The sequence below is a fragment of the Meles meles genome, chromosome 10 (assembly GCF_922984935.1).
Source record: "Meles meles chromosome 10, mMelMel3.1 paternal haplotype, whole genome shotgun sequence".
NCBI classification, from domain to species: Eukaryota; Metazoa; Chordata; class Mammalia; order Carnivora; family Mustelidae; genus Meles; species Meles meles.
Genome location: NC_060075.1, coordinates 103,829,537 through 103,937,277, shown reverse-complemented (window position 1 = coordinate 103,937,277; position 107,741 = coordinate 103,829,537). Strand labels below are relative to the sequence as shown.

At 40.9% G+C, this 107,741-nt stretch overlaps 1 protein-coding gene and 1 non-coding gene across 2 annotated transcripts; both read right to left on the bottom strand.

The window, feature by feature from the left end:
• Positions 1 to 23,253: 23,253 nt before the first annotated feature.
• LANCL2 (LanC like 2) lies at positions 23,254 to 75,118 on the bottom strand. Its single transcript, XM_046021405.1, has 9 exons — positions 74,911 to 75,118; positions 67,676 to 67,793; positions 43,575 to 43,782; positions 42,558 to 42,705; positions 41,359 to 41,505; positions 37,753 to 37,935; positions 30,577 to 30,753; positions 30,208 to 30,280; positions 23,254 to 25,910 (listed from the first exon to the last, which is right to left on the bottom strand). Exons 1-9 carry the CDS (start codon positions 75,112 to 75,114, stop codon positions 25,807 to 25,809), a joined length of 1,362 nt encoding a protein of 453 aa, XP_045877361.1. The 5' UTR covers positions 75,115 to 75,118; the 3' UTR covers positions 23,254 to 25,806.
• LOC123952379 lies at positions 51,110 to 51,217 on the bottom strand. Its single transcript, XR_006820630.1, has one exon. It is a non-coding gene; the product is annotated as a U6 spliceosomal RNA (small nuclear RNA).
• Positions 75,119 to 107,741: the final 32,623 nt, after the last annotated feature.

Here is a 107,741-nt window from a genome sequence, read left to right as displayed (position 1 = left end):
TTCATTTATTTATTATTGATTATTGATTACTACATTTTACAGCTCTGTAAGGATAGAGGTTAACTTGTTGAAAATAGGTGACAATCTAATGGATTTTTGTCCGAGAGCCACATAAGTGAATTTTGTTCTGCAATCATGCAAATGGTTTCTGTGTGAGAAAAAAAAGAGCAGAGTTCTAATTGTACTGCTCTGTGTACAACATTCAGTTTTGCATGTAGTTTCATAGTCTTAGTCCAATTTTCTTCTTTTCAGTTTTCAGTAATTACATATATGTCTGTATCTCCTCTACTTCTTTTTAAAAAGATACCTTTTAAATGTTTTTCCCTATTCTTTTTTTTTCTTTTCAGTGCTCTAGAATTCATTGTTTATGCACCACACCCAGTGCTCCATGCAATCCGCCCTCCATAATACCCACCACCAGGCTCACCCAATCCCCCACCCCCTGCCCCTCCAAAACCCTCAGTTTGTTTCTCAGAGACCACAGTCTCTCATGGTTCGTCTCCCCTTCCAACTTCCCCCAACTCACTTCTCCTCTCCATCTCCCAGTGTCCTCTGTGTTATTCCTTATGCTCCACAAGTAAGTGAAACCAATATTATACTTTTTAAAACAGTTTAGGTTCATAACCAAATTAGGAGGAAGATACAGATATTCCCCAATATTCCACTCCCACATATACGTACCCTTTCCCATTATCAGCATCCAGTGTTCTGGATTTTGGCCATCCTGATAGGTGCACAGTGGTGGTGTCCGATTGTTGTTTTAACTTGTAATTCCCTGATGACATATGATGTAGAATCACTTTTCATACGCTTATTTGCCACCTGTTTATCTTGTTTGGTGAGGTGTCCATTTAGGGTCTTTGGCCCGCTTTGTAATTGGGTTGTGTGTTTTCCTATTGCTGGGTTTTAAGAGTTCTCTGTATATTTTAGATTATAGTCCTTTATCACATGTCTTTTATAAATATTTTCTCATAGTGTGTGCTGTCTTTTCATTCTCCTGATAGCATCTTTCATGGAGCAGACGTTTTTAATTTTAATTTTATTGCAGTCTAGCTGTTCAATTCTTTCTTTCAGGAATTGTGCCTTTGGAGTTGCATGTAAAAAGTCACTATAAAACCCAGAGTTGTCTAAAACTCTTACCGGAGTTTTTCTGGTTTTTGCATTCTGCATTCAGGTCTATGATATATTTTGAGTTCATCTTTTTGAAGGCTATAAATAGTGCTAGATTCTAGATTCACTATTTTTGAAGGCTATAAGACCTAGATTCTAGATTCACTATTTTTGAAGGCTGTAAGTGCTAGATTCTAGATTCACTATTTTTGTGGGTCGAGTTGTTCCCCCATGATTTGTTGAAAACACAGTCTTTGCTCCATTGTATTGCCTTTGCTTCTTTGTCAAGAATCTGTTGATGTATTTATTTGTGGGGGTCTATTTCTGGGCTATTTTATTTCATTGATCTTTTGTCTAATCATTCACCAATATACTGTCTTCATTACTGTAGCTTCATAGCAAATTGAAGTCAGGTAGTATCAGTCCTCCAATATTGTTCTCCTTCAATACTGTGTTGGCTGTTCTGGTCTTTTGACTCTCCATACAAACCTCACAATGATTTTGTCAATATCTATAAATAACTTGCTGGGATTTTGACTGATACTGCATCTGTCAACCAAGTTGGTAAGAACTAACATCTTGACAATATTCAGTCTTATCCATGAATATGAACTATCCATTTAATTAAATTTTTATCAGTTTTTATAATTTTTCTCAAAAATTTCCTATTTTGTTAGGTCTATATCTAAGCTTTTCATTTTGGGGGATGATAAATTAAACGATACTGTGTTGTTTTTTTTTTTTTAAAGATTTTATTGATTCATTTGACAGACAGAGATTACAAGCAGGCAGAGAGGCAGGCAGAGAGAGAGGAAGGGAAGCAGGCTCCCTGCTGAGCAGAAAGCCCGATGTGGGGCTCGATCCCAGGACCCTGAGATCATGACCTGAGCTGAAGGCAGAGGCTTTAACCCACTGAGCCACCCAGGTGCCCCCGATACAGTGTTTTTAATTTCAAATTTGACTTGTTCATTGGTGGTATATACAAAAGCTAATGACTTTTGTATATTAACCTTTTATCCTACAACTTTATAATAATAATTCCAGGAGGTTTATTTTATTTTTATTGATTTTTTTCGGATTTTCAGCACTGATTATTGTATCATCTGTGAACAAAGACAGTTTAATTTCTTCTTTCCTAACTTGTACACATTTTTCCTTTCCTTTATTGCATTAGTTGGTGTTTCCAATATAATGTATAAGGGCAGTGATGACATTAGTAGGAAAGCTTTGAGTTTATTACCATTATACATGATATAAGATATAGGTTTATTGTGCATATTCTTTTTTTTTCCCCATTTTATTTATTTTTTTAGCGTAACAGTATTCATTGTTTTTGCACAACACCCAGTGCTCCATGCAAAACGTGCCCTCCCCATTACCCACCACCTGTTCCCCCAACCTCCCACCCCTGACCCTTCAAAACCCTCAGGTTGTTTTCCAGAGGTCATAGTCTCTTATGGTTCGCCTCCCCTTCCAAATTTTTTTTTTAATAAATATATAATGTATTTTTATCCCCAGGGGTACAGGTCTGTGAATCGACAGGTTTACACACTTCACAGCACTCATGATAGCACATACCCTCCCCAATGTCCATAGCCCCCTCCCCCTCTCCCAATCCCACCTCCCCCCAGCAACCCCCAGTTTGTTTTGTGAGATTAAAAGTCATTTATGGTTTGTCTCCCTCCCAATCCCATCTTGTTTCATTTATTCTTCTCCTATCCCCCTAACCCCACAGGTTGCTTCTCCATGTCCTCATATCAGGGAGATCATATGATAGTTGTCTTTCTCTGATTGACTTATTTCACTAAGCATGATACGCTCTAGTTCCATCCACGTCGTCGCAAATGGCAAGATTTCATTTCTTTTGATGGCTGCATAGTATTCCATTATGTATATATACCACATCTTCTTTATCCATTCATCTGTTGATATTGTGCATATTCTTTATCAACTTGAGGGAATTCTCCCCTATCCCCAGTGGCTGAGATTTTTTTACCATGATTGGATGTTGTCAAATGCTTCTGTGCATCTATTGATATGATCATGTGATTTTTCTTCTTTAGCCTGTTGATGTGATTAATTACATTAATTGACTTAGTAATATTGAACTGAGCTTTCTACTTATGATAAATCCCACTTGGTCAGAGTGTATAGTTATTATTTTTATACATTGTTGGGTTTGATTTGCTAATATTTTGTTAAATATTTTTTATCTCTGTCCATGAGAGATACTGGTTTGTAGTTTTCCTGAAATGTCTTTGTTCAGTTTTGATAATAGGGCAATACTGACCTAAAGAAAAGAGCTAGGGAGTACTACCTATTTCTATTTTCTGAAAGAGATTATAGAGAAATTGTTTATTTTCTTCCTTAAATATTTGGAAGAATTCACTAGTGAACACATCTGGGCCTGGTGCTTTCTCTTTTGCAAGATTATTAATTACTCATTCCATTTCTTTAAAAGATACAGGTTTATTTGGATTGTCTATTTCCTTATGTAGGAAGGTAGCAAAAGGTAAATGATAAAATCCCATCTACATCTACCCCCTAGTAGAATTCCAATGTCACATGATACATATTTGTTAAAGATTTGAGAGAGAGAGGGAGAGAATGCACACATGAGACGGGGGGCAGGCAAGAGGGAGAGGGAGAGACAATCTCAAGCAGACTCCCTGCTCTCATGACCCTGTGGTCATGACATGAGTCAAAATCAAGAGTCAGGACTTCGAGTCAAGATGGCCGAGAAGTAGCAGGCTGAGACTACAATCAGGTAGCAGGAGATCAACTAGATAGCTTATCTAAACATTGCAAATACCTACAAATCCAACAGGAGATCGAAGAGAAGAAGAACAGCAATTCTAGAAACAGAAAATCAACCACTTTCTGAAAGGTAGGACTGGCGGAGAGTGAATCCAAAGCTACGGGAAGATAGACCGTGGGGAGATGGGCCGGCTCCCGGCAAGCGGCAGAGCAATGGAGCACAAACTCAGGACTTTTAAAAGTCTGTTCCGCTGAGGGACATCAATCCAGAGGCTACGCGGGGTCAGCATGGCCCCAGGTCCCACAGGGTCACAGAAGGATCGGGGATGTCTGAGTGTCACAGAGCTCGCAGGTATTAGAACGGGGAAGCCGGATACAGAGACAAAGCCAAGGAGTAAGCTCTCAGCACGGGGTTACCTTGAACCGGTCGCAGGCTGGGTGAGCTTGGAGTGCAGCCGGAGGCCAGGGAGACGGGAGTGATTGGGCACTATTCTCTGAGGGCGCACTGAAGAGTGGGGCCCCGAACTCTCGGCTCATCCAGGCTGGAGACTGGGAAGCCGCCATTTTCATTCCTGTCCTCCGGAACTCTACAGAAAGTGTTCAGGGAACAAAAGCTCCCCAAAGCAAACCCGAGTGGATTACTTAACCCGGCCCCTGGTTAGGGCAGTGCAATTCTGCCTCGGGCAAAGACACTTGAGAATTGCTACAACAGGCCCCTCCCCCAGAAGATCAACAAGAAATCCAGCCAGGACCAAGTTCACCTACCAAGGAGAGCAGTGGAATTCCAGAGGAGGAGAAAACAAAGCACGGAACTCATGGCTATCTCCCCATGATTCTTTAGTCTTGAGATTAATTTAATTTTTTTCAATTTTTTTTTCTTCTGCTAAATTTTTTTTAACTTTTTTTTTTTTAAAAATTTTATTTATTTATTTGACAGAGAGAGAGAGGGATCACAAGTAGGCAGAGAGGCAGGCACAGAGAGAAGGAGGGAAGCAGGCTCCCCGCTGAGCAGAGAGCCCAACACGGGGCTCGATCGTGACCTGAGCTGAAGGCAGAGGCTTAACCCACTGAGCCACCCAGGTGACCCTAAATGTTTTTATATATATTTCTGGTATATTTTTTCTTTATTTTCTTTTTTAAAATTTTTTCTTTTTTTCCCTGAACCTCTTTTTATCCCCTTTCTCTCCCCCACGATTTGGGGTCTCTTCTAATTTGGTTAAAGTGCATTTTCCTGGGGTCTTTGCCACCCTAGTATTTTACTTGCTCCTTCATATACTCTTATCTGGACAGAATGACAAGGCGGAAAAATTCACCACAAAAAAAAAAAAAAAAGAACAAGAGGCAGTACCAAGGGCTAGGAACCTAATCAATACAGACATTGGTAATATGTCAGATCTAGAGTTCAGAATGACGATTCTCAAGGTTCTAGCTGGGCTTGAAAAAGCCATGGAAGATATTTGAGAAACCCTCTCTGGAGATATAAAAGCCCTTTCTGGAGAAATAAAAGAACTAAAATCTAACCAAGTTGAAATAAAAAAGGCATCCTGGGTCACAAATCAGGTCTCAACCCGAACCAGCCAAGAATACTCTATCCAGCTAGGCTATCATTGAAACTAGAAGGAGAGATAAGAAGCTTCCAGGACAAACAAAAACAAAGAATTTGCAAACACCAAACCAGCTCTACAGGAAATATGGAAAGGGGTCCTCTAAGCAAAGAGAGAGCCTAAAAGTAGTAGATCAGAAAGGAACAGAGACAATATACAGTAACAGTCACCTTACAGGCAATACAATGGCACTAAATTCATATCTCTCAATAGTTACCCTGAATGTTAATGGGCTAAATGCCCCAATCAAAAGACACAGGGTATCAGAGTGGATAAAAAAACAAAACCCATCTATATGTTGCCTACAAGAAACTCATTTTAGACGCGAGACACCTCCAGATTTAAAGTGAGGGGATGGAAAACAATTTACCATGCTAATGGGCATCAGAAGAAAGCTGGGGTGGCAATCCTTATATCAGATCAATTAGATTTTAAGCCAAAGACTATAATAAGAGATGAGGAAGGACACTATATCATACTCAGGGTCTGTCCAACAAGAAGATCTAACAATTTTAAATATCTATTCCCCTAACGTGGGAGCAGCCAACTATATAAACCAATTAATAACAAAATCAAAGAAACACATCAATAATAATACAATAATAGTAGGGGACTTTAACACTCCCCTCACTGAAATGGACAGATCATCCAAGCAAAAGATCAACAAGGAAATAAAGGCCTTAAATGACACACTGGACAAGATGGACATCACAGATATATTCAGAACATTTCATCCCAAAGCAACAGAATACACATTCTTTCCTAGTGCACATGGAACATTCTTCAGAATAGATCACAAGCTGGGTCACAAATCAGGTCTCAACCCAAACCAAAAGACTGGGATCTTTCCCTGCATATTTTCAGACCACAATGCTCTGAAGCTAGAACTCAATCACAAGAGGAAATTTGGAAAGAACCCAAATACATGGAGACTGAACAGCATTCTTCTAAAGAATGAATGGGTCAACCAGGAAATTAAAGAAGAATTGAAAAAATTCATGGAAACAAATGATAATGAAAACACAACGGTTCAAAATATGTAGGACACAGCAAAGGCAGTCCTGAGAGGAAAATATATAGCGGTACAAGCCTTTCTCAAGAAACAAGCAAGGTCTCAAGTACATAACCTAACCCTACACCTAAAGGAGCTGGAGAAAGAACAAGAAAGAAACCCTAAACCCAGCAGGAGAAGAGAAATCATAACGATCAGAGCAGAGATCAATAAAGTAGAAACCAAAAAAAAAAAAAAAAAACAATGGAACAAATCAACGAAACTAGGAGCTGTTTCTTTGAAAGAATTAATAAGATTGATGAACCCCTGGTCAGACTTATCAAAAAGAAAAGATAAAGGACCCAAATAAATAAAATCATGAATAAAAGAGAGATCACAACTAACGCCAAAGAAATAGAGACAATTATAAAAACATACTACGAGCAACTCTTCGCCAACAAATTTGACAATCTGGAAGAAATGGATGCATTCCTAGAGACATATAAACTACCACAACTGAACCAGGAAGAAATAGAAAACCTGAACAGGCCCATAACCAGTAAGGAGATTGAAACAGTCATCAAAAATCTCCAAACAAACAAAAGTCCAGGGCCAGACAGCTTCCCAGGGGAATTCTACCAAACATTTAAAGAAGAACTAATTCCTATTCTTCTGAAACTGTTCCAAAAAATAGAAATGGAAGGAAAACTTCCAAACTCATTTTATGAGGCCAGCATCACCTTGATCCCAAAACCAGACAAGGATCCCACCAAAAAAGAGAACTACAGACCAATATCCTTGATGAACACAGATGCAAAAATTCTCACCAAATACTAGCCAATAGGATTCAACAGTACATTAAAAGGATTATTCACCATGACCAAGTGGGATTTATTCCAGGGCTGCAAGGTTGGTTCAACATCCGCAAATCAATCAATGTGATACAACACATTAATAAAAGAACAAGAACCATATGATACGCTCAATAGATGCTGAAAAAGCATTTGACAAAGTAGAGCATCCCTTCCTGATCAAAACTCTTCAAAGTGTAGGGATAGAGGGCACATACCGCAAATATCATTCTCAATGGAGAAAAATGGAAAGCTTTTCTGCTAAGGTCAGGAACACGGCAGGATGTCCATTATCACCACTGCTATTCAACATAGTACTAGAAGTTCTAATCTCAGCAATCAGACAACAAAAGGAAATTAAAGGCATCCAAATTGGCAAAGAAGAAGTCAAACTATCACTCTTCGCAGATGATATGATACTATATGTGGAAAACCCAAAAGACTCCACTCCAAAACTGCTAGAACTTGTACAGGAATTCAGTAAAGTGTCAGGATACAGAAATCAGTTTCATTTCTCTACACCAACAACAAGACAGAAAAAAGAGAAATTAAGGAGTCCATCCCATTTACAATTGCACCCAAAACTATAAGATACCTAGGAATAAACCTAACCAAAGAGGCTAAGAATCTATATGCAGAAAACTATAAAGTACTCATGAAAGAAATTGAGGAAGACACAAAGAAATGGAAAAATGTTTCATGCTTCTGGATCGGAAGAACAAATATTGTGAAAATGTCTATGCTACCTAAAGCAATCTACACATTTAATGCAATCCCTATCAAAATGCCATCAAGTTTTTTCAATGAAATGGGACAAATAATCCTAAAACTTATATGGAACCAGAAAAGATCCCCAATAGCCAGAGGAATGTTGAAAAAGAAAGCCAAAGTTGGTGGCATCACAATTCCAGACTTCAAGCTCTATTACAAAGCTGTCGTCATCAAGACAGCATGGCATTGGCACAAAAACAGACACATAGATCAATGGAACAGAATAGAGAGCCCAGAAATAGACCCTCAACTCTATGGTCAACTAATCTTCGACAAAGCAGGAAAGAATGTCCAATGGAAAAAAGACAGCCTCTTCAATAAATGGTGTTGGGAAAATTGGACGGCCACATGCAGAAAAATGAAATCGCACCATTTCCTTACACCACACATGAAAATAGACTCAAAATGGATGAAGGACCTCAATGTGAGAAAGGAATCCATCAAAATCCTTGAGAAGATCACAGGCAGCAACCTCTTCGACCTCAGCCACAGCAACATCTTCCTAGGAACATCGCCAAAGGCAAGGGAAGCAAGGGCACAAATGAACTATTGGGATTTCATCAAGATCAAAAGCTTTTGCACAGCAAAGGAAACAGTTACCAAAATCAAAAGACAACTTGAGAGAATGGGAGAAGATATTTGCCAATGACATATCAGATAAAGGGCTAGTGTCCAAAATCTATAAGGAACTTAGCAAACTCAACACCCAAAGAACAAATAATCCAATCAAGAAATGGGCAGAGGACATGAACAGACATTTCTGCAAAGAAGACATCCAGATGGCCAACAGACACATGAAAAAGTGCTCCATATCACTCAGCATCAGGGAAATACAAATCAAAACCACAATGAGATATCACCTCACACCAGTCAGAATGGCTAAAATTAACAAGTCAGGAAATGACAGATGCTGGCGAGGATGCGGAGAAAGGGGAACCCTCCTCCACTGTTGGTGGGAATGCAAGCTGGTGCAACCACTCTGGAAAACAGCATGGAGGTTCCTCAAAATTTTGAAAATAGAACTACCCTATGACCCAGAAATTGCACTACTGGGTATTTACCCTAAAGATACAAACATAGTGATCCGAAGGGGCACGTGCACTCGAATGTTTATAGCAGCAATGTCTACGATAGCCAAACTGTGGAAAGAACCTAGATGTCCATCCGCAGATGAATGGATAAAGAAGATGTGGTCTATATACACAATGGAATACTATGCAGCCATCAAAAGAAATGAAATCTTGCCATTTGCGATGACGTGGATGGAACTAGAGGGTATCATGCTTAGTGAAATAAGTCAATCGGAGAAAGACAACTATCATATGATCTCCCTGATATGAGGAAGTGGAGATGCAACATGGGGGGTTAGGGGGGTAGGAGAAGAATAAATGAAACAAGATGGGATTGGGAGGGAGACAAACCATAAGTGACTCTTAATCTTACAAAACAAACTGAGGGTTGCTGGGGGGAGGTGGGTTGGGGGGGTGGGGTTATGGACATTGGGGAGGGTATGTGCTATGGTGAGTGCTGTGAAGTGTGTAGGCGGGGAGCCTGCTTCCCTCTCTCTCTCTCTCTCTGCCTGCCTCTCTGCTTGTGGTCTCTCTCTGTCAAATAAAAAAAAAAAATTCATTTTCAAAAAAAAAAAAAAAATCAAGAGTCAGACATTTAACTAGGCCACCCAGCTGCTGCTCTCACTTGGTATTTCTATATAATGTTGAGGTCAGCTGCTGAACTTTAACCAAAGATAAAACGTCACAAATCGACTCCCAGCATTTCCTCAAGATCGGTCCCAATCTGGTACCTATAGTTATTCTATATAAAAATGTATTTTAAAAACCTGTAACATCAAAGGAAAAGGAAATACAGGGGATTCTCTTGGCCTCTAATCTTTCAAGATTTTAGCAGTCTCTGGCATTGAGAAGGCACCCTTTGGTGGGTCAGAACTTACCATATTTAGAAAGTCCAAACATGGATTTCTTTTTCATTCATTCCTGATTTGTAGCTGATGGTCTGACCAACTATTGTATCTCCCACTGTTCTCCTTTTTGAGAAAAGCCTCCAGCTTTCCTTTCCCTCATGCCCCTTTCCCTTCTTGTACTTGCAGCATGTGATTACTCATTCTGTTCCTTCTTCTATCACTGCCAGAGGTGCTCACATCGGAATTATGCATTTGCTTTCTCACTTCTTCCTATTTAAGGGGATTGTATTCTTCCCACCTGTAGTGCAGTTTGCTACTTGTGTCCCGATATTTATTTTCCCTTTTCCCCCATAATGGTGGCTCTTTAAGCTGCGTGCAGGGCTGCAACATTTTCCTTCGGCTTTTGGAGCGAGGTATTTCCTTCTCATTCATGCTCCATGTGCCTCTCAGATCTACTGAAGCGTGTTTTCCCATAGTGTTTTCATTCTTGACCTTCAGCTGAAAGCAGCCACCATTGGGACTGCCCCTTCTTTCCACTGAGTAGTCTTCAGAGACAATCATTTTCAATTATTTATATTTTTGATTCTTCCAATGTTTAACTCTCTATCCAAATATTATGGTCACAGGGCTGTTTTGATTTAGCAGCTATAGACATTATCCATTTATAGGCTACAAAGAAATATTTGGATTTTTTTTAAAAATCTTCAACTTTCACTTCTCTTATTATTTAGCCATTTTTATTGTCATTCTAACTTATTTCTAATCATCACCTCTATAGTTTTAAATAAAATACCTGAGATTGTCGTCTTCATATGCTTGGGCTGCAATAACAAAATACCTTAGCTGTCTTGTGTTGCCGTTTCTTAAAAATAATTTATTTGTATCAGGATCCAAATAAAGTCATACCATGAAATGGATTTCTAAATCTCTTTGAATGTACAGGTTTCTCTTCCATCTCTTTATCTTTTTGTAAAACAAACCAGGTTGTTTATCCTGAAGCTCTATCCACAGTCTGGAACTTGTTAAAAGCATCTCCATGATACTTGTATTTCCTATAAACTAGTAAATAGAGAAACTTGATAAGATTCAGATTCTTTTTTGTTGTGTTGTGAAGGTCTGCTTGAGAGGTGGTGGTGTATATTTCTATCAGAAGGTATGGAAGGTCTGCTTGTCTCCAGATAGCCACTGATGATCATTGCCTAGACTCATTAAGTACAAAGCAGTAACATTTACATCCTTTTGTTCCCTCCAGGGTATAATAGGGTGAACCGGTGAGAACTGTGCTTCTTTGAGTAGGATATAAAACAAGAATATGAAGCTCATGTGCTTGATTTTAATGCTTTAATTTTGAGCACATCTTCCAGCTGCTGCTTTGCTGTCTCTGTGCACTGAGCTTACTGAGCTTTAGATGCTGAGCTGTCACGGTATTGCTCATACTAATGGCCTATCTTCCTTTACTGCCTTCACCCTTCAGGAAGAATGGAAATCAGTTCCATTTTTATCCTTGACCTTGAAACATCTGATGCTACTCCCATAAATTTGGGTCTGGTTGACTCTCTGCCTTACAACGCCGTGACACTGGGCAGCTCTCCCGATCCTGAGTTGCCTCCCAGCTAGTAGAATGGGGCTTGGGAGCCTCTGCACAGACTTTTGGAAGGCCTGACTGGGATAACTGCACATAGTGATGCTTGCCAAGTGCTCTGCACAGGGCCCAGCTCAATAAGTGATCTATACTATTACCATACGTTAGAAATGAAATGCACTTGAGTGATTAAACCCATTAAAAGATATGAGAGCCTAGAAGAAAGAATGTGAAGAATCCCAATTGCTATATCCCTTGAGTGGGCCACTGGGAACAGTACCAGTGACTCAGAATGTGCTAGTTCTAAATTAAATACCAAATCTTTCTGGCAGAGCTTGCCATATGTGGGGTGTGTGTGTGCTGAGGCTGCAGAACCTCAGTGGGAGAGGCAAGCAGCTCGCTGAGAAGAGGTCCGGTGCTCACCAGAGGCAGCAGGGAAGTGGTGCTGGATGGGAAAAGGATGGTAAAAGCTGCCTCACCTGGCTTATTTCTGAGGTGGTGCTAGCTCAGTTGCATTACTAAAACTTCTTCCCTCAGAGAATCATTCCTGGTTTAACTGTAGAGGTGACATTGATGTTGTGAACATTTGTACTGTGTTAGCTGCTTTGCTCGGATTATTTTATTCAATCCCCCGAACCACCCTGTAAAGAAGTACTGAACGTGGCAGAGCCCAGAGAGGAACCCGGAGAGTCTGATGTTAGAGACCAATCTTATCTTAGTATCTGTAAATGTTGATGAGATACTGAATAAAATGTACCTCCATCTCCCCAAGGCACTTTAGTTTTATGACTTTCCTCCAAATGGGGAGTACAGGAATGTCAGTATTCGTCTGTAAGGTTGAATACTTTTCAAAGCAGGGGAGGTAGATGGGGAGTGCTTTCAGCTGTCCTGCACGCCCATGGCAGCTCCCATGTCCTTTCCCTTCCCACCTACCCTAGCCACCTTATTGACCTTCAAGGTCTATTCTTTCAGAAATGGCTATTTGTGATGGTGAAGCGATTGAGAAACTATGGTGTTTTGCAAACACTTGACTTCATTTATGAAGAAGTTCTTCAAAATTCATTTATGAGTTTTCCCATTTGACAAAAATAACAGGCTTTCCCAGGGGACAAAAAAAATCACAAAATTAAGATGTTAGCAAAACAATTCAATGTAAGAAAAATTCAGGAAACCAGAGTGGCCTGGAGTGTGCAGTGTGGAAGGTGATGCCCATCCTTCACTAGTTGCTGTTTGAACACACGATAGTGATGCTGACAACTGAGTAAAAGGGTGTTTCAAGTCTGCTCAATCTGTGATGATTATAGTGGATGGGCAATGCTTAGTGTAGCTTAGGAAGAGTCCCAGGAAAATGATGGAGGTTAACAACTCTTGAGAGATCAAAAATACGGGGCCATTCCTGGCCTTTCAGGCCACCCAGGGAACCTCAGAAGAGTGAAGTGGCATGGCTGAGGAACACCCTTGGGCTCCCTCTCCAGGTCTGCCGGAGTACAGAATGCCTTCCCCCAGCCCCCCAGTGTCTCTTGACAAAGAGTATGAGATCAAAAGGGAGGAAACAGCCATGCATTTGGGGAAGCCAAAGTGGATGGATGAGTGATTAATGACTGAGCAGAGAAAGGCTGTGGAAGGAGGAACAAAGTGAGTCCAGAACCCCCAGAAAGGAGAACAAGAGCCACCTGGCCAGTTACCCAGGCCCTGCGCAAGGTTGTGGGACTGACAGCTCCAGGGCCTCTGGGTGGCAGTGAGAAGACTGAGTCTAGTTGGTTTAAACCCGCAGTCAGTTCTCTAGACGCTTCCCCCATCTACCCAATGGCATCACAGCCCCGTCCCCAACCCTAGCAAAATTGAACCAATTTTGAAAGCTTCTTTTCTGGAAAGAGTTCTCATCTTTGGCCCAGAGGACACTCGATCTAATTGACGGTCAGACTGCCATCTGATGAAGGTGGCCACACAGCTCACTGTCTGTATTTCCTCCTGCCACCTGAGGGCAGGAGGCTAGGGCCATCGTAATAAGGACTGACCCGAGCAGTTCCCCAACTGAGAGGGCAATGAGATCATACCACATGGACCAGATTTTCCATCAGCTTCCATCTCTTTTCATAACTTGGCAGTTTTTGAGTTGAGGGAGTTAAGGTGGCGCAGTAGCAGGGGCCCCTGTGCCGATCTCATCCCTCAAACACAGCTGGATAAATATCAAGTCATTAGGAGCACCCAAGAAATCAATCTGAGGATGAGAACAAACTGCACAGCTAGAGGGAGAAAAGAGGCCTCATCATGAAAGGAGAAGATCCAGAGACTCATGATTTTGGGAAGAAAAGGATCATGGGTGCTGCAGAGGGACAGGAGCCTTGATCACAGAGAGAAGAGAGTGAGAGGGAGAGAAAACACAGCACACAGGGGATTGCACAAGGAAAGTACTTCCCCAGAACCACTGACTGGGAAACAAGAGGGGCTGATTATCATGAGGTTTACAACCAGTGGAGCTCAAAGACTGAAGTTTTAGAAGTCCATGCCATGGCCAGTGTGGATCCTGGCATGTGCAGCCGTCCATGTTCCTATGGAGGAGGGCAGAGGCCTGGGAGCAGACTGCGTGGTCTGTGGATCCCCAAGGTTACACTGGGAGAGATAGTTCCCCTTCTTGGAGTGCATTTGGGAGGTGTGGCACTGTTTTTCAAGGGACAGCAGAGCCAGTGGGTGTCATTGCATTCATTAGCACAGGGACAGAGACCCCTGCTGAGGGCAGCTAACCTGGTAGCCTGCGTTTAGCTGTGCTTTACTCTAAACTCCAACCTCCTGTGTTGGTATGACTACCCTTCTGGGACAAACCGGCACCAGCCCCAGCACAGTGAGACCCTCCCCCAGAGGATCAGCATGGATCTATGCTGCCCTGGGTCCCTAAAATCTGGAGTTTAGAAACTCAGCCTGTGTGCCTGAGATAAAACACAAGTGCAGATAAAGACTAGAAAGAAAGAGATAATCTACAGAAACAATGACTTTACAGGTAATACAATGGCACTAAATTCAAATCTGTCAATAATCACTCTGAATATAAACAGGCTAAATGCTCCAATCAAAAGACATAGGATGTCAAAATGGATTAAAAACAAAAACAAAAACAAGACCCCTCTAACTGCTGCAGCAACAATGTTGCCTGAAACATTGAGAAGTTCCTGGTGGGCCCAGGTGGTGCCTGTGAGCAAGTAGAGCTGCTGCTTTCCAACCATCTATATTGAGCCTGATATCAAAGCCCTGCTGTCCCAGGGGCCCATCTGTTCCTGAGAAACCCTATCCCTGCTGCTTGGCAGTCACAGCACTGCCCTCTGGGGATTTCATCCATGATGGTGTTTCCCCAAAATCTGCATGGAGGAACACCTGATTTCGCAGAAAATCCGAGATGGCAGCTTCTTGTCCATCCCAGCACCTCCCCTCCCCAAACCAAGTCTCCTCACTAAAAAATGTCAGTTGTCAGCCAAAAAACAAAAACAAAAACAAAAAAGAAAAAGAAAAAGGAAAATAAGAGAAAATCAACAAGAAAACAAGGGCTTTGAATGACACACTGGCCCAGATGGACTTAACAGATCTATTCAGAGCATTTCATCCTAAGGCAGCAGAACATACATTCTTTTTGAGCGCACATGGGACAGTCTCTAGAAAAGATCACACACTGGGTCACAAATCAACCTTCAACAAGTACAAAAAGACTGAGATCATACCATGCATATTTTTGAACCACAATGCTATGGAACTTGAAGTCAATGAAAAGAAAAAATTTGGAAAGACCACAAATACATGGAGGTTAAAGAACATCCTACTAAAAAATGACTGGGTTAACCAGGCAATAAAGAAGAAATTAAAAAAATACATGGATGCAAATGAAAATGAAAACACAAAGGTCCAAAACCTTTAGGATGCAGCAAAAGCAGTCCTAAGAGGGAAGTATATAGCAATACAGGCTTACCTCAAGAAGTAAGAAAAGTCTCAAATACCCATTTTGAACCTAAAGATACACCCAGACTGAAAGTGAAGGGATGGAGAAGCATCTTTCATGCCAATGGGCCTCAAAAGAAGGCTGGGGTAGCAATTCTCATATCAGATAAATTAGATTTTAAACTAAAGACTGTAGTCAGAGATACAGAAGGACGCTACATAATTCTTAAAGGGTCTATCCACCAAGATGATCTAACAATTGTAAATATCTATGCCCCCAATATGGGAGCTGCCAATTACATAAGAAAATTATTAATCAGGATAAAGAGTCATATTGATATGAATATATTAATAGTAGGAGATCTTAACACACCTCTCTCAGTAATAGATCATTGAAGCAGAAAATCAATAAAGAAATAAGAACATTGAAGGAAACATTGGACCAGATGGACCTCATAGATATATACAGAACATTCCACCCTAAAACAACAGAATACTCATTCTTCTCAAGTGCACATGGAACCTTCTCCAGAATAGACCACATACTCGGTCACAAAGCAGGACTCAACCGATACCAAAAGACTGACATTATTCCCTGCATATTCTCAGACCACAGTGCTTTGAAACTGGAGCTCAACCACAAGGAAAAGTTCAGAAGGAACTCAAACACCTGGAAGCTAAAGACCACCTTGCCTAAGAATGCTTGGATCAACCAGGAGATCAAAGAAGAACTTAAACAATTCATGGAAACTGATGAGAATGAAGACACTTCGGTCCAAAACCTATGGGATTACAGCAAAGGCGGTTCTAAGGGGGAAATACATAGCCATCCAAGCCTCCCTCAAAAAAATTGAAAAATCCAGAATACACCAGCTGTCTCTACACTTTAAAGAACTGGAGAATCAATAACAAATCAAACCAACTCCACACACAAGAAGGGAAATAAGCAAGATTAGAGCAAAGCAATGAGGTAGAAACCAGAGATGCAGTAGAACGTATCAATGAAACTAGAAACTGGTTTTTTGAAAGAATCAATAAGATCGATTAAACCATTGGCCACACAAATCCAAAAGAAAAGAGAGAAAGCCCAAATTAATAAAATTATGAATGAAAAGGGAGAGATCACAACTAAGACCAAGGAAATAGAAACAATCATCAGAAATTATTACCAACAGTTATATGCCAATAAGCTAAGCAACCTAGATGAAATGGATGCATTCCCGGAAAACTATAAACTCCCAAAATTGAACCACGAAGAAATTGACAACCTGAATAGACCGATATCTAGTAACAAGATTGAAGCAGTGATTAAAAACCTCCCAAAAAACAAGAGCCCAGGACCTGACGGATTCCCTGGGGAATTCTACCAAACTTTCAAAGAAGAAATAACACCAATTCTCCTGAAGCTGGTTCAAAAAATTGAAGCAGAAGGAAAACTTCCAGACTCTTTTTATGAAGCCAGCATTACCCTGATCCCCAAACCAGGCAAAGACCCTACCAAAAAGGAGAATTTCAGACCAATATCACTGATGAATATGGATGCTAAAATTCTCAACAAGAGCCTAGCAAACAGGATCCAGCAGCACATTAAAAAGATTATCCACCATGACCAGGTAGGATTCATCCCTGGGTCACAAGGATGGTTCAACATTCACAAATCAATCAATGTGATAGAACAAATCAATAAGAGAAGAGAGAAGAACCACATGGTCCTCTCAATTGATGCAGAAAAAGCATTTGACAAAATCCAGCATCTGTTCATGATGAAAACGCTTCAAAGTATAGGGATAGAGGGAACATTCCTGAACTTCATAAAATCTATCTATGAAAGACCCACAGCAAATATCATCCTCAATGGGAAAAAGCTTGCAGCCTTCCCGTTGAGATCAGGAACATGACAAGGATGCCCACTCTCACCACTCTTATTCAACATAGTATTAGAAGTCCTAGCAATGTCAATCAGACAACAAAGAGAAATAAAAGGTATCCAAATTGGCAAGGAAGAAGTCAAACTCTCTCTCTTCGCAGATGACATGATTCTTTATATGGAAAACCCCAAGGACTCCACCCCCAAACTACTAGAACTCATACAGCAATTCAGTAATGTGGCAGGATACAAAGTCAATGTACAGAAATCAATGGCTTTCTTATACACTAACAATGAAAATACAGAAAGGGAAATTAGAGAATCGATTTCATTTACTATAGCACCAAGAACCATAAGATACCTGGGAATAAACCTAAACAAAGAGGTAAAGGATCTGTATTCGAGGAACTACAGAACACTCATGAAAGAAATTGAAGAAGACACAAAAAGATGGAAGACCGTTCCATGCTCTTGGATCAGAAGAATAAACATTGTTAAAATGTCTATACTGCCCAGAGCAATCTTATACTTTTAATGCCATTCTGATCAAAATTCCACCAGTATTTTTCAAAGAGCTGGAGCAAATAATCCTAAAATTTGTAGGGAATCAGAAGAGACCTCGAATCACTAAGGAAATGTTGAAAAACAAACAAACAAACAAAAAACTGGTGGCATCACGTTACCTGATTTCAAGCTTTACTACAAAGCTGTGATCACCAAGACAGCGTGGTACTGGCATAAAAACAAACAGATAGACCAGTGGAACAGAGTAGAGAGCCCAGATATGGACCCTCAACTCTATGGTCAATCTTTGACAAAACAGGAAAAAATATACAGTGGAAAAAAGACAGTCTCTTCAATAAATGGTGCTGGGAAAACTGGACAGCTATATGTAGAAGAAACTTGATCATTCTCTTACACCGTACACAAAGATAAACTCGAAATGGATAAAAGACCTCAACATGAGACAGGAATCCATCAGAATCCTAGAGGAAAACATAGGCAGTAACCTCTTCAATATCAGCCACAGCAACTTCTTTCAAGATATGTCTCCAAAGGCAAAGGAAACAAAAGTGAAAATGAACTTTTGGGACTTCATCAAGATCAAAAGCTTCTGCACAGCAAAGGAAACAGTCAACAAAACAAAAAGGCAACCCACGGAATGGGAGAAGATATTTGCAAATGACAGTACAGACAAAAGGTTGATATCCAGGATCTATAAAGAACTCCTCAAACTCAACACACACAAAACAGATAATCATATCAAAAAATGGGCACAAAATATGAACAGACACTTCTCCAATGAAGACATACATATGGCTATCAGACACATGAAAAAATGCTCATCATCACTAGCCATCAGAGAGATTCAAATTAAAACCACATTGAGATACCACCTTACACCAGTTAGAATGGCCAAAATTAGCAAGACAGGGAACAATGTGTGTTGGAGAGGATGTGGAGAAAGGGGAAACCTTTTACACTGTTGGTGGGAATGCAAGTTGGTGCAGCCACTTTGGAGAACAGTGTGGACATTGCTCAAAAAATTAAAATTAGAGCTTCCCTATGACCCTGCAATTGCACTGCTGGGTATTTACCCCAAAGATACAGATGTAGTGAAAAGAAGGGCCATCTGTACCCCAATGTTTATGGCAGCAATGGCCACGATGGCCAAACTGGAAAGAACTAAGAAGCCCTTCATTGGACGAATGGTTAAGGAAGATGTGGTCCATATACACGATGAGTATTATGTCTCCATCAGAAAGGATGAATACCCAACTTTTGTAGCAACATGGACGGGACTGGAAGAGATTATGCTGAGTGAAATAAGTCAAGCAGAGAGAGTCAAGTATCATATGGTTTCACTTATTTGTGGAGCATAACAAATAACATGGAGGACATGGGGAGATGGAGGAGAAGGGAGTTGAGGGAAACTGGAAGGGGACATGAACCATGAGAGACTATGGACTCTGAAAAACAACCTGAGGGTTTTGAATGGGTGGGAGGTGGGAGGTTGGGGAACCAGGTGGTGGGTAATAGGGAGGGCACGTATTGCATGGAGCACTGGGTGTGGTGTAAAAACAATGAATACTGTTACGCTGAAAAGAAATTTTTAAAAAAGTGAAAAAAAAAAAAAGAGAAAAGTCTCAAATATACCGTCTAACCTTACACCTAAAGGAGCTAGAAGAGCACGGCAGATGAAGCCTAAAGCCAGCAGAAGAAGGGAAATAATAAAGATTAGAGCAGAAATAAACATAGAAATAAAAAAGAAAACAGAACAGATCAATGAAACTGGGAGCTGGTACTTTGAAAGCATTAATAAAATTGACAAACCCCGAGCCAGACTTAACAAAAAGAAAAGAGAAAGGACCCAAATATTTAAAATCAGAAATGAAAGAGGAGAGATCACACCCAACACCACAGAAATACAAAAATTATTAGAGAATATTATGAAAAATTATATGCCAAGTGACTGGGCAATTTGGAAGAAATGGATACATTCCTAGAACATATAAACTACCAAAACTGAAACAGAAAGAAATAGAAAATTTTAACAAACATAACCAATGAAGAAATTGACTCAGTAATCAAAAACCTCCCAACAAAACCCTGGGAAGTTTTTTACAGCATATAATCAGTGAACCCTAAAATATGAAAGGTGAAAACTGAAGCCAACATATGGAATAAAGCAACTCAGATAAACTAAAAAGCAAACTGAACATGGCTGGAGAAAAACTCCCAGACCATTGACTGGTCTTACCTGTGCTCATAAGCCTCCGGTCGCACGGTACTGGCGTACTTGCCGGGTCCGCTGAATCTGGACCCCAGTAGCCAGGGGGAGGAGCAGCAGTATGTTTCGTGAAGTGTGGGGTCCCTAGACCAGCAGCACTGGGGTCAACCTGGGACTTGTCAGATAAAAATTCTCCGGCCCAACTCCAGACCTAGGGAATCAGACACTAGCCCAGTGATCTGTGTTTAACCAGTCCTTCAAGTGTTTTCTGTGTTGGTTGAAATTTGGGAACCACTCCTTCTGCCACTCACCTAGGCAATATTCACTTGCTCTTCTCTCTTCAAATCCCAACACTGCTGTCTCCTCTATCTTCACTCAGCAGTGAAGTTTCCTACTTCAACTGAGAAGACCGAAGAAATCAGAAGAGAACTCCCACAGCTCCCACCACCTCCCACCAGCCCACCAGCATCTGTGCGCTCTGCTGACCACAGCACAGTGTCCAAGCTCCTGTCCACAGCTCACCTGCACTCAGGCACTGGCTTCCACCTCCTCTCTTTCTTAAGGACATCACTCCAGCACTGCCCCTTGTTCAATGTCACTTTTTTGTTTTTAATCTGCCCATTGGTTCACACCCATCAATTTTCAAGCATGTTATTATTTTTCTGAACTGAAAAAGTCTTTTCTTCATCTTCTTTGACCAGCTCTTGTCCCATTTTTTGCTTTTACAACAAAACTTTATTTAAACTTTGAGAGAGAGAGAGAGAGAGAGAGAAGGCACAAGCAGAGGGGAGGGGCAGATGGAAAGGGAGTAGCAGATTCCTGACTGAGCAGGGAGCCCAAGGCAGGACTTGATTGATCCCAGGGCTCTGGGATCATGACCTGAGCCGAAGGCAGACTCCTAACCGACTGAGCCCACCAGGCGCCCCTCTTCTCCCAACTTCTTAATGCTGGTGTGGCCCAAGGCTCTTTGACCTCTTATTCTCTTCCCTGTTCTCTTTATCCTCACTTCCTGGGTGAGCTCATCCAACCCTACGCTTTTAATAACGCTGATATGATTCCACAGTGACAGGTGCATCACAGATTTCTCTCTAAAACTCCAGACTTTTCATGTTTGGCATCTCAAACTCAATGTGCTCGAGATTGAGGCCCATCCCCCTGCCTGACCTCCTTCACATCTCAGCCTCTGGTTGCTCGGGACAAACACTTTGGAGCAGTCTTGTCTACTGTCTTCTACTCTGGACCAGATTATAAGGAATTCTGTTGACCCTAGCTTCAAGATACATTTAGACTCTGACCACTTCTCACTGACTCCACTGCTTCTAACTATACCGGGGTGAGCTACCACCTCTTGGACTAGCCTTCTGATTTCCCTGCTGCTACCCTGCATTCTCCCATGTGATCCCTTTAAAACACAGAACAGATAATGTCCTTCCTTTGCTCAAAACTCTCCAGTGGCTCTCTACATCCCCGAGAGTGAGAGATAAGTTCCTGAGCACAGCATTCCAGGCCTAGTCTTCCTCTGTCCTCATCACTCTCCTCCTCATTCACTCCGTTCCAGCCAGGGTTTCTTTCTTTTCCATGAATTTAAGTGGCATGCTCCCACCCCATGGCCTTTCACTGGTCTGCCTTCTGTCTCGGAGCTCTTCCACATTTATCTGGCTGATCTCTCCACTTTCTTCATGTCTTGGTTCAGATGTCACAGTCTCTGGTCTCTCCACCACCATCAGTCCCTTTTATTCTGCTTTTTCTCCATATTATTACCTTAACACGAGACAGCTTGCTTTTATGTTCACTGTTTCTCTCTCCCTGCTATACTGCAAACTCTACAAGGTAAACATCTTTGCTTTGTTCGCTGATGGATTCCAGGGGCCTAGAAGAGTGTGACTGGTGTTGAATGAGCCCTTATTGACTACTTGTTGAATAAGTTAACATCCTCCGAGAGATAAGATACTGCAGCCAAGAGAAGAGAAGACAATATATATAAAAGGTCCCTAAGAACAAGACAAACCCCTGGACATAAAGAAAGGAAATACTCAATAGAAGGACTGGAAAATAGAGTTGAAATCTCTTGGAAAGTAAAGCAAAAAGGCCAGGGGATGTGAAAAGGGAAAAAACAGGGTCCATCATGGGGATTTAACACACAAATAACAGGTGTTCAAGAAAAAGACAGGGACATCAAAGGGGGAAAAACATTAAGTAAGTTAAGAAAAGTCCTAGAATTGAAAGACACAAGTTTCCAGGGAAGCTGGAAGGACCTACCAAGAGTCCAGGACTGGCTCATTGTCATATAGAGAAGAAATCTGTAGCTTGCAAAATAATTACATGCAAAAGTCACACAGAGAAACAAGGATCACAATGGCTATGAATTTCTCAGAGGTAGCACTGGAAGCTAGAAGAAAGTGCAGCAATGCCTTGAAATTTCACCAGAAAAGTGACTTCCAGTCCAGAATTCTATAAACCATATGTGACTTATATGCCAGAGCAGAACCAAGGCTCTTACAGGCATGCACGGTCTCAGAACATTTAGCCCAGGTGCCAAGAGGGAGTGGGGTCCTCCTTCCCACTACTGGAGAGACTCAGGGCTCCTTGAGCCCAGAAAAGCAGGCCTTGTCCTTTATCCCCCTTTTAGTTCCCAACAGCTGATACAGCATTTGATAACTTCAAGAAATGGTTTGAAAAAGCCTCCCCCAGATTTCAACTTGTACCTTCTGTAGGAGCACCTAGGGGAAGGGGCATCGGGTGCAAGTCAGAGTACGACCCGTGGCAAAATTGTGTGGGTCTGTTGGAAACCTACCCGTCCTCCATTCTGGCGCTAATCCTGGGCAAGGCTGTCAGCTTTCTCACTTGTGCAACAGGCATGACAGTGCCCGCCTCCAGCAGCGCTGTCACCATCTGTCACCATTAAGGACAGTGAGTGCAGTGAGATGCTCTCACTGTCCAGCTGTCATGGAGCCTTGGGATAAAAAACAGAACGCACGTGTAGACACCTTCCGTTACTGTTCTGCTGAAGTATTCAGTAAATTGTGATGTGGGCCATTGCCACGTGTGCAAGTTGAAGAGTGACATCTTCAGGACGGTGACCAGAACTCCTAGCCAACCCCACTGTCACATGCAGACAGAGATTGGAACAAATGAAGAGCCCACAAGTCGTCATCGCAAAACTGCCTTTACTAACAAAACCAAAGAACCCCACACACGTTTTGTGGCCATCAGCTTTTCTTTCAAATTTTAAAATGGTATTGTGCATACACATAGTTTTTCAATTTAGACACATCTTGGAGATCACAAACAAATCAAGAGATCACTGGGAGATGTTCTGAGATCTGAATGCAAACACTTAGAGCTGCTGAACTGACTTCCGGAAGTCCTCTGTTCCTTCAAGTGGGTGCCCTTTCACGTCTGCCTTCAGGGACCGATCCGGGATCTGTCCCTTCGGCAGCAGCTACGTGACAGGTGCCAGGAAGGGGGATGATGCAGTCTGAGAACCGCCCAGCTGTTACCATCCGGTGGGTAAGCAGGAAGGTGTCAACCGGGCTGACTAAAGAAGGAAAACCCATAAATAAAAGCTCCATTTATTCCATAAATATTTTGTCTTTCCCTCAGTACATCAGTCGGAAAGAAGCCTAACACTGACTTCTCATACATGGGGAGATGCCCGGGTGAGTGAGTCACCCTTGCTATTTCCGGTCTGGAGATCTGCGCCCCGAATCAGGGCTTCCACGTGCTCCCCCTCGCTGAGGCAGGACGGGCTGCAGGTGTCTAGGGGCAACCCCTGTGCAATTCCACTGGCTTCCCCTGAGGAATTAAGTTTGGGCAAAGCTTATAGCAGAAGCCTCCAGGCAAGCAAGGCCTCCTAAGCTCTCGTGGTGTGTAGTTTGGAAGAGGCGGGTGGGTAGGGAGCAAGCAGGGCTGTTGGGCTCGGCCGTGTCATCAGGGGAGCTCTCCGCCAAACCATCTCCTTCAACGGGTTCAGGACCACACAGCCTGATTAGGAATGGGCGCTGGGCTGCCCGAGAAGCACTGGGCAGGCCCAGGAAGTCGGTTACACTATAACCATGAGAATTTATACCCACAGAAGCCATCAACCTAACTTGAGAGAGGATGGTCACGACTTAGAGACAGTGTCTGCAATGAAGGGATCCATCTTCATTTAGAAAATGAAGGTCACAAGCTAGGAGGCCACAGCCCCACAAATAAAGGGTCAGCAACAGCCTACGAACCGCATATGATGAAGATTTGTCTTCCACGTTGATATTCTTGCTCCTTTATGAAAGGAGAGGGAACCAGGGCTGATGAGTGATTAGACAGACCCTTACAGGCAAGGAGCAGACCAGTGGAGAAGCCCGTCTAGGCTTTTATGACCCATGCCTTAGCTCGTAAGAGGACAAGTACGTGGAAAGTCCTAGGCCACTGGTATGGTGATGACAAAACTCTTGTAAAAACTGAAATCTGAAAGAATTATTGAAATATGCAAATCCAATTAATGTCCATTTTTTCTTTTTAGATAAAACAGGTCAAATAATACCACAATTTTCTTGGTTAGATTGTTTCCCATATGTATAAATGCAGACTAGTCCTTTTTCACTTACTATATTTCATCAAATGTGAGATTTCAATCACCCAAAATTAGGCCAAAAAATGACTATTCCTCCCAAATTTATACTGCAGTAACTTACCAAATTTTGAAGTAAGCTTAATTGCAAAGACAAGGGAACAGATGAGTATCTGCTTATCACCACCTGGAATTGTATCCACTGAACTTATAATAGGTTATGATGTTGATAAAATTGAGGTGTCGTCTGTTTTAATAATTCAACCAAATCTAGAACTGCCAGTGCTTAGTCACTCCTACTTGATTTACATTATGCTCATGAAAAGGCTTCCCTTGACTGCTTTCTGGGATCATGAAGTCCACTGCCCAGGGTACCGGCTGCTTTGGACGGGGTTGAAAGGAGCCTCTGGAACTCCATACTGGTGTCCGGAGCTTCTGCTGAGAACAGGGAGCCCCAGTAGAGCTGCCGTGCATGCCCTCTGGCTTCTTAAAAACACTAAACATGAACACAACACAAAGGGTGAGCATTCAGCTAGCTTGTGCAAAGGCTCAACGCCCCCCAACCATTCCAGCAACACTCCCCCCGCCCCCAATCTGTCCTGTTAATTTCAGTCTTCGGACCGGTCTTCCCCTCATGCTTGTCTGAAAGGCACTCACAGAAAGTGCTGACGAAGTATCACTAGGATATCACCTCAGAGAAGCTTTCTGATCTGTAAGAGGGACACCACCTGACCATTCCTGCTTGTCAACACAGAAGATACCTCCCTTGAAATACTATGTACAGAGAAGTGGCTGCCGCCGTCCTCTCGCGTGCAGTTGGCTCTGGGCTCGTGGAAAGAGCAGGGCTTCCTGTCTGGAGCAACTTACACCTACACACAACACACACCAAGAAACATGCAAATGCTACAGAAGGCCAGATGTGAAGAATTCGTATTTTACACCGGGGAGGGGAATACTGTTACAAAACGGTGATGGATGGTTTCTGTCATTCATGCTCTATCTTGAGGGTCTCTGCAACAAAGGGGGCCCGTGAAGGTGTTTGCTTCTCTCTCTCTCCTTTTCTTGCCTTCTTCAGGATTCATAGTTGGTTCTGTGGCAGGCACTAAGCAATCTGGCTTTTGGTCCAAACGGGTGTCTTAGTAGTCTCTCTACATCTTTGTGTTCCTCTGCGAAGGGGCAAGTTCAAATGCCGGAAACCGGGAGGTCTCTGGTGCCAGGATGTCGGAGAGGAAGTGAATTGCGCCGGCCATGCCTGCAACATATAACGTGGGTCCTTTTACTAGAGGCCATTAGGGGAGTGTCTGAAACCAAGTGAACTTTAATCAGCCTCCTTTACCAGGGGCTATCGGGATGATGGAAAAGGTGCTGAGGACTTTATCAATGACTACATAAAAAAACAAATATAAAACAAACAAAAGAAATCATTACATTAGCACCCAGCAGATAACAGCAGTTTTTTCCTTTTTTTAAAAAAATTGGGTTCTGGGCTTTAATCTCGTATCTTGAAACTAAGATGATCTCATGGAATGGCTTCCTGCAAAGCTACAGCGCTGTTGTGGTGCTCTTTCAGCTATAAAACTTCCTCTCTCAGAGCTTTATTCTTAGTCCAAACAAAAGGTTGCATTTTTTTTTTTTTTTACCTCCTTTAAGTTTTAGGAATGCCATTTTAATTTTTAAAACTTTAAATTTTAACATTAGCTTCAGGTGTATCACTGAGTGAGTCAATACTTCCGTGCATGACTCTGCGCTCGTCCTGGGTCCTCTTCATCCCCTTCCCCTGTCCAGCCCCTGGCTCACCCACCTCCCCTCTGGTAACCTTCAGTTTCTTCTCTGTAGTTAAGAGTCTGTTTCTTGGTTTGTCTTTTTTCCCCTTTGTTTTGTGTCTTAAATTCCACATATGAGTGAAATCATACGGGATCTTTCTCTGACGGATTTGGTTTGCTTTGGGAAGTGGTACATTGACCTTCTCCATCTATGGCAGTATGGCAAGATTTCTTTTTTTTAAGATTTTATTTATTTATTTGACACACAGAGAGAAAGATCACGGGTAGGCAGAGAGGCAGGCAGAGAAAGAGGGAGAAGTAGGCTCCCTGCTGAGCAGGGAGCTTGATGTGGGACTTGATCCCAGGACCCTGAGACCATGTCCTGTACTGAAGGCAGAGGCTTAACCCACTGAGCCACCCAGGCACCCCGATTTCCTTCTTTTTTGTGGTTAAATATTTCATTATTCTCTCTCTCTCTCTCTCTCACGCGCACACACACACACACACACACACACACACACACACACACACATGCCACTTTAAAATGAACTGAGCCTGGGTGGCTCAGTGGGCTAAGCATCTGACTTCAGCTCAGGTCATAATCTCAGGGTCCTGGGATTGAGCCCCTGTCAAGCTCCGTGCTCAGGGGAGAGTCTCCTTGTCTCTGCCCTTCCTCCTGCTCCTGCTCTCTCAAATAAATAAAATCTTAAAAATAAATAAATAAAACAAACACTGTTTTCATCAAAATCACTGCAAATCATTGTGGTCTGCACCAAGACTGGGTTTTAAATTGATCTAAGGAGGGTGGGCAAGGTAGCCTGCTAGCTGGCTGGCCCCAGCCTCTAGGCACCTTATTAAACAGGGGCGCCTGGGTGGCTCAGTGGGTTAAAGCCTCTGCCTTCGGCTCAGGTCATGATCCCAGAGCCCTGGGATTGAGCCCCGCATCGGGCTTTCTGCTTAGCAGGAGCCTGCTTCCCCTCTCTCTCTGCCTGCCTCTCTGTCTACTTGTGATCTCCATCTATCAAATAAATAAATAAAATCTTAAAAAAAAAATAAACTACTAAACAAACTGAACTTAAGTTTTAAAACTACCCCCACCCAAATCTCTACTCCAAGGTTTCACTGGAGAATTCTACTAAACATTTAACACCAATTAATACATTACCTGTCCCAGAAAACAGAAGAGCAAAGCATAGTTCTCAATACCACTTATTCGGTCCGTATTACTTTGATACCAAAGCAGACAAAGATAGTACAACAAGGGAAAACTCTAGGGCAAATTCCTCATGAATATAGATGCAAAAGTCCTCAGCAAAATATTAGCAAATACAACTCTTCAATCAGAACATTTCCTCCCTTACTGGATCTTTGTTTATAGCTTTCCTTTTGATGTAAAATTCATATGCAACAAAACACACAAGTCCTCAGCGGACTCCTCTGAGTTCCGACAAATGCATACACCCGTGGAAACCAAACTCCTATCAAGAGATAGGAAACCCTTCCATCACCTGCCCCGGAAGTTCCGGTCTGTCCCTCTCTTGCCCAGGCGGCCGCCATTGCCAGCATGGATTAGCTTGGCCTGTTTCAGGATGTCCTTTGAAAGGAATCCCACAGTATACAGCCTATTCTGTGTGGCTTCTTTCCTCGATGATTTTGCAATTCATTCATATTTTGTGTGTGTCATTCGCTGTTTTCCTACATTTTGGGTGTTCTCAGACTAACCCTGTAAGTTTTTGTTTGAAGAAAGGGTTCCAGTAGCCCAAGAAATCTGAAAAACACTGACTTATTAGAACCCATTAGAAAAAGATGATGACTGCTGACACCCTAGAGTGGTCCATGCTGGAATGACCTTTGTTTTCCTGTTTGGTGGGGTGGGGCAGCCAACTCACCAAGACGGAGCACCTGGGCCGGGGAAAGCTCCAGAAGGGGTTACAGGTGTCAGCGACCCTTCTGGCCTAGTCGCCTCCACAAAGGCACTAGAACTACTCTCCACCCATCCCGCAAGGATCTACTTCGAGCCGACTGCTGGCACTTGTGAGGCGCCGGGAGCAGATGAGTCTAACTTCCCAGCCTTTGGGAAGTTGTACATTTGACCTAGTCGGGGTTTGGAGCTGCCGTTAATAAGCTTGAATGAACTCCACTGAGAGTTCGGGTATTAACTCTGTTATGGCTGATGCAAAAATGCTGCGTTTTTATGATGTAAAAGACTGAAATTTTTTTTCCGAGAATTTTTTCATTGTGATGGCTTTGAATATTAAAAGGATATTACTCTGCGAAAGATAATAGCAAGTGCTCTGTTTTCTGCTTATATTTCTTACGTATGATTAAAAAATATAACCAAGAGCGGAAACAGAATAGGGCCAACCACCACAGACAATTCAGACATCAGAAGGGAAACAGAGGGCACTAGCCTTACACACATCAACTTGACACACACCAGCTTCACAGCGCAGGTGAAATAGAAACACAAACTACTGAAACTTACCAGATATGAAATTGATAACTTGATACTATTGACACTGTTGATAAATTGATAAACTATTAAACAAACTGAACTTATAGTTTTAAAACTACCCCCTGCCAAATTTGTACTCCAAGGTTTCATTGGAGAATTCTACCAAACATTTAACACCAATTAATATATTATCTGTCCCAGAAAACAGAAGAGCAAAGGATACCGTTTATTAGGTCCGTATTACTTTGACACCAAAAGCAGGTAAAGATAGTACAACAAGGGAAAACTCTAGGCCAAATTCCTCATGAATGTAGATGCAAAAGTCCTCAGCAAAATATTAGCAAATACACTTCAGCAATATGTAAGACCAAGTGAGGTTTACACCAGAGATACAAGGCTGGCTTAAAATTTAAAAATCAACCAATGTAATCCACAGTGTTAATAAATTTAAAAGAAAAAAAAACATTTTATCAACTGATGCAGAAAAAAGCATTTGACAAAATTCAACACCATCTATTGTTTGGTTTTTTAAAAAATATTCAATCATTTATTCCTTCTGAAGTTCACTTCAGAATTAGTATAAAATGTAGCTCTAAAATAATTAAAAGTTATCAACAATTTATCCTAATACCATTCAACCTTTGCCCTTTGATTTCTGTGGCTTGCATTACAAATTATCTAATTCTCTCTCTCTTCTCTCCCTCTCTTTCTCTCTCACACACACACACACACACAATACAAATACAAAAAAATGTATGAGTCCTCTCTGTAGGGTTTCTATTTTGTTTTCCTGAATTATATTCTATACATGCTGCTTTGCAACAGACTTATTGTGTCTTCTCATTTCCTGTCTTTGCTCATTTTTCAGAACTTTCTTCAGTATGCTATCATTTTTTCCAACTACTAATACTTTCATATCACTAAGATCAATTATTTCTACTTCTTTATATACCTGAAATAATTAAACACATTTAAGTAACCGGTTTCCTGTGAATAGATCAATATTATATACAGTGTTACAGACAATATGGAGAGGAGTAAACTTATTATTTCTTCTATTACTGAGCAGCAAACATTCTATCTTGTCTGCACATATTTTCCACAAAAGATTTAGAAATATCTGAAGGACACTCACGGGTACATGAATTAGGTAAGGCAGAGAGACTCAATATAACTTTCAGCAATAAACTACATTGTTCACAGTTATTTCATGGCTGTGGAGTTATTACTCGCGTTAGGAGCCAATGTCACAGAGCCAGTGCAGAGAGAGGCAGAAGCACCAAACTCACTCCCCCACATATTTAAACCTGGCGTTTCCCGCTCACTCTTACCTTCAAAGAGAGAATAGGGCCGGTCGGGAATGCGGCACCCGTGTGCTCCATAGTCTAGACACCACTCGGCAAACTACGAGGAAACATATTTAAGAGCAGAGATTTCACTTGGTGGAAAGGCAACAAGTGAGACACCGCATGAATTCACCAAGAACTTAAGGAAGAAGATTCTCGGGCAACAGAGAGCAGTCAACACAGCCCAACTCGGCCAGGGGTACGGGGGGGGGGGGGGGCGGTGTGGGGTGGTGGTGCAGGAGAAACAGGGGAGACCACAGAGTTGCAAGAAACGGGCTAAGGGAAGAAGCTATATTTTGGGGTTTTATGCAGGGTCTGGAGTATCCCAAAGCTGTCTGAATAAAGCCTCCTTACTTTGCAAGCTCGGTAGAGGTACTTTTTGTCCTGCGTGAGATGGTACAGGGACAGGAACGAGTAGCCGTTGCCAGCTGTCCCGTGGCAGATCCCGTAGCCCTTCCGAAGCAAACCTCGCTGCCAGATGACGTCACTGCACTCCATGGCGTCCTTCAAGTACTTCTCCTCCTTAAAGACCTGGGCCGTGAAAAGGCAAAGCGGTGTTAAAAAACAGATGTTTCCAGTTTCTCGTTCTGCTTAGTCGACGACACATTAGGAAACCTGACGTGGCTCTGGGGGTAGAGCAAACGCCACCAGCAACGCCACGCACCGCGCCACACAGTCGTAATCCACCCAAAGTCTCCTCCCCTCGTCTTCCTTGTTCTTGGCTTTGCAGAAGTAATCTGAGTGGTTTGCACGGAAAGAGACAAATGAGCTCAGGAAAGACAAATGCCCGGCAGGAGGGAGCTGTGTCCTCTCCAATTCCCTTTTACATTTTCTTCTCTTTCTCCCCACATTTCATTTATTTTGCTTCTCTAATCCGGCCCTCAGAACCTGTCGTCAGCATCTCCCCTTGCTTAGCTCAGTCCTTGCGTGTGCAAATGAATTAGAGGCAAAAGCGTCATCAGAGACGCTCTCCTTGGGGGAAGCAAACAGGACTCATCTACCTGCAACTGATTAGCAGCGCCCTTGAAAAAAAAGAGATGAACGAGGTGAATCCGTGTCTGCAGAGGGTAGAAGGGGAAGGAGAGGGACATTTGTATTTCACTCACTTTCCTCATGTGGGATCTATTCACCAGGGTCAGAAGCAAGACTCCGACTCCCGAGGGCAGCTGAGGGGTGAGCTCTGGGGACACGCTGCCCTGCGTCGGAATCTCAGCTCTGCCACCTTTTAACTGCGTGGCCCAGCCCTGGACGAGTCGCTCAACCTCTTATGTCTCAGTTTTCCCAGCTATGAAAGGATACCAGGTCTTCATCTCAGAGGCTTGTAATGAGTATTAATGACACCAAATCAATCAAATGGGGGACAAGAAAAGTCTTTTCAATAAACAATGTAGGGACAATCAGACATCCTGATGCTTAAAAAAAAAAAAAAGACTCTTCTTCTGTCACATATACAAACCCAATATGCGAAATATACATGTAATATATAAAACTTAAGGTAGCTCATAGTTCCAAATCTCAATCCGTGCAGGCAGGGAAGAATGCTATCTGTATAACCCGGGGCTAAGTCAAATCGGTGATCATTAAAAAAGCGAAAACTGGGGCGCCTGGGTGGCTCAGTGGGTTAAAGCCTCTGCCTTCGGCTCAGGTCATGATCTCAGAGTCCTGGGATCGAGCTCCGAATCGGGCTCTCTGCTCAGTGGGAAGCCTATTTCCCTTCCTCTCTCTCTGTCTGCCTCTCTGCCTGCTTGTGATCTCTGTCTGTCAAATAAATAAATAAAATCTTAAAAAAAAAAAAAAACAAGCAAAAACTCACTGAAGTGGAGTCGGGAGGTTAGAAGGAAAACCTGCCACTCTACTCAATTCCAGAAAGACTTGTCAATTACAGACCCCAACAGAAGAGGAAACAGGAAAGAGGAAAGAATCATCAATTATAGGCCCCAACAGGGGATCACTGCGTCTCCTACAAGAAATCAAATAGCTCTGCAACTCAGCCAATGAGAAATGGTCATGACCCTGAACTCCTGCTTTTGTCTGGTGGACTTACATTCGAACAACCTCTCCCCCCTTCCTCCTCCTTCTCCATAAAATGATGCTCATCTCCCTTCTTTGCTGGACTTGCCGATGGTTCTGTTATAGCTTGCATACCCCAAAATGTAATTCTCCACTATTCTTGAGTAGGCCCATTTTGCTGGTAAAACAATTGTTTTATTTTTTAGGTTAACAATTTCTTAGACAAGATACAGAAAGAAATTACCATAAAAAACTTGGTAACACATAGACTTTATCAGAATTAAAAACTCTATTCATCAAAAGATACCACAAACATTATGATCAGGCCAACTACAAAATTATTTCCAAAGCATCTATCTGACAAGGACTTGAAACCAGAGCATATGAAAAATCCTTACAACTCAATAATAACAAGATAAAAGAAAGAATAAAACGTGGATAAAAGGAATGAACAGACATTCAACAAAGGAAGATATATAAATGAGCCAGGAACACAGGCAAAATTGCTATCCATTAAAAACTATAATGCGGGCACCTGGGTGGCTCAGTTGGTTAAGTTACAACTGCCTTCAGCTCAGGTCATGATCCCATGGTCCTGGGATCAAGCCCTGCATCTGGCTCCCAGCTCAGTGGCGAGCCTGCTTCTCCCTCTCCTACTCTCCTGCTTGTGTTTCCTCTCTCTCTCTGTCTCTCTGTCAAATAAATAAATAAAATCTTTATAAAAAATACTACAATGAGGTATCCACCAGAATGTAATTAAAAAGCCTTTCAATACCAAGTGTTGCCAAATATGTGAACTCTCTTACGTTGTTGATGGAAGGTAAAAGGAACAATATTCTTTGTGAAAAGGTCTGGCAGTTTCTTACAGTTACTCTGATGCAGCGATTCAACTCCTAGGTATTGCCCCAAAGGAATGAAGACACGCATCTACAAAAAGACCCGTACAAGAATGTCCATAGCAGCTACTGGAAAACAAACGGATGAAGTGTGGTAGATTTCTGTAAGTGATGCTTACACTTAGGAAGGTCTCACAGTCTTGAGGAAGAAGGAAAGAAAGTGCAATATGAAGGGCTCTCTCCAGCTGATTCTGATGGGCACCCCAAGATAGTCCACGTTTCAAATAATCAACTTGCAAATGAGCCTTTGGAACACGGTTTACATGAAAGCATGTGTGATGTATGCTCAGCAGCCGGCCATCAGAGAGCATTTCTTTTTTTTTTTTTTAAATTTATTTATTTTACAGACAGAGATCACAAGTAGGCAGAGAGGTTGGCAGAGAGAGAGGAAGGGAAGCAGGCTCCCTGCTGAGCAGAGAACCCAATGCGGGGCTCAATCCCAGGATCCTGAGATCATGACCTGAGCCGAAGGCAGAGGCTTAACCCACTGAGCCACCCAGGCGCCCCATCAGAGAGCATTTCTAATATGGCTCTGATGTGGGGTTTCCAGCAGAGGGACGTAGGTAGGAGTGGGGAAGGCGGGATGGTTTCATACTTTACAGAATCAAGAGTATATTAATCTCACTGTGGTATGACTTATATGGTTTTCCTGGGCAGCATACTCGTAAAGACCTTTTCAAGGACAATTTTCATTGGACCAATGTTAGCATTTGTTGATAGTGGCTGAATCCACACAAATGCAAACATCAAAGGGTCCATCTGTGTAGTTAGATGGTAGAATTTGTTACCATCGCCTGTAATCTACTGTCAGATAATCAAGAGCTGCTCAGCAAAACAGCTTCCAGCTATAGGGTCCACAAAGGTAATGTGCTAGAAAATCATCTGTAATTCATATAATTCTTAATATAGCACAGAATATTATTAAAACCCTGACATTTTTCAAGGATCATCTAGAATACTCTATAATTTCAAATTAACAATATATGTTCATACAAAGGAGAGGACACCCAACTACACACATGATTAGCATTTCTGGGAACGGAAAACAAATTAAGTGAAACTAGATTCAGTTTACAGTTTTATCTGTGAAGGATATTAATATTTTTTTCAAGTACTTGAAAGCCTTATGCTTCCATAAGCGTTCTTGAAGAACTCACGGGTTCACATGTCAGCAGGAGAAAATACTGCAAACTTATATAAAATGTAATCACTTCCTAATTCTGAGACCGCTTCAGCGAATGCACATGCTCTGAATCTGAGTTAACAATAACGTGAGAGAAAATGGAGCCTCGAGCTGACTTTCTCTAGCTCTGCGTTTCCATCCATCCCCCCCGCCGCCCTGTCTCTGCCCACACCACCCCCTGCCCTGGCCAAACACAATTCGCACACTGCACTCATATTGTGAAACTATATCACATATGCCTTTCCAGATTACCCCTGATGCCTTCTGCCCCCAAAGATTCAGATATTCCTCGCCTTCCTCGTGTTTGAGAGTCTTGATGGAAATGGACAAAATCAAGTTTTAGTGACTGAGTATGGGATCTTCGTGTCTTTGCTCTACGCTTAAGAGAAGACAGAACTTTCTGTTTCAGAGCAAGGCAGGGCCAGACATTCAAATGATACTCTGAGCCGAAGCCCGACAGGCAGCAGCGGCTCTGGGACATCTGTGGCATTGCTCCCCGTGTGACCAGCAAATGCTAGAAGCAGACGGCAGGGATAGGCAACAGCACCAGGAGAAACGGGCCTCCTCAGGATAACGGCCCCGCTGGATGTCGGGGCTCCTGATGACCTGCTTACCACTGGCTTGGGTGGGGGCGGGGAGACCCCCAGAAGCCACCAGCAGTGGCCACCTGGACTGCTTAACCTCTTTAATGTGAAAGAGAGAAAGGAGTCTGACAAGCAAAAGGTTCCACTTTTTATCAAAGTCATACATCTGTTTTGAATATCAAAGGGTCCTTGTTTGTTCACGATATACTCATTAGGGTTGGACAATGATTATAGACTTATCTCTGTGTCACTGAAGTTACAACAGTCTCTCTAACGTTCTAAAAAAGGGAGGCAATGATTTGAAAAGAATTTTATTTTCATTTAAAGACTGAGGTTGTGTTAAGAAGATGAATCATTAAGTTCTTATTTCCGGAGTATATTTCACTGCGCTTTTTTTTAATCGTAACTTTCTGAGTTATTTTCTTAAATGCTCATACCTGACTTTTATATTTTGAATATTTTAGGTATTACTGTTGTAGGAGGACTAAAAAATTCAGAAAAATTAGACAATGTCATGAAAGATTCTCCACAATTTTACTAAATCATTATGGTTAGCCCCAAAGGAAAAATAAAATTGATTCGGGGACTAGTTCTTTTGTTATTTCTAGGTAGAAATATGAATTCTGCTTCACTGATTCTATCTGTTAAAACTAAAGAGTTTATGCCAAAACACTAATCAATTATTATGGTTACTATTATATACCTTGGTATATGAACAACCTCCAACATCAAATATTACAAATAAAGATGCATTAAAAAGATAAAATTACAGAAGTACTGCTTATAATGCAATTACAAAATGGGCAGAGGACCTGACTAGACATTTTTGCAAAGAAGACAACAGATGGCCAACAGACAATGAAAAGATATTCAACGTAACTGATGAACAGGGAAGTACAAATCAAAATCATAATGAGGTATCATCTCACACCGTCGGAATGGCTAAAATCAAAAAGACAAGAAATCACAAGTGTTAGAGAAGATAGGGAGAAAAAGAAACCCTCGTGCACTATTGATGGGAATGTAAATTGGTTCGGTCACTGTGGAAAACACTATGGAGATCCCTCAAAAGTTTAAAACTAGAGATAACATATGATCCATTAATTCTACTACCAGGTATTTACCCAAAGAGAACAAAAACACTACTGCAAAAAGATTATGCCCCTCTGTTTACTGCAGCATTATTTATAATAGCTAAGATATGGAAGCAACCTGGATGTGCACTGAGAGACAAATGGATAAGATGTGTGTGTGTGCGTGTGTGTGTGTCAATTACTCAGCCATAAAAAAGGAGAAGATCATGCCATCTGGTACAACATGGATGGACCAAGAGGGTATTATGCTAAGTGAAATAAGTCAGACTGAGAAAGGCGAATACCATAGATTTCACTCATGTGGAATCTCAAAAAGAAAAACGAATAAACAAACGAAAAGCAGACTCATACCTGTAAGTACAGAGAACAAACTTATGGTTGTGGGGGAATCGGCAAAATGGGTGAAGGGGAGTGGGAGCTAATAGGCTTCCAATGGTGGAATGAATCGTCACACGAATAAAAGTCATGGCATAGGGAATACAGTCAATGATACTATAAATGGCATCGCGTGGTGACAGATGGTAGCTACACCTGTGGTGAGCAGAGCATAATGTAGAAATTGTGACATCACTATGTTGTACGAAGTAATACAACACTGTGTGTCAACTACATTCAAAGAAAAAAAAATTAAGATTTTATTTATTTATTTTAGAGAGAGAGTCAGTGGGGGTGGGGAAGAGGGAAAGGGAGAAGCAGACTCGCCGCTGAGCAAGGAGACTGATGTGGGACTCGATCCCAGGACCTCGGGATCATGACCTGAGTCGAAGGCTGATGCTTAACCGACTGAGCCACCCAGGCGCTCTCAAATAAGAAATGTAAAAAATAAAATAAAATGTGGTACAGTCTTCTAAAAAACTTGCTTGAAAACATTTTTTTTCTTTAAATGTGTATTATTTTTCCAAAAAATGCTAAAAACCTTAAATATTGCAGGATACAGTAAGCTGTTTGTAATTTCAACTTCTATGTAGTAAAATACTATGAAAACACACTTAAAGACAACCAAAAAAAAGAAGCAGCATTGTTTGCTTTCAACTTATAAGATCATTCTTAGTCTAGGAGAGAAATCAAATATATTCCTAATATTGTACCCAAATATTATCTTGAGACTACCAGAATTAATCAGTAAAGGTACTGCCTATTTTTTTGTAATACCCCATATGTGTAAAACTTTGAACATCGCACTTCTCCCTTATGAATAATTTTATAACAATTTTAAGGGCAAATTTAAAGGGCCCCAAATAAGCATCATTGTCCAGGAATGAAGCTTATTCAAGCAAGAAAATAAAATGATGTCAAGTCCAACAAAAAAGCATTTGGTTATAATAGGGTCTACTGCCCCCTCGGATATTCACACGCAGACTGGAAATCCCTACTCTGCTGCCACCCAGGCTTTCTTTACACATGAACATATTCCCTGTTAAAACACACACGCATTGGGGAGGGTATGCGCTATGGTGAGTGCTGTGAAGTGTACACCTGGCGATTCACAGATCTGTACCCCTGGGGCTAATAAGACATTCTATGTTTATAAAAAAATTAAAAAATAAACACACACACACACACAAACCACATACACATGCACTCACAGCTCCAACTGCCGGGGCAAGATAAAGTGAAATAGGGAGACTTAATTTTGTAAAAACATCAGTTCTGAAGGGTTTTTCGTTTGCAATCAAATGTGCTGGCCAAAATCAGACTGAAAGCCCGGTGGAGGAAAGTGGATCTCTAAACATCCAGTGCTGTGACCCGAAGGCGGCACTGACCTTGTAGGCCTGCATGAGCATGTGGATGACACCGGGGGCGCCATGGCACCAGTGGACCAAGCGATCTGTTTCATTGCTCAGCGATGACGGGTAGTTCCCAGAGCGGAATCTTTTGTGGCGCACATAATCGATACTAGGTTTCACCATTTCTGTCAGGGTTTCTTGGTCCACTTTTGCTGCTGGCTATAAACAAAGGAAAACAAAACATTTATTTTTCCTTACCTTTTTTTAAGCCTTTGTACTATAGCTAATAGAGCAAAACCTCAATTACCTGGAATACCGAGAAGCATATAAAACTCAAAGTAATTCACTTATCTGGTTATTTAAGACTTTGAGGGGACCTTTCTTTAGTTCAATTTGTTTTGATGTCGAAGCCGAAGGCTGAAGGCCATCTGCTGGAGAATTCCCTCTTGCTCAGGGCAGGCTTTGACTTCCATAATGTGGAAACGGCTTTACTCAAAGTGCAAGCATCTGTGGGAGGGCTGACAATTATGACTCCATCTCTGGCCCCCCATCTTGCTCCTGTTTGCTTGGTGACCTCTCCTGTGGCTTCGTGCTCCGGCCCCTGGGAGACTGACACACATACCTTAGAAATGGCGGCCAAGGCAGGGACTGGGGGAGGCTTGTTTTGGCCTCTCATGAATCTGTCCGAGGTAACATAGTCTTGCCCTTTCCTGATGCACAGACGGGGCCTCAAGATCTCCGTAAAGTTAGGTGCCTGCAAGCCCTTTGAGGGGTGTGCAAACCCTCTAAGCTCACTACAGTGCCCTCTGCATGTCCCCTCTGTCTACAAAATCTATGGTCTAAGGTCTGGTCTTCACAGAGAATAACTAGGCAGCTGCTGTCGATTGTCCTCTGCTGCCCTCCCCCCATCAGAAAGCCACCCTGAATAAAACTCTGTAGACTCTGTGGAGTGGCCTGCTTCGTTTTCTGGTCTCCAAGTGTCTTCTCAGTCGGGGGATACTTTACTGTCCCTCCCCACCTTCTAACGCCGTTTAAATGTAAATCTCACCCAAAATGTCCTCACAGAAACATCCAGAAATATGTCTGACCACCTACCTGGGCACTGTGGCTCAGTCAAATTAGTAGAGACTAAGAACCATCTCAGCCAGCTAACATTTCTAATGGGGACTCTGAAACTCCTACATCGGGCAACCTTTCATCTGAGCCGTTCCTCCAATAACAAAATACAACAACAACAACAGCCCGACTTCAATCCCTGTGGGGGCAGGGAGGGCCGCCCAGAACCTGGTGGACACGCAGGCCTGCCCCTGTGTTCGGTTCTATGCTTCCCTTCAACTGTCTCCACACTGGCCTTTCTGAAGCTGCAGGATCTGGTTCAGTTGCTCCAGACCCTTCCATCTCCAGCAGGAGTCAGGGGAGGAAGAGTCAGTGTATGGGGCCATCTTGCAGACGGAGAGCCCATAGCTCCGTGTGAAGATTTTCAAAGCTGCCCTCCTACACCCACACCTCCCCCCTATGCACACGCGGCCAGCTCTGCCTCCCCCAGCAACGGCACTTCCAGTCCCCGGGGGCCCGGGTGCTGCCACGAAGACGCGCTGGCTTCCGGGGCATCTTCCTCTGACCCCACGTGTGATCTGCCTCTGTCCCGTCTGGTCCCCCGCCGCTCTTTCCTCTGTTCTCAGTCTACGTATGTGTACTCTGGGGCTCCAGAGTGTCTCCTAGTCTCATCAAGGAAGCTGGGTTTCTGGGGGGTTTTGTTTGTTTCTTTTCATTTCTGTTTTGAGATCGTTTTCAAGAGGAGAAACGTCTTTATTCTGCCATCCTGAAAGTGAGTTTAAGTGACATTTTCAAAGTTTTCGTGCAGCCCCTTCTGAGAGCCTTCCCAATGAAACCGCACAGCAGAACCTACAGCACCGTGTGGTCCCGGCTGCTCCGGGGAGCAGCGTTAAGTGCCCGGCCAGGGGGACTGGTGCGACCGGGCTCTGGCTTGGGAGCTGGTGTAGCACACTGCAGCCTGTGCTCGCTACGAGAAAACTGACATCAATTTCTATACAGAATCCTGCCTAAAGCATATTCTCACATTCTTCACGTTAAAGCGGATAAAGGGGACAACTCTGTGACTTGTGTTTCTCTCAAGGAAACCCCGATATCTAACAAAATTAACCTAAACATCTACATCTAAACTTTAAGGTTATGTCTTATTGGTGTGGTTTTCATAGGGTTCTGTTCCCCTAAGGGCATCACTTAAAAAGAAAGTTTCAGGGGCACCTGGGTGGCTCAGTGGGTTAAGCCTCTGTCTTCGGCTTAGGTCATAATCTTGGGGTCCTGCGATCGAGCCCCACATCGGGCTTCCTGCTTGGCAGGGAGCCTGCTTCCCCCTCTCTCTCTGCCTGCCTGTCTGCCTACTTGTGATCTCTGTCTCTCAAATAAATAAAATAAAATCTTAAAAAAAAAAAGTTTCAAAGGCTAGTGTTAACGCATTTTCTGCGGAAATAGAAAATATACACAAACTACCAGTGTTCTGAACTAATAGTGCTATTTTTAAACGACCTCTGGAAATCTAGTTACTTTGAAAACATGTGTCTGCACATAAAGAAAATTCATAAACTGGGATATCTACATTTTGCTTCCTACAACATAAACAAAGAGAACTAATTACCAGAAAAGGGGGTTTTCATCCCAAGTAGATATGGATTTCCTTTAGTGGTAGAGTAGGTTTAAAAAAAGGAATTTGAAGGAAAAATTTTTCGCTTTTAGTTAAAAACTTTTAATCCAAATGCTAATCCATGTTCCTTGACTTACTAGCTGTGTTATTTTTAAGCATTAATTAACCACTCTGTTATGGGTGTGGTAAAGAAAGGCTTAATTAAAAAAAAAAAAAGAAAAGTCTATGTACAGAGCAGGGAAGGGAACCAGAGGCCCGGAGGCTGACGCAGGGTGAAGCGGTGTGTGGGGGTTCTCCGCCTGCCTGACGCAGCGGTGACCACTCCAGACAGCTGGCACGACTGAGAGACGAGATCATAACCACGACAAACCAGTTACAGGTTTAGAACACAGCTGGTAGCAAGTTGGGGTTGTATGAACATGAAAAAGTCTCTGCCTCCGTCGGGATCCTGGAGACCCTTTCTGCTCCCTGAGGGTCCCCTCTGTTCAGTCAGTACTGCAGTGCGCAGAAGGATGTGGACAGAAGAGAAATGTGGGCAACAGGCCCGACTCAGCACGAAACCGTGTGGAGAAGGTGCTCTCGGCACCTCGCTGCCTGGGGGCCACGAGGCAGAGCTTAGGTTTCCATGATTCAAGGGAGGATCCTTCTTTTCTATCAGCCTGCTTGACTTACACTAAAATTTCCGTCCCCATTTACTCTTTGGCCAAATAGTTTCTTTTCTTTTCTTTTTTTTTTTTTAAGATTTATTTATTTGAGAAACAGAGATAGTGAGAAGACAACATGGGTTGGTGGGGCGGGGGGAGGAGAATCAGGCTCCTCGCTGAGCAGGGAGCCCGATGCAGGGCTCGATCCCATGACCCCAGGATCATGACCTGAGCCGAAGGCTGACACCCAACCGACTGAGCTACCAGGCGCCCCATGGCCAGATATTTTATACCGTGGCCCCCATCTTAGTATTTCCGAGTGCTCTCACCTACCTGCATTAACATGTAGTAGATCCCCGTCATGCCATGGGCCGCCCCCACGTACTGCTTCCGGTGCCACTGATACAGCAGCGGGCAGCGCTCCGCCTTCCTTTCTTCCCTTGACAGAGTCTTGCCGGAGTCAATGATAGCACTGACCACCTAGGAGATAACGCGACAGCGTTAGTCTAGAAAACTTACATGGATCCTGCTTTCATCTCCTTGACACTAACAACTCTCTATCGATCACTTAATCTAAAAATCTATAAGCAGTCAGCAGCCTCGAATGTTACCTTTAGTTCATAATAAATATGGGCAGAGAGAAATCAGAAAACAATCTCAGGACAGAAAAGGAAATGAGGAAGTCAAACTACGAAATTGAAAGTTCTTTGGACGAACAGTTTACTATTCCTATACAAACTCTTACTTAGTTGCCTTGTAACTGCAATGTTTTCTCAAAGGAATGGCACTACGTCTTCTAGAAAAGGCTGGAGGAATTAGCCTTCTTTATGGAAAGGCTAATGAAATGAGGTCTCTTGTGACCTGCAGAGTTTAGTTAAATCAAAAGAAGAGCCTGTCTGTAGTGACCATGTAGCAAAGGCACAAACTGTTTCCTCCTCTCCTTTCTCCCTTCACACTCTTGGTAACAGTGCTCCAGGTTCTAGCTGGGTGTCTGGCCTCTTGGCTATAGACAGACACAGTCCTTTGACTATTTCTGGAAGTAGGAAATGAGCAGAAGTGTAGCAGACAACTTCTGGATCATGGCCTTAAAAAAGAAGCTGCTTATCTTCTACTTCCTCCCCTGCCTTGAGCAGAGGGGTGCTCCATTAGCTTTGGGCAGGCAGGCAAGGGCATGGCCCTAGGATATGGTAGGATATAAGAGAAGAAGCCAGATCCAGAGCCATATTCGCCAGGACTGCCTACCAGTTCAGATGCATTAGGAAAGAGAAATAAATATCCTATTTTTCTGAAGCTGCTGCTGTTTGGTTCTAGTAAAGACAGGTGAATTAACAGGTCCAACAGGAGGACAGATTTTTGGGAAAAAAACAAAAACAAAAACACCTTCCTAGAAAGGAAAATAAAGGAACTATGTATTGCTTTTATGAGATGCCTTAAGAAATGACTCCTACCTAGAAGCAGTGTCCAGCCCCTAATGGTAGGTTGGGACGGTAGAGATGACGGGGCGCCCACAGCGGACGCCAACCCCACAGTACCTCTTTAATAGCTGACTCACACACGGTGCCTGGACCGATCTCCGTGTTCAGGTAGAGTAAGGCGTACAGATAACCTGCCCGTCCGTAGAGCAGCTCGTCGGGGAGGTCTGAATCCCGGCACACAATGGTCCTCTGGAGCTGCAAAAGTCTACCCAACGAGAACAATTCCGTTTTCCCAGAGAATGTCGGAAACACCACTTCCGGAAACTCTTAGTAATCCTATCGCTGTAGAAGTTTCCTATTATTTGTTTCTCATTTAAAACTGATTTTAAGGAATGCAAACAAATGGAACCCAAACAATGAAAACTTCTCCACTACACTCGCCTCCCTCTCAGCTATCACATTAATGACAACACACCTTTCTGTTCAATGTATCTACCTTGATACTAGTCTAAACCATGTGAGAGATGATATTCAATTTTGAAATCAGAATTAGAAGAAGGTGATTTAAAATTTAAGAGAAAATAGTACTAAATAAATAAATAAAAGGGAAAAAAAAGAAAATAGTACTAAAATGTAGTCAATGCTTGGGAATTAGCTTGACTCAGTCTATCATTCAACAAACATCAACAGACACGCCACCAGGCACGAGGGGAGCGGGGCCTGACTTCTACCTCTTCAAAAGCAGAATATAAACCAGAGGGGCATAAAAGTTTTACAATGACAGTTCCAAAACAAATGAACCTAAAAATAACTTAGTTATGATAGTAGATCCAAGGCATATAAGCTAATTTTTGTGCAATGAATGCAACCAAATATTACTTATGAAAAGGATCAAAGTACATGAAGAAACATGTTTATTTCTCCCAAAATTAAGGCAGACGCAAGCTTGGATGGAAAGGAGGCACGTGATCTTATCATCACGCTCAAAGTTAACATGCAAACCTCTTTACTTCTTGGAAAGACTTGCTGGCAACAGCAGATGAATTAAAAAGAATTTTCTTTTTAAATGTCTTCCTACAGTAAGACCTTGAGCTGAGAAGTTAAGAGTAAATGCTTCCAGTTTTAAAGACTCACTTTGTGATGCATTCCTGGGACTCGCAATCACTTTTGAGTTTATGATACACCACAGCTCCTACAGCAAGGGGTCCAGCATCCCCACAGAGGAAGGTGACCCTGCGGCCATTCAGGTTGCGAAGGGTTCTCTTTACGTAGTCCAGGGATCTGAGCAGGTAGGTCTGGTCACAGGTGACCCGGTACAACTGCAGGTACAAAAGGGCTATGCCTGGAAAATTCCCCAGCCCCGAAGAAAGCATTATTACCTTCTAGACATTATTTTGTGATCACCTGGAAAACTTACACAAACCCTCTGTTTCTGAAGGAGCATCAGCAAACTAATCACATCTGATACATCTTTTCAAAACAGAAAGAAAAAAACCCTCAGGGTAGAAAAAGCCTAAACTGAGTTTAAATCCCTCATTTTGCTAATTGCTCTGTTAGAGTGATTCAGTACCTCCTAGACAAGGTAAAACGTAAGACTGCCCACACATTCCATATTCCGTAGATTCATTTCAAGATTTTACTCCTTCTCTGTATTTTAAGCTAACTGGGATCCTTTTCTTTTTACTTCTCATATAATCACTTCCTCTTATCTTACTCCAAATTAAATCATGACTTTTTAAATTTTACAGCCTCACCAGGCCCCCACCAAGCAGGACCCGATGCGGAGTTCAATCCCAGGACCCTTTCTAAAAAGTTAGAAAATTTTTCTATTTCTCACCATTTTTCAATTGTCTTTAGTGACCAAACCATCCAAATGACCAAATGACCAGTGAGTCAACTCACCGTTTATGGAATGAGCCATACGATGCAGAGTAAGGTAACAAACACAGAGGGCAGAGTTTATTACCTACGCAACCTTTCTATCTTAAAAATTTTATTATTTAGGAGAGAGCAGACAACCCTGAGACACGACCTGAGCTGAAACCAAGAGTCAGATGCTTAACCGACTGAGCCCCAGCTGCCCCGTCACCTTCCTATTTTAAAGGACAAATTCAGACACTTAAGTGAACCAGAGAGGGGTCGTCTTGATCTCTTTGACCACCATCGCTTCTTTTTCCCACCCCACAACCCCTGGTAATCACTGTTCAACTCAACTCTGTTTCTACGACTTCACTGTTTGTTTGTTTGTTTTTAAGAATTCATGTATATGTGAAATCGTGGTTCTGTCTGTTTATTTCACTTAGCATAATGTCCTCTAGGACCATCCATGTTGTCACCAATGACAGGATTTTGTTCTTTCTCGTGGTTGAATAATGTATCATTACCTCCACACAGATGTAGGTGTAGGTACAGATGTACGTGTACACGTAAATACAGACAGAAATACCACAACTTCTTTATCCATTCATCCATTGGCAGATACTAAGGTTGTTTCCATATTTTGGCTGTTATGAATAATGCAATGAACATAGGGGTGCACGTATCTTTTCGAATTAAGTTTTCTCCCTTTGGAAAAATACCTTGAAGTAGAATTGCCGGATCACCTGGTAGTACTATTTTTAATTCTTTACATTTACTTTCCCACCAAAGTATACAAAGCTCCCCTTTCTCCACATCCTTGTCATCATTTGTCGTCTCTTCTATTTTTAACAAAAGCCATCTTAACAGGTATGAGGTGATATCTCGTTATGGTCTTGATTTGCATTTCTTGATAATTAGTGAACACTTTTTCAGGAATGTGTCAGCCATTTGCATGTATTCTTTGGAAAATATCCACTTAGGTCCTTGGCTCAGTTTTTAAACTGGATTATTATTATTATTATTATCATTTTTACTATTGAGTTGTATAAGTTTCTTATACATTTTGTATACTGACCCTTTAGCATAAATATGGTTTGCAAACATTTTCTCCCATTCTCCCAAAAAAAAATTACCTTTTCTGTTAATTGCTTCCCTTGCTGTGCAGAACTTTTTAGTTTGATGTGTTTCCCCTTGTTTATTTTTTCTTTTGTTGCCTAAGCTTTGGGTATCATATAAAAATAATCATTGACAAGATTTGAGTCAAGGAGCCCCTATGTATTCTCCTAAGAGTTTCACGGTTTCAGGCATTACACTTAGAGTCTCTAACCCATTCTGAGTTAATTTTTGAGAGTGGTATGAGATAGGGGTCCGGTTTCATTGTTTTGCACATGACTCTTCAATTTCCCCAATATGATTTATTGAAGAGATGATTTTTTTCCTCACTATGTGTTCTTGTTGCCTTTGTCAAGGATATTAACCATTTAGGCTGGGTTTATTTCTGGGCTCTCTATTCTGTCCCATTCAGCTATCTGTCTGTTTTCATACCAGCACCATATTGTTTTGATTACTACACCTCTGCAATATATTCCAAATTCAGAAGTGTAATGCCTCCAGCTCTGTTCTTTCTCAAGACTGTTACTGCTATTTTGGATGTTTTGTAGTTCCATGAAAATTTTAGGATTTTTGTTTTCCGATTTCTGTGAAAAATACCATAAAATTTAATAGAAATATTATATATAGATTTCTTTGGGTGATATGAATATCTTAACAATATTAATACTTCTGATCCATGACAATGGGATATTTTATCTACATCTTCTTCAACTCTTTTATCAATTTCTTACAATTTACAGCACAGAGGTCTTTCACCTCCTTGATTAAATTTATTCCTAAGGATTTTTCTTTGATGCTATTATAAATGGAATTGTTTTCTTAGTTTCATTCTCCAAGTTTACTGTTAGTCTATAGAAACACAACTGATTTTTGTATATTAATTTTGTACTGAATTTGTTCATCAGTTTTAACAATTTTTGGCCTGACCCTTAGGGTTTTCTCTATGCAAGATCATGCTACCTGCAAACAGAAACAATTTCACTTTTTCTTTCTGACTTGGACAGCTTTTATTTCTTTCTTTTTGCCTAACCACTCTGGGTACATGTACATATTTGTTATTTCCTCTCGATGAACTAACTCCTTTATCATTACATAGCAACTGTCTTTGTCTCTTATTAGAAGTTTTTGAAGTTGAAGTGTATTTTCTCTGTCATAAGTATATCCAACCCTGCTCTATTTTGGTTTTCATTTGCATCAAATGTTATTTTTTCCGTTTCTTCACTTCCAGCTCTTCCACTTTCCACAGTCCATTAGAGCTGACGTGAGTCTCTTGTAAGCAGCATATTGTTACATCTTGTTTTTTACCATTCAATCACTCTGTTTCTTTTCGTTTGATAATCCATTTAAATTTAAAGTACTTATGATATGTAAGGACTTACATATGCCATCTTATTCATATTCTGGCTGTTTTATATTTTCTTCCTCTTTCGCTGTATTCTCCTAGTCTGATGATTTTCTGCATTGGAACACTTTGGTTCCTTTTTAAAAATTGCTTGACTAATACTATACACTTTTCCTTTGTGGTTTATATAACATATAACATTCTATTTAAAACTGATAAGTTAACTCTGACAAAAACTACTCCCTCCAACATTTTGTTTCTAATGTCACATTTACATATTCTATATCATATATCCATTTAAAAATGTCATAGCTATAATTCTTTTTAATATTTTTGTCCTTCGACTTTTGTGGTAAAGTGATCTACACTACAGGGCCTGAATTTGACTATACACTTCCCTTTATTAGTGTTTTATATGTTCATATTTGCATCCTTTCATTGCAGTGTAAAGAACTATTTTAGGGGGCACCTGGGTGGCTCAGTGGGTTAAGCCTCTACCTTCAGCTCAGGTCATGATCTCAGGGTCCTGGGATCGAGCCCCACATCCAGCTCTCTGCTTAGCTGGGAGCCTGCTCTCCCCACTGCCCCCACCCCTGTCTCTGCCTGCCTCTTCCTACTTGTGATCTCTCTCTCTGTCAAATAAATAAAATCTTAAAAAAAAAAAAAAAAAACGATTTCAGCATGTTTTGTAAGGCAGGTCTTATGGTAATGGACTCCCTCAGCTTTTGTCTGTGAAAGTCTTTGTCTCTCCTTCATTTTGAAAGGACGGCTTTGCTGGGTATAGTATTTTGCTTGGCATTTTTTTCCTTTAAGGACTCTCCTCCCAGCCTATGAGGTTTTTGCTGAGAAATCCACTGATAGGTTGATGGGTGCTCCTGTGATGTAAGGAGTTTTTTTTTTGCCTCTTACTGCTTTCAAAATTATAAAAATTATCTGTGTCTTTGGTTTTAGACATTTTATTATAATGTGTCTCAGTGAAGTACTCTTTGGGTTGAATATATATGGGGAATAAAAGGCTTCATGAACTTTGATGTTCATTTCTCTCCTGAGATTTGGAAAACTGCCAGCCATTATCTCTTTAAATAAGCTTTCAGTCCTTTTCTCCCTCTTTGTCCTTCTGTGACTCCTCTAATGCACATGCATTGTTTCACCTGATGATATCCCATAATTCACAGAGGCTTTCTTCACTCTTTTTTCAAACTTTTCTCTCCTCTGACTTTGCAATTATTAATTATATGTCTTCAAATTCACGGAGTCTTTTGTTCTGTTTTAGTCTACTGGTGATGTTTTCTATTACATTTTTTCATTTCATTCACTGTATTCTTCAGCTCTCCAATTCCTCTTTAGTTCGTTTTTTGTTTTTATGATAGAAATCATAAACTTCTTGTTTATGAAGTTATGAAGGCTGGGTGGAGAATGTCTCTGTCAGCCCTGCTAGGGATTCTGAGGCTTTATCGTATCTTCTCTACATATATGCCTACTCCAAACTTCTTGTTCCTTATTAGGAGTGAATTCTAATGATTGTATGACTTCTCCTAATTCCACAAAGTCAGGTTACATGCTAGGAGTCTCCTGTTTGCTTTCCCTACAGCAGTGTTAAATGCTTAAGTTTGTAGGCTCTCTTTCACTTCTACAGGGTTGAGCTGGCTTTCTATTTATTCTAACTGTCCACAAAGACTTGTACTCACTGCCTTCAGGGGCACACTCAGTTACAGGGTGGAGCACCATGTGGGTAAGGAGAATGAAATGTCAGAGATGCCCGTGGGTCAGATGGGGGGATTCACAGGCCAAGTGTCCCCAGTAGCCTGTGGCCAGGCTTCCTAAAGGAGTGTGTGGTTAGTAAGACTTGTGTTCCTTGTTGAGTTCTGAACATTGGTTGCTATGCTCCCAGTGTCTCCCTGCCACTCAGTCATGTAGATCACCCCTGTATTCTGAAAGAGTGAGAAAGAAGCAGATGTCTTTGAGAGCTGGGGAAGTTGCAAACTCACTCACATGTTCTCACTTTCCCCTGTGGGAGAAACTGCAGACCGAGTTCGTCTTTTAGCACTGAGCTGTGCCACCTTGGAGGTGGGTGACATGGAAATGGGAAACTGTTCTGCTTATTCTCTTCAGTGTTCCCAGTCTCAGATTTTTTTCTTCTCCCAGTGAGTGTGCCGAACTTGTCTACTGGACTCCTAGGTCCCACAAAGGTACTCTCATCTGTGTGTGATTGCCAAAAGCAGTGTTCTTTGGGAGAAAGTTGGTAGAAAACTCCTGTTCCACCATCTTGCTGATGCCATTTTCCTTGGGATTTTCTGTTCTTTCAAGGTTTGGTAAAATTTCCCAGTAAAATTTTGGGGGTAGATCTTGAACACCATTCTCAAGTTTTTATTTGGAAGTTTGTCTACTTAGATGTTACATCTCTTCTGGGGAGAGGTTTGGTAGATTATGTAGTCAGAGAGAATTATCCATTTCATTTACATTGTGAAATAAATTTATACACAGTGAAAAGGAGTGTGGCTTCTAAAATTTCCTGTTACAGTGGTTTCTCCACCTCATTTATAATGTTTCTGTGCCTTCTTCCCCTATCTGCAAACTTCTGTTTGGACCTTAATTATATAATTTAAAGTAATGAATGTCACTATAAGCTCATGCCTGTGTTCCCTCAATCATATCTTCGTTATGGTCCTCTACCATAGGATGGCTACTTTCTCCTGCCCTTCCTCCTTTTTTGTAAAGGGCCAGATGGAAACTTTATGTTACCCTTTAAAGTCCCCATTCAGTCTCATTGCATACTCTTCTATTTCAAAATTTTTAGGAATTAAAAAAAAATACAAATATATACTAGCAATAGGTGAAAGCTCTGGCTGTTCCACATTCATCAGGAATTGGTACGGTCAGTGTTTTGGATTTTGTCATCTCCCTAAGACCATAAGATGTTGAACATCTTTTCATATACTTACTTCACATGTGTATTATCTTTTTTGATGAGGGCCTTTTAGGTATTTTGTACATTTGTAAAAGAGTATTTTTTTTCTTTTCCCTTACTGAGTTTTTTAAGATTTTATTTATTTATTTGACAAAAAGAGAGTGCACACAAGCAGGGGAAGGGGGAGAGGGAGAAGCAGGCTCCCCACTGAGCAGGGAGCCTGATGCAGGACTCTATCCCAGGGTGCTGGGATCATGACCTGAGCCTAAGGCAGATACTTAACCAACTGAGTCACCCAGGCTCCCCCTTTATTGAGTTTGAAGAGTCCTTTGTATATATTCCAAAAAAAAAAAAAAAACCCCTTTATCAGATATGTCTTCTGCAAATATTTTCTCTCTTTTTTAAAGATTGTGTTTATTTGAGAGAGACAGAGTGAGAGAGTGAGAGAGAGAGAGAGAGAGAGAGAGAGCATGAACCAGGGGAGGGGCAGAGAGAGAAGGAGAAGCAGACTCCCCACTGAGCAGAGAGCCCCACTTGGGACTTAATCCCAGGACCCCCAGGATCATGACCCGAGGCAAAGGCAGATGTTTAAACCAACTGAGACACCCAGGCACCCCACAAAGATTTTCATCTAGTCTGTGAATTGTCTTCCCATTTTCTTGACATTACCTTCCACAGAGCAGTGTTTAATTTTAGCAAAGGCCAGATTCTCATTTATTTCTTTAACTAATAATGTCTTTGGTGTCATATATAAAAAGTCATTGCCACATCAAGGCCATCTAGCTTTTCTTTTATGTTACTTTCTAGTTTTCCAGTTTTCTATTTTGCATCTAGGCCTATGATCCACTTTGGGTTAATACTTTTGAAAGATGTCTAAATTGATTTTGTTGCACTATATGCCCAGTTGCTCCAGCGTCATGTGTTAAAATGACTGTCTTCCCCCATTTTGCTTTTGCTCCATTGTCACAGACCAGTGAGCTGTATATAGCAGACTGCATTTGAGTGAGTCTGCTTCTGAGCTCTCTGTTCTATTCCAGCCATCCATTTTTTGTCATTTCTTGCACCACACTCACGCTGCCTTGATTGTCATAGCTTTATAATAAATCTTGGAAGGCGGGTAAAATCTGTCCTCTAACTTTGTTCTTTTCTTTCAATACTGAGTTGGCTATTCTGGATCTTTTCCCTTTCCATATAAACTTTAGAATCAGTTTGTCAACATCCACAAAGTAACTTGCTGCAATTTTACCTGGCATTGCACTGAATCTATAGATCAAGATGGAAAGAACTGGCAAGATGCAAGTCTTCTCATCCCTGCACATGGAATATCTATTTAGTTCTCCTTTGACATCTTTCAGAAGACTTTTGTAGTTTACCTCACACAGACTTTGTAGACTTTTTATAATGTACGCCTATTTCATTTGGGGGAATGCTAATATGAACGGTATTATTATTTTTTTAATGGACTTCATGAGTTTGTGTCATCCTTGCCCAGGGGTCATGCTAACCTTCTCTGTATCCTTCCAACTTCAGTGTATGTGGTGTCAAAATGAGCACATATGGTATTGTTTTTCATTTCAAGTTCCACTTACTCGTTGTTACATAGGAAAGTGATTCACTTTTGTATATTAACCTCATAACCTGTAATCGTGCAATAACCACTCATGGATTTTTTCATTATTTCTGATTTTCTACACAGAATTACCATGCCATCTACAAAGAAAGTTTTATTTCTTCCTTCCCAATTTGTATACCTTTTTATTTCCTTTTATAATCTTATTGCATTAGTTAGGACTTCTGGTATAATGTTGAAAGCTATTGCAAGAGAGAACATTCTTGTCTAGTTGCTGACCTCAGCAGCAAAGTTTCAAGTGTCTTATCGTTAAATATGATGTTAGTTTTAGGCTCTTTGTGGATGTTCTTCACTAAAAAGAAGAACTATTCCTAAGTTTCCAGAGAGAGTCTACCAAGAATAGGTGCTAGATTTTGTCAAATGTTTCTCTGCATTTATTGATACAATGATGTGGTTTTTCTTATTTAATCCTACTCCACTCTCAAATCACACTGTATCATTTCAAGGATAGAGCCAGCACTTTATAATAACAAAATATTTCTAATTCCTCCCTCTTATCCCTCATATCTTGAGGTCATTCAATTTATTTATATATATTACATGCATTTAAGCATTTAGAAGTATCAGTATAAATATATACATATAAATATACATGATTGAATAGTGTTATTGTTTTGAATATTTTACACAAATGTTATTTTGTATATTTTGACTTGTTAGAGCAATTAAGAATAAAAAAATAAGAATTATTTCACTTTTACTTATTCATTCTCTGATGTTATTCTTTTCTTTATGTAGATCCGAGATTCTAACTTATATCATTTTCCTTCTCAAAATAACTTGTTTCAACATTTCTTGCTGGTAGGTCTACTGGCAACAGATTCCCTTAATTTTTTTTTTTTTAACTTTTTATTTCTTTGACAGAGAGAAATCACAACTAGGCAGAGAGGCAGGCAGAGAGAGAGGAGGAAGCAGGCTCCCTGCCAAGCAGAGAGCCCGATGCGGGGCTCGATCCCAGGACCCTGGGACCATGACCTGAGCTGAAGGCAGAGGCTTTAACCCACTGAGCCACCCAGGCGCCCCGATTCCCTTAATTTTTATTTGAGGTTTTTATTTCTCACTACCTTTTCAAGGCTAATTGAGCAGGTTACAGATTACTAGGACCCTGATTCTTCCCTCTCAGTACTGTAAATACCTCACTCCACCCTCACCTTGCTCATATGGTCGATGAAAAGAAGTCTGGTATAATTCTTTTTTTGCTCTGCTATAAGTAGGATTTTCCCCCCTTCTGTCTTTCAAGATTATTTATTTATGGTTTTATGAAATTTGAATATAATATGCCTATGTGAAGTTTTTGGTTTTGGTCTATCTGTGGAGGTTTTTTTTTTTTTTTGGTGGAGGGCATCTTTGCTATTTGGTGCTCTCTGAGCTTCCTGGATTTATGGTTTGGTGTATGATGTTAATTTGTAGAAATTCTCAGTCACTATTGCTTTAAATATTGCTCCTGTTTTTCCTTCTGTTCCTTCTCCTTCTGATATTCCCATTTCATATATGTTGTGCTTTTTGTCATTGTCCCACTGTACTTGAATATTCTCTACTGGGTATGTTTTTTATACTTTTTTTCAATTTCCTTTTCAGTTTTCTAAGTTTCTATGTCATTTTCAAGGTCACTATTTCTTTCCTTAACTGTACTTCATCTAATAATAAACCTATCAAAGGAATTCTTCATTTCTCTTATAGTACATATGATTTCTAACCATTTCTGTTTCATTTTTTCTTAGAATTTCCATCTCTCCTAGGGTTTCAAAGATGGTGGTGGAGTAGGAAGACCCTAGACTTTCCTCATCTGAAAAATACAACTAGGTAACTACTAAATAATTCTAAATACCTCAGGAATCAACCGAATACTGAAAGAACAAACTCCAAAACTAAAGGAAGGAAAGAGGTAAGAAGTGCAGAGATATGGTTTCTGAACCATGAGAGAAACGGATCATGAATGCTGTGGGAGTGAGGGAGCACAGGTGGTGGAGAGGGGCAAGAGAGAGAAGCACACAGGGTGACGCACAAGAACATTTCTCCAAAGCCGCGGACTTGGAAAATGAGAGGGGCTTAATTTTGTGAGTTCTTGCAGCCAGAGGAGCTTAAAACCTTTTGTTTTAAAGGTCAGCTGACATAGATGCAATAGAGCCTAGAGGGTACTGCACAAATTGTGGAAGGAAGGCAAGCAAACAACCTGAGGAGCAGATGGTGTGGAAATAGTGATCAGAAGAATGTCTGAGGCACACAGTGGCGATTATTTGCTCTTCTTGGAACATGTCCCTGAAAAGCTGTATTCAAGGAGATGCCTCTCAAAGGAGCTAGCTGGCGCCATTTCCCTCTCCTGACCTGAAGCATAAAGAGAGTCACTTGCAGGAAGCAGTGAAGTGTAAACACTGGCTGCCTAATTTTTTGCACCGAGAAGCCCCACACCCCTGTGCTCTGGGGAGACTGCCCTCCCAGTCACACTTCCTTCAGTCCCAGGGTAGAGGGCCCTCGCTCTGAAGACCAGCACAAACTCATGCCCACACATCTCCCAAAAAATGAGTTCTGCAGGGCCTCAGTTCCGGTGGAGGTGGTGACAGGTCTCATTTCAAAAGCAGAAGAGCACACCTAGTTAAAACTTGCCACATTCAGACCAGGCAACAAACATGCTCACAGCAAATGACTGGTCTGCAGGATGGAGAAGCCAAAAACAACAGTAAAGTCCATACAGCACACACCAGAGACACTCCCTGAAGTGCCAGGCCTTGGGCACTATATGAACACAGTTCATAAAGCCATTACATTCAGAAGCATGAGATATAACTGGTTTTTCTAACACAGAGAAGGCAGAAATTTAGAAAAATGTGAAAACAGAAGAATTTGTCACAAATGAACAAGATAAGGCCACAGCCAGAGATCTAAGTGAAACAGATATAAATAACATGCCTGATGGAGAATTTAAAGCAATGATCATAAGAATACTCACTGGGCATGGGGCAAAGCACAGAAAACATCAGTGAGATCCTTACCATAGAGATTAAAGTTAAAAAAGAATCAATCAGAGATGAAGAGTTCAATAAAAGAGATTAGAAACACAATTAATGAAATAAACAGCAGGCTGGAAGAAGTAGAGGAACAAACTAATGACCTAGAAGACAAAGTAATGGAAAGAAATGAGGTAGAATGAAAGAGAAAAAGGAGAACTATGCATCATGAGAACAGATTTAGGGAACTCCATCAAATGTAGTAATATCTTTCTTATAGGAGACCCAAAGGAAGAAGAGAGAAAAAAAGGGAAAGAAAATTTATCTGGAGAAATAATAGCTGAAAATGTTCCTAAATTGGGGTAGAAAACAGAAAGCCAGATACAGGATGCACAGAGAACCCTCAACAAAATCAACAAAAGAAGGCTAATACAAAGACATACTGCAATTAAATTTGCAAAATATAATGATAAAAAAAATCTTTACAGCAGCAAGACAAAAAACGTCTTTAACTTACAAGGGAAAACCCACAAGGCTAGCATGAGATTTTTTCCAACAGAAACATGGCACGCCAGATGGGAGCGGAATGATATATTCAACCTGCTGAATGGGAAAAATAGGTAGCCAGGAACACTTTACCAAGCAAGGCTATCATTCAGACTAGAAGGAGAGCGTTTTCCAGACAAACAAAAACTAAAGGAGTTCATGACCACTAAACCAGCCCCGCAAGAAACATTAAAGGGGACTCTCTGAGTGGAAAGGAGAGACCAAAATTGACAAAGACAAGAAAAGATCAGAAAAAAAAATCTCTAGAAAGAATGACAAAACAAGTAATAAAATGGCACTAAATATGTATCTATCAATAATTACTCTGAATATTTGTAAATGGACTAAATGCTCCAATCCACAGACATAGAATAACAGAATGCGTTAAAAAAAACAAGACCCGGGGCGCCTGGGTGGCTCAGTGGATTAAGCCACTGCCTTCGGTTCAGGTCATGATCTCAGGGTCCTGGGATCGAGCCCCGCATCGGGCTCTCTGCTCCGCAGGGAGCCTGCTTCCTCCTCTCTCTCTGCCTGCCTCTCTGCCTACTTGTGATCTCTCTCTCTGTCAAATAAATAAATAAAATCTTTAAAAAAAACAAAACAAAACAAAACAAAACAAGACCCATCATATGTTGTCTACAAAACTCACTGTATTTTAAATTCAACTAGCCAACATACAGTACATCATTAGTTTCTGATGTAGTATTCAATGATTCATTAGTTGCATATAACACCCAGTGGTCATTGCATCATGTGAACTTCTTAATGCCCATCACCGAGTCACACTGCCCCCATCCACCTCCCTTTTCACAACCTTCAATTTCTTTCCCATAGCTAAGAGTCTCTCATGGCTTGTCGCCCTCTCTGATTTCTTCAGTTTTCCCTCCCTTCCCCTATGATCCTCTGCGCTATTCCTTCTATTACACATATGAGTGAAACCATATGACAATTGAAAAGACTCATTTGACACCTAAAGTCACACTGAAAGTAGAGGGATGGAGAAATATTTATCATGCAAACAGATGACAAAAAAATAAAAGCCAGAGGTTGTAATACTTCTATCAGACAAACTAGATTTTAACCAAAGATTGTAATAAAACAAAAAAGGACACTATACGGGAAGAGTTAAGGTAGCAGAGGATTAGGGGGACCCTAAGCTGTGTCATCCCTTGAACACGGCATTATATATCAAATCATTCTGAACACCCAAGAAATCAGTCAGAAGTCTGAGAGAACAAAAACTGCAAGTCTACAAGTAGAAAAGCGACCATTTTTTGGAAGTTAGGAGGGGCTGTGAGTTGAGTTGGGAGAGATACAGCTACGGATACAGTAGAAGGGATAAAACCTACTTACAGAAGCCACCACAATGTATTTTAAGCAAAATCTGACCTTTTAGAAGTCTGCTACAGTGGGGAACGTGCCGGGCTTAAAGGTCCTCGGGTGGTGAAGTAGGGCAGAGTCCTAGGTGTGACACTGTGGTTTGAGAAGCCCCTGGGTTGCAAGAATGGGTGGCACCTGGGTGCTGTCCTGTGCCCAGGCACTGGAGCATGGAAGGTGGCTGAAAGCAGCAAGTGTTGGTGCTGGCTTTCTGCTCTGTTTGGACATAAACTGAGAAACGCTGGGTGGCTATATGGTCACTCTCCCAGGACGGTCCAGCAAATGGCGAAAGCATGGTGATACACTCCTCTGGAGGAACACTGCGGGTCGGCTCTGGAGAAGCCCATAAAATTTGGAGTTTTGAAACTTGGTCCTGCACCTGAGATGAAAAACCTCAGACACAGCCAAGGTGAATGCAGAGCTCTGATCAAAACAGGGGACACAGGACTGACTGTTCTTCTGTGAGGGCTCACTGGAGAGTGGGGAGGTGAACTTTCACCTCCAGGGCTAGAAAGTAGGACACTGCCATATTCATCCTACCCATCAGTGCTGAAGCCTTCAGGGAGGAAAACAGCGCCACCTTGTGGAGGCTGAAGCTGCTTACAGCCAGCCTGCAACCCTGGACCCTGGAGGTTCACTCCCACTAACACAAGTCAGCCTGAGAATCAGCACAGCAGACCTCTCCTCCAGGCCAGCATGAACAACTTATTTACACTAAATTTCCTGATCAGAGAGGGCTGCAAAGCTTGAGCTCTAGGGGTAAAGAGGATCTAATGGCCTTTTTACTTTCATTCTTTATTCATTTTATTATTTTATAATTATTTTCTTATTTTTCAATTCTTTGTTTTTTAAATAATAACTTTAAATTTATTTATATGTGTATACTTTATATGTTTTTATTGTTTACTTTTACATTATTTTATTTTATTTATTTTATGTTAGACTCTGGATCCTTCTAATAAGCAGACCAAAACATACCAGGATCTAGTTTTGTTTTTTTTTTTTAAAGATTTTATTTATTTGACCAGAGAGAAATCACAAGAGAGGCAGGCAGAGAGAGAGGAAGGGAAGCAGGCTCTCCGCTGAGCAGAGAGCCCAACGCGGGGCTCGATCCCAGGACCCTGAGATCATGACCTGAGCCGAAGGCAGCGGCTTAACCCACTGAGCCACCCAGGCGCCCCTAGTTTTTTTGTTTCTGTTTTGTTTTCTATATTTTTCTTTATCCTTTATGGTTTTTTCCCTCTTTCTTCTTCTTTTCTGGACCAAAATGACAAGATGGAGAAATTCACCCCCCAAAAAGGGAAGTTCAACTCTAACCAGACATTTAATCAATACAGATGTAAGATGTCTGAACTAGAATTTAAAACAACAATTATTAGGATACTAGCTGGGCTTGAAAAAAAGCACAGAAGACAGTAGACAAACACTTACTGCATAGACAAAAAAACTAAAATCTAGTCAGGCCAAAATTAAAGATGCTATAACCAAGACACAATCCCAAATGGAGGTCATAAAAACAAGGATGGATGAAGCAAAAAGCAAATTAGTAATATATAAATTAAAATTATGAAAAACAATGAACCTGAAAAAAAAAAAAGAGGGAAAGATAGGTAATGGACAATGAAGGCAGACTTATGGAACTCAGCAACTCACAAAAATTTAATAATATTCATATCTTAGGAGTCCCAGAAGATGAAGAGAGAGGAAAAGGTTTATTCGAACAAATGACAGCTGAAAACTTCCCTAATCTGGGGAAGGACACAGACATCAAAATCCAAGAAGGACAGAAAACATTCAAGAAATTCAAAAGTAGCTCACAATCACCAAGGCATATCATAGTCAAATGCACAAAATACACAAACAAGGAAAGAATCCTGAAACCAGCCAGAGGAAAAAAAATGTCCTTAACCTAAAAGGGAAGACACATCAAGTTCAAGGCAGGTCTGTCCACTAAAACCTGGCAGCCCAGAAAGGAGTAGAAGGAAATATACAATGTACTGAATGGGAAAAATACGGAGTCAAGAATTCTTTATCCAGCAAGACTGTCATTCCCAATAGGAGACATAAAGACTTACCAAGATAAACTGAAGGAGTACGTGCTCACCAAACCAGCCCTGTAAGAAATATTACAGGGGAATCTTTGATTGGGGAAAAGGGGGAGATCAAAAGCAACAAAGACTAGAAAGGACCACAGAACACCACCAGAAAAAAAATAGCACTAAATTCATCTTTCAATCATCACTCTGAATGTAAATGGATGAAATGTTCCAGTCAAAAGTTAAAAGGTATAAGAATGGATAAAAAGCAAGATCCATCTATAAGCTGCCTACAAGAGACTCATTTTAGACCTAGAGACACCTGCAGATGGAAAGTCAGAAATGGAGAACCATCTCTCATGCTAATGGACATCAAAAGAAAGCTGGGAATAGCCATATTTATATCAAAATTGACTTTAAAATAAAAACTGTAACAAGAGATGAAGAAGGGCATTATGTCATAAATGAAGAGACCTATATCCATCAAGAATATCTAATGATATTTATGTTCCCAGCTTGGAATACCCAAATATATAAAACAATTAATAATAGAGAAACTCATTGATAGTAATACAGTAAGAGTAGGGGACTTTAACACCCCACTTACAGCAATGGAGAGATCATCCAAGCAGAAAATCAACAAGAAAACAATGGCTTTGAATAACATACTGGATCAGATGAACTTAACAGTTATATTCAAGACATTTCATCCTAAAGCAGTAGAATACACATTCTTATCAAGTGTACATGGAACATTCTTCAGAATAGATCACATACTAGGTCACAAATCAACCCTCAACAAGTACAAAAAACCTTGAGATCATATCATGCATATTTTCAGACCACAATGCTATTAAACTGGAAGTTTCAAGAAAAAAATTGGAAAGACCACAAATATATGGAGGTTAAAGAACATCCTGGTAAGGAATGAATGGCTTAATTAAGATATTAAAGAAATAAAAAAAATACATGGAAGCAAATGAATATGAAAAGACAACATTCAAAACCTTTGGGATGCAGCAGAAAGTCGTAAGAGGGAAGTATATTGCAATACAGTCATACCCCCAAAAATAAGAAGTCTCAATGAACAATCCAACCTTGCACTTAACGGAGCTAGAAAAGGAATAGCAAAATAAAAGGAAACGCCAGCAGAAGGAGGGAAATAATAAAGATTAGTGCAGAAATAAATGATATAAAAGCAAAAAAAATCAATACAACAATTCAACAAAACTAAGAGCTGGTTCTTCAAAAGAATTAATAAAATGATAAACCCCTAGCCAGACTTATCAGAAAGATGAGAAAGGGCCCAAATACATAAAATCATGAATGAAAGAGGAGAGATCATAACCAACAAAGAAACACAAAAAATTACAAGAGAATACTTTGAAAAATTATATGCCAACAAACTGGGCAACCTGGGAGAAATGGACAAAGTCCTAGAAATCTACAAACTACCAAATCTGAAACAGGAATAGAAAATTTGAACAGACCAATAAACAGCAAAGAAATTGATTCAGTCATCAAATATCTCCCCACACACAAAGGTCTTGGGCCAGGTGGATTCCCAGGGGAATTCTACCAAACATTTAAACACCAATTAATCCTTAAACTGTTCCAAAAAATAGAAATGGAAGGAAAAGTCCCAAACTCATTCTATGAAGCCAGCACTACCTTGATTCCAAAACCAGACTCTACTAAAAAGGAGAATTACAGACCAATATTCCTGATGAATATGGATACAAAGATTTTCAACAAGATACTAGTAAATCAAATCCAACAGTACATTAAAAGAATTATTCACCACGATCAAGTGGGATTTATGCCTGGGCTGCGGAGGTGGTTCAATATTCTCAAATCTATCAATGTGATACAGAACGTCAGTAAAAGGATGAGAACCATATGATCCTGTTGATGATGCAGAAGAAGCTTTTGACAAAGTACAGCATCCTTTCTGGACAAAGACCCTCAACAAAGTAGGGACAGCTGGAACATACCTCAACATCATAAAGGTCACATATGAAAGACTTACAGCTAATACCATCCTCAATGGGGAAATATTGAGAGCCTTTCTCCTACCATCAGGAACAAGAGAGGGATTTCCACTGTCCCCATTACTATTTAACATAGGACTGGCAGTCTTGTCCTCAGCAATCAGGCAGCAAAAAGAAATAAAAGGCATCCAAATTGGCAAGGAAAAAGTCAAACTCTCACTCTTTGCAGATGACAAGACGTTCTATGTAGAAAATCCAAAAGACTGCACCAAAAAATTGCTAGAATATGTGCATTCATCAATGTTGCAGAATATAAAATCGATGTGCAGAAATCTATAGCATTTCTATACATCAATATCAAAGCAACAGAAAAAGAAATCAAGGAATCGATCCCTGTGTAGTTGTGCACCCAAAATAAGGTACCTAGGAATAGGTGACTAAAGTGATAAAAGAACCGTACTCTGGAAACTATAGATCACTTATGAAATAAATTGAAGAGGCCACAAAGAAATGGAAAGATTTCCACGTGTGTGGAGTGGAAGAACAAACATTTTTAAAATGTCTACCCAAAGCAATCTCACATGTAATGCAATCCCTATCAAAATACCACCAGCATTTTTCACAGAGCTAGAATAACAATATTAAAATGTGTATGAAACCAGAAAAGACCCCAAATAGCCAAAAGCAATTCTGATAAAGAAAAACAAAACTGGAGGTATCACATACTCCAGATTTCAAGCTATTTTACAAAGCTGCAATCATGAAGACATTATGGTACTGGAGCAAAATCAGACACATAGATCAATGGGACAGAATAGAGAGCCCAGAAATGAACCCACAGCTGTATGGTCAATTAATCTTTGCCAAAGCAGGAAAGAAGATCCAATGGGAAAAAGGGTCTTCAACAAATGGTGTTGGGAAACTGGACAGCCACAGTGAGAGGGATGAAACTGGACCACTGTCTTACACCATACACAAAAATAAATTAAAAATGGATGGAAGACCTAAATGTGAGACAGGAAATCATCAAAATCTAGAGGGAAACACAGGCAGAAACCTCTTTGAACTCAGCCATAGCAACTGCTTATTAGACATGTTGTCAGAGGCAAGCAAAAATGAATTATTGGGATTCATCAAGATGAAAAAAAGCAGTTTTAGAGGCAACATACCTCACGATAATCCACTATCATCCTCATGATAATCCTCTATCATCCACAATGGGGAAAAACTGAGATCTTTTCCCCAATGGTCAGGAACAAGGCAAGGGTGTCCACTCTCACCACTGTTAGTTATTTAACAGTACTGGAAGTCCGAGCCACAGCAATTGGAAAACACAAAGAAATAAAAGGGACCCAAAATGACAAGGAAGACGTCAAATTTTCACTATTTCCAGATGACATGATACTCCATATAGAAAACCCAAAGACTCCCCTAAAAAATTGCTTGAACTGATACATGAATTCAGTAAAGTTGCAGGATACATAATCAATGTATAGAAATCTGTTCCATTTCTACACACCAATAACGACACAGCGGAAAGAGAAATTAAGCAATAAATACCATTTACAGCTTACACTACACATAACAAGATACCTATGAATACCTAATCAAAGAGATTAAAGACCTGTACTCTGAAAACTATAAAACACTGATGAAAGAAAGTGAATATGACACAAAGAAATGGAAAGACATTTCATGTTCAGACTGGAAGAACAAATAGTGTTAAAATGTCTATACTACCTGAAGAAATCTATACATTTAATGCGAGCCCTATCAAAATACCAACAGTACTTTTCACATACCTAGAACAAACAATCCTAAAATTTGTATGGAATCACAAAAGACCATGAATAGCCCAAGTAACCTCAAGAAAGAAAAGCAAAGCTGGAGGAATTACAATCTGGACTTCAACTTATATTACAAAGCTGTAGTAACCAAAACAGAATACTGACATGAAAACAGACACATAAATCAATGGAACAGGATGGAAGACCCAGAAATGAACCCACAGCTGTATGGTCCATTTATCCTTGACAAAGCAGGGAAGAATATACAATGGGAAAAAGACTTCAACAAAAAGGTGGTTGGAAAACTGGATAGCAACATATACAAAAGAATGGATCCAGACCAGTTTGTTACACCATACACAAAAATAAATTAAAAATGGATTAAAGGCCCAAATGTGAGAGCTGAAACCATAAGAATCCCATAAGAGAATAGATGCAGTAGGTTGTGTGACATCAATCATAGCAACTTCTTTCTAGTTATGTCTCCTGAAGCAAGGACAAAAGCAAAAATTAACTACTGGGACTACATCAAAATAAAAAGCTTCTGCATAGCAAAGGAAACAATCGACAAAACTAAACTGGTCCAGATGATATATCTGATAAAGGACTAGTTATCCAAAATATATAAAGAATTTATAAAACTCAACACCAAAAATACAAGCAATCCAATCAAAATATGAGCAGATTTTGATAACAGTGGAGGGGAGGGGGAAGAGATCCAGCAGAAACATGGACAGATATTTCTCCAAAGAAGACATCCAGACCAGCCAATGGACACATGAGAAGATGTTCAACATCACTCATCATCAGGCAAATGCAAATCAAAACTAAAATGAGGTATCACCTCACACTTGTCAGAATGGATAAAATCAACAACACAAGAGACAACAAATGTTGGTCAGGATGAGGAGAAAGGGGAAACTTCTTACACTGTTGGTGGGAATGCAAAGTGGCACACCCAATCTGGAAAACAACATGTAGGTTCTTCAAGAAGTTAAAAATAGAGCCACCCTATGACCCAGCAATTGCACTATTAGGTATTTACCTAAAAGAAATACTAATTCGAAGGGATACACACACCCCAATGTCTACAGCAGTATTATCTGTAATAGCCAAAATATGGACACAGCCCAAGTGTCCATCAACTGGGAATAGATAAAGAAGATGTGGTATACATATATACAATGGAAAATATTATTACTCAGCCATAAAAAGGAATGAAATCTTATCACTTGCATTGACATGGATGGAGCTAAAGAGTATTACGCTAAGCAAAGCAAGTCAGAGAAAGACAAATACCACGTCATTTCACTCATATGTGCAATTTAGCGAAAACAAAGGAGCAAAGCTAACAAAGAAATAGACTTTTAACTACAGAGAACAAAGTGATGGTTAGTAGGGATGTCAGTGGGGGATTGTGATGGGGATTAAGGGGTGCATTGGTTGTGATGAGCACTGGGTGTTGTATGGAAATGTTGGATCATCTTACTTACTTTTTCCACTAAAATCCTTAGCATTATTAATCATAGTATCTGAAAACTCCTGGTTTGATAATATCAACATTCCTGCTGTATCTGATTCTGGGTCTGACGTCTATTTAGTCACTTCAAACAGTTTTAATTCTGTTTTACTTTTTAGTATGCCTTGTAAATTTTTACTGCAAGGTGGACTTAATGTATTGGGTAAAAGAAACTGCAGTAACCAGTCCTTCAGTAATGCAGTGGTAAGGAATAGGGGAGTAGAAGCAATCTATGGTCCCATGATTAGGTCTTGGTCTTTTGATGAAGCTGTGCCCTTGGACTATGACCTTTACTAGTGCTTCTCAGTGTTTCTTTCCTGTAGGTTGGACAGGATAGTTACAGGGGGCTGGAGCTGGGTACTTCCCTTCTCCCATGTGAAAGGCCCAGACAGAGAGGGTGGAGTTAGGGATTTCCCTTCTCTAAGGGAAGTCTAGCTTCAATAAAACTCCGGTAGGTTAGGTTCTAGTAAAATAGTTTCTCCGGAGGGCGGGTCTTGTAAAGAAAAACAGAATGCCCTGGCATATTTCAAAATGGTTCCGCTTTCCTCCCCTTTCCAGAAGCACAAAGGGATTTTTCTCTAATATCTACAGTGAGAACCTGGGAGGACTCCTGGAGTTAAACTTGAAAAAGTGAAGAAGGGTCCTTGTAACTGGGTCCATCTAGAGGCATTTTCTTCTCATCAAATGAAGTTTAAAGTTATTATCCCCACACTGGTTCCCATGGATGTTCCTTCTTGTGGATCTCTGCTCCAGTAAATTGTGATTTCCTGTGTCTCTCTATCTCTTTCATTTTTGGTGTAGACATTTGCCCTATGACCTCACTTTGCTAACAGACCTAAGAATTGTTAATCTTTCAGTTTGTTCAGCTTTTTACTTGCTAGGATGCAGTGACAACTTCTAAACTCACTACATCCCAGACCAGATTTTGTGCTTTTTCATTTTTATGGTATCGCTGTGCTTTCTGGAGCGTCAGTTCCTCCTTTAGCCTCTTGTCATTTGGACTTTGTTTCTGAAGGGACTTTCCCTTGTCCTTCAATTTCTTTTCTTAGTTCTTTCAATTCTTATTTCACGTGACCTTATTGTCCAGCCATCTCTTCCCTGGGTTCCTTTATTTCTGCTTTGCGATCCATTTGCTTAATTAAGTTCCAAAATTCATGGTGAAAATGGGGCAGTTCTTCTCCACGTTGTAATGGCATTTTCCTGGTGTTTCTTCTTCTTCCATTGAGAAAAATTTATATTCCTTTTTTCCTAATATTAAGTACACAACTGAATTTTTTCTTAAGTTTGAATTAGGTGAATTTTTCTGAATCAAGACCCTCTAAAGGAGTAAAGTGTCAGGACAGCTTTCTCAGTTTTGTTTTTTTTTTTTTTTAATCTCAAGGGCATCCTCTTAGAGCCTCTGCCTTCAGCTCGGGTCATGGTCCCAGAGTCCTGGGATCGAGCCCCACATCGGGCTCTCTGCTCAGTGGGGAGCCTGCTTCCTCCTCTCTCTCTGCCTGCCTCTCTGTCTACTTGTGATCTCTATCTGTTAAATAAATAAATAAAATCTTACTAAGTGACAGTTTATTTGTATATGGTGACTTGTGGTGACCAGATTTCCTTTGATTCTCATATCCTTATTTGTTGCACAAGGGTTCCAAGGGTTCCCCCACTGACGTTTCCTTTCTGACTACACTATTAGCCAGTGCCACCAGGGATGAAGTTCCTGCCTCATAAAACAAATCCCTTTATTTATTTTATCATACATAATTCACAACAATCCTTTTTTAGAATAATGTGGTTTAAAAGAATTTTATAACCTCTGTTCCCGGTATGTTCTCCATACCATTTTTCTCTGCCTCTCTTCCTCACCCATTTTGTGTTCAGATATGACCTCAAAAGTTCCCCCCAAGGGTGTGTCTCATCCTTCTATTTATTGATTTGGGAGGGGGGAATTGCAGAATACATTTTGCCACCCGCGGGTCATCTGGGTTCCTCCCATGGACACCACTGTGGCTTTCTCAGTTGTTTTGGATTCTATTTGTTTTTCATACATTATTATTCAGTGTATTCTCTATCTCACAACTTTGCTAAAAAAAAAAAAAGAAAAAGAAAAAAAAAGTTGCAGGTGCTTCATTCATTTTTCTCGTATTGTACAGTTTTAGGAGAAAAGAGAGAGGAGGTATGGGTGTTAGTAGATTCCATGGTGTTACCCGAATCCCAAAGCCCTAAATATTACTTTTAACCATTCACACCAAATACCTCCATGATGGCTCTAACATTGATTCCAAAAGATAACAACAAATGGGGATTTTTAAGAAATACTGATTCTTGGACTCATCTACTCATGTAATCATTCTGGGATGGAGGCTTATAATATGTTGTTTATTATAAAGCTCTCTGAGTGTTTCTGATACATAGCTAATTTAGAACCTAATAATCATGGACTTAAAACCCCTATTTCAACAAGAAATGTTTTAAGTAAAAAACTTCTTAGGGGAACTCTGTGCTAATAATCACTATGTTATTTTTCCTTTAAAAATACTCTTCTTGGGGTGCCTGGGTGGTTCAGTCGGTTGAGCATCTGCCTTCAGCTCAGGTCATGAGGATGACCATGAGGATCCTCCAGGAGCAGGATCAAGTCCTGCTCTGGGTCCTGGGATCAAGTCCTGCGTTGGGTTCCGGTCTTGTATTGGGCTCCCTGCTCAGTGGTAAGTCTGTTTTTCCCTCTCCTTCTGCCCCTCCCTCCCAGCTCATGCTCTTTCTCTCTCAAATAAATAAAATCTTAAAACAAGCAAATAAATAAAAATATCCTTCTTTGCTTTTTGACTTCAAGTTAGCTAAAATTATCTTGATGCTCCTGGGTGGCTCAGTCAGCTGAGCATCTGACTCTTGATTTCGGCTCAGGTCGTGATCTCAGGGTCATGAGATCGAGCCTTGTGTGGGGCTCTGCACTCAGCGGGGAGCCTGCTTGAGATTCTCTCTCTCTCTCCCCCCTCCTCTACCCCTCCCCCCACTTACAGGCTCTCTCTCAAAAATAAATAAAATATTTTCAAAAAATCCTTCTTTGCATTTTAGTTTAAGTTAGCTAAAATTATCTAAATTTACATTTAAAGGTGAATTTCTTTGGTTCTGTAAGCTGAACTAGCTCCATGTCTTCCTGAGTATAATAGTTTGAAAAATTTAATTTTCATGTCATTACGTAAATGTTATATTAACATGAACAGGCAAATACAAATAAAGCAGCACAGAAAAAATTATAAAAATGAACACACAAAAAAGATCAGGGCCATCATGTTTGGTTGTACACTGCAAAAGCAGGTATCAGTTCATTGGCTAAACTATAATAACTTAACAAGGGCTATAAATTGATACATAAATTGTTATTAGCAGTAATCATACTGCAGTCTCATCTCTCAGGAGAGGATCTTTGATTTCTTTTACACTCCCTAAAGAGTTATTACAATGTTCTGGCTATACAGTAAAATAATAAGAATGCAAAGATTAGGTAAAGCAAGCTAATTTTGAAATTGAGTTATTTGAGGTACGCTGTGTATATTACAGGTTGCTTATTCAATTATTATCACCAAATTCAAAATCAAAATCTTTAGGTGTACAAATGAGTCAAATGACTACAAGCAAGAGGTAAACAGTTTATGCATAATGGAGAAATCACATACTACAACTTGTCCCAAAGATCAAAGGAATAAAGGCAAACAAAAAACTGACCCGAAGGCAAGTTTTCTCTTATTGTGCATTTTCACAGATACCCATATATTCGGTCAAATAAATAATGCTATAAAAGTATGACATACTACATATCAAACTTCAAGTGGAGAAGATTTCTTTAGAAATAAAACCCCAAAACATCTCATCACTGATGAAGTTCAAGTTTTCATTTAAAGGGTAAAAACTGGGGTGCCTGGGTGACTCAGTGGGTTAAGCTTCAGCCTTTGGCTCAGGTCATGATCTCAGGGTCCTGGGATCGAGCCCCGCATCGGGCTCTCTGCTCAACAGGGAGCCTGCTTCCCCCTCTCTCTCTGCCTGCTTGTGATCTCTGTCTGTCAAATAAATAAATAAAATCTTAAAAAAATAAAATAAAACAAAGGATTAAAACGTCACCATTTTCAAAGAAGAATTTTAATCGAAGTCTTATAAACCCAAAATAGAATATCCCAATTACTTGTATCCCACATTCGTACCTGTCCAACCAGTATAGGCCGAGCAATCATGGGGATCGGCTGTCTTCAGCCCTTCCTCCATTTGCTGCAGAAGATCTTTGATTTTGGTCTGGATTCGCCTTGTGAAATTATGTATGATCTGAGAACCAAAAGAATACAGAAATTTAAATTGCACAAGAATAGGCCAATATTACAATAAATACTCTAATAATCTAAGTTTACAGAACAGAAGACTTAGAGGTTATATTACTTGGCCCATGTCAATGCTTCACTGGTGAGAGGGCGTCTCCCTTAATTTTGTAGGTTAAGTTCTTAAATGAGGTAATGCCCTGTGTGGACTACAAGGCATTGGTAGGATTACAAAAAATAAGTTGTAGGAACCAAAGAAAAAAAATTTTAAAAAAAGATGGATTGAGTACACAAACGTGTTAACTTCTCTAAGTTAAAGAAAGTAAGAATGATGGCTTAAAAATTACTGACAAGGGGGAAACAGCTGCAATATAAAACACTGTAAGTAAAAAAAGACCACAGCAATATAGAAATAGACCTAAAATTATCGATGTACCTTATAAAAAGAAAAATATCAAATGACAAACATACAAAATATTCCCTTAGCAATTAATGAAGTTCAAATATATATGAGTACCAGACTTTGCCTTATCAGAATAATAAAAAAAATTAAAAATATTAAGTCCCAAGGCTGCTAAGAGCTAAGGAAACAAGTATTCTTAGTCACTGAGAGCCTTTCTCAAGAGAAACTGAGTATTCTCAGATAAGTAGTTGATAGTGTTCAGATTTTTATGTCTTTTATGATTTGTAAAATCTAGCTGCCAGAGAAACAGCTGAGTTATATTAAAATCCATGACTATGATCGTGGAATTTCCTATTTAACCCTTTAGTGATTATTTTCTGCTTTCATGTATTTTGTAGTTCTGTTATTAGACACAAATGTATGACTGCATCCCCACTGATGGCCTGACTTGTTATAATGAAATGTCCCTCTGTGAGACTCAGGAGGAAATGTTTTTGTGTTACTAGATAGTTTGGGCTTTCAGGGCAAATTTCCTGAAATTTGGGATTCTAGACTAAAAGCAAACCTTAGGAATCAAGTTACAACTGTATACATTGTAAGGCATCCAGAGAGGTTTATTTCACCCTGGAGGTATGTGTTTATATTTCAGAGCGATGAGGCCCTAGCACAGGGATACATTTCTGAGTAGTACAACTGAAAAGAACAGGCTTCTTATTTTCATAGAGAAATCTATTTACATTCCAAAGACTTAGAGTATGGTATTTCCAATGAAACTCTCCCAGAAGGAGAAAGGAAGACAGTTGCCTCTTTTCCATTTGTAAAAAGCAGAGAAAGGTTCAGCTTCTTCCTTATTTGCCTACAATAAATAGACTTTGCACATGGAAGACATCTGACTTGGATTTCACTGAGCTGCCCCACAGGGAAGACTTGAGACAGGTGGAACCACTCACCAGTTATTGTCTGTCTGATAAATTATAAATCTCTGATCCAGAAGCCCCTTGTGTACATTCAGGAAAAAATTAATAGATAACCATTAAAGACCTCAACCAGAGTGACGTCAGCATCACTGCAGCATTAAGATTAGGCATCCCTTGTTTTGTCTTCCCTTGAACAATAAAAATTAGGCATCCATCCACAAACAGAAGTGCTTCTGTGTGAGTGGAACCCAGCACCTTACACCAAGGACCCATGGGCAGTCCAGCCCACCAGTCTATCAGGTAATAAGCTGAGGTTTTGGTACTGGCTGTGGAACCTACAGGAGACTGGGAACTAGTCGTCGCCCCTGCCCCCACGCTGTGATCGAGAGTGCATGCAGAACCCCAAACTGAGCAATCAGATCAGATCCGAAAACCTCTGCCGAAGTCCAGGGTTAGAGAGCAAAAGTTCCAACAGTCCACTAAAGGAAAAAAAAGGTTTATCCACTAAATTGGGTAAGAGCTTGTCTTTATCAGCATCACTCCTTCCCAAAGGTGGAACAGCATAGGGCGAAATAGATGCCCCATGTTTTCTCCCAAAGGGAAAGGGAGAGCCCTCAAGTGTCTAGTTTTCAAATCTATGTGGGACTCTGCTGAAGAGACTCACTCTTTCACGGCATCCAGAGCATTACTGACAGAGCTCTACAAGTGGGGAGAAGAGGAAAATCGGGCAGTAGCATGTAAGATTCCCAGAGCAGAGCGCATGAAAGGGACACAGTTCCTGCAGATATGTTCTGATTCAGACACAGGTTAACGAAAAATCAAGGACACATGACATACCCAAAGATCAAAATAATCTTCCACTAACCAAACCCAAAGACATGAAAATGTATGATTTACCCAATAAAGAATTCAAAATAGCTGTTTTAAGGAAACTCAATGAACTACAAGAAAATGCAGAAAGAAAATTCAATGAAATCAGAAAATGAAATAAATGACCAAAATGAGAAATTTAACAAGGAGATGGAAATCATAGGAAAGAATCAAAGATAAATTCTAGAGCTGAAGAATTTAATGAAATAGAAGACACAGCACAGAGAATCAAAAGCATAGTAGACCAAATAGAAGATAAAATCAGTGAGAGGATAGGAAATTTGAAACAACCCAGTCTGAAGACAAACGAGAAAAAAAAAAAAATCAGAAAGAGGGAAGAAAGCCTATGTGATCTCTAGGACATCTTCAAAACAAAAACAATATCTGAATCAGTTCCACAAAGAGAAGGGGGAAGAAACCTTATTTAAAGAAATGATAGCAGAGAACTTCCCAAACCTGGGAAAACATTAGGACATAATAAATAGATGATCATTTTAATCTGAAATGTCCTTGTCTAAGACACATTATAATACAACTATCAAAGATCAGACTGGAGGAGCGCTGGCAACACTGACTCCATCTCTGGCCTTCCATCTGTTCTTCCTGTTCACCCGATGACCTCTCTTGAGGCTGCATGCTCTGGGCTCCTTGGAGATCAATACACACACCTTAGAAATGGCCATCAGGGCCAGGATCGGGGGAGGCTTGCTCTGACTTCCCATGAATCTGTTAGAGATAACATAGTCTTACCCCCTCCTGATGCACAGGTGATACCATAAGAGGTAATTAAAGATTAATTGCCAATTAGATACATGCAAGTCCTTTGAAATGCATGTAAGCCCTTTGGTCTCACTACAGTGTCCCTCTAAGTCCCTACCCTCTATAAAATCTCTGGACTAATGTCCGGACTTTGCAGAGAATGACTACAAAGTGACTGGATCATACTCCACCTGATCCCCCATCAGTAAGTTCCCCTGAATAAAACTCTTGTAAACTGTATGAAGTTGCCTGCTTTGTTTCCCAGTCTCAAAGTCCTTCTCCATTTGGGGGATGATGTAGGAAAGACGGTGGGGTTCAAACCAACGGCCGAAAAAGGATTCTTGAGACATCACAGGTGCAGAGAGGTGGTTTTGCGGGGATAGGACCCATGGGCAGAAAGAGCTGCAATGAGGTTGTGATTATATACCTACAAGTTGGGAGGGGGCTTAGGGATAGTGTAAGTCTCCAAGGAATTTTGAAAACAAGGTTTTCAGGACCTTAAAGGCATTAGCCATTTTTGGGAAAAGGTCATTTATTACCGTTTAATAAAGCCTTAGTCATGAGACCTTTCAGATACCTTTTAAGTGGGCCATATGTTTGGGGGATGACTGCCAACACATATGTCGTGGGGTTTAGAGATAAAGGAAAATTTCTGAAGAAATGTTTATATGTTAAAGCAGACTTACAGGATGGGGAGGGGGGTTGGGATAAGTGGGCCTTTTGCCCTTAGCAAGGTGTTGGCATTGGGGCAGTTGAGTCCCTAGAGGAACGTCACTCTGCCTGTTTCAAGGACTCGTCAGTGGGCTGTGAGTAATAATGATATTTAATAATTTTTCTTTTCTTCTGTCTCTGTTTCCCACATCAGGGGATACTTTACTGTCCCTCTCCTACCTTCTAACACAACACAAAGAGAGAAACCTAAAGATAGCAAGAGAAAAGATTATAACCTACAAAGCAAACTCCAATGGGATTTCTCAGCCGAAATCTTACAGGCTAGGAAAGACTAGGATGATTTATTCAAAGTGCTGGAATTCTGAGACATGATTAATGAACACAGGTTCATCTACTCTTGGCTTCTTATTACAAAGGAACAGAAGACATGTGGAGCCATTGGTAAATAGGTCTGCCCCATTGAAAAAGCTACCATGTGGAAGAATATACCTCTAGAACTTGTGAAATGTATTCATAAAATAGCCAATTCACACAAAACTTGTGGAACAGACAATCCATAACTGTTTACTTCTTAGTCTTCACTAGAAATTAAGGTCCCTAAGGGTTTAGAATCCTAATTAATACATATCATTAAAAATAAAAGAAATAAGACTAAAAGGAAAAACCTGTATTAAAAGTAGGCTAAGAAAAAGTACAATTTTTTGTATAAGGAAAGATATGAAGAACAGTTTTTGTTAAAGAAAAAAAAGTGTAACTGTGTCTTGAAGTAAAATGACTGGTTGTTCCAGGATAAGAAAGAGATAAAACCTGAATGGATGGGAAGGTTGTGGAAAAGGAGTCTTGGGAAAGGAATTTTCTGTGTTTGCAAGCAAGCTAAGATTGGAATGAATTTAAGTTTTTAAAGAATGAGTCTGAATATCAAATGGACATATGCAAGATTAGAATTTAGTTTTCTCCCTGCTAAAAGGAACTTTTCTTGGACTATTGGTCTATGAAGAGGCTGTGAAAGGTTTGTCTTTACTTTTTAAGTAAGCCCAGAAAGCAAAGACTGTGTATCTTATCAAAGTAATTTTCTGTGCTTAATGTTGTTTCTATTAAGATTTTGATTACTTTGGAACACTGAGTCTTCAATATTATAAGAGCTGAGTTTTGTTCTCAACTCTGTAACCTTGTGGATTTGCCTTTTAAACCTTGTGTTGCAGGCCACCTGGGTGGCTCAGTGGGTTTAAGCCTCTGTCTTCGGCTCAGGTCATGATCCCAGGGTCCCTGCAGCCTGCTTCCCTTCCTCTCTCTGCCTGCTTCTCTGCCTACTTGTGATCTGTCAAATAAATAAAATCTTAAAAAAACACAAAAACCTTGTGTTGCCACTGTGGTTATGTGAATCGCTAAGTATTATTTCATCATGATCTATGATCCTATTTAGTCAAATGCTCAACATTTTTGACATTTTGACAACTTCCCCAAAATCAAATTCTAAATGGTGTGATTGACATTAAAACCACCTAGATTTCTCTGAGGGTCCCTGGAAAATCTCAAAGGATTTGTCTCTTACCTTATAAAGCAGAGATATAAAGCGAAATACGTTTATTTGGTATGTTAAATTACATGGGGAGCATTGACAAATAAGTGATGATAAACCTTCCCAGGGTATGTAGGGGCCAAGAGGAGGCAGCCCCAAGATGGGCCACTTTTGCATGAACACTATTTTGAGTTAAAACCAAAATCCAGGGAAGGCTGGGTGGCTCAGATCACCATCTCAAGGCCCTGGGATGGAACCCCACATTGGGCTTCCTGATCAGCAAGGAATCTGCTTCTCCTTCTCCCTCTGCCCTCCCCCTCTGCTCTAAAATAAATCTTTAAAAAAAAAAAAAAGTAATCAAAACCCAGCAGATGCAGGAAAAGCTCTCCGTCTCCCCCACAACTGCCTAAATTTACATTGGGAAGGATGACTGCAATAGGAGGAGAGCTAGTATAAGAGACTCCCCTTTACTTAAGGAGCTCATCTGTATAATATGGTAACCTTGTTTTTTCCAAACATCCCCTTTCACCTCCTTGCTAAAGGTATTTTCCCCCCTTTCTGTCCTCAGAGCCCCCCCCCCCCCCCGCCCGCCTTTACTTAGCTTATATAGGCTTCCTGTTGCCTGTCTTAGGAATCCCCTGATCCTATGGATTCCCTGTAAGTCCACCTATTAAATTTGATTTTCTCCTCTTAATCTCTCTTATGTCAATCTGATTCTAAGTCCAGCTAGAAGGACCATAGGGCAAAGGAAGATCTTCCTCCCCAACAGGGGTATGTGTACAGATGTATGTTCCAATATGTCCAATTATCTTACACTGTTTCATGCCACAGAAATTATGACATTTCCTTACCAAATGAGCTTTTATCACATCTTTAACCATGGCCATTATTTTGTCTTTGGTCATTTACAGTCACTGTCTTATTCTGATGCTTTTGCAAATGTGCTTCATCGTCACAGAGATACACAACGCTAAACATTCTGACAAATGGCCTAGAATACAGATTTCACCTAACTTTAGGATCATAAAACCGAACTATGTAATAATTTCCAGAATTAATTTAAAAACTGGATTGGAGCAGAACGAGAATTAACAACATGGGACTGATTGAGCTGATGAGGATTGCAACTTTTTCTCTGAAACATCAGTGGATCCTTAATATTTTTTTCCTCCAGATTTAAGAAAACCTCTTCTGTCTACTCTTAAGCTATTTGTGACATGCAGTAAGAATACAAAATACATGGGGAACCAGGGAGGCGAAGTGGGACTTGGAACACTTGGGTGGGGCGGGGGGTGTCTAACTGGTAAACGTCTGGTTTTACCAAACGTGACCAGCTATGCTGATATTCACATCTTCCTTTATTTCTACTTTCCCCTGCGAAGGGAACATTTGTTCAAATAAGCAAGTCCTGGGCACTCAGACAAGACCCATTCAAATGACACTACTGTTTATGAACAATGTTTTGGTTGTTGTTCCTCTGCCGTAAATCCCAAGGGCAGGGACCAGGGGCCAGGCCTGATTAAAATCGGCCTAGGACTAGCAACAGATCGTCAGGGGGGCACGTCTGCAGCTCCAGAGGCTGGAGGGCGTGCGAGGACCCCTAACAGAAAATACACCTGCACGTCGACCGCCACTACAGCCCTGACATTCACTTCCACATGCCAAGAAACAGAAGCTTCATCAATGTATTTCAAGAGCACAAGAGGCCAGGAGGCGCCTATCAAAAGCCACGTTGTTAACAACACAGAAATCCGTCACCCTTCCTCCCGGAAGCGGGGCAGCTTGCTCACGGAGAAAGCGCGCCCAGAAACCATTCCTCTAAGATTCCCTAGAGCTCCCAGGGTGGGACTCACGCGCGACACCGGGCGCGGAGAGGTGACGTCAGCGCGCCTTAGGGGCGGGGCGGGACGGTGGACGCTACCATCGCTAACATCCCCCCCTCACCTGGCGCGGCCCAAGGCCCGGCCAGCGCCGACCGCCGACTCACCTTTCCGTCGTTGTGGAAAGGGAGGCCAAGCTCGTCGGTAGTGGGCGGGGGGCGAGTACAGCCCGTCTCCTCGGCCGCTCCGGCGGCGAACACCGCGGAGGCAGCGGCCTCGTAGTCCGGGAAGGGATTGGCGAACGCCCGCTCCTCCATCTCTGCTTCCCCGCCCAGATGGAACTTCAGTCTCTTTGACATGGTCTCGCCCATCTCAGCCGCGCGCTCTTTCCCTTTCACCGGGGCCGCGCAGCACGGCGGGCGGGCGGGGACAAACCTCCTGCCGAGGCGCCTCGATTCGAGCAACGCTCTGCGAGCCCAAGGGTGCTCGCGCCGCCGCCTCTCTCCGGGACCCTGCCCGGCGGGGGTCGAGGGCTCCCTTTACGAAGGCCGCCAGCTGCGACGTCGAGCGGGGCTTCGGAGCTGGCGGGAGCCTCTCCGGGGGGCCTGCCTCGCGGCGGGTGGCTGGCACATCTGGCGGCAGCTGCTGTGCTCCACGTGGTGCCCCGGCCCCGCCTGGACGCCGACTGGGCCGCCGATCCCCGGTGGCGCCGGCTCGGGTCAAGCTGCCCAGCCGGGAGCGAGCAGGCTCCGCGCGGAGCGCTCAGGCCGGACCCTCCGCTGCGCCGGGCAGCTCAGAGTCCGCTCACGCCTTTCCGCATCGCCCCTTCGCTGCAGCCGCCGGCTCTCGGGCTGCGGCCTCGCGGGGACAGGGACCCGCGGCTGGCACAGCTCGTCCGCGGCGACGCGCACGGCAGGGGCCGGAGTCCCCGGGCTCTGGAATCGCTCCCGGGGTCGCCGCGCCCGGCTCCTCTTCTGCGTCCGAGACCCTCTCGGGATTTTCTAGAGAAAGCCGGAGGACCGCGCGTGGCTCTTCCCGCAGGAGAAGCCCGTAGAGAGTAATTCGCTGTCATTCAAGGTGTGTGCGATTTGCAGACCCGGGAAAGCGCATCCCTAGACGCGCCATCATCAATCTGCATTTTCACCAGCCGGGAGGTTCCGCCGCTGTCCTCGGCCTCCGGTGCGCCAGCCGCGCGAGCAGCAGCAGCTCCTTGATATTAAGGAAAAAAATTTCTAAAGAAAAGAATTTCAAAACAGCCTACAACACTGCAAGGATAGTGTCTCCCAGGGGCAGGGGGAAACAGTCCCTCCTATTCATCACAGTTGGGAGGGGGTGTCTGGAGGAGGAGCCACAGGCCTTTTTTTTTTTTTTTCCTCTCTCTTCACGTTTTATTTCAGACCCTTTGTTTGAATAAACATATCTTTGGTAACAAGAGGTAATGTTAAGCATACTTAATCATCCAACTGTTTAATTGACCTGAAAGATTTCTCCAGGATTAACGTTAATTGCCAGGGAAAGTAACATGCATAGTAAAAGGACACAAGCAAATAAATCTTGCCATTTATGTAATCACAATATGGTTAACAACAGCCTTTATTGGTTCTCTTTGTTCTTGTTACCTTAATTATTTGGCACCGAACACATGTAATGATTTCTCCTTGAGGAAAATATCTTATGCCCCCTCCCCCATTTAAGTATTGATTGAATGCCAGGTGATGCTAGGTGATGAAAAATTGACATTAAAAAGATAGTTTTTGCCCTTCAGGTTCCTAGAGTTAGTGGATGAAAAAGGTAAGGGTTACAGCGTAGGGAGAGAAAGATTTTTACCACCTGGAACCAAGCAGGATGCATTAGTATAACAAAAGTGACGTGACAGAGGAAAACACGGTATCAGACAGGAAGGGATCAATCTTGCCTGTGGTCTGCCTCCCACCACTGCCTGCATCCTTGTCTCCCCCAAGTGCACAGGGCTGTGCATGTGAAACAGCCCCTACTGATGGGATGGCCACCCGCGATTACAGTGTAGGAGGAAATAATTTTAAAGGGATTACTCAGCACAAGTATCCTCAGAGTTCAAGGAAACAACTGTACAACAGTGTGCCTATGTAGCTGTGTCCCTTGAGGGCCGGCTCCACTTTCTGCTTCATTTCCTTGTCCTGGGGTCCAACCCTCAGTAAAGGAAATTTTCTAAAATTTTCTTATTGCTCCTAATTTTCATGCTTTCACCTGAAGGAGATTGAATTCCCTGACTACTGATGTTCAGCTGCCTCAGAAACCAACCCTCTCCCACCTCGAGGGACTTCACTAGACAAAATTACCCGCAGCAGATGTTCACCCAATCCTGTGTTATGTAGGACACCACAGGCAGGTGTGGCAGAGACAGCCACAGCTGGCTTTGCTATGTCAGTCTGGTGACCTTTTGCCCTCTCCCCCCCATTGACCTTTGCTCTCTTACCCATGTGCTGTGAAGGGAAGATTGTTTTTTTCTCATTCTTAAAATTTGGTGGGTACCTGCGGACAACTGAGGGCAAGTACATGAAAGAAGGAGAACCAATATTTTCGAAGGCTAGAAAATTTAAAATCAATGTAAGGAATTGGCATATTTTGCTAAATACTGTCAGGTCTGCTGTTAGTGGAAATTTCACTTACACTATTTTGCAGGGGAGTGAACTGTTCTTTCTTCACACTCCTGTTCCCTGGAGGCTTTTTAATACAGAAGATGTGGGGATCCCTTCTGCTGCCCTGTCAAGCTGCAGGACCATCTTCCTCTGGGCCACTCTTTAGTAACACAAAGACGTAGGCCAGTGCCTTAAAGTTACAACTTTTTATTCACTTAAGGCCAGACCAGATTCTTAGGGTGTCCTTCCCTACTCGTCTACGCAAATAAGGGGGGACAGTTACAAGGATTGATGTAACTGGCAATTCCAACAAAGGAATCTAACTGGGAGAGGGACACCTGTGTTCACCTGGCTGGAACTAGGACACCATTCAAGGCTGGGAACTCAGAGGGTCCAGGTGATGAGGGGACAGAAGGCAAGCTGAGGACAAAGCAGAAGCACAACCTCCCCCCCCCCCTACACCATGGGATATGTGACACCCCTCATGCACTCCCGTCTGCCCTAAATGAAAAATAGTTAACCTATAGAGACCAGAATTCTAGAAGACTTGAGTCTTCCTCAATTTACAAAACCCTTAGTAGTGTTTTGAGGAAAATTCTTTTGAAACCCTTTTCCCTTAACTCCCCCAATCCATAATACATAATCAACCACCCCTCACAACCCTGGGACAGCAGCTCCTTCTGTGCATGGGTCCTGCCCCATACTTTAGTAAACCACCATTTTGCACCAAAGATGCTTCAGGAATTCTTGGTTGTCGTCTCCAGACCTCACCGGAGCAAACCTCACTGTATTCCAAAACCATATCACGGGGAGTGAATCTTCCTCCTGCAGGAGACAGGTTTTCCTGAGAAGGTGAGCGGGGCTGCGTGGTGGAATCTTCTAGGTAGCGTGAATGTTGGCAGAGGGGTCAGGTGAAGGAGCATCTCTTGAGTCCATGTGAAGGCCTGAGGTTTTGTTTGTTTGCTTGTATTTTGGTTAGTAAATATCTTTTTATTTATTCTTCACATGTGTGTCATATGACAAACTTTTAGATTTTTCTGCGTTCCTAAGCCACTGAGTGAGTCTTCCGGTCCTTTCTGTGTTTTCCAGAGCTGTCCAAGACTCCACAATGAAGACTTTTCCTTTGCATAGTGCAAGGGGAAGCCCCAACAGGCAGACCAATAAATTCCCTTCTTCTTACACAGCAATTCGCTTTCGAGTTTGCCCTACACTTTGTCCCTCCATCAGGGTCCAGGTTGTTGGCTTGCTGGGGGAAAATAGGCTGGTGCAGGGGTACGGAGGGGAAAATTGCTTTACCCCATTCTCTGTTGATTTGGAGGATGGTTCCTTCCAGCTTCAAGCCAAATATGCCATACAGCTCGAATTGACAAATTTGATCCCTTAAGCTCATGACTGGTTCTCAAAGTATCATCAGGGACTTTTGAGCGGCAGCTATAAGGCTAAAATGTTTTTCTTTTTTTCTTTTCCTTCCTTCCTTCCTCTTTCTTTCTTTTTTTTTTAAATTTTGAGAGTAATTTAGTATGTTAACTTAAACATACAACTATATTCTAATGTCATTATTTGAAATATAAAGAAACTGATTCTCACAGAACTAAAATAACTCAGAGGCCATGAGGTGGTTTTTTTCGCTTGTCCTTTTCTTTAAATTTAAACACATCTGTACCATGATGTAACAAATAAGGTAAATGTCATGAATAGGAAAGCAGCAGTTTGCACTATACCCATCTAGAACCCAGGGGAGATGCATTAGACAGAAGTGGTAGTCATCAGGATAGCACAAAGAATAGAGTCGATAATATTGTAATAACTGTATGGTGACAGATGGTGACTATACTTATCATGCTAAGTATTATATAACGTATACAATTGTCAAATCAGTATTTTGTGCACCTGAAACTCAACTATAGCATTGTGTGTCAACTATACTTAAATAATAAACACTAAAACAACAATAACAACACATCAATTAGGTAACATCATGAAAAACTGGTTTGCAGTATCAAAACTGTCCGTTTAAATTTCTCTTAATGATCAGAGGTCTCCTATAGTCTCCAGTTTCTTCATTGTGTTTTGCGTGAAATCCATCATAGAGTGGGAATTTTGGGACCACCACCAACAGCAGCACACGCTGGGGTTCACATTTCTGGATGTGGATGTAGATTCACGGCAAAGATCTTCAACATGAAGTCTTTTGTAAACTAGATGAGCCATTGCAGCTGCTCTAGCACTGCTGGTGACTGCTGGGACCCACTCAGCTGGAGCTCGGAAGTCGCTCTTTGCTTACAAGGCACGTGCCCGGGACGCTGAGCACAAATGGGCTTGTGTAGACGGTGCCGTCGAGGTGCGAGAGGAATTCTCAACACATTATTTGCTTTTCTCACTATCATTCTCTCATGAGCATACAGTGGGGTTTTCTAGAGGCAACGTGGTATAAGATGTCATCGCAGATTTAATAGAGAAGCAAATATGAGAGTTTAGCTATCTTCTCTTAGCCAGGTGCAAAGAAATTTGTAAAAATGTAAAACAATGCCACTTGCCTCATGTGTATTATTTTGGTTTTGAAAATAGCTATCTTGCATAAAAAATGTTGTTTACGTTAACCTATAGCATGTAATTTACATTATGTTGCCAAATTAATAGTTAAAAATTTTTCAGTATTAATTTCTAAATTGGCACCTATTAATAGATACTGTCCACACAAAATTTCTTTGGGATTTTCAGTAGATTTTAAGAGTAAAGGGATTCTAAGATAAAAAATTTAAGAATTGCTGCCTTCAAACCTATGGAATGGAAGATATTTGCAAATGACATAAAGATAAAGGGCAGGCATCCAAGATCTATCAAGAACTTCTCAAACACAACACCCCAAAACAAATAATCAAGTCAAGAAACAGGGCAAAAGTCATAAACAGTCATTCTTCAGAGAAGACATACAAATGGCAACAAGACACTTGAAAAAATGTTCAACATCAATTAGCATCAAGGAAATACAAATCAAAACCACAATGAGATACCACCTTAAACCTGTCAGAATGGCTAAAATTAGTAACACAGGAGACAGCAGATATTGGCGAGAGTGAGGAGAAAGGGGAACCCTCTTGCACTGTTGGTGGGGATGTAAATTGGTGCAGCCACTCTGGAAAACAGCATGGAGGTTGCTCAAAAAGTGAAAAATAGAGTTATCCTATGACCCAGCAATCGCACTACTGGGTACTTATCCAAAGGATGCATATAAAATGGTTATGCAAAGGGCACATGCACCACAATGTTCGTAACAACAGTGTCCACAATAGCCAAACTGTGGAAAAAGCCTAGAGGTCCATCAACAGATGAATGGATAAAGAAGGTGTGGTAGGTATATCTATGATGGAATATTATGCAGCCATCGAAAGAATGAAATCTTGTCATTTGCAACGACATGAATGGAACTAGAGGGTATTATGCTGAGCAAAATAAATCAGTCAGAGAAAGACAAATACCATATGATTTCACTCCTGTGTGGAATTTAGGAGATAAAACAGATGAACAGAGGAGGGGAAGAGAAGGAAAAATAAAATAAGATAAAGAGAGGGGGAGAAAAGGAGGCAAACCACCAGAGACTCTTAACTGTAGGAAACAAACTGAGGGATGCTGGAAGAGAGGCAGGTAGGGGGACGGGGTAGCTGGGTGAGGGGCATGAAGGAGGGCCCTTGATGGAGTGAGCACTGGGTATTATATGCAACTGAGAAATCACTAAATTCTACCCCTGAAACTAATAAAACACTAAAAACAACAACAAAAAAAAAACACAAAAAAGGAATTGCTGCCTTCAGCAAGCTGTTCCATTGGGCACATTTTATTTCAGAGATATGGAAAATACAAAGCAGTCCAACGTGTGGACGATTAGTACAAAGTGTACATGGCAAAGAGCACTTACTCCTGCTGTTTCCTGCCTCCTGTTTTCTTTTTTTACTATGTCTCCCTGTGACAACTCATGTATCTTGATGTCATTTATATGATTTCTTGTTTTGTGGGACTCAATTTATGACTGAAAGGTGATGATCAAAGAAAGGCTAAGTATCTCTTCAAACATATCAAAGGAGAGTAAGAAGTTATTGACCCAAATTTTGTGTCTCGTGATGGAAGTTTCAACAGATTTGAAGCCTGTGCTGAAATTCAGAAGGTACGTTGGACGCTAGTGCTTATACTATGCTTGTAGAATCCAAAAGCATTTTAGTTTTTAACCAAGTTGGGGTTCTGTATGCTTTCCCAGGAAGACGTGACGGCCCATTGGAGAACATCTTTTTCTGCTTTTGTCCATGTGGCAGCAGTCACATGGGTTTTCTGTGGCACTGCACCTGCCTGCTGACCACAGGACCTCTGCTGTCATAGGACTTGGTGGGGACTGCTGAAGAGGTTCTTTTTTTTTTTTTTTAAAGATTTTATTTATTCATTTGACAGAGATCACAAGTAGGCAGAGAGGCAGGCAGAGAGAGAGAGGAGGAAGCAGTTCCCTGCTAAGCAGAGAGCCCGATGCAGGGCTCCATCCCAGGACTCTGGGATCGTGACCTGAGCCGAAGGCAGAGGCTTAATCCACTGAGCCACCCAGGCGCCCCTGCTGAAGAGGTTCTTAACAGAGGACGGTGTGGTCATCCTTAAAGTCTCTGAGTCAAAACAGACAATTTCATCCTCTTCCATGCTCTTTTTCTACCTAGGATCAAAATCTGTCATGATCATCCAAAACATCGAGTTCGATTTCTAGCTTTTGGTAGGAATTAGTGAGGATCTAACTTGTTTCAGACTGAGGGACAGACAACGAGGCAGAAAGGAAGCCAGAAGCTGGTTAGATCCCAGGAAAGGTAATGGAGAAGCAAGAGGTGTCACCGAAGTACAAGTACAATTTCGGCACGACTCAGTCTGGGCACTCCACCTCATGAAGGCTTCTCTGGAACACGAGGTCAGGACCTGAGGTGGAATGAGGAGCTGAACTTAAAATACTGTGCTTATGCAATGCTGGTAACTGGACTTCATGTGGGAGACTTGGGCCAAGGGTTGTGGTAACATTACCATCTCCACCCTACTCTCTTGTCAAGGCATGTGCCTGTGGGCCACCGTTCCTCAGCTGTCCTTCTGGAACCTGACCCGAGGAGAAAGGCCACACTGAGAACAGCAAACTCTCGAGAGAAGCTCATCTAGAGTGTCCCAGAATATAAGAGACATAAGGATTTACTCAGATAGGAAATTAAAGGTACAGCAGGGATCTCACTGCTGGGGTTCAGATATCTCTGAGAAGGTCTGGGGACTTTCAGGCAAGCCCAACACCAGGCATTTTGCAAGAGTTAGTCTTCTCGTCACCCTCCGAGAGTCAGATATAACCATCTGGCGCAGTAACAAAGCCTCAGTTGTTTGCAGGCATGGTGTGATTCGGAGAACAATGTGGGTGGGATTGGGGCTTGTCCTCAGCTCAACCTGCCACGGGTGGTAGGAAAAGAGAAAGTCACATTGAAGGAAAGATGGGCTTTAGCGATCTTGTGTATTTCCAGCTGTGCATTTCTTCCTTCTTACTGCAGACCAGGCACAGCCAGTCAGGTGCCAAACACGGTGTGGTGCCCTGCAAAGCAGAAGTCTGCACCCAGGGGAGCAGACTTCATCATGAGCATAGGAAACCTACTATGAAGACTCCCATGTATTTGGGAGGGGGTCGGTTTGCAGGTAATGAGCCAGTGAAATATAATTACTGTTCATGTGACCCTACTCATAAGCTAGGGGGCTCTGCCCTACCTGGCACACAGAGCAATTGCAGAGGTAAAGTCTTTCCGTGCAAAAATACAGTATTTTTTGGTAATGAGTATTGTAAGATAACTTCTCTACTTGGTTGACTGCTCTGCCTCCATCTAGCTAATTATCTCCTTAGCTCTTCCCCATGCAAGAAATAGGCATCTCCTGATGCAAGCTGAACCTCATTTGGGACAGCCGTCCCCACCCCTTCATTTATGAAGAAAGAGTTGACTAGCTAGTTAACTCCCTGACTCCCTAAGCAGATAATGACATGGAGAGGTCCACCTTCTACCCTACACATTGCATTCCATTTATAAGAACTACTCAGAATAGACTAATCTATGGAAACAGAAAGTAGATTAATGGTTGTGTGGGACTTAGGGGAGTAGAGGTTGGGTTGGAGTGTTGGTTAGGAGGTACAAGGTGTCTTTTTGTGGTGATGAAAATGTTCTTAAATTGGTGGTGGTGATAGTTGCAAAACTTTGTTACGTACTAAAACCCAATGAATCGTACACTTTCAATGAGTGAATTATATATGAATTACATTTCAATAAAGCATTATACACGCAAAACAGTGGAGGGACTGGTAGCCAATTCCTAGATAGCAGAGTGCTATGATCCTGCTCTCCAAAAATATAGGTGAAAGAAAGGACTGTTCTAACTTGCACTATGTGAGGTAGAAAGACTCAAGACACCTGGGTTCCATGTTGGAACACAAATTCATTATTGGTGATTGTTGAAAAAGAAGGTTGTGGGAGTGGGCATTGCATGATACTGTTTGAATGTGCTCTGATGTGGCCCCCATGAGACTTAGCAGGGGGACAGAGATAACAAAATGCCTCCCTAGGCCTTTCCTCAGAATTCTCTAAGTTCCTCTTCCATCCTAGGGTTGGCGAAGTCTGGCAGTGTAGTCTGGGTGGGGAGCCCCAAGCCCTGACAAAAGATACAAGGGCCCACTCCCATTTCTTTTCTTCAGAGCACTCACCGCTACAGGGTACAGACCAGAAGCTCCAGGAGTAGTAGCTCTGAGGTTTTCCTGGGGTTCCCATGCCTGACCCAGATTCTAAGAGAGTGGCCTAGAGAGTGATTAGGCCATAAGAATGAGGCTGATACACCGATTCAAACTGTTTACGTAAACAGTGGTCCTGTAAAACACCTGCCATGGGCCCTACACACCCTAAGGTATGCCTTCCCCAACCTCAGAAATAAGGTCAGTGGAGAAGAAGGTGTCATGTGACTCTGTCACAGACAATATACGTGATCAACAAGGGATACACAAGAACACACAAGAATACACAATATCTCTTCCAGAAATGGTATTGGAAAATGATATCCACATGCAAAAGATAGATCTTTATCTTATGCCACACACAAAAATCAGCTCAGAATGATTAAAGACTTAAACATAAGGTCCCAAACTATAAAATTCCTAAAACAGAGAAAAAGCTTTACGGCACTGATCTTGGCAATGATTTCACCAATGTGACACCAAAAACACAAGTTACGAAACCAAAAATAAGCAACTAAGGCTGTATCAAACTTAAAAGCTTCCGTACAGCAAAAGAAACAATCACCAGGGTAAAAGGCAATCTGTGGAAAGGGAGAAAATATTTGCAAACCATATATCTGAGAAGGGGTTAATCTCCAAAATACACAAGAAACTCCTACAACTCAACAGTAAAAAACTAATAACTGGATTTAAAAAATGGACTAATGGGGCACCTGGGTGGCTCAGTGGGTTAAAGCCTCTGCCTTCAGCCCAGGTCATGATCCCAGGGTCCTGGAATCAAGCCCTTGGTCAGGCTCTCTGCTCAATGGGGAGCCTGCTACCCCCTCTCTCTCTCCTCCTGCCTCTCTGCCTACTTGTGATCTCTCTCTGTCAAATAAATAAGTAAAAAATATTTTAAAAAATAAAATAAAAAATAAAAAATGGACTAAGAACTTGAGTAAAATAGTCAAATTCGTAGAATAAATAAATGGAATGGTGGTTGCCAGGAACTGAGGGAAGAGGGAAATGGAGAGTTACTAAAGAACAGGCATAAAATTTTAGACAAATGAAATGAGAAATCCCTGGAGATCTGCGATACCACTTTGCACGTATAGTCAACAGTAATATATTGTACACTTAAATATCTGTCAAGAGGTTAGACCTTGCTAAGTGTTTTTTTCCGAAATAAAATAACAACAAACAAACAAAAGGTATGTTCAGCTACATCTCCCCTATAATTTGTGTTATTGGCATGTTTACATCATCTACATATGTTATAAACATCACAATACGCTGTTAAACTTTAAACATAAACTAATATGAATTAATTAATTAATATTTAAAATAAATCAATAGAATCTTAAAAATTTAAACTCTGTGTCCCCTGCAGTGAGCAGCAGCTGAAATCTCTATTATTTCAATTTTCAGCTGTTAATATGTTGCTGGGCTCACTGGAGTCTCCCAGGCATGTGTCGTTTATCAAATCAGCCAAGAATTTGGGCAGATTTTACAATCAGATTTTAGCATTTATCCCTTTTGTCTTCCTGTCATCCAGGATTTATTCCCTAACTTTCCATCTGCTTTGCCAGCCCCACATTCTATCATAGGACATCTCAAGCCAGTCAATCTGAGGCTGAGGCTGCCTTAAGCTGCCTGTGGGCTGAGGAGGACCTTCCGGGCAGAAGCCATGTAACTGCACATCTCTGGCCTACTGGGCTTCCTGATTTTCAAAGAATGACTGCATTCCTGTTTCTACCTGCTTTGGATCATACTCCAGTACCTGGACACATTTAAAAAGACATTTTAAGATTTTTTTAATTCAGATTTTACAATAAGTAAAGAGTTACAGCTTGGCAAAATCATTCCATTATAGCCTCCAGAACTCTTTTCTGCTAAATATTCTTCGATAGCATGATTTTATTGTCTGCATAAGATGCCACTGTATGACCTGCCAGATCTTATCTCACCAGTGCACTATTTTTAGACATTTAGTTGTGTCTGTTTGTTTAATAAGTAATAATAAGAAGATATTAGTGGCCACCAGATGGCTACCAAAGTGATCATGTGGCAGTACCACGGCGTTGTCCAGCTTTGGGTGAGGCCACTCATACCGTGTTATACCTGAAGCATCCCGGAGCACAACTTAGGAGGTGGTTAGCACACTATGGAGGTGTGCTGTGCTGTGGTCATATCTAGGAATCCCTGGGGCCCTGTCTGGGGAAAGGGGGATATGAAGCTCTTGGAGATCCCAGTGAAATTATGAGTTAAGGACTTGGAACCGAATAATAGCTTTGTTGTTAATCCTAAAATTACAAGACATGCCCTTATGGGGCTGTCTCAGTCTCGTGCTGCTGTGGAAAGTATGGATTACATATGGTCTCAAACTCACTGGGTCCTTTCTTCTTTTACACCTACCTTCGGTCTTTCTGAATCTCTTTCACCTTGTCTGATCCTTGAGCCCATTCCTTCTCCATTGTTCCCATACTCAGCTCCAGGAATTAGCGTGGCTCTGTCTGTGTAAGTTTAGAGAGTGGCACCTTGATAACGGGGCATTTTTGAAGACTTGCCTAGGGAAGAAGAGAACATTCTTTATTGATGATTTACATTTAGGAACTCTCTTGCTGGGTAGCACTTGGCTTAGAAGAGCAAGCATCTTCACATACACACACACACACACACACACATACACAAAAAGACATAACTATAGTTTTTTTCCTGACCTGGATATTTTAAAGATTCTTATTTTGATTGAGAGGACTTTGGATATAATAAGACTTTAAACATTGCATTTACTTTCCTTTATATTCCGTTCTAGGAATATAACATCTTGACTGACAATTTATATATAAGGCTACACAACTAAAACAATAAAATATTATCTATTGCAAAGGAAGAAAAGAAAGAAGGAAGGAGAGAAGGAAGGAAGGAAGGGAAGAAAGAAGGGGAGGATGAATGAGGGAGTGAGGGGAAAGAAGAAGGGAAAAAGACGAAAGAAGGATGGAGGGAAATGATGAACACTGGGTGTTATGTGTAGGTGATCAATCACTGAATTCTACACCTGAAACTGGTATTACACTGTATATTAGTTAACTGAAATTTAAATAAAAACTTGAAGAAGAAGGAAAAAAGAAGGATGGAGGGAAAGAATGAAAGGAGAAGAAAGTACCTTGTGTGGGTGTCTTAAGTGACTAAGCTCCTTTTGGGTGAAGTCAGTTGGGGTCCCATAAGCCAAATCTTTTCAAATGAGTGTTAATATTGTGTTCCTACAAGCGACTAAATTTTAGAATGTTAATCCTACCATAGACACGGTTTAGGATCATTCGTCTCTCCATCTGTCAGGGAAAGAATTGGCAAGAGTGGGGCTGACTCACATGATGGTAACTTCTTCTAGGCTTGTATTATTTCCCTGTCTATATGAATACCATGGGCATTCTATGTGCTTGAGCAGAAGGTCTCTCTATGCTTTTGTTATTATTTTTAGTAAACTCTATATACCCAGAATTCATATAACCACTGGAGGTTTCAGTTCTTAAAAGAAAATGAAGATTAACTAAGATTGGTTCCATCTGTACTGTGTCCTGTCAAGTGTGGGATTCATCCTCCTCCTAGTACTTGGTTAACAAAGATAGAGAGCCTGCTATAACTCAACTGACTAAAAGGTAACCTACCAAAGAAAAATTATAGATTGGGTATCATGGATCTAATTAATGTAAAATTTATCATTTATCACTACCAGTACATGGTTTTCTATGGTTTTCTTGGGTCCATAGATTCTTCAGATATTTTATTGGTGGATAATGACATGATAACCTATTGATATAATCAAAGCAGGCAGTGAAAAACCCATGGTTAGGTGAAAGTTGTACATTCTGAGAGGGGTTATTTAAATCTAAAAAACGTTTTCCCTTAAGTCTAAGAAAATCTTTTCCCATCAATATAACAACTCACAATTAACTTTGTGGAAACATGATTAGGAAGATAGGAAGATTGACCCTACTAGTATGATTTTTGACTTGATTTCTGAGATATTTATCTTTAGAATCTTCAGCCCATACACTTATGATATTTTTAAAAATTTATTTATTTGTCAGAGAGAGAGGGAGAACAAACAGGGGGAGCAGCAGGCAGAGGGAGAAGCAGCCTTCCCTCTGAACAAGGAGCCTGATGCAGTACTCAATCCCAGGACCCCAGGATCATGACCTGAGCTGAAGGCAGATGCTTAACCAAATGAGCCACTCAGGCATCCCACACTTATGATATTTTTGTTATCTTTCAGCGTCTTTTAATATGTGACACTGAGATGTATCCAGATGGAGCTGGGGGCTCCTGATATAGTTGCATCCTACACGTCCTCTTCGGGTTCAGCATCAGTATGTCTAAATGCCTACAATATATAAAATCCAATACCTTTTTTTCCCCAAAGCAATCTACAGATTTAAAGAAACCCCTATCAAAATACCACCACCATTTTTTCACAGAGCTAGAACAAACCATCTTAAACTTTGTATAAAATCTCCAAAGACCCCAAATAGCCAAAGCAGTCTTGAAAAAGCAAAGCAAAGCTGGAGGTATCACAATTCTGGACTTCAAGCTACATCACAGAGCTGGGGTAATTGAAACAGTACGGTACTGGCACAAAAACAGACCCATAGATCAATAGAACAGAATAGAAACCCCAGAAATGGACCCACAATGATATGGTTAACCAGTCTTCAACAAAGCAGGAAAGAAGATCCAAAGGGGGAAAAAAAATTCTCTTCAACAAATAGTGTTGGGAAAACTGGACAGCCCCATGCTTTAGAAGAATGAAAGTAGATCACTGTCTTACACCATACATAAAAATAAATTCAAAATGGATGTAAAACATAAATATAAGACAGGAAACCATAAAAATCCTGAAGGAGAACAGGCAGGAACCTGATCTCAGCTGTGGCAACTTCTCACTAGACACGTCTCTGGAAGGAAGGGAAACGAAAGCAAAAATGAACTATTAGGACTTCATCAAAATAAAAAAACAATTGAAAAATCTAAAAAGCAACCTACAGAATGGGAGAAGATATTTACAAATGACATACCTGATAAAGGGTTAATATCCAAATCTTATGAAACTCCAGCATGCACCCTAAAAAAAATCCAGTTAAGAAACAGTGTGTGAATAAAACAGAAAGATCAATATGAAGAAATAGAAGAATAGAAATAGAAATAAAAGAAACAAAATAAACAAAAGTTATCTTCAATAACTGAAATGAAAACCCACCACATGGATTCAAAGGTGGGTTTGAACATTCTGAGGAAAGGATCAGCAAACTTGAAGGCAAAACAGTGGCACTCTTTAGTCTTAAGAACAGAAAGAAAAAAGATTAAAAAAAAAATAAGTGAACCAGGCCTAAAAGTTTTTTGGGATGAATCTTAAAAACAGATGAGAGATAGGAATCATCACTTGTGAGGGATTCTCAGTAAGATCAAAAACAGATTTTTCATCAGACGCTTCGGAGGCCAGAGCTCAGTGGGCCAATATATTCAAACTGCTGAAAGATAAACACTGTCAACCAAGAGTCCCGTATGTGACAAAACTGTCCTTTAAAGGTGAGGGAGGAACTAAGATATTTCCAGATAAACAAGAGCGGAAGGAGTTCATGACCACTAAGTCTGCCCCAGAGAAAATGCTCAGGGGAGCCCTGCAGGATGAGATGAGGGGACACTAGACAGTAACTTGAAGCCATGTGGAGAAATAACGTCTCAGTAAAGGGCGATGCCTCCGCAACTGTAATGCTAGCATTGTTGCAACAACGGTTTATAACTTTACTTTTTGGTTTCTGCGTGATTTAAGAGACTAATACCTTTAAAAAGCAGTTTGAACAAAAGCTGGTATTACTGCAACATCGGTTTGCAACAACCCATCTTGTTTCTACATACTTTAAGTGACTAATGCACTTAAAAGTATTACTTGTTTATGTTTCGGGGCTCACCATGTACACGGATGTAATTTTGTGACATCAACAACCACAGTAAATGGGAACAGGGCTGTAAAGGAGTGAACTTTTGCATGATTTTGGAGTTCAGATGGTATAATTTCAATTAGAGTGTTATAATGTTAGGCTATTAAATGTAGTCCCCATGGTAACCACAAAGAAAATAGCTGTAGAGTATTCATAAGAGAAAAGGAAAAAGAAATTTAAGTATTTCACAACAAAAAAGTTAACTGAACACAAAAGGCGATAGTAGTATAGGAAGTGAGGGACAAAAAGCTGTAAGGCACATGGAAAACAAGTAGCAAAACGACAGAAATAAGTACCTCTCTATAAGTAATTCTTTACATGTAAATGGACTACACTTTCTAACTAAAAGACTGAAATTGGCAGAATAGGTAAAAACGTGATTCAACTACAAGTTGTCTGCAAGAGATTCATTTTATATCCAAAGGCACAAAGAGGTTGAAAATGAAAGAATGAGAAGACATATTCCACATAAATAGTAACCAGAGGAGGGCAGGGGGTAGCTCTGGTGATATCAGACAAAATAGAATTTAAATCAAAAACATGTAAGAGTGTGGAGATTCCTTAAGAAATTAAAAATAGAGCTTCCCTATGACCCTGCAATTGCACTACTGGGTATTTACCCCAAAGATACAGATGTAATGAAAAGAAGGGCCATCTGTACCCCAATGTTCACAGCAGCAATGGCCACGGTCGCCAAATTGTGGAAAGAACCAAGATGCCCTTCAACGGATGAATGGATAAGGAAGATGTGGTACATATACACAATGGAGTATTATGCCTCCATCAGAAAAGATGAATACCCAACTTTTGCAGCAACATGGACGGGACTGGAAGAGATTATACTGAGTGAAATAAGTCAAGCAGAGAGAGTCAATTATCATATGGTTTCACTTATTTGCGGAGCATAACAAATAATACAGAGGACACAGGGAGATTGAGAGGAGAAGAGAGTTGAGGGAAATTGGAAGGGGAGATGAACCATGAGAGACTATGGACTCTGAAAAACAACCTGAGGGTTTTGAAGGGGCGGGGGGTGGGAGGTTGGGGAACCAGGTGGTGGGTATTATGGAGGGCATGTATTGCATGGAGTACTGGGTGTGGTGCATAAACAATGAATTCTGTTACACTGAAAAGAAATTAAATAAAAAATACATTTAAGAGACAAAGAAAGACATTATGTATTACTGAAAGGTTTAATACAGCAGGAAGATATAACAATTATAAACAGTTATGCACCCAGTGACAGACCATGAAAATATATGAAGCAAGAACTGACAGAATCAAAAGGAAAAATTAGTAGCTCTACAATAATGGTGAAAGATTTAATATGCCACTTATAATAATGAATAGAACAACCAGAGAGATATAAATAAGGAAATGGAGGACTTGAACAACACAATAAGCCAATGTTTTTGGTAGAACCACAGATCCACCAACAACAACATAAACATTCTTCTCAGGGGACGCATAGGACATTTTCCAGGATCTATGTCAGGTCACAAGTGAAGTCTTAATATATTTTTTAAAAGTTGGTATCACACAAGGTGTATGCTCTGATCACAGCAATATCTAGATAGAAATCAACAACAGGGTAAAAACTAAAAAATTCACAAAATTGTGGAAATTTAACAACACGGTTTTAAACGACCAATGGATCAAAGAAGAAATCACAAGGGAATTAGAGATGAATGAACACAGGAACACGATACATCAAAATCTAGGGACACTGTAAAAGCAGGGCTAAGATTCCGATCAAAATTCCACCGATATTTTTCAAAGAGCTGGAGCAAATAATCCTAAAATTTGTATGGAGTCAGAAGAGACCCCGAATTGCTAAGGAAATGTTGAAAAACAAAAACAAAACTGGCGGCATCACGTTACCCGATTTCAAGCTTTACTACAAAGCTGTGATCACCAAGACAGCGTGGTACTGGCATAAAAACAGACACATAGACCAGTGGAACAGAGTGGAGAGCCCAGATATGGACCCTCAACTCTATGGTCAAATAATCTTCGACAAAACAGGAAAAAATATTGAATGGAAAAAAGACAGTCTCTTCAATAAATGGTGCTGGGAAAACTGGACAGCGATATGTAGAAGAATGAAACTCGACCATTCTCTTACACCGTTCACAAAGATAAACTCGAAATGGATAAAAGACCTCAACGTGAGACAGGAATCTATCAGAATCCTAGAGGAGAACATAGGCAGTAACCTCTTCGATATCAGCCACAGCAACTTCTTTCAAGATAAGTCTCCAAAGGGCGCCTGAGTGGCTCAGTGGGTTAAGCCGCTGCCTTCGGCTCAGGTCATGATCTCGGGGTCCTGGGATCGAGTCCCACATCGGGCTCTCTGCTCAGCAGGGAGCCTGCTTCCCTCTCTCTCTCTCTGCCTGCTTCTCTGCTACTTGTGATCTCTCTCTGTCAAATAAATAAATAAAATCTTTAAAAAAAAAAAAAGATAAGTCTCCAAAGGCTAAGGAAACAAAAGCAAAAATGAACTTTTGGGACTTCATCAAGAGCAAAAGCTTCTGCACAGCAAAGGAAACAGTCAACAAAACAAAGAGGCAACCCACAGAATGGGAGAAGATATTTGTAAATGACAGTACAGACAAAAGGTTGATATCCAGGATCTACAAAGAACTTCTCAAACTTAACACACACAAAACAGATAATCATATCAAAAAATGGGCAGAAGATATGAATAGACACTTCTCCAACGAAGACATACAAATGGCTATCAGACACATGAAAAAATGTTCATCATCACTAGCCATCAGGGAGATCAAATTAAAACAATATTGAGATACCACCTGACACCAGTTAGAATGGCCAAAATTAGCAAGACAGGAAACAACGTGTGCTGGAGAGGATGTGGAGAAAGGGGAACCCTCTTACACTGTTGGTGGGAATGCAAGTTAGTGCAGCCACTTTGGAGAACAGTGTGGAGATTCCTGAAGAAATTAAAAATAGAGCTTCCCTATGACCCTGCAATTGCACTGCTGGGTATTTACCCCAAAGATACAGATGTAGTGAAAAGAAGGGCCATTTGTACCCCAATGTTTATTGCAGCAATGGCTACGGTCGCCAAACTGTGGAAAGAACCAAGATGCCCTTCAACGGATGAATGGATAAGGAAGATGTGGTCCATATATACAATGGAGTATTATGCCTCCATCAGAAAGGATGAATACCCAACTTTTGTAGCAACATGGACAGGACTGGAAGAAATTATGCTGAGCGAAATAAGTCAAGCAGAGAGAGTCAAGTATCATATGGTCTCACTTACTTGTGGAGCATAACAAATAACATGGAGGACATGGGGAGATGGAGAGGAGAGGGAGTTGAGGGAAACTGGAAGGGGAGATGAACCATGAGAGACTATGGACTCTGAAAAACAACCAGAGGGTTATGAAGGGGCGGCGGGAGGGGGTGGGGTGGGGTGGGAGGTTGAGGAACCAGGTGGTGGGTAATAGGGAGGGCACGTACTGCATGGAGCACTGGGTGTGATGCCAAAACAATGAACACTGTTATGCTGTAAATAAGCAAATAAAATAAATAAATTAATTAAAAAAAAAAAGCAGGGCTAAGGGGGACATTTATAGCTATAAAGACTTAGATTAAGAATCAGCAATGGTCTGAAACAAGATGGAAATGGAAGAGGATCCTGAATTCACTTCATGCCACAGACATACCGAATCTACCAGCTGCATAAAAACAAAAACACAAAACACCTATAACTTCTCTGAAAAACAACAATGACAACAACAACAACAACAACAAAAACTACCTGAGAAACTCCTACAGCAGGCAAATGAGGAAAAAATGCAGATCAGAGTGGGTAGAAGAAACAGAGACAAAATCTTGTCATAAACCCCACTCCTGGTGCAGCAGCCCACAATTGGCAGGGATTTTTTAAAATTCCAAGCTACTATCTGAGGACTGAAGGGTTCGAACCCCACACTGAACATTCCAAATTCTAATATCTGCAACAGAAAGACAGGCTTCAAAACTAGCTTTGAAATCCAAAGGGTTCATCTCCATGAGACCCACAAGGCTACAGAAAAACAAGAAACAGTTCTCGCAGGGTTTTTGCATATGGACGCCCTCACCTCAGGATTCAGGGCAGAGGCAACAGGCAAAAAAGGACCCAGTTCCTCTGTGAAAGAGGTTTATTTGCTTATCAAAGCACCAATCTGAGAGGAGGCACTTAATCTCACACACAAAAAATCTAAAAACAAACAAACAAACAAAAACCACACAAAAAACAAAACCTTAAAATAAAAAGCCTGGAAGAAGAGGCTGTTTTTATGTATTGCTTAGAAGCCAACACAGAGGGTCAAGCAGAATAGAGAAACAAAGCAATATGTTTCAAACCAAAGAGCAAGGTGAAACTGCAGACAAAGACAACTTTAATAAAACGGAGATAAGTAATTTACCTGATAAAGAGTTCTAAATAGAGAGGAGTCCATGATGGCAGAGGAGCAGGAGACTTGAATTCTGTCTAGTTCCAGGAATTCAGCGAGATAGCTATCAAACCATTCTGAACACCTGTGAACTCAACCAGAGATTGAAGAAAAGAATAGCCGCAACTCTACGAATAGAAAAGTGACCATTTTCCTCAAGGTAGGAAGTATGGAGGCATGAATCCTGAGCAATATATGGGAAGATAGTCCGTGGGGGGGGGGGGGGGGGGAGCCTCCATCAGCCGGCTACTGGCAAATGACAAAGCAGTGGAGCACAAAATCAGAATTTTTAGAAGTCTGCTCTGGTGAGGGACGTGACTCAGGTGGCTCAGCAGGGGTGGAGGAGGGGTGAGGGAGGCGTGTGTGTGGAACCCTGGCTGGGACAGAGTGTTCTCAGAATCCTCAGGGTCCCAGGAAGACCAGGGGTGCTTGAGTGCGGCAGAGCTCCCAGGTATTGGAATGGGGAACCCGGTTGCCAAGAATGAGCCCAGGAGTGGGCTCTCAGCTTGGGGTTGGCATGAACTGTGATCTGTGGCACAGTTGGACCACGGCTGTTTAAGAGGGGCCCAACAAGCAGCAGAACTGGGGAGACACCCATTCCTTCCCTGGAAAGAGCAGCCTGGGAGCATGCCATAGGGGTCTGCTGGGCTTGGAGACTCCAAATGGGGTTGTGTGCCAGAGATAGAAACCTTTGGTCACAGGTCAGGTGAGCACCAAATGCATCAGAAGACCAGGGAGACAGGAATGATTGACTGTTTTTCTCTGAGCGCTCATAGAGGATTGGGGCCTGGAGATTTTGGCTCCAGAGCCAGAATTGGAGGCCGCCATTCTAACTGGTGTCAGGTGGTATCTCAATGTGGTTTTAATTTGAATCTCCCTGATGGCTAGTGATGATGAACATTTTTTCATGTGTCTGATAGCCATTTGTATGTCTTCGTTGGAGAAGTGTCTGATCATGTCTGATAGCCATTTGGAGAAGTGTCTGTTCATATCTTCTGCCCATTTTTTGATATGATTATCTGTTTTGTATGTGTTGAGTTTGAGAAGTTCTTTATAGATCCTGGATATCAACCTTTTCTCTGTACTGTCATTTGCAAATATCTTCTCCCATTTTGTGGGTTGCCTTTTTATTTTGTTGACTGTTTCCTTTGCTGTGCAGAAGCTTTTGATCTTGATGAAGTCCCAAAAGTTCATTTTTGCTTTTGTTTCCTTGGCCTTTGGAGACATATCTTGAAAGAAGTTGCTGTGGCTGATATCGAAGAGGTTACTGCCCATGTTCTCCTCTAGGATTCTGATAGATTCCTGTCTCATGTTGAGGTCTTTTATCCACATTGAGATACCACCTGACACCAGTTAGAATGGCCAAAATTAGCAAGACAGGAAACAACGTGTGTTGGAGAGGATGTGGAGAAAGGGGAACCCTCTTACAACTGTTGGTGGGAATGCAAGTTGGTGCAGCCACTTTGGAGAACAGTGTGGAGATTCCTGAAGAAATTAAGAATACAGCTTCCCTATGACCCTGCAATTGCACTGCTGGGTATTTACCCCAAAGATACAGATGTAGTGAAAAGAAGGGTCATCTGTACCCCAATGTTTATTGCAGCAATGGCTACGGTCGCCAAACTGTGGAAAGAACCAAGATGCCCTTCAACGGATGAATGGATAAGGAAGATGTGGTACATATACACAATGGAGTATTATGCCTCCATCAGAAAGGATGAATACCCAACTTTTGTAGCAACATGGACGGGACTGGAAGAGATTATGCTGAGTGAAATAAGTCAAGCAGAGAGAGTCAAGTATCATATGGTCTCACTTACTTGTGGAGCATAACAAATAACATGGAGGACATGGGGAGATGGAGAGGAGAGGGAGTTGAGGGAAACTGGAAGGGGAGATGAACCATGAGAGACTATGGACTCTGAAAAACAACCTGAGAGTTTTGAAGGGGCGGGAGGGGGGAGTGGGAGGTTGAGGAACCAGGTGGTGGGTAATAGGGAGGGCACATACTGCATGGAGCACTGGGTGTGATGCCAAAACAATGAACACTGTTATGCTGTAAATTAAAAAAAAAAAAAAAAAAAAGAATTGGAGGCCGCCATTTTCATTCTCATCCTCTAAAGCCTTCAGGGAAAACCTTCAGGGAACAAAAGTCACGTAGAGCAAACCAGAGCTGGTTACTTAGCCTGGCCCCTGGTGAGCATGGAGCAATTCTGCCTGGGGCAAGGACATTTGAGAATCAATGCAACAGACCCCTCCCCCAGAAGATGCCTGAATCTGTGCAGTTTGGTTTGGGCACAGAGGTATTGACAGATTGACCTGGAGGGTTTATTGAGTGGGGTGGACTGCAATATTGTGGGTCTGGGACTGCAACATTGTGGCTCTGGCTTGGAGATTCCTGCATGACCATATTCGCTCTGATCCTGTAAATAGACCCCAAGAAGCTTATTTCCCACAGGACTGTAAAACTCCAGCACCAGGCGAAAATAATATAGGGAGCTCCACACAACTCGTTTACACTCCAAGTTAAAATCTTACATTCCTTTTTTAGTTTCTTCTTCTTCTTCTTCTTCTTCTTCTTCTTCTTCTTCTTCTTCTTCTTCTTCTTCTTCTTCTTCTTCTTCTTTCTTCTTCTTCTTCCTCCTCCTCCTCCTCCTCCTCCTCCTCCTCCTCCTCCTCCTCCTCCTCCTCCTCCTCCTCCTCCTTCTTCTTCTTCTTCTTCTTCTTCTTCTTCTTCTTCTTCTTCTTCTTCTTCTTCTTCTTCTTCTTTTTAACCCTGCTCCCGTTTCAATTAGATTCTTATTTACCAACCTATTTTTTTCCAACCCATGTTTTTAAGTTGCTTCTTAACTTTTAGCTTTTCACATATGTATATTTATGCCTCATACTAGCCTGTTTTTCACTCTATTCAATTTTTATCTTGATATGTAAGTTCTGATTTTTTTGCCATTTTGGGATATAGTGTCTTCTAACACATAGACCAAAAGTCAAGCAGGAAGAGCCAAATCACCCTGCTTTGTACACCTTGAGAGATTAAAATCTCTCCCCCCTCCACTTTTTTTCTTTCTTTACTTTCTTCTATCCTTTTCATTGTTTTGGATCATCTTGACTTTTGTGGCATGTCTGTTGGCTTTTGACCACTTTTTCTAAGGTGTATTTTGCTTGGATTGTGGTTGACATTTTGGACTCTGTCCATTCCCTCAATCATTCCTCAACAGAATGACTAGGAAGAGGAAGTCTCAACAAAGAAAAGAACCAGAGACAATGTTCTCCCCACATATCTAATGGATATGGATATAAACAAGATGTCAGAGATAGACTTCAGGGTAGCAATCATGAAGTCAATAGCTAGGCTTGAAAAAAGCATTGGTGACAATATAAAATCTCTAAGAGCAGAAATGAGATCTAATCAAATCAAACTTAAAAATGCTCCGAATTCTCCAAAGAAGACATACAAATAGCTAATAGACACAGGAAAAAATGTTCCTCATCATTAGCCATCAGGGAGATTCATATCAAAACCACACTGAGATTCCATCTTACACCAGTTAGAAAGATCAAAATTAACAAGACAGTAAACAACGTGTGTTGGAGAGGATGTGAAGAAAGGGGAACCCTCTTACACTGTTGGTGGGAATGCAAGTTGGTGCAGTCACATTGGAAAACAGTGCGGAGATTCCTTAAGAAATTAAAAATAGAGCTACCCTATCACCCTGCAATTGTGCTGCTGGGTATTTACCCCAAAGATACAGATGTAGTGAAAAGAAGGGCCATCTGTACCCCAGTGTTCATAGCATCAATGGCCAAAATAGCTAAACTATGGAAAGAACCAAGATGCCCTTCAACAGATGAATGGATAAAGAAGATATGGTTCCTATATACAATGGAATATTACTCAGCCATCAGAAAGGATGAATACCCAACATTTGTATCAACATGGACAGGACTGGAAGAGATTATGCTGAGTGAAATAAGTCAAGCAGAGAGAGTCAATTATATGGTTTCACTTACTTGTGGAGCATAAGGAATAACACAGAGGACATTGGGAGTTGGGGAGGAGAAGTGAGTTGGGGGAAATCAGAGGGGGAGACAAACCATGAGAGACTGTGGACTCTGAGAGACAAACTGAGGGTTTTGGAGGGGGGGTGGGGGGTTTGGTGACCTGGTGGTGGGTATTACGGAGGGCAGGTATTGCATGGAACACTGGGTGTGGTGCATAAACAATGAATTTTGGAACACTGAAAATAAAATAAAATAAAAACTCTAAAAAAATGCCATGAATGAGATGCAGTCTAAACTGGACACTCTTACACCCAGGGTAAATGAGGCAGAAGAACTAATTTGTGATTTAAAAGATAAGCTGATAGAAAGGAAGGAAGCTGAGGAAGATAGGGATAGGCAGCTAGTAGCCCAACTATTGAGAACAAACTGATTGTTACCAGGGGGGAGGTGGGAGGAGGCAAGGGTGGGGGTTGGGTGAAATAGGTGGTGGAATTGTGATGAACACCTGTATGGAACTCTTGAATCACTATATTGTATATCTGAATCTAATATAACACTGGATGTTAACTATACAGTAGAATTAAATAAAATTAAAAAACAAAAAAATAACAATAAAAAAAATTCAGGTTATAAGCAGAAAAAAACCCATAAGAACCAAAACCCAAAAAAAGCAAGCTCATAGACTTAAAGAACAGATTGGTGTATGTCAAAGGCAGGGACTGGTGAGTGGATGAAATAGGTAAAGGGGGGATCTAAAAGTTTCAAAATTTCATTTATGAAATTAATGAGTCATGAAGATGAAATGTACCAGCATGGTTACTATAGTTAATAATATTCTACTATATATTTGAGTTTCTCAGTGAATTGATCTTAAAAGTTCTCATCACAAGAAAAAAATCTATAACTATATACAGTGACAGATGCTAACTAGGCTTATTGTGGTGATTATTTCACAACATCAACAAATATTGAATCATGTTGTACAACTACAATGAATATAGTGTTATAAGTCAATCATGTCTCAGTAAAAAAGAAGAAAAAAGCAAGAATGATGTCAAATCAAAATCTAACTTTACAACTTAAAGAACTAGAATAAGAAGTATAGATTAAACCCAAAGATGTCAGTAAGAAGGAAATAAAAAGAACAGAGATAAACAAAATAGAGAGCAGAAAAACAATGTAGGAAATCAAAAAAACCAAAAGCTGGTTTTCAAAAATATTAACAGAATAGTCAAACTTTAGCTAGATGGACTAAGAAAACAAATAGAAGACTCAAGTTACTAAAATCATGACTGGGGACATTATCAATTTCTCAGAAATAAGAGGCTTATTAGACAGTATAGTAGGTATATGCAACACCTTGAATAGCAAATGTTATGTTAAACAAATTCCTAGAAACAAAGCTTACCAAGACTACCCAGGAAGAAATAGAAAATCTGAGTAAACCTAAAACTAATAAGAAGATTGATTCAGTAATGGAAAATACACTGATTGAGAAAAGTTCTGAACCTCATGGCTTCACTGGTGAATTCTGCCATTCAAAGAAGAATTTACACCAATCCTCTAACTTCTCCAAAAAATTGGGCAGGAGGAAATACTCATTCTACAGGGCCAGCATTATGGTGATAACAAAGGCAGACAAAGACATGGCAAGAGGGGTACCTGGGTGGCTCAGTTGGTTGGGCGACTGCTTTCGGCTCAAGTCGTGATCCTGGAGCCCCAGAATCAAACCCCACATCGGGCTCCAAGCTCCATGGCAAGTCTGCTTCTCCCTCTGACCTTCTCCCCTCTCATGCTCTCTCTCTCAAATAAATAAATAAAATCTAAAAAAAAAAAAAAAAGACACCACAAGAAAACTACAGACCAATATCCCCTTAAACATTGATGAACAGATCTTCAACAAAATAGTAACAAACAGAATTAAGCAGAATTACTTAAAAACAATTAGACACCATGATCAACTGGGACTTACTTCTGGAATGCAAAGATGATTCAACCTATAACTGATAACTGTAATATGTATATCAGAAAGAGGAATAAAACCCACATGTGTTTATCCCCACTGATACAGGAAAACCATTTGACACAATTTAACATGCCTCATCATAAAAACACTCTACACACTAGGAATAGAAGGAAACAACTTCAACATAATAAAAGCTGTATATTAAAAACCCTCAACGAACATCATACTCAATGGTGAAAGACCAAAAGGTTTTCTTCTAAGATCAGGAGCAAGGCAAAGATGCCTGCATTTGCCACTTCCATTCAACCATAGTGCTGGAAGTTCTAGCCAGAGCTATAGCTATTGATAGATTAGATAGGTAGTTGATAGATAGATAGGTGATATATAGATAGATAGAAAGATAAAATGATGACATACAAAAAGGAAAGAAGTAAAATTTTCTATGTTTACAGATGCTGTGATCCTGTATGTAAGAAAACATAAAGTTTCTACCAAAGTATTTTAGAACTAATAAACACATTAAGTGAAGTAATAGTATACAAAGTCAACATGCAAAAAATTGGTTGTGTTTCTGTACACTAACAATGAGCAATTTGAAAAAGGAATTAAGAAAACAAATGCATTTATAATACAGACAAAAATGATAAATATATGTATGAAAGACACACAATAAAAATTACATAACATTGCTGAAAAAAAAAAGAAAGAAAATGGAATGGAAATAGAGTTCAAAGTTCAAAACTATATTGTTAAAATGTTAATACTACTAAGAAACTTATCTACATGCTCAATGCAATTCCTACCAGAATTCCAATAACATTTTTGCAGAAATACAAAAACCTATCCTAAAAATCTTATGGAATCTCAAGAGACCTTGGAGAGCCAATACAATCCTGAAAAAGAACAGTCAGAGGGCTTACACTTCCTGATTTCAAAACTTACTGCAAAGCTACAGTATTAAAAACCGAAAGTATTAGCATAAAGCCATCATATACCAATAGAATAGAACAGAGATCCCCAGAAATAAATCCTCACATATATGGTCAAATGATTTTTGACAAAGGGGCCAAGACCATTCAATGGGGGAAAGGATGGTCTTTCCCAACAAATGGTGCTGGGAAAACTGGGTATCCCATTCAAAAGAATAAAATTGGACTCACCTAACCCCACATACAGAAGTATACCCCAAGTGAATCTACAACCTAAATGTTAAGACCTAAAAGTATAAAACTCTTAAGAGATGGAAAAGTTTTGTAACATTAGATTTGTCAATAATTTCTTGGATATGGCAGAAAGACACAGGTAATTAACAAAATTGACAAAATCGACTTGATGAAAATGAAAAAAAGTTGTGCATCAGAAGACACTAACTCATAGAATGGGACAAAATATTTGCAAATCATATATATAATAAGAAATTCATATCCAGAATATAGAAAGAACAAACAACAAAGAAACAATTCAATTAGAAAGTGGGCAAAGGAATTTTATAGATGTTTCTGAATGTCCAATAAGCCTTGAATACAAGCTCAACATCACTAATCCTTAGGAAACTGGAAATCAAAACTACAATGAGACATATCCTCACACTCACCGGAATGGCTACTATCAAAAACAAAAGAAAAGAAAAGAAAACAAAACAAAACCCAAATAACAAATGTTGGCAAGAATGTAGAGAAGTTGGAGCCTTTGTGCACAGTTGGCAGAAATGTAAAATAGTGTAGTTGCTGTGAAAAACAGTATGGCATTTCATAAAAAATTAAAAATAGAATTATGATATTATCCAACAATTCTCCTTCTGGGCATATACTTAAAAGCATTGAAAACTGGGTCTCAAGGAGATATTTATATGCCCATGTTTACAGCAGCATTTTTCACAATAGCTAAGTTGAGGAAGTCACCCAAATTTCCATTGATGGATGAATGGATAAACATCATGTAGTATAAACATTTGATGGAATGTTATTCAGCCTAAAAAAGGAAGAAAATTCTGCAATATGCTACAATATGAATGAATTTGAGGACATTATTCCAAGTGAAACAGCCAGCCACAGAAAGACAAATAATACTGTATGATTTCACCCATAAACACAACCAGAGCAGTCAAAATCATAAAGATGGAAAGTATAATGGTGGCTGCCTGGGGCTGTGGGAGAGAAAAATGGAGAGTCATTGCTCAATGGCTACAGAATTTCAGTTTTACGATCTGAAGAGAGTCATGGAGTTGGATGGTGGCGATGGTTGCACAACAATGTGAGTATACTTAATACCACTAACCGTGCACTTGAAAATGCTTTAGATGGTAAATTTTATGCTATGTATATTTTACCACAATCAAAAAAATTTTTTTTAATTTTTTTGAAGATTTTTAATTTATTTATTTGACAGAGAGTGAGACAGTGAGAGAGGCCATACAAGCATGGGGAGTGGGAGAGTGATAAGCAGGTTTTCTGATGAGCAGGGAGCCTAATGCGGGGCTTGATCCTAGGACCTTGGGATCATGACCTGAGGCAAAGGCAGATGCCTAATGACTGAGCCACCCAGATGTCCCAAAATTTTGAATGGGGCATTTATTTTTTCTATACTGTACCTAGCACATACAATTTGATATCTAAAATAAATAGAGTATTTCTATGTAAAGAACTAAGAGTATAAAACAGGAAGAACCCTTTTATTAGAAAGCATTCCAATCTGTATAAAGCATTTTGCAAAAGAAATTCCATCAACTGTTTCTTTAAGAAAGCAAGTGTGATTTCAGGAAAAGAAGGAACATCTAACCACCTCAATGAAATTTATATGCTGTCTGCACTACTGAATGCCTCTTTATGTAGGGATCCTGATGTGGGTCAAAATGGCCACAAACCAAAATCCACCACCACCATCAATGACAACAGGTACTGGATTTATTAACATTTTTAAAAGATTTTATTTATTTATTTGTCAGAGAAAGAGAGACCACAAGGAGGGGGAACAGTAGGCAGAGGGAGAATTCTTTCCAACCTTCCTCTTGTGATTGAGTTCTACTTTCAAAAGCATTGTGGTCTAAAAATATGCCGGGAATGATCCCAATCTTTTGGTACCAGTTGAGACCTGATTTGTGACCCAGGATGTAATCTATTCTGGAGAATGTTCCATGTACACTAGAGAAGGATGTGTATTCTGTTGTTTTGGGACGGAATGTTCTAAATATATCTGTGATGTCCATCTGGTCCAGTGTGTCATTTAAAGCCTTTATCTCCACGTTAATCTTTTGCTTAGATGATCTGTCCATTTCAGTGAGTGGGGGTGTAAAGTCTCCTACTATTATTGTATTATTGTTGATGTGTTTCTTTGATTTTGTTATTAATTGGTTTATATATCATATCTACATTCTTGCCAACATTTGTTGTTTGGTTTTTGTTTTGTTTTGTTTTCTTTTCTTTTGTTTTTGATAGTAGCCATTCCGGTGAGTGTGAGGATATGTCTCATTGTAGTTTTGAATGCTCCCATGTTAGGGGCATAGATATTTAAAATTGTTAGATCTTCTTGTTGGACAGACCCTTTGAGTATGACATGGTGTCCTTCCTCATCTTTATTATAGTCTTTGGCATAAAATCTAATTTATCTGATATTAGGATTGCTACCCCAGTTTCTTTCGCTGTCCATTAGCATGGTAAATTATTTTCCACACCCTCACTTTAAATCTGGAGTTGTCTTTGGTTCTAAAATGAGTTTCTTATAGACAGCATATCGATGAGTTTTTTTTTTTTAATCCATTCTGATACTCTGTGTCTTTTGATTGGGGGATTTAGCCCATTTACATTCAGGGTAACTATTGAGAGATATGAATTTAGTGCCATTATATTGCCTGTGAAGTGACTGTTACTGTATACTGTCTCTGTTCTGTTTCTGGTCTGTTACTTTTAGGCTCTCTCTTTGCTTAGAGGACTCCTTTCAATATTTCCCATAGGGCTGGCTTGGTCTTTGCAAATTCTTCTAGTTTTTGTTTGTCCTGGAAGCTTTTTATCTCTCCTTCAATTTTCAATGAAAGCCTAGTTGGATATAGTATTCTTGGCTTTGTTTATTTGTTTATTGGTTTTGAGGGGTCTTCTCTGTGCTTCCTGGATTTTGAAACTTATTTCCTTCACCAAATTGGGAAAATCTCTGCTGTAATTTTCTCCAATATACCTTCTGCCCCCCTCTCTCTTTCTTCTTCTTCTGAAATACCAATTTTTTAAATATTGTTTCATCTTATGGTATCACTTATCTCTTGAATTCTCCCCTCATGATCCAGTAGTTGTTTCTCTTTTGCTCAGCTTCTTTATTCTCCATCATTTGGTCTTCTATATTACTAATTCTCTCTTCTGCCTCATTTATCCTAGCAGTAAGAGCCTCTATTATTTATTATACCTCATTAAAAGCTTTTTTGATTTCAACTTGGTTAGATTTTAGTTCTTTTATTTCTCCAGAAAGGGATTTTGTTTCTCCAGAAAGAGATTCTCTAGTATCTTCTATGCTTTTTTCAAGCCCAGCTAGCATTTTTATAATCATCATTCTGAACTCCAGTTCTGACGTCTTTACTAATATTTATATTGTTAGGTTTCTACCAGTCAGTTCTGCCCTTGTTCTTTTTTTGAAGTGAGTTTTTCCACTTTGCCATTTTATCCAGATAAGAATAGATGAATGAAAGAACAAAATACTAAAAGAGTAGCAACAACCCCAGAAAAATATACCTTAACCAAATTAGAAGAGACTCGAAACCAGGGGGAGAAGAGGGAAGAAAAAGAAAACAAAGGAAAAAAAAATATATATAGGACTGGTGAATAGAACAAAGTCACACACTTGATTTTGGGTATATTTTGGTCTGTTAGAAGAAACTACCTCCCAAAATTTTAAAGAATGAAAACATATATATACAAAAATAAAGGTAAATATGATGAAGGGATGGAATAGGACTATAAGGATGAAAATTTTAAAAGATTCTACAAAAGGAATTGATAAGAAGTTGGTTAAAAAAAGAAAAGAAAAAAAATAAAAGGGAAAAATGTGATCAGGCTAGAGACTAAAACAAAACCATTCACTTGATTTAGGGTATATTTTGATCTATTAGAAGAAATTGTATCCCAAAATTTTATAGGAAAAAGATCCCTATATATATCTACAAAAAAATAAGGTTAAATACAGTAAAGGGATTAAATATGCGTATAACAATGAAAATTAAAAAAGATTTTTTAAAAGGTGTTGATAAGATAAAATAGTTAAAAAACGTTAAAAGAGAAAAGAGGAAAAATTTTAAAAAATAGATTAAGAAAAAATTTAAAAACTTTAACTTTGAAAGACTAAAAGATCATGGGGAAAAAACCATGAATTCTATGTGTTACTTTCCCCTAGCTCTGGAGTTCTGCTGTTCTCATTGGTCAGTGAACTAGGTCTTGGCTGGATGTTTTGCTGATCTTCTGGGGGAGGGGCCTTTTGTAGTGATTCTCAAATGTCTTTGCCCGGAGGCGGAATTGCACTGTTTTTGCCAGGGGGTGGGCTAAGAAATCTGCTTGGGTTCGCTCTCTGAGCTTTTGTTCCCTGAAGGATTTCCATAGAGCTCTAGAGGATAGGAGTTAAGTTGGCGGCCTCCCAGTCTCTGGTCCAGAGAAGCCAAGTGCTCGGGGCCCCACTCCTCAGTGCACCCTCCTTGGAGAAAAGCAGTAAATCCCCCCCGTCTCCCTGGTCTCTGGCTGTGCTCCGAGCTCAACCGGCCCATGACCAACTATTTCTATCTCTGGCGTATGGCCCATTTGCAGTCTCCACACCCAGCAGATTCCTGCCACACTCCTGCACCACTCCTCCCGGAGGAGGAAAGTGAGTCTCCCCATATCTACCACTTGTGGGGTCCCTGCTCAAATAATAGTGGCCTGAGTGTGCCTCAGACCATGGTGTAGGCTAAACCTGAGCTGAGAACCCACTGGTCAGCTCCGTCTCTGCAGCCGGCTTTCCCACTCTGATACCTGGGAGCTCAGCTGCACTCAGGCATCCCTAGTTTTTTTGTGACACCAGGGGTCCTGAGATCACACTGTCCCTGTGAGGGCTCTCCCACCCCCACCCGCTTACCCGTTTAGCCTCTGAAGTGACGTCCCTCAGTGGAGCAGACTTCTAAACGTTCTGGTTTTGTGCTCTGCTGCTCTGCCGCTTGCTGGGAGCTGGCCCGTCCCCCCACAGTCTATCTTCCCGAATGTTGCCTTGGATTCGCTTCTCTACATGTCCTACGTTCTGGAAGGTGGTTGCTTTTCTGTTCCTAGGATTGCTGCTCTTCTTCTGTTCTCTCTCCTGTTGTTTGTAGCTCTTCAGAATGGTTTGATGACTCTCTAGCTGGACTCCTGGGACCTGGTGATATTTCGGCCTCCTACTCCTTTGCCATCTTGCTCCTCCTAGTTCAGCTACTCTTGCTTATTTGATGTTATTTGCTGGTGCACTTATGTGTTTCATATTGATCCCTTATGCATTCTGGCTCAGGCAGAACCACGTCTTTCCATGGACTTGGGCAAATAAATATATGAACTACAGAAAAGTCTTAATATCTGTCTTTAGTTGTTTGAAGATCGTGGTTATTAAACAATTTTTCATTCCATCCCTCTGACGAGTGTCATGCTCTCTTCAGTAGCAGCAGTGGGAGACTGAAAGATGGTGCTTGACTGGGCACTGGGGGCACATATCGGAATTTCTGGGGGTCATTTGCAGTTCGAATGACCTCCTCTGATGATTCTAAGATGCCGGATCAGAATCTCTGCTGGAAGGGGAGATTTTAAGGTCTGGTGTGGCCATCTGCTCTATTTGTGTTTCAACCACTTTGCACTCATAGCTCTAATCAACAAATGCAACTCCACGAATCAGATACCATCTGTAGTTTCCATCTGACTCCACCGATCAAAGTATATAATCTATAACCTGAATACTTCAGCCAGGGCACAACTAATATGAAATAAATATTCCTTGATATCACTATTATTTCCTTACCGTAATAACTCAATAAGAGGATTCTTTTTATAACAGCTCTTAGATATAAAACTGAAATTTGTTTGCACCATAAAATTAAGTTTCAGGCCTTTTAAAAGCTTAGTGATAATTAACCAAGGAGTTGTCTGCATGCTCCCTTAGAACAAAGTTGAGTATGCTAGGATAAGAAGCACACTGCTTCATCATCATGTATTATCAGAATGTGTCATTTAGTTTAA

Bases quoted from the DNA above. Each gene is read 5' to 3' on its own strand.
- LANCL2 (XM_046021405.1), bottom strand. From the start codon at position 75,114: ATGGGCGAGACCATGTCAAAGAGACTGAAGTTCCATCTGGGCGGGGAA. The intron at 37,936-41,358 runs GTAGGTGAGAGC...CTTTGTTTATAG, and splicing joins TCTACTACATGTTAATGCAG to CCAGCAGCAAAAGTGGACCA. The intron at 30,754-37,752 runs GTCAGTGCCGCC...TTCACGGCCCAG, and splicing joins TGCTCATGCAGGCCTACAAG to GTCTTTAAGGAGGAGAAGTA.